This window comes from Phyllostomus discolor, chromosome 4 (assembly GCF_004126475.2).
Source record: "Phyllostomus discolor isolate MPI-MPIP mPhyDis1 chromosome 4, mPhyDis1.pri.v3, whole genome shotgun sequence".
Classification (NCBI taxonomy): Eukaryota; Metazoa; Chordata; class Mammalia; order Chiroptera; family Phyllostomidae; genus Phyllostomus; species Phyllostomus discolor.
Window position 1 is genome coordinate 71,326,225 of NC_040906.2, and position 144,179 is coordinate 71,470,403.

At 37.4% G+C, this 144,179-nt stretch overlaps 1 protein-coding gene across 1 annotated transcript; it reads right to left on the reverse strand.

The window, feature by feature from the left end:
- Positions 1-9,536: 9,536 nt before the first annotated feature.
- Positions 9,537-89,698, reverse strand: MBD5 (methyl-CpG binding domain protein 5). The gene is given in 13 exon segments (XM_036025018.1): positions 9,537-11,753; positions 14,675-14,750; positions 22,809-22,882; positions 33,811-35,019; positions 38,340-38,545; positions 40,152-41,177; positions 53,430-55,562; positions 59,840-60,020; positions 61,035-61,099; positions 61,102-61,136; positions 64,569-65,238; positions 84,408-84,552; positions 89,687-89,698. Coding segments are annotated over 11 exon segments (5,190 nt in total). The 5' UTR covers positions 64,682-65,238; positions 84,408-84,552; positions 89,687-89,698; the 3' UTR covers positions 9,537-11,681.
- Between the last annotated feature and the right edge of the window lie 54,481 nt (positions 89,699-144,179).

Genomic DNA, 144,179 nt, shown 5'->3' on the forward strand with positions numbered 1-144,179 from the left:
GGTGCTGCCTCCACACAGAAAACAAACAGCCGTCAGAACGTGCAGGGGGTAGAGACAGGAGCTACAAGCCCCACAATCCAGGGCCAGATTTTTCAGAGCTTGATGGAGGAAATCGAAGTATTTTGTAGGAAACAATGGACACTTAGTGTTTAATGGTTAGGTTTTATGCAAGAGCAAGCGCAAAGGCTGAGGCATCACCAAGAGCCTGAGGCTAGAGGCAGCAGATGACACTGGGCAAGAACAACATGGAAACCCGAAGTCGACCTGGATTCGACTGCAGCAATGCCTTCAGTTAGACGGGTGGAGTCATTGCCCCTTCCCTGGTGGAAGAGGACCAGAGACAACCCTTGAGGTCCTTTGTTGTTAAGCACGAAGAATAAAATGTATCTGGTTCTTACCGCAGAGTGTTGGGTTAGTTTCAATGAGTATTTGGAGCTGGTTTCATAGACATCTTGAGGAATCATTATCTGGACTGAGTGGGACCTACCTGCCTAGCACAGTGCTGGTATCCAGAATGGGTGAAACCGGGTGAACAGCCCTTCAATCCAGAATTCAGTGTTACTGAGGTTTGTATCCAGGCATGATAAGCATTCTCAATGCAGGAGATCCATTCTTCCTGGACCTCAGATGGAGCCAGGTTCCTGGGAAGGAGGAGGAGGAGGCCCCTGGTGGGGCTGAACCTAGTTAATGGATGCAATTGCTCTGTCAGGGACATGGACTAATTGTTAGAGGGCATGATTTGAGAACCCAGAGGTGAGTGTTTCTTTTTAGCAGCTTTGGCTGATTCTGAGCCACCCTTGATATGAAACTCAGACTCTGAGCTAGCTCTAACTAGGAATCCAATTGCACCAAACTGTCACGACAGCTTCCAATCTCACTGGAGAATGTTCAGAGGCGCAGGAGCAGTTCACATTGCACGGCACATAGTGTCTTTCTCGCAAACCTCTTTATAAGACAGAAATCTTTGGGGGGCAAGTCTCTTCGTCTAAATCTCCTCCTGCTCCCCCTACAGGAAATGGGGTGGGTTGAGAGTGGGGGACTGCTTCTTTCTTCATCTTTCCCCCACAACAGTTCCTCCTTCTCCAAGGAAGCCCCCTCCTGCCCTGCAGTGTGGCTGGGGTGGCTCCCTTTACCCCACAAAGGGGCGATCACAGCATCTTTCCCTCAAAGATAGCTTCTTCCCTCCAGAAACCTTCATGTAACAGCTACCAAGAAGAAATTTTCTCTGTATCATTACGAAATGTACAGATATGTTTTTGTGTGTGTGATTGTATACAGTTATATAGCCACTTACTAACTTTGAGAAACTTATTTCATGTACCCAAACCTCATCTCACATACATGAATGAGAACCAGAGGAGAGGGGACAGTTTGGCTTAGTGGATGAGTGCTCGGACCCTCGGCCTGCCTGGGCTGCCACTCCTGCCTGGGTAACAAGGACAAATTACCTCAAGTCTTTAAGTTTTGGGTTCCAGATCTATAAAGTGGGGAACTACTAGTGTCTGTCTCATGGAATGGGGAGTGGTATACCATTTAACTCTCACACCACATACAGTGCTGAGCATTGTTCCTGGCATGTGATAAGTGCTCCAGAAATATTAGTAATTACTTTTATCTTAGCAATACTTCTACCAGCAAAGAGAATATGTTCCAATCACAAATTTTGTTAAAGACTTGTGTAGTTGTCATAAATGTGTCTGCACGTTTCTGTCACTTCATCAAGAGAGGGAGTTGAGTTCCCCTTATGCGCTGGCTTTAGGGCTGTGCTCCTGACCAGGTGAATGGGGCAAGGCAACGAGGTGCGTCTTCAGAGGCCAGGCTGGAGAAGGCAGTACAGCTCTCACCTGGCTCTTCCCCTTGTCTTGGGACGCCTGCCTTTAGAACCCATATGCACTGTGGTGAGGAGGTCCAGAGCACACGAGAAGACATGTGTGAGGGCACCTGTCCACTGTGCCCACTGAAGTATGTCAGACACAAGTCTGAATACCTTGACTTCATTCGTATGATGGTCCGCATGATTTTTTTTTGCAAAATACTTTTATTTGTACATTCATGAAAACTTCATAATAACTCTGTGGGGCAGGTAGGGTAATATTAGTGCCCCTAGAGATATATGAGAAAAGTCAAGGTTCAGAAAAGCCCAAGGTCACACAGCAACAGCAGAGCTAAGACTAGAACCCAGGTCTGCTCTTTTCCCACAGTACCATGACTTTATGAATGAGCTGCTTAGAACCACATTTCCTGGGTTCTAGTTCAGAAAGTCCCAGAATTCTTCTGAGGCTGGAAGTGCATGGAGTGACATGTGTGTGCACAATTAGGATGCCTGGCCCAGGTCTGTGAGCTGGCAGGACCACCATGCCATCGGTGAACCCGCTTACTCCTAAAAGTGCTGTGTGGGCATTGCTGGGCCTGTGGTCAGCCCCTTGCACAGTGGGTTGGTGCCTGTCCAGAACAGATGGCAGAACCTGGTAGTGACCCTGTCTCATGTTTAAAGACGTGTATTTGGTAGCCAGTTTGAACTTATTGAAAAATCAAGGTTTTTCACATAACCTAATATAAAACATACACTCCATAGTAGTTATCAGATTTTCAAGAATGCTTTCCTTCCTTTCTTGTCTCCTTTACAATTTAATTAGAATTGAGCATAGAAAGTTGATTAAGAAAAACCAGGTCTCTCCTTTGGTGGTCTGGTTGCATCACTGGCTCTGCCCATGGGAGAAAGGTACTATGGCCTCCCAGCATCTCATCACTCAGAGTGACTTCTAGAGCTGAAGGCACACACATAACAGGCGAGACTCGAGGTAACCTCTGGGGTGTGAGAGAGAAACATCAAAACTTTTATTTCTGTTCCATTCAACTCAGTCTTTCCTAATTTCTGTTTTGTATACACGCATACACATGCTTACATCTGTATGTGGTATGTCCTCAATTTTATTATTTTACAGATAGGAATTTCTGTAAAATTTGGAAAGCATTGCTTGAGAACAAAGCTACTCTTTGAGGCAGGAACTACACCTTTTCTTTGTTTTGTTTTCTGCACAGAAAGCTATGGGCTCCCCGTGGGGCAGTTGCTATGGCCTGAAGTCTTTGGGCTGACCCAGTTGCCTTATGGAGGCACAAGACATGCACTTTCCCCTCCTCTTAAGATTCCTCACCTGCTCTACGATCGTCCTGGATGCATGGGAAGAGTTGGGCAGCCAGCAGAGAGGGGAGGAAAGAGTTGCTCTTTGCCTTTGCTGACTCTGGCTCGGACAGATTGCTTGTCCAGAGAGAGCCTGTGCATTTCTCCGACCAATTCTTACATGCTTTCTTTTCCAGCTCTGCAAATTTTGGCTTCCCACTCTTCCCCAAATAAATCAGAACAGTTAGAGTCAGCCTAAAATCACAGGCTCCTGACCCTCCATGCTTGTTTTGAAATTTGAAAGAACTAGCAATTCCAAATAATCCCTATTTGATTGGAAAAGGGGGACAGAGCTTGTAAAAGGTCACAGAAGATTTCCTAAGGAGATCATCCCTGACCATGAAAGCTTTGAAAGATTAACTTAGCAAAGAAAGCTATGTTCTGGGGGATGCAGCCACAGTCCAAGGACCAAAGCCTCAGCGACCAGTCCTCCTAGCCCCACACATGGTGTGCAGCAGTGGCCCAGGTTGCTGAGCATGCAGGAAACCTTGGAGGCCCTGATGCTGGGAAGCTATGTGTTGAGTTAAATCATCTTCCTCCATCAGTGCTTGACAGATTCTGACCCCTCTTTTAGCAAGAGGTATCTAAGTTTACACAGCCTGAAGACTCTAAGGAAGTATTTAAAGCTTCTAACAAAAAAATAAATAATAATCTACCCTGCCTGGCGTGGCTCTGTGGATTGAAAGCCAGCCTGAGAAACGTAAGGTTGCTGGTTTGATTCCTGGTCAGGTCACATGCCTGGGTTGCGGGCCAGGTCCCCAGTAGGGGGTGCTTGAGAGGCAACCACACATTGATGTTTCTCTCCTTTTCCTTCTTCCCTTCTCCTCTCTAAAAATAAATAAATAAAATCTTTTAAAAAATTATATGCAAGGGCTATACCATTCCCATCTATGGATGAAGGAACCAAGTGTGGCTCAGCCTCTATTATTAATAGTAATAATAACAATACTAGCTAGACTTGCATAGCTCTTAATTCTATGTCCATCACTCAAAAAATTTAATCCTTAAGCAATTTATGAGGTAGGTTCTTTTATCCCCATTTTTCAGAGGATGAAACAAAGGCTTGGAGGTTGTCATTTGCCTGGGGTCACACAGCTACTGAATGGCTGGATTCACACCCCTGGAGGCGGGGCCCAGGATCTTTTTAGTGCTCACGTCCATCCACATGAAGAACTAGTCAAATTTTAGTCTCTTAAGTCAAATACACATTTCCCTGTTCTAAATTCTTCATACTCTGATTTGAGTGATTTTAGTTTGCTTAAAATTTTCACATCTAGAGCTACTTATTTGAAGAGCCCTTTCCAATCTCACTCTGAGGCTGAAGGTTAGAAGTTCTGCTTCTCTTCTGGTTATTACATCCATGCCCTTAGCTTCCTGGAGAAATTATTTTGCAGGCTAATTTATTGGGAAATCATTTTGCTGGTTTCTGCATGTGCCATTATGGACAGTAGAGTTCATCTAAGAAACACCCTTGGAGGTTGATCCAGAAACTGTGGGCTGGGCTCGGAGAACCAGAAAAGGTTTCCATGGGGCAGTCTGCTTTGTCAGAACTGCCCTGGACAAGCAAACCATCCACCTGCCTTTAAAGACTTCCTTGGGAGACATGGCAACTCTAGACACAGCTCCTCCTTATGGCTGACACTGGTCACTGGCAGGAAGTTCCCTTTTCTAATCTAAAACATTTTCTCCTTTAGGTTAATGGTAAACATCCAGATGCCTACTTTACTTGCATTACCTCCTTCAACTTTAATCAGCCCCACAAAGAAAGTGCTATTATTATCCCCTTTTGTAGGTGAAGCTAAACATAGATAGGTTAAATAACTTGCCCCAAGTCAACTAGATAGTGGCACAGCCTGGATTTGAATGTGGACAGTCCCTCTCCAGGGTCCAATTTGTAATGCCGTGATGGGTGGTCTCCCTTCCAGGGCCCATGTCCTGTATACAGGACCCTGTGCTGGAGGGAAGACCCATTTGTGGCCTCTGCCTCACAGAAATGAATGCCTGTTATTGCATTGCCTCGGCCTTAAAAAAAACCCACCAAAACAAAACAATAATTAGCTTTAAAACCCCTCAAGTTCAATGTTCATTGAATGTAGGAGGTGACTAATTGTGGTGGGGGATACTTTGAAGGGCATGAACATAATCATGGGCTGGAGTGGAAGATGAAAGGCCACTGTGGTCTCCCCAGCTTCGGGGCAGAGGTCCATGCAGCCAGATGGCCTCATTCTGGGCTTGGACTCCCTGCGGTCCCGCTTTCCTGTGCTTTCATCACCTTGGTGCTCACCTGGCACCTCCGGCACCTTGGGCCCTCCTCTCCAGCTTCCTGTTTCCCCGTGGCTGTGTGCAGGGTGCACTGATCATGCCAAAGTTCTACACCTGACCCACACTTACCTGTGTACTCTGGTTGGTGGGACTTGCTTTCTAACAGTTTAACCAGAGGTTTTGAGAGGTTAAACTTTCCCAGCCTCTGATCATCAAAGTAGGAACACTATTGCTCTGCCAACAGCATACTCATTTGTGTGAAAGAAATAGGGAATAAATATTGCTAGCAAAAATCATAAGTGAAGCATTTCTTCATGACCACTGAAGTGAACTTAAACATGTATATTTACACACATCTGTCAAGACTGGGCTGGAACTTGCTTAACAAATGCAATAAGAAGAATTAGAGTGGCCCCATATGTTATTTTAGTTTCTGAGGAAGTACATGCATTTTAAAAATGCTGCACCTGACATGATGGATATGTTCTTCAGTGCTGTCCCTGTTCGAATGCTTCCTCTTCACACTGCAGTCAGAATAATATTTTTAAAACACAAGCCTGACCATATCACCCCCTCCTGAAAACCCTACAAGAGCCCCCCATTACGGTGATGCTCAAGTGCAAAGTTGTGACAAGACTTGCCCAGACCCCCACTTTGCCCTTCACTCCCTTTCTCTTCATAACTTCTTGCTTTCTATTCTTCACTCGTACTTCCGCCACTTCCCAGCCTTACACATTTGTCCTCTCTGCCCCCGACTCACTCTCTCTTACCCCCCTCTAGGCCACACATTTCTCCTTTGCCTGACTAATCCTATTCATCTTCCTGGATCCTCACGGAAGCCCATCCCCATTAAATTAGGCCAGGGGCTATCGATGGGCTCCCCATCCTGGCCCTATCACCTTTTATTGCACTTACACGTGTCATCAGCCATCTCCTTGGGCAGCTTCATGAGGGTAGAGAATGGGGTCTGTCTTATTCACTGTTGTATCCCCATTGCTACACACAGGATGTGACATAGAGTAGAAGTCCATCAATATTTATTGAATGAATAAATTTACCTATGGTATCTATAAGATCTATTGAACTGCTTCTATAAAAACTTACAAATAAGAGGATCACAAAATAACTACCCATTACTGAACGAGACTGCTGTAGAGAGCCGTTAAAATATGTATATAACATAGTCCCCTAATTTAGTTCCTCATCTTGACCAAGGGAGGCAGCTACCCTGTCATTAGCTCCTCCTTTCATTACCCAAAGTGGGCTATCAGTCTTCCCGAAAACTCAGAACCATGGTATTTAGGTTACTCTCCTAAGCCTTACCTGGGAGTTCTCAAAACATGGTTGTCCAGGGTCTTATGATCAAAGTGTCAAATGTGTTCAAAATGAAACCAAAGCTAATGCATTCACTTCCTTAACCATGGACAGACAAGCACTCACTTGGCATGGATTTTGTTTTGGATTGTGGTCTAGGAATCAGTTTCCTGTTGATTACAGGACGCAAAACATGCCTGTATTTTACACAGACATATGCTCCCTAACTGATTCCGTTCAGGCAGTGGCTTTCAAAGTTCACTTTGTCTCCCACGCCCAGCCCCGACTCCCACTCCAGGAGACATCTGGCAACGTGTAGACTCATTTTTGATTGTCACTATTTGGAAGGGATGCTACTAGCATCTGGAAGTCCAGGGAAGCTGCCAAACATCCTACAATGCACAGGACGGCCCCCACAACATGGAGTGATCTCACCCAGAGCGTTTGCAGAGCCAAGGCCAATGGGCCCTGAGAGGAGAAGACAATCTCAGGACATAAGAACTAGGCCCTGTTTGTCTGTGTGGTGCTTTCCCAGATGCAGAAAAGAATAAAGCAGAAAAGAATAAGTTAAAAGCAATAAGGTGGCTGTGGTTATCTCCCTGCCTATGGTTTAGAAATTAAGATGCACAGCCTGTGTTTAACACAGAATAATTTGGTGTGGAGAGGTTTCCTAGGTAGAGCCCAGACGCGGATTCATGAATTTCCTATGGAAATCTCACAATAAGGCATTTAGCATGGAATTGAAAAGACTCTTGAGTATAAAAGGAATTTTGGTGAATTCAAAATCATATTTGTTTTCCACATTGAAAATGTTCACATCATTTTCTTTTTCTAAGATTATAACCATTTGGACGAAGATATTCACTTGAAATGCAGGTGAAATGTAAACTGCTACTCTTCTACACAGACAGTCCAGTGTATTTATACTTAATCCATAAAGGCATGATGTTACAAAACACATTTGTATATTGTGAAGCCATCTGGCATCAAATTTTCCAATTTATAGACAACTTTGTATTTACATAGCAAATTAGTAAATCAACCATTTTCTCCGGTTTATAAAAGGTCACTGAGGCACACACACAGTGTGTATAAAAGCAGATAAGGCTGATAATACACATTTACAGTAGATACAAATTAATCTTTTATATTTAAGAAAATCCTTTTTTGTATATTTTTTTCTGTATCAGACTCCCCACTGTTAGCAGGCTATCCCATGCTTGTTTATTGCTTTTTGGCTCACTGATTTAATAATCACTTCGGGTTTTTTTACACATATGAATTACTAATGTTCTTATCTCTTTGGCTAATGCAAATGTGATAGAGTGGATGAAAGAAAAAGATAAACTAATTCAGTATTACAGTTCTCTATTACAGTTCTGACTGGTTGATATTAGTTGTTCGTAGCCCCCAGTGGATTAAGTAACACATAACTCACTTTATACACTACAGTGATCAGTCCTGAGTCTTGCATTACTCCATTTGGGCATGAATGGGCAAAGTAAACAAGATATCACATTTTCGGTGAGGTCTAGAATCCTTGGCTTTCCTTTTAGAAAGAATGATGTCACCAGCATCTTAAGCGTCTTAGATTTTAAAATCTCAACTTGAAACTGCGTGTAACTTCCAAGGGAGCATTGCAGACAGAGTGGCAGATCACCAGAGCTAACCACCGTGCGTTATCCTGGTGTGGAATGAGGAATGAATCTCAGCAGACAAGCATTGGAGAATCTTCGTAAAACTTACAGAAAGCAAAAGAACTGCCCTCCACTCCTCCCACAATTCTACTGTGTTATGTTCAAAAAAAGAAGGTTAGGTTTAATTAAAAAAAAAACAGACATAGCAAATAACTCAGGGTCTAAATAAAAGACTAAAAGTGGCTATCACAAGGGATGGTTATTCTTACAGCATTTATATTCACAGTAGAACTGAAAAGTACACACTAAAAATGTTCCTTCACATAAATAAAAACCCTGATTGCTTTAATGCCACAAATAAGACAAATCAAATGAGAGGTGCTCTGTTAATATTCACTCATTTGAAATAATCTTTGAAAACGACTTAAAGGTATAGGCTATCCTCCTTGTGCTTCCTAAGATTGTTAAAGGAACAGAAGAAAACTGGATTTCCTTTTCCAAGGGAAACTATTCTGCTCTTTAAAGGAACAAAAATTCTTCATTCTGTTGCCATTCTCAGATATTTTGGGGGGGAAAAGTTTATTTTAGGGAATAAAAAAACGTATTAATGTAGAAGGGCTAGCCTTCGTTTAAAAAAATTAATTGGCTTCAGTACAAAGAGAAAGAAATGGCTCTAAGGGCAAAATTCAAGTATGGTGACCAATTTTTTAATTGTAAAGTAGGTGCAACATTTAAAAAAAATGTTACAGCACTGCATGACCTGTAATGCTAACAATATTTACAATGACTGCTTACACGAAACCATAGAACTGTAAAAGAGTAGGGGGGAAAACCGTGTAGACTGAAACAACACCTAGTACCCACATAGAAGCCATGAGCAGCCAGTGAAATCATGGGTGCAGACATACTTTACATGGTCTGCTGATGTAAAGTACACACGGGGGGGGGGGGGTGGGCACCGACCTAGTTAGTTTAGAATATCAAAAAAAGAAGGCTTGGTCGACACAAACTTAGTCTGAAGACAAAAAAGCAAAGGCTATGAAAACCTCTGCATATCAACACCCCCACCCCCAATGCACAGACACGGGCACCTCTCTGAATAAAAACAACCGTGTAAACGAAACAGTAGAAAAGCAGATTGGTGCAGAAAAATGGACAACATTAATGGTTTTAACATACCAAACACATTGACTTATAACAAAAATATGCCAACTAAACCACACACAAGATTACTGGAGGTACCTACATGAAGGACTGGGCAGGCCATCCCACCACTGTATGAAGGACAAAACCAACCTACCCCCCGAAGGAAGGGTGCCTGCCTGAGGGCCACTAGGCCATGGTGGCCTGCTGCATGCCAGCAGGCTTTGGGGTAGGGCCGAGGGTGGGAGTGGGAAGGGCACAGAGACACAGGAGACCTGGGGGAAGAATTAAGAACTGTTGACATTAACAGTGAGCTCAGGTGCAGTACTCTGTGTTGCGGCCCCAAGAAACTAATCGGAGGAATGACTTCGGTCTCCTTTTTCCTGAGTTACTAGAACTCTTCCACATCACAGGACTGAGGAGTTTGGGGTGGGATGAGAGGAGGAGTGCGGGAGGTGGTGGGCATTTGGGGGCCAGGGTCAGCTAGGCGGGGCCTCCCGGCAGCTGGATCTTTTAGGCTGTTGAGTGAGCCCCAGGCTAGGGGGACAAGGCAGTGCTCCCTAGGAGTATAAGGATTTGGGGGTGGAGGCTGGTAGTAATAAGAATAAAGGAATAATGGACTTCTTTTGACAACTCATCAACAGAAGTCAGGCTGGAGGCCTGAAAATTTGCTCAACTGCCTGGGAGATAAGGTTATATCACCACTACAAAAATTGTGAAAAAAAGAAAGACGGAAAATTATGTTGTGCTACATTTCTTATTAATAACCTTGTACTTTACAATGGCTCACAGTTTTAGGTTTGTATACTTGTAATGTAGTATTTTCTTTCTACATTTGTTTCAATTTTTTTCTTACTTAATATAATATAAATAATTTGGTTAATAGATTTAACCTGCACATTTAGCCACATTAATATATATATATAAGAATCTGTTAATGGTATAAATAATTCTTTAAATAAAATAAATCTGATATGTTACATAATACTGATAAAAAATTACCATTGCTAATAATTTTGTAAGCCACCTTAACTTCTGGTTTAAGTAATATTGATGAATGGATATATGAAATTTGCTTTGATGATTCATATTTCTTTTCGCTATTAAAGAAAAACTGAATTATAATCAACCTTGCTTCTGATAGTGATTTCAAAGTGGGGCTTTAGCCTCCGTGTCTTGGAACAGAAAGTTTCACCTTGCCAGGCACTGTCTGCAAAAAAACTGAACTCGGAGCCTCGGTGGCGGTGCAGCATCAACTATGTAGTTCCACAGGTGGCTACTGAATGTTGCCTACAGAAATGACTGAGTAAAATAGTCCTCCTAAGATTTCTTTATAAAACCTATTCTACTTTAAAACTTAGGTAAAAAAAATATGCAACAAATGGTTGCAGTTTCTGAATTCTTAATTTAGACCTGTGAGCCCTCATCCCTTTAGAAATCTGCAAGGTTTCAATCTCCTGGACACCCAAAGTCCAGTCCAGAGCTTCCAGGCCAGGTTCATTGCAAACAGACAATAGAAGTGGACACTCGGTGGTGTGCAGTGCATGTCATAATTCAGGGAATACAGCATCATGCCTCTTCTCTGCTGTTAAATACAAAAACAGCATCTTTTACATTATCATAGAAAAGCATTTAGGTTGTATTTTTATTTATCACTTTACACTGGTAGTCTCTGGTAGGTGTACTCCATAGAAACCAAAGAATTTTGTACACTATTTCTTTGTACAATAAAAGATAAAGTGTGCATTAAGTACGCTTGTACATGACAATATTGTACAATATTTACATTTCTGATATCGCCATGAAATTCTGTATTTTCTATATACAACATTGAAAATTCTTCAGAAACATTTGGACTATTTCTTATAATCACAATTTCCGTATTATAGAAAAAAGAGTTTCTTAGTAATCTCTTGACCACTTATCACTCTCATTATTCAGGGATTTTGATTGTTTTTTCCGGCATTCATTACCTTTCCTGACCAAAAAAATACTGTATCATGTTTCCTTTAGCACCCTGTGGCGGCGGTAGCTCTCTGCCAGAGTATAAACATCAACACAACAGTGGCTGGATCAATACCTATCTATAGATATGTCTGTGCACATCCCTCGAATAAACACTGTGCGTGGCGGAGCAGTCCCTGTTATCTGGAGATCTTCCTCCTCTTGGGTTTGGGGGGTCTCATTTGTCTGTCTCCCTGGGGGATTTGGTGAACCTGGAAATACAGAGGCGGGACAAAACAACAACAGAGGTTGAAAATGGAAAGATCGTAGGATTTCTGATAAAGAAACAGAGTAGAGAAATAAACTCAGGCTTTCATTTTCCAATCACTGCTATCGTGGGGCATTCAAAATGTTGACCAAGACCCTAGATCTCCGCGTGCCCACAGTCACTACAGAACAGAAGGGTCCTGGAAACTTCTAAGCAGAGCACATTCTGTGGGCCCCCCAAACAATGGAATGTACAGGAGGAATTGGAAAAATTCATGTGTGGAAAATGTGATGGGTAGTTGCTCCTGCCACTGTCCATTAAAGATGAAAACGAGACCTTTCCTGTCAGAGAGCTCCCGATCATCGAGTTCACTAGAATCTGGAAAGTGGGTAAACACACACCAATAATGTTTTTTCTTCACTCGATCATACTACTTATTTTACAGCTACTAAGAAGGGTCAATGATAGTAAGAACCTTGGCCCAAGGCAGTTTATGTGTGAGAAGAGTCAGGATGGAAAGTAGAACACCACCACCATCTGTTGGCAAATGGAAGCCTGTGTAGTCTGGGAAGAGCAATTAATACAACTCATCTTTATCAACTAACACAGAAACTAGCAGGATTCAGGGCTGTATATCAGACTGAGCAGAGGGGAAGCATTCACAGAAAATGTATGAGACAGCAGGTATGGTGCTGAGGGACAGAGGGCAGGTGCTAGAAGAGTGATTGGGTGCCCTGTGTGGTATGGTAACTACTAATAAGAGAGGGCAAAGTCAAGACCCACGAAAGGCAGGATGGACCCAAGGCAGCAGCATAGCAAATGCTTAATGACCAGCTCCCTGTGGAGGGACAAAAGTTCATTGTAGCATGAGCCAGTTTCCAGGGTGTAAATACTCCTACCGTGGTGAATTTCAAGCTACCAATGTGATGCCACAGAATTTAGAGTTAGGAAGAGATATGAACAATCAGCTCTTGAGATCCACTACAAGCTGGCTCTATTGTATGTTTTAAAAACAGTATCTATATAACAGCAAAGGCCAATGCTCTTCAGGGTCAAATGCAGAAAACTTTTTCAAAAATAATATTTAAATTTTTAAAATAACATTTATGAGTTTTTCAAACTGACTCATTTTCCTATCCCCTTCATACACATTTTAAAAATCATTAGTTTCTGATAAGGAGCTATAACTGAAACTGTTTTATAACCCAGGAAAAAAGCCTTTACTTAAGAATGTAAATTAGTAACCCCTGGGCCAAATGTGGCCTGAAAAAGTATTTTGTTTAGCAGCCACATGATGTTTTAATATTTTAAAAACAGTTGTCAACACTTAAAAAAAGAGAGAGGGAGGGAGGGAAATTTTATTTCTAGATTTCTGGCATCTCACAAAAAATAGGAAAATCTTGCAACACTGGTGCAATTTCCCATATGGTGCAGATCTGCCAGAGCTTGGAAAAGGCTCTCCTCTGGACACAGCACACCCCCAGGGTTGCCGCAGTCCCTATCGCTCCAACCGCCTGCTGGCCATGAAGGCCCAATGCCGTGAGCAGACACTAGTGAGATGCTCGTCAAACCCATTTTCTCTTCTTCCTGAGCAGGCATATGATATAATGTTAAGAGGGCCACGTGCTTCAGTCAGGCTAGGAAAGTCAGCAGAAGTCATGGGCATCCAGGCCTCACCCATAAAACCTATCCTGGTGACTACCTCTGTGTACACTCTTCTCTCAGCGGCTGGGCTGGATGCAAAGCACATAATGGGGCACTCTGAGGCTCTAAGGAATGGTGGACACTAGATACAGAACGAACTTGAGCTGCTGAGTAACTGTGTGGAGCAAGACCTTCACCAGCTAGAATCAGACCTGCATGAACTTTTACTGTGTTGAGTCTCTGAGACTGAGACTGATGGGTGGTAGGCAGCCTGCTCTGACCAGTGCATCTGGTGGGCATTTCTCAGTCCACTCACATTGCTGTTTTTCTCATACCTAACACACCTGACCTATTGACATTGTTTGGTCCTAGAAGGTTGAATGTATAATCCCTGTTCTAGACTTTCCCTGTAATTCTATCAGGAAATTTAACATCTCAGGGCCTCACTTGACCCATCTGTGAAAGGATGGGTTGGATTACAGAGTCTTTAAAGCCCATAAAAATCCAGACACTCTGTGAATCTATACTGTGTATCTGTCATGCAACAGCCACTGGATGGGTTTCAGATAACCTTGTTAACACAAAGCGTCAAGTAAAAGTAAAAGAAATGACCTTTCATAGCTGAGTAGCTTTAGATAATTCACATTTTTAGAGAGATTCCCCAAATTATATTTTAAGGGTTTACATTAGGGGATTGGAGGATAATGATCACATTGCTCACATTCAACACTAGTACATGTACTGTTTAATAAAGAAAAAGTAGACACTACTTCTTTAAAGCAAGAGGTTATAGTGTTAGTTAATTTAGTAACAGAATTTCATGCTGAATATTTTTTTTTAGGTAACAGCAGAAGGGAAATGAGAGGTCTACATACTCTTGATCTTGGCCCTGTTGTTCAATTTCACTTTTCATTCTAGGGACAGAGTGAAATTTGCGCTACTGAACATTTAGCCAACACTGATGAGTGGTCACTGCTACTCAGAATCCAATGCTGAAAGCTGCGGTTTGAACTTCAATACTTTCCTGCTCACATTTTAAAAGAATGCTATGTAGGAACCCCCCCCCCAAAAGTTACTTATATCAGAAAAACACACAGTTAATAGTGCTAGGTTATTTTTTTTTAATTACTTTGAATGTTTTCAATATCAGTTTTTTTTTGAGCCTAGTAATTTAGCATTGCTACGTGAGTTGCTTGACAAAACTTAGAGGCTTCAGCAAAAAAGTGTAATACAATTTATTTTCAAAGAAACACAATATAATGGAAAAATAAATTAACTTACAGTCCCAGACATTTTGTCCAGTTCACTCATGGCCTCATGAATAGCAGCTTCTAAATGGTTATTTAGCTTTCCACTTCTAGAATTAATGAAAATAACACATCAGATTAATAGATTAAAGAAACAAAAGTGCAATTTAATTTCCTAATCAGAAAACAGAAGTACCAATTTCACCAGAGAAAATCAACTTATATTTGCATTTGGAAAATTCAGATGACAAAGCACTCTGGAATTCTCACCACTGAATACTGATGATAAAGTAGCAGAATTATGGGGCAAAAATGGATGCATGACTGGGGAAATGGATTCTTCCCCCTTCCACATGCTTCCTCCTGATAATTTTGCAAGAAATTTGGGCCACGGGTCTCCTTTCCCATAGATGCAGCTTGTCTTCCCAGATTCCAGCCTGCCCTGCATTGCTTCTTGTCCTGGCCTGTTTCTTTGCAGGCAGCCAGGCGATGTGGCCAAGAGGAAGGGCGGAGGGGCTGAATTGCAGGCTCTGGCCACTAGGGTGCTCCCTCTGCCCTCTCTGGAGCTCCTGGCTTCTGGAGTCGAGCTAACGAAGGCTGATATCCAGATGGGAAACGGTTAACTTACCACACCCGAGGCTCCTTCCATGCCTGGGCCCCCCACATTTTCCCCAAAACCAAAATAGCCTAACCATTTGAACAGATAAAGAATGAAGGTCTCAGAGCGTCTGCCACTTGTACGACCATTTCTCCCCACTCGGCTTCTGTTATGCATGTTTGTATTAACACACGCAGTACATCTGCCTGTATTGAAACACATCTAGAAAGCTGTTGAACTAAAATCAGGCAAACCCATACTATCCAGTTCTGTAGGTATGTGCCCTTTGTCCATTCTGTTAACCTATTTCCCCTTCTTTACACATATAAATAATCACCCAATTATTCTGAATAAGGTCATTCATTTCATTTACCTTGTCCTGACAATGACTAGAAAAGCTGCAAAGGTAAAACTTTTTGTAATTGTACTTCAGCATCTATGTGGAGATTGGATTTAAAATTGTGGGAGAATCTGTCTCACAGTCCCATGTAATTTGGTCAAAACGTGTTTAAATACGCATGTGAACTTTAGAGAAATGCCTTTAGATGAGGCCATCTGGTTTACCATAGTCCTCACCAGGTTTTACCCTCATATACCAGTGCTGGGCAAGTCACACATTCAGTTTCTGTGTACACCTTGGGAACTTGGAGTCTTCCATCCCTGGGTAGTATATGGCTAGGCACATCATGGATGCCTATATTTACTAAATAAAAATATGTGTCCGAAGGTAGCACAACAGCTCTATATTTTGGAAAACATATAATATACACTTGTCAGTTTAACTGAAAGGAAAGATTAATGTCTCAGTTTTAACTATATTTTAAAGGTAATATAGCACCCAAACCTTCCCACTTGCCTTTTGCTGACCTGTAAGCCTCTAGCTTTCATATTCTCCCCATTTATTTTTAGAAATGTAAACAATGCAGAAAGGTGCATAAAATAAATTACTCCTAACAAACCCATTTCCAAGAACAAACCTGTTAATAAATTACATATTTTAAGTCTTTTTTAAAATTATTTTATTGTTGTTCAATTAAGTTGTCTGCATTTTCTCCCTCTTTAAGTCTTTTTTATTTGAAAAATTAAAGCTAAAGTTCCCATTTGTCATCAATTTCTGGTCCCATTCTCTCCCACCCTCCTCCCCAAAGGCAACTGTGTTGTATATCCTTCCAGAATGTTTTCACATTTTATATAATGTATCCCATGAACAATACCTAGTATTATTGTGTTGGTTTTTGGAATCTAATGAACAAAATAAACTAGAAAACAAAATAGAAACAGACTTATTAATACAGAGAACTGACAGACAGCTGTCAGAGGGGAGGGGTTGCAGGACTGGGTGAAAAAGGTGAAGGGATTACCACCACCCCCCCAAGAAAAACCCACTGCAAACTCATGGATATAGACAACAGCATGGTGATTACTAGAAGGAAAGAGGGGGTGGGAGGAGGCAGGAGAGGGTATTGGGGGCGGATAAATGGCGATGGAAGGAGGCTTGACTTGGGATGGTGAATATACAATATAATATACAGACGATATATTATAGAATTGTACACCTGAAACCTATGTACTTTTATTAGTCAATGTCACCCCAATAAATTCAATAAATATATATATATATACACACATACAGAAAAGTTGTCCTGATATACACACTATTCTGCAACTTATCTTCCCCTGCCCTTATCACTGTTTTTGAGCACTGTCCAAGTTGATACAACCTATTTATACACTGTCTTTTATTACCTACCCATTCTGGGTTTTAAGAGGCCTTGGTTATTTTGGGGAGTCAGTCTACCTTGTTTTCCCAATGAGGAGTTTGCTAAGCACGATGCTGGGTGGCTGGGCAGGAACCTGGCCCCAGGGCCAGGCCAGGCGGGGGCAAGTTGGCCGAGGTTTCTGTGGGCTGTTGGAGGCAGACTTGAGAGTGTCATGCATGCCTAGTTGTTCAATGGTATTACTCCTTGTGTGATGTGTTGAGTAGATTTATCCTACTCTTTTCTTTTGTATTGAAAAATATGAACAGAAGTTTTAAAATATTTATTTGTTATGCATTTGATTATAAGATCTTATGGGTTTAAAATTGACTACATAAAACCCCGAATGTCTAAACAGAAGGTAAAATGTTTCCATAAAAAAACATCAGAAAATCTTGTTTCTCTCACCTTTACCTTAAAAAAATAGCTATTTATTGAAAATATTCTAAATGCCAAGAATTGTGTTAAACCTTTATGTACATTATCTTATTAAACCCATATAACAATCCTAAAAATTATTGTGACAACTGTTTGTATTCAATACTTCATGACTTTTGAAGGAGAATTGGTTCTAGTTTTGTAATGAGGAAGATGGATATTTAATACCATTTAGTTTTCAAAAGTAGTAAACAAGGAGTCATAAAAAAATTTAACTATTAAACATTACAATAACATTACCATTAAATTACATAATAATTCAACATTACTTGTCAAATGAAAAGATAGAGTTTTAGGAGTTTGTGATCTCATTCTTCAACAAGATATTTAAAATGTTTGTAAATATCTTTGATTAATTTAAACTAAATTAGTACAATATTATTTTTCTTTGACAAACTTAAGTAGTTAATAGAGGAATAAAAGACTACTTTGCAAAAGAGAATAGACACAGAGGTGTGGGATTTGAAATTACTTGAATGTCAAATTTGCAGACCAATTTTTATACTCACTTGTCAGGTCAGGGAAACATGAACTTAAGAAAAAGGGAGAAAAAACTCCGTGAGTGCCAGAAATGAACTATTGGTCAAAATTCGGTCCTCCTGCCAGAGGGCTTCCCTGTGGTGTCTCTTCTACTGTTTCCTATACCCTGCTGACATTTAATAAACATTTTTACTAACGGACATTCTAAAGCCTATTTAACTAAGCAATAGATGTTCATATAATCACATTTCTAGTTATTAATGGAAATAATTGTCACATTTCATCTTCATTACATATATTGTTACATATTATCCTTGACTTCACACACACAAAAAAAGCCAAGTACATGTCTGTGAACAGTAGAAGAAGTAAGAGGGAAGTGAGAAATGGCACATTGCTCTACGCTGTCAGTTTAAAATTTAGGCAACTTTATGTAGAACAGAATGAATTCAGGTAAGACAAGTGTGAAGAACCTCAGACTCCAAAACTCAACTCATAGAGAAAGTATGCAAATATAAGGCAACTTTACACACTAAGTTTCATTTCTTGGTTTTAAAGTAAAAGTGTGGTTTATTTTATTACTTATCCTTTTTCAGCTTCATAAAAATCAGGTTACCAAATAATTTATATGTACAAATAAGACAGAAGATTTGATCCTCACTTAAATGAAACCATAACATGTCTAAAAGCTATGGAATTTTTTCTTAAAGCAATTGCTTCTTTTAAGTACAAGATGACCCTTGAGTAGTGTCTTCAATAAATATGTTAATATTTCTTTTGTGATTCGGCTATAATAAGCACATAAACTTAAAGATATTTTTATCGTACAATTTGTAGGATACTGAGTATTAAAATGAGTACATAAAGCTTTAAACATTTAACATGGTGGTAGAATGTTTCAACTGGCAAAAAGATCAGATAATTTTGTTTTACCTGTATCTTTATAACAAAAATAACTGTTTAGTAAATATTTGTAATGTTCCAAGTATGGTGCTAAGGCTCTAATTACGTTATCTATGTTACAAAAATCCTAAGAGGTAGATAAAAATACATCTCTTTTAGAGATGAATAATTTAGGCTCAGAGAGGTTAAGCAACATACCCGGGGGGAACAGAAAAATGAAGTGAAAGCAACAGGATTTCATCTCAGGTCAAAAACCAACCTCTTCGCAATCTTGTTCCAAATGCCATCTTCCCCTTTCAGACTCTTCCTCTCTTCTTTCCCCCTTACTCTACAAAAACAGTCAAATCTTTGTAATCTGAAAAACTCTTCCACTGTTATTTTTCAGGAACCTCTCACATTAATGGTAGAGACCAAGGGCTACTTTGCTTTTCTACCGACCAGTCCAATGGGAACTGCGTTCACCGAGGTTACCGCTGGCCTCCAGATTGCCTGGTTCAGTGGAGATTGTTCAGTTCTCGCTGTACTGGGCCTCTGTGGAGCATTTTGTCATCCTGAAATGTTTAGTCTTTGGCTTCTAACACTCTACTCTCCTACCCCTGATTCTCCCCCTCCTTGCTGATCATTCTTCTCATCTTCTTCAATATCTCTAGTTAATGTTCAAATGCCCCACTGTTCAGTTCTTAGTCTACCATTCAAATTGATCGAAGTATGTCTGTGTGATTGCAGCCATTTTTACACTGTCAAATACAAATTCTTCCCAGTTTCAGACCTGTGTGTCCAACCCATCCCCAGGGACCCCACACCGCACTCAGCAGTTCTCCCTGTGCTCTCCCGCTCAGTGGGGGGTTCCACCACCCACCGAGTCACCCAGCTGAAACCCCGATTGCTTCCTCTCCTTCACATACCAGTCAGTCACCAAGACGGTCTGTCAGCTCTACCTCCCAAATATTTCTATACCACACTCCTCCTCCATCCTCATTGTTCTCTTCCTGGCTTGAGTCCTCATCCTCCCTCATCTTCTCCTGCAGCCTCCCAAACAATCCCCCACCTTCAAAATTGTTCCCCTAAAATGTATCCTCCACACAGCCATATCTAAAGTGAAAATCCAACCTCCTTCTCTTTCAGGCACTTCCAATAAGATAAAGCATTCTATGGGCCCTCACTAGGCCCTTACACTGTGGCTCCTGCTTACACCTGTAGTTGGATCTCTTACAGTTTCCTGTTCGACACGTTACAGTCCCCAATTCCAGCTGCTGATCCCATCTAAACACCATCTCATGCCACCCCATCTTGGTCCTTGTTTCTTTTGTCTGGCTAGTACCTAGGTAGTGTGTAAGGCTTGGCTCAGGCATCATCTTCCCTAGTAAGTCTTTCTTTACCTGAATTTAATGCCACTTCTCTATTATGCCAAAATGGACTATACATATCACTGTCATTGCAATTTCAGCATTTTACTTATTTGTTTCTGGATCTGTCTTCTTCACCAGTGAGCTCCAGGTCCTGTAGCACTGGTTTTTTGTTAGTCTCCTTAAATTGGGGAATAAATAAATGACTGGGTTCCTCACATCATTTATCATCACTTATGTCCCCTTCTACTAATTGTTTAAGCAATTTGGGTCTGAGTGTCCCCATCTATAAATCGACTCAGTAATTCTGGCCCATCCTGTGATTGCATAAACCACATGTGCACAATATAATCTATCCTTCTGGGCATTTGAAAGGCAAGTCAGTCTATTTAGACCAGAGCATTGTATAAATAAAGCTGTTTTTACTAATGTGTGCTTCATCATTTCTTCCTTACCTCTTCATTCTGTACTCTGAGTTTATAATTTCATCAGAGTTCCTTTAGGTAATGCCACTTAGGACCCATAAAAATCCATTACAGATAGTAAACTGGTTTTGAAGAAAAATTTTAAAAAATCACTGTTTGTTACTCAATACCTTTCAGAAATTGCTGAATAGAAAATTTAGGGGGAAAATACAGCTTTTTCAAGGCACTATGCCTAAGTATTTGCTGGAGTTATTTCATTTCTATGTTATCAACTCTGTTTTGGGTATTTTGCACATAAGCCAGCTAACATGCATGCTTCACTGGAGAAAAAATTTTGGGGATTTTTAAAAAACCAATTAAACAAGTACTGTTGAATATTCTATAGTAAACAATCCATTGCAAACTTGTGATATAAGTAATTTTCAATTTCCCTCTTTTCATCCAGATCTCATATTAATTTTATAGGCCTATCCTAATACTAAGCTCTCTACAGGAAGTGTCACTCAGTCAGAGCAGAGGGCACCTGCCTCACTGTGTCCTCATCAGATTTACAGTGAGTCTGGCCATTCACTCAGCCCTCGTCACAGCCAGTGCCAACTTGCCACCTTCCAAAAGAGTCCAGCGTAGGATTTGGCTCCTTGCAGTTAACATCCTTTAATGAGACATTCCAGTGAGATAACTAGAGTCTCCCCAAGATTTGTTGAGTCCTAAAATTTTACCTCTAGCAAGAATTACTGAAGACCTCACTAAAAGAAAGAGAGTGCCCTTTAACAGATATTGCTATCATTATGTAAACCTTTAATACACACTATGATGAAGTCTGTCCAGAAATAGCCCAGCCATTGTTAATATAATGAGAATGGTTTACAGCAACACTGATATAAACTGTCAGCCAAGGAGACAGGACTGCATTGTGCATGTGCAAACAATGACTTCACTGTACTAGTCAGTGGGGACAGTAGATATCATTGAGCATGTGTACTGTGTGGCCTTCACATTCAAAATGACTGAGTGAGTACAGCAACAAATCTGCACCAAATTTTGTGTAAAGTTTGAACATTCCTCCTTGGAAACTATTGGGATGATTCAGAAGGCCGCAGCTAAGGGCAACTGGTGATTGGCAGCTTCATCACGACAATGCATCTGCTCGTGTATCACATCTTGTGAGATATTTTTGGTGAAACATCAAATCACCCAGGTGATTTAGCCCCCCTACAGCCCTGATTTGGTGGCCTGTGACTTCTGGCTTTTCCCCAAACTAAAATCACCTTTGAAAGGGAAGCGATTTCAGACCATCGATGAGATTCAGGAAAATAAAATGCAGTAGCTAATGGTGACTGGTAGAACTGTGTGAGGTCCAAAGGTGCCTACTTTGAAGGGGACTGAGACATCATTGTCCTATGTACAATGTTTCTTGTATTGTGTGTCTTCTTTAGTAAAGTCTCCATTTTTCATATTACATGGCTGGATATCTTCTGGACAGACCTTGTACACTCCTAATCAGTCCAATTTCATAATTTTTGGATGTTTGATAATATGAAAATTATAGTAACTGAACAGCTCTGTCAATTACACATATTTTAAAATAATTTCCCATATTCATATAGAAAAGCAACTTTTGAAGTTCTTTACCTCAAAATGAAATAATAGTTATGATACATAAAACTACATTGTATTACAGTGAAAACTGTGCTTCAAACATTATTTAACTGTCCACTCTACAGTTACTCAGAATGTATAGATCTGGAAAAACTGGAATAATAACGTCCCAAAGTTCAACTTCTTGTTATAATTCCTAAGAGAACTTATTGCAACTGATCCAAGGAAAAAAATTATTTACCTTCACTTAGATTAATAAGTCAATTTGCCAAACTGGAAATTGTAGACAATTGCTATACTTTCAGATAATTTAATTGCTATATGTTGAGAATATTAATCATATTTTCTTGCTCACTAAATCAGAGGGGTGGAGACGCAGGGAGTTAGAAAAGAGCTAAAGAAGAGGGAAACCCCTCACACAGTATAAGTTGTTGAGAAAATATTTTCTGTAATAGCTGATTTGGCTTGTCTACAATGGTTCTCTTTGGTTATCACTATTAAACTGTTTGTAGGCAGGCTATGAGATGGACAAAATCAGTGAGATGTCATTGGCCTTTCAAAGGAAAACCAATCAATTATATTCCTGAAAAACAAGATGGGAAGGAAAAAAAATAGCGCTTACTTTCTGTTTCTTTTCCGGGCTCGGCTGTAGGCTTCAAAACCTTCTGTTAGTGTCCTCAACTTCTCGGGCTCCACCTGAGTGAAGGCATGAGACCACAGCACATTACCCAGACCTGCCATTGTTAACACTGCTTTTCTTTCCTGCTGTGCACGCAGGCTCTGGCTGGGGGAGGGAGGCTAACACTGGCGCAGCCCTGTCAAAAGTCACAGGTCAGTTCTGGGGGTCCAGGCTGCTGACATCAAGGGAAAGGAAAGACTTTGGCTTTTTAATTGTCAACATTTCAAAAATAGTGTTTTAAGAACAAAACTTGGAATTTAAGTAACTTCCGATTTGAAAACTCGTATAAATCAGAGATCCTGGTTTGCTTTCTTCACTACCTGCTGTTCAGAAACTGCAAATCTGTATTTTATCAGGGAGGACAAGAGCAGCCGTTAGTGAGGGGGGTGGGCTTTGGAGTCAAGAGTAAAGTTTCAATCTGATCTCCAGGCATGAGTAAAGCACTTAAATTTTCTGAGCCTCTGTTTCCTCCTTTAAAATGAGGACGATGGTACCTTGTTGATAGAATGGCTGTGGGTTTAAAATGTGACAAGTCACACTGAACATTTAACCAAGCATAGAGAAGTTAGCTAGCATTACCTGGTGTGTGTTAGGGAGGCCACCCACAGTCCCTACTGGTGTGGGAAGAAGGTGTTGCTACCCCTTATGGGCAGGCCCTCTCCCCTGTCCTGCTTTATCATGACCAGCCTGTGTGAAGCCTGCTGCCTCATCACTATCACTGAGCTGCCAAAGGGTGTCTGGGGGATCGATCGGTGGGGATGGGGGGTGCAGCCTTTGCCACTCACCCACAATGATCTCTTGCTTGGTTCTTGAAGCTACCCATCCCCCCAGGAAAAACAATTAATAAATGGGAACACTTGTATGTAACTTGTGAATAAAAACATCTTTAGAAAAACACTGCTATTTTTATTGATCTTTAGAAAAAAGACAAACTGAGTAAAGACAGTGTTACATGTATAAACACAACTTCACAGCAAATCCCCTGGCCATCCCTTAACACAGCTTTTTCCCAACCCTCCACTACTTTTATGTAAAAACTATAAAAATTCAGAGGCTGACAGAAATGCCTCATGGGTAAGAAGTAAACACTAATAAGTGAGGATATTATCATCACCTTTTGTGTTTAAATTTTCCTGACTCATGAATATTATTTATAAATGATTTTTTTCTTTTACCCCTTTCAAATTTAGTACACAGTAATGATTAATGAAGTGTTTAAGTCACCAAGTCTGAAAACAAGCATTTCTAATCATTCAATGGGAAAAGCAGTCAAATATTGAAAATATTTTCCTTGTAGTAATTTTCTGTATTTCGTCTTAAAGGATCCAAATATCTCACATACACAAGTTCATTGGGGATAGCCAATCTGTAGCATGCCAGAACAGGAGACAACTCTGTTCCAATCACACTTCGTAACATAAGAGCCATGATGGAAATGTCTTATCGGGATGACTGGAAAAGCTTAAGTACAATGAATACAACCATGTGCGGATCTGAAAAAGAAGAAGGTGCCTGGGATACGTTTTCCCCTTTCCTGTGAGACATGAGACTCCATCTTGTATTTACTCCCACAAAGAGAATGTGAAAGCTATTCCACACACTACATTTGTGTAACTTATAGCTAATTCCACTTGTATTTAAATGGATTTCTTGACAGCAGGAAGAAAGTTTTCCTGTAACAGAAGCTTCTATTAGATACAAACTGGCGTGGTGAGAGGTCTCAGAAGGAAGGGATGGATGCAGGCGACAGAAGGCGGATTCACAGTGAGACAAGGTAGGGTACCACAGTGGAAACTTTCCCTGTTGAACTCAACTGAAAAAACAGAACATTAAGTTAGCTTAAACTCTTTTTTTAAATCTTCAACTTTTAATTTTAATTAAATAAGGAATATGGGGCAGTAAAAACATTTCTTGTGCACTTTTATGTAAAAGGCACTGTTTTGTTATTTAATATGGTAATACTGAAAACTAGTATCATTTTTGTTATTTCACAGGTGGGCCTCAGTCTTTGAGTAACATGGCCAGCACTGAAACTCACGTCTGACTCCAAAGCACTCAATCTCTGTCTGCCACCCGACTCTAATACACATTGAAACACTCATTTTATAGGTATACTATACACAGACATGTATGTATGTATACACACAGACATACTCAAAAAAGTAAGTCAAATTATTTGAAATCAAATTGCATTTTTACAGAAATTTAAATTAACACCTGCCCAAATGTTTTCAAAATTTTCCTATGCTTAATTTTCTGGTCATTTTTCTAAACTAAATCTTTACAATGATTTCTTCATTTAATTTTGCCTGTACTGATCAAAGTTACTCTCACAACAAACTACATTGTTTTTAAAGGACTCAGTGAACTGAAAGAGAAAGCAATGATGGTGCTTTCCAAAACTAACTAAATGAGATACTATGTGAAAATTCCCTGTAGGCTTTAATCCTGATAACAGGATTAAATCTCTGGGTGATACCTTCTTAGCTACTTAGTGCTAAGGCGAAGCTGCCACACAAAGGTCAAAGAACAGAGCACAAGCCACATCACAGATTTCATAACGGAGGGAAGACAGCTGACCTCAAGTTCCCCCTTTCGTTCTTTACTGTGCGCCCCATTTCTGCAGCGCCAGCGGCCCTGTGGCCCTGTGGGCTCGCAGCAGCAGGCCCAGCACTAAACTCAGAGTCAGGGGAGGAGGACCTCCCTGCCTGCGCTTTGTGTCCTTGGGAATCCCTCTCTCTGGGCTTCCGTTCTCTCAGCTGTACAGCAGAGATAATTGTGCAGATTTTTATGGGTCACTGAGCGACTCTAAAGAGACAATGAACATGAAGGTGTTTACAAACACCAAAGCAGTGAAAGTATTTTAGGTGCCACATGAACAGGCCTTTAAACATTTTTAATAGTTAGGTACTCATACAAACTTATATTAGAAAAACACAAGAACTACTTTACCTATGATTTCCACATATCATAACTTAGAAGACTGAAGAAGCTATTTAAACATGGCTTGATTAGTGCCTAGTACATAATATGTGTTCAAAAAATATTTGTTGAATGAATAAATGAGTAAATGGGTTTAAAGAAAAATTTTAACTAAGTAATAGTACAGGTAACATACTACTTCAGCTGAAGTCTGGGAAATAGCAAATTAAGCAAATATGAGGCATTTCTTAGGTTCACTATTGTCAAATACTTATTAGTCAATTTTTTAAATCTTAAAAGAATGGGAATTAATGATAAATAATTTGGGGTAAAATGTTAACTCACTTGTGACAGAAAGGATGAACCAAATTTTCCAACAATAGAACTCATGGAAATAGCACTAAATCAACTCCTAATTTTTTCCAATGAACTAACCAGGTCCACATTGTTACTATTTTTGTCAGTGACACTACCTGAGGGTATTGTGTCTATGTGTGCTTCCTCTCCTCTTCACTTTGAATAGCAGCATCTCTGAGTTTTAGAGAACTGCACTATAAGACTAGAGTACATCTATTCTAAATGTCAGAATAAATTTCATCTTGGCCAACAACACATAAAGAGATGAAATGTTTTGGATAAACTCATATATCTCAAGAAACACTGAGTAAAAGCTCATGTAATGAAAGTGTGTATATGTCTCTGACCTGAGATTGCATTTGCTACTTTGAATATCTACATGCAAACTGTATCGACAAGCTCACAAACTCAGTGTATTGAGTTACAGTGAATGGAGAGAGGCCTCCTTTCCCTCTGGCTCAGGAAAAAAAAGTTCACAATACTGTATTCCATAGTTCACTGGAGTAAAGCTTACAGTCTTACCTAATCTTTTGACTCACTCAGTTTAGTCTTCTTCCTAATATTCACATGTCTGGTCTTATCTAGTTCTTCATTTTTATGATCTCTCAAATTTTGATCAGGTACTGACCTTCTTAGCCTGGATCTCATCTTGCTTATCACTTTTCAAAAAGCTATTTTGCTTCCTTTTAAAGAAGATTCCGTTGCTACAGAGCATTGATTGTCCCTGCCATCCCACCATTTGGGCCAAAATGTAGTCCAAATGCTACAAAGGATTCATTTCCAACTGAGGTCAGGAAAATATATAAGGTAAAGGGAATACACACAGGACAATTTCAACAGAGAATTACAGCACCAAACAATGCAAACAGCTCACACTAATAATCAAGCACAGAAAGAATGTTTTTGAAAATAAAATTTTAGACTTCTGGTAAGATGGAGGCATAGGTGGATGCGCTGCATCTCCACGCACAACCAAGATTAGAACAACAACAATTTAGAGGTAGAATAACACCCAGAACTGATAGAGAATTTATCTGAATGGAAGTCGGACAGCCAAGAAGTTGAAGAAGACCTGTTCATCCAGACCGGTAGGAGGGGCTGAGAGGAGGAGCCAGTGCGGGTCGTGGCACGCGGAGATTGGGGAGAACTGGGCACGTAAGCCACCGGGAGCGCAGAAGCCTTCCAGGACATGCAAGATTGCAGCGGTGGACCCTGAGTGTGCAAGCAGTGGCTGGCGGACCCAGTGAGGCGGTGATTGTGGACCAGGGCAGAGCGCGCAACCCAGGATCCCAGGGCGGGTAAGGAGGCCCCAGGAGAGTGGGGCTACTGCCATTGTTCGCCCCGCCCCGGCCCCTGGCCCCGCCCCCACATACGTCACAATCTAATGACTGGGGTGCCCAGCCCTAGTGAACACCTAAGGCTCCGCCCCTCACCGTAACAAGAGCAACCAGACCAAAAAAAAAAAAAAAAAAAAGGAGAGAGAGAGAGAGAGACAAGTCTCAAACAGAAGAACAGATCAATCCCCCAGGACTCATCCTTTTGAGCGACTAACAGATGGCCAATCTATCAGATGCACAGTTCAAAACACTGGTGATCAGGAAGCTCACAGAATTGATTGATTTTGGGCGCAAATTAGATGAACAAATGCAGGTTACCATAAAAGAGATGAAGGAAGATGCACGCAGAACCAATAGTGAAGGGAAGGAAACTGGGACTCAAAACAATAGACTGGATCAGAAGGAAGAAAAAAACAACCAAGCAGGAAAGAATGAAGAAATAAGAATTCAAAAAAACGAGGAGAAGCTTAGGAACCTCCAGGACATCTTTAAACGTTCCAACATCAGAATTATAGGGGTACCAGAAAGTGAAGAGGAAAAGCAACAGATTGAGTATGTATTTGAACAAATAATAAAGGAGAACTTCCCCATTCTGGCAAAGGAAATAGACTTCCAGGAAATCCAGGAAGCTCAGAGAGCCCCAAAGAAGTTGGGCCCAAGAAGAAACACACCAAGGCACATCATAATTACATTAGCCAAGGTAAAAATGAAGGAGAGAATCCTAGAAGCAGCAAGAGATAAGGGGACAGTCACCTACAAAGGAGTTCCCATCAGACTGTCAGCTGATTTCTCAAAAGAGACCTCACAGGCACGAAGGGGCTGGAAAGAAGTATTCCAAGTCATGAAAGACAAGGACCTACATCCCAGATTACTCTATCCAGCAAAGCTCTCATTTAGAATGGAAGGGCAGATAAAGTGCTTCTCAGATAAGGTCAAGTTAAAGGAGTTCATCATCACCAAGCCCTTATTTTATGAAATGTTAAAGGGACTTATCTAAGAAAAGAAGATAAAGAAAAAACATGTATAGTAAAAGGACAGCAAACTCACAATTATTAACAACCCCACCTAAAGCAAAACCAAAAGAAACTAAGCAAACAACTAGAACAGGAACAGAACCACAGAAATGGAGATCACATGGAGGGTTAGCAATAGGGGAGTGGGAGGAGGAGAGAGGGGGAAAAGGTACAGAGAATAAGTAGCATAGAATGTAGGTTGAAAATAGATAGGGGGAGGGTAAGAATAGTATGGGAAATCTAGAAGCTAAAGAACTTATAAGTATGACATATGGACATGACTAATGGGGGGGATATGGGTGGCAGAGGGTGTACAGGGTGGAGGGGAGTGAAGGGGGAAAATGGGACAACTGTAATAGCATAATCAATAAAATATAATAAAAAAAGAAAATAAAATTTTAAACATCACAGGAAGGTAACCTCCCAAAGTCAATCCCTAGGCTCAGTTTCTTCAGTTACCTCCATCCCCCGAGTATGATGGGAGCCTGTCTCTGGTTTGGGCCCACACCGCCAAAACGTGTGAGCATGGGATGCGGAGCTGACATACAGGAAGTGAGTGGTCCTCAAGTTGATTTTCTTATGAGTTCTGTCTGCTTTGAACGACTATCGAGAGAACTGTTTTCATCTCTACCTGCCGAACACGACGGTGCAGGAAAAGCCAACGGTGAGTCTAGGGAAGGAGCACCCGGCCCCCTGCCTTGCAGAGCCTGTCGTTATCAAACCAGGTGCTGTCGCACCAACACGAACAACTTTTCTGCGCAATCAGAAGATGTCTCCATTTGTCAAACAACAAACGTCCCATTGAAAAGAGACATTCTGGTGCCAATCTAGAAATACATCCCTTCCTAAGTTAAGCTTGAGTCAGAACAAGTATCAAATGTTAGAGCAATAACATGTGAAGTCCAATGGGGCAACAACATTCAGAAAGAGTAAAAATTATCTACTCAGAAGAAAATAAGAACTTAATTTTTTGTTATTAAAAAAGAAAAAAGAATCATCCCTTTCAGGCTAGTTAATGTAAAATCAAAGATGAGAATTACAACATTTGTTTTAGACAACAAGAGCATTTTTCCTATGCTTAAATAATTAGTGAAATAGATACATAAAGATAACTGTCTCCCCCACAGTTGCATAGCCTTAAAGTGTTTGCACAGTGCAGCATATAGGTGTAGTGCCAGTGGAAGCCGTTTGCTTTGCAAGAATTCTCTAATCCGGCACCAGGATCTGGCAGTGAGTCTCTCTGGCCATGAATGGGCATGTACATACCCTTGGTCCCTGAACCTCAAACTATAAAGGGTTCAGGGATTAGAGAGAAACTTGCATTTATTTAGAAAAAGTATAAATATTTTCCAGAAGAAGATACTTCCTTACAAACTGATAACCAAGGGAAAAAAATTATTAGTAGGCAATACCACTTCCCGAATGGTATAAGACATCACACAATATCCTCAGCACAGCCACACAGCTTCAGTGCCGGTCCAGGTCCAGGATTATACAGGGGTGAGCAGTCCAACTTGTCACAGATGGTTAGAAATCTCTACTAATTAATGTTGTTGGTAGGGGGAAAGGGTGTGAAGGGAGATAGAAGAAGGGTGTGAAGGAAGGTAGAGGAAGAAAGTGTGAGTTTACATTTTTTAGAAACTCTGAGGAGAAGAGGACGTTCAAGCTCACTTAATAACTTAGAGCTCTGAAATGCTTCCAAGTTGAGCTCCTGCATGAAATGAATAGGTAATATTAATTTATAATCAGATATGCCAACTTGTATGATATGCTAAGGTTTATAAAAAGTTATAAATTATTTCATTCACTGGATATCTTCCTTATAACCCTTTTATACTCAGTCTGGTTAGTAAACCCTGTACTCATGGACAATGCACAGATAAGCAGTAACTAAGGTCAAATGGCCACAATTCCATAGCACTGGAAGCCAAATTAACCAGGTTGTCTTACACAGAGAGCTGGGGTGAGGAGGCTCATTTTTACTGAGCCTTTTTGTGTGCTGGATAATCTGTTTATGGTATCTTGTTTACCATTTTTAATTCTTAAAAATGTCATTCTGAGTAGGAATTAATATTCCCACTGGAGAGGTGCGAAGATTGCAGCTCTGGAAGACGAATCTGCCTACCCAGGACCGTTTTGGTAACTGGCAGAGCTGGGATGAAGCTCGAGTCAGAATGCCCAAAGCCCATGCCTCTTCCTGGTCACACCTTGCTCTCTCTCTAGTTTTCTGTAGACTGTGTTCAGGAAGTATTTGATGTTTAGACATCACACATTTTAGGAAGTAATCTCAGAAACTACAGAATATTTCTCATGGCTTATTCATAATTCTGCTACATGTCATACCCCCACCAAAGATTGAAAGTGCCTTTCTAAAATCACAAAATGAACCATTTACTATCATGACAAGAAGTTGGCTAAAGCATCGGCTCATGGACAACCTGAAGATGGAGATCTCAGCCCCCAGCAGGTATCACTGCTCCACCACAGCACTGGCCTCTCAGTCTAGAGGCCCCTCACAGAGTCAGAAATACGGCAGGTGCCTGGTCTGCTCTGACTCAGTAACCTGCAGTCCTGTCAATTAATTATTTATTTCCCCCTGCTTGGCCTGCTTCCAAAAAGAATTTGGAGGGCTTGCTGAGAACAAAGACTGACACAGAAAATAAATGATAGGTTTGTGGGATGTGGGGTGGTAGGGAGATAAGATAATACATCTACTCTAAAACTGGAGTTAACAAAGATTTTATCTTGTGGGATCTGACAGGATCTTTGATTAATTTGCTTTCATAGACAGAGAAATGGTATGAAAAACTGAGAGGTGAAGAAGTTTTAAAAGGATAATGTGTAAGAAAATTGTCTAGCAAACCATTTCCTCTGAGATGTTACAAAGATAAACACTAGGGAAAACAGTCCCTTCCGCATTGGTAAAGTGGAATTAATAAGATCTTACTATAATAAACAAATTGTTTACAGAGTCAGCCTCTATTTTTCTCTTTTGACTTCATTAAAATGTCAGGCATTGCCACAGTGTATAGAAGAAACCCTAATGTCTTGCTTACCTTTTTAAAAGCAGAAATCTGGTTATTAATGTGGTAGACTTGATCCAACATTGTTGAGAACTAAAGGGTGCTACGTAAATTAAATTCACATCACACTTTGTTCACTTAAGTAAGAGTACAATTTTTAAAAAAGTGTTTTACTGGAAATCTTTTCAAATAAATCCTGCTTTGTCTTACACAGAAATTAGACATAGTGTAACTTTCTCTGGGTGAACCAGGATCACCAAGTCGCCTGGCAAAGGCCAGCTGGCTTGAAGTCAGGACTGTGTGTGACGTTTTGCCTTTTCTGGTGTTATACACTGGGAACACTGTTTGGCTAGCTGGGCATCTTTAAATAAGGTATGAGGAAGCCCTTCCTTTGTTTTGTGACCTACAGGAGAAAAAAAGATTCTTTGTGAAGCAGCACTTTGTTTCTCCTGTGAAAAAGTGAGGTAGGCCCTGGAAAGACCTGAAGTTTTCAAAAACGTGAAGTGCCCTAGAGCATTTAAGGTTATTATACCTTGCTTTTTAAGGATAGATAAATATTTCATGTGTTATTAATATTTCATTACATATATGTTTTCAGTTTTTCACCTCTAAACATGTGCTCTGAATTATCTTTTCTGAATTACTAAAAATACTTGTAGTGTATCTTCATAGCAATGTTTTGAGAATGCAAAACTACAGTGTCAGCCAGTGGGAGGGATATTTTAATTTATAGATACAAATTTATGCTTCCTATTAAGAATTCGTGCATTGCTTACAATAAGGAAGAAGAATCTAGATTTTTGGAAATCTAAACCAGTTGCCTGCTTAAATGAAGAAAAATAAATGTTTCTTGGACTCTTAGATAATGGTGGTTTTTAAAAACTACATCTCCCTAAATATCAGTAAAGAACTCAATTTTAGGAGTTTTCCAACATAGACTAATCAGAAGATTAGGACCATTGTTTAATGTGAAATGTGTTAAAGGTACATGCCGCTCTTCTCCTGGGGACATAAAAAGATGTTTAGACAAGGCATTTAGGTCAGGAAGAAGGTTTCCAGGAAACAGAGAGAGGCCATAATGTTTTCTTCAGTTAAGCTTTTGAAAATGGCGCATAAAAAAAGACGTGGTTTCATTTGCACAGACATTGTAAAACAGTTCAATGTCTACATCTTATGTTTGCAGCAGTTCCATTTATATCATAAAAGCCCAATTTTGCTGTTTCTAATTATTTTTGAATAAACTGTCAAACACATTTAGGTTTATCAACCTAAAGAATGTTTGTCTGGTCTCAGAGAGATTAAAGCATAAAACGTTTTGTGAATAGGAGTATGGAGTTCATTTTCTTATCAAACGTAGAAACATTATGCCCAGAATGTATCCCGACAAGTATATATTAGGCATTATAAGCAATGGGTTGAAGGACCTCCCGGTCATTTGGAGAAAGACAATCCTTTTATTGTGCTGGCAAAAATGCTTTTGGTTTCCTGCCATTAAACCAAAATGCCAGTGGAAGTTTGAGCAGAGTTGAAATAGCTTTGCACAATATACTCTTTAAAAGAATAATACTATATACCTGGAAGAGTAATTTTTATTTCCTAAGGAGATGAAAAATTATGTTTCTTCACTATATGTGGGGAATAGGCATTATTATTTCCTCCTGGTCAGATGTCAGTTTTTATACTTTAAACATTCTGCATATTTCTGGCCTAGTGAATCACTTCTACCAACTCTGGGGTGGGGGGAGAAAGACCAGAAGACCCCTACTAATTTCTCCTAAATTGAATGGTAGTTTCATGGAGTTTTCATTTAATTTATATGATCAGATTCTGTTAAGTAGAACCAGACTATGGGGTTAAACATTTCCATGTGTTATAAAGACCCAGAACTTTTCCTGAAAGGAGATATCATTCTGATTCCAGACATTACCTGCTGCTTCCAGAAATGGCTGCAGCTCCTCCACCCAACTTTACCCTCTCCCCAGTGCTAAGGGTCACATGGAAGCACAGGAGGGAAAGCTGTCCCCTGGCACTTCCTGTTGCCTCTGGTTCCTAGGTTAGAACCACTCTGAGCCTTAGTGGAATCTACAGATGTTTCACAACTCACCCCTTGATGATATGACATTTGGTGACTATAAACTTCCCCTCTTCACTTTATGCTCCAGAAGTTTATGAGACCTGAATGAGTCATGGAGAATCCTAATTTCAAATCCAAAGAATCCAAAGTGATGATAACAAAAAATAATTGATATCGGAATAAAGGTTAGTATTTGACAATGGATAAAGATTTGTATACCTTCCCTTCCTCGGGGCTTTGTTGACATAAATTGTGAACGTCGTCTTCTCTTACTAATTTTCCAGGCCAGGAAGTCAGTCCTTTGATTTGGCCCCAGACCAAGTCGCCAACGTTGAACGTCCTTGGCCTATAATGTATCAACTCATTTGAAGAGGGGGAGTCTGGATTCCGTAGGTCATCTTCACTACTAATGCTTTTAGCGTCTGAAGGGCTAGGCACACACCCATTAATGCTTTTGGCATTAAAGTCTCCATTGTAATGGATGTAGTCTTTGACCAGAGAACTTTCCAAACTGTTTGAGGAGCTCGGAGACTGCTCCTCTAGGACCAGGTCTTGCTTGGTGGTGCTCAGCAACTCTCCAAAACCACGACTCTGTCGTGGTCTGTTCCCATTAATGTGTGCACATCTCTCCACGGTGTTCTCTAGCCTCTCCTTAAAACTCATCATAGTTCTTTTGTAGCTATTATACCTGAAATTCTCCTCCAGAATTTTATCCCCTTGACAGTTTCTTGGTGGTAACAGTATTGGGTGCTGTTCCCCAGGCAGAAATGGCAGTGTAGAGACATTGTTGGACCTCTCGTGACAAGGACTACTGTGAACATGGCCTGCATGATCTAAAAAGTCCTCACACTTCCACCTGTTCCTTTCCCCACCAGGGCTTTGCTCCCCATCCCACTGTTTTTTAGATGCGTGGCAACTTGCTGACTTGAAATATTCAAACCCATCTCCTTCATTTGAGTTTTTCCCCTGGTCCAGGTTCCTGGGCAGCCGAGCCCCTCTGGCACTCCTCAGCCTCCCGTCATGATCGACAGTGCCCACGTTCCGTCCATGGATGACTGCACTGACAGCACTGGGGAGACTTAATGGGTCACCAATCGAAGCAGTGAAGGCACTCATGGCACTCAGAGCTGGAATGGGGCTGATCTGGGTCGTGTTGTTGACTGCAGTGGTGATGACAACCTGCATTCCTTTGCTGGCTGCATCAACAACTGCCTTGTAAATGGCATCTACGGAGGCATCACCTTGGCCACCCACAACAAGGCCGTCCTTCACCTGCTGACCAAGAGGCGGGTCCATCCTCGGCTGCAGATCACAAGATGTATCTTGGAAGGGTGGGAGTGCAGTGTTTGGATTCTCAGGAAGTGCTGTGAGCCCTGGCTGAGTGCTTATTCTTTTGTTGAGGAGAGCTGCATCTTCCTGCATTCTCACCTTAAAGAAATAGACAGGAAGCAGTGAAGGAGAGAGAGAGAAAAAAATTAAAGACCTCAGAGAGAAAGACATAATTTTAAGATCTACCAAAAGACAAACAGGTATAACAAGGAAGGAAATGTAAAGAAAAAACAAGATTCAAAAACGAAATAAAAAGCCACTCTGTATAGAAGAGCTTATGCCTCCATTATATTTAGGTACTGTTGCTTTGGTTAAAATCATTCAGATTAAAAAAAAATCATTACTAAACATTCTCTAGAAAAATTAAAGTTGAGGCTGTTGGATCTAGTGTGTTTTACGGTGATGATTCCAAGTATTTAGTATCATTACAGATTTTGCAACTTGGGATTCAGTCACCAACACCGCTCAAATTACAAAGGGAATCCAATTTTGAAAATGATTTCTACTGAATTAAGTGAAATATATACAACATAAAACAAAACAAACATATACACCTTTCCTTACAATAATATATTTCTTATATAACACCAAATTTTGAAAGTCTTCAGGTAGGGTCATAACACCTACTTTTCACCCTTGTCCAGCTGTCAGCTGAGGGTCACCCCCATGCTGTCGGCAGTGACAACGGTTCCCTATGGAAGTGATTCTCAGTGGAGAAGAGGCAGAGGGAGGGAATGCCCCCCGGGGAAATGATCAGATCTCAGGATGGGAAGAATGCGTGCAATTTGAACACATCCCCAAGGTTATTCTAATTTCACCAACCCCATCTAAGAATTGCTGCTCCAGACCTTTGATACTTGGTGTTTTCCCTTCAGTGGTGACTCCTTTCCTGTTTTCCCATCCTTCTCCACCAAACCAAGACCTGGGACCCATCAGCACATCAACTACTCTCTTGCCATTCTCCCCTTGTCTACACCTACCAGAGAGAATCCCAGTCCTGAATCAATTCAACAGCCTGCTTCATCTACATCTACATTGAGGATGCTGAGCATCTGGCTTCCAATCCAGCTGGGAGCTTACTGTTTTCACCAATGCTGTGATCCTCCACTTAGGCAGCACTCTTCTTCACCACTGTTCAAATCTTTACCCACTTCCATAAGCCAGCTGCTATCCCATCTCCTGCACTTAGTAGATGGCCTTACTTAACACAGAGGATGGAGTTCATAGGTTAAGAATTCTTTTAAGTCTTACACTCTGCTCCTCTCTGCCTTCTGGCTGCACATCCTTCTCTGCAACCATGTGTGTCCTAAACCCTGTCCAGTTTCCCAGTGTAAGAGGGGTCCCTTCTGCTCTTTGAGAGAAAGTTCTCTGTTTCTCCTTTGGATCCCAAGCCCCTGCTCAGGGATCTTGCCTTATCTATTATTCCTTCCCTTCTTTATGTTCTCTTCCACTTTTTAAAAATTGAATGTATTGCAATGACACTAGTTAATAAAATTATATAGGGTTTCACATGTACAATTCTGTAATATATCACTTGTATTGTATTGTGTTACCACCTGAAGACATTTATTTTCTCTTTATCCTCTTCCACCAACCCCCACTGTCTTCCCCTCTGGTAATCACCATCTCTTCAACTTTTTTGCCTCTTTCCTTTAGCACACAACTATGTGCATGGTGTTCCTATTTTAAAAATTGGCATTCAACCTACATCTGCCTTGGGGCACTACCCTGTTTTTCTTATGTTCTTCAGAGTTATATTTTTGAAATTTTTTATTTCACTCTTTAATTCCTAATCTTTTCAATCCTTTCATCCATTGCACTCTGGCTCTTGCTCCCATACTCCATCAGAATTGCATTCCACCAAGTCACTGGTCATATTCTCACTGCTGAATCAAATAGTATCTCTTCAGGCTTTATCCCCTTGTTTTCTCAGTGACATGGTTAAGCACTTCCTCTTTCCTTCTAAATTATATCTCTACAAGTATTTTCTCATTGTCAAAAACAAAAGTTTTCTTCATCATTACAGGCCACCTAAACCTGTACTTTCCCATCCCACTCCAATCCCATTTCCTTGCAGACACTTATTTTTAATACATTAAAATGTGTAGGTGAATATCTAGTTTTCCCTTCCCTTCCCTTCCCTTCCTCCCTCCTTCCTTTTCTTCTTTATATCTTTCCCATAAATGACATTGTATTTCAGTTTTCTTCTGTAATACTATAGTACTGGAGTCTTGCAATCTTGTGGATCTTTTCATATCAGATTATATAAATCTAGCTAATTTTTCAAATCACTAGGTAGATGAATCTACCATAGCATATTTGACTATGCCCCTACTGATGGACACTCAAGTAATTGTAATGAACATTCTGAATTGCGCCCTTTTGTTCACATATGAAGATTTCTTTAGAATAGATACACAGAAGTTACATTTCTGGGTCAAAGACATGTATATTTAACAACTTGATAAACTATCAAAAGGACTGAATCAGCATATAATTAGACCAAGAATAAATCTCAAAGAATCCATTATCCCACACCACTGTCAACAAGGTATCATCAATCCAATGACACATTACTGTTGTAATTTATATAATGCTGATTATTCTTTTCATGTTTATTAGTAGTTTATCTTTAAAGATAAAGATTTTAAAGGTGTATGTATTCAATTACATAACTTTTTAAAAAACTACTTGGTTTTGTGTCTTGATGAAAGAGCCCTCTCTATTCCAAGATTATTATTTTTTTAATTTTTAAGATTTTATTTATTTATTTTTAGAGAAAGGGGATGGGAGGGAGAAAGAGAGGAAGAAGAACATCAATGTGTGGTTGCCTCTTGCACACTCCCAATTGGGGACCTGGCCTGCAACCCAGGCATGTGCCCTGACTGGGAGTCTAACTGTGACCTTTCAGTTTATGGGACATGCCCACTGAGCTACACCAGCCAGGGCCCAAGACTATTTTTAAAAATTCTGTATTTTCTTCTTATATTTATTTAGTGTTACTTTTTGCATCTAGCTCTTAAATTTATCAGGGATTTATTCAGTTTGTCTAACTAAAAGAAGACCATGTGGCTGAAGCCAAGGAGACAGTAGTAAGAGCTGGGGCTGGAGAGTGAGGTAGGCATGTTAAGGCTGTGGCTTTTAATCATGAGAGCAATTGGAATAAACCCTCAAAAGGGTTTGAGAGGGTGCCAAGATCAGTTTTTACTAACTGCCCCAAAAGGACCACTGACATGCTTCAGACAAAATAAAATAAGCTTCACACAAAAGACTAGAATGTGTTACAATCATTACTGAGAAAAGACAGTGAGTAGAGGTAGAAGGGCATGTAACTTCCTTCTTTGTCTCTTCCCCCAAAGTGAGTGTTTAAAAAGTTTAGACATTGTTCTCTACTAAAGTGACCCAGGGAAGGAGAGTACCTGAAAGTTCTGAAACAGGCAAGCCATGGGGTTACTGTTAGCTGGGCAAGGGATTGCGGGCTGTCCTTGAAATGCTTGGAGGTTCTGGTAGCCCTGGAGAAGCTGCTGCTGCTGATTTGGAGGAAACATCTGATTGTTGTTTAACAGCGACTGTAGATGAGTCAGTTGATGGTTATTCAAAGTATTGTTTATTGAGGACATGTCACCTATAGTTTGAAAAACATAAAATGTAAGTCAATGTGATTCTTTGGCAATCTCATGCCTACCTTTGTGCCTGACAATTCCTAAAACAAAAACTAAAAATGAGACTTACATGATAATTTTCACTTTTTCTCCTCAAAGTCTTACTAGGTGGTAAGGAAAGAGTATTTTACTATTTAATTTTATCTTTCATAATTAGTTTTTTTTTTAAATTTTGTATCATGGAGAAACTAGTCTTTGCTTTATCCACTAACCTGGCCTTATATTCAGCTTCAGTGTTAAAAAATTCTTTGAATCTACTTTTATTAAATCACCTATAATTAAAGGTAGAAATTAGTCCTACACTGTTTTAGCAATCACAAGGATTTGACCAGATGATTAAAATGAGTGGCTCTGATTAGGCCTTATTTACAAAATTTAGATCTCAAATCACAATCATCTGTAATTACCACCAAATAAAATTGGATTTGGTCTGGAAATATGTATTTTATTTTTAAGTAAAAGGTTGGTTGTCTAAAAATTAAAGTTGTAAACAAAGCTAGCAATACAAAAGACATCATTGTCACAATCATTAAAAATAATGATTAGATATTAGGTAGGATTAGTTAATAACTAAATTTATATTCAAAATTGAATAGACTTGTTTTGAAATTATGCTGAAGTTATTTTGAGGATGATGTCACAGAAATTGTCCTGTAGTTTGAAATATATAAATCTATTATGCTTTTTAGATTATTTACCTCCATTGATTTCAATGCCAAATAGAACTAATGAAACTATGTTATAAAGGTATCCATAAATCTGGAAATATATGTATTTATGCATATATAAATATGAATGTATAAAAAATGTATGTTTACATACACCAAATGTGAGTATCGAGTACATCTGCCGATGCTTCCAGACTTATGGGAACCATCTCTGTTTATTCCAGTTACCTGCATCAAGCAGTGGAATATACCTGGCATTATTTTCTAACAGTTTTGTGATAATATAATCTACAGGAAGGATTCTGTTTGTAAGTCACAAAATTTTAACTACTACTGTCTGAGGAAATCTAGCAGTAACTATCGGGGCTGTTTCCTTGAACCTGGGCAAACTTTAATTTTGAATGTTTGTATGCCTTGTTTCTTATTTTGCTGGATAAGTATTTAGTTCTGTTTATTTAGAGATCACCTGGAAAAAACACTTCCTCAGACTGTTTCCATCCACAGTGCAGCTGCTCATACTAACCCTGTGATGCCACACCAACTAAAATTCAAATAAAAGTTATTTTTAAGATGTACCTGTGCTTTATTATTTGAAAAATAAGACTCTACTTGGCTTAAAAGAATGATGAATAGGTTAGGTTTAGGTGGCATCAGAATTAGAAGATGAGAAAGCAAATTAAAATATTTAGCATTGCTAGAATAGGGGAAAAGAAAAAAGTCATTTTCATGTTTGTATAACTATGGTTGTGTGCGGGTGTTATTATATTTAGTTCCTTAAGCAAGCTGTGACATAACAAAAACATTTTTAAAAATAGTGTGACAAAATGGAGTTTTTAAAAAGGAGAAAATAGAATTAGAAAAACGTTTCTTTTGTAAAAATTTGTGAAAAAATTTAACTTACCAAGCAAACCTGTCCCCAGTAGAGGGTTAAGTAGCTGTGGCACCACAGAGTTACTGTTGAGTTTAGCTGGACCAGGTGTGTTCCCAGCATTATTAGATATATTCAGCAATGTTTCTGCCATTGACACCACTGCTGTCCCACCAAGTGTTGAGACAGTCAGTGCTGCCACTGCTGATGATGTAGTGGTTGTGGTAGTGGTTGCCTGGGAAGAAGTTGCTATGGAAACCTCTGGATGATTAGCGGTGTTGGCCGATGCCGAGTTCAGGACACCTCCCAACAGCTGGGGATTCAAGGCCATTAATCCTGAGGCCCCAGTGACAGCTGGGAGGAACAGGGGGTTAAAAGCAGTGTCACTGCCTGCAAAGCTTGGTAAAGGGTTCCCCAGGGGGCTGGTTAAAAGGGTCTCAGCTTGGCTGTTCTCTGACTGATTGCTTGGCAAATGGTCTGGTGGGGCTGTCATCTGTGTTAATGAGGGAAAGGGGGTATTTTGCTGTTGAAAAAGATCTGAGATGGTCAGATTGAAAGATGGCAGGGGAAGCATGGCAGCTGCGTGGGCTTGGTTCTGAAGCAGGGCTGCTAAGAGCTGAAAGTGAACAGGCTGCAATACCTGCCCATCCACATCACCGGAGAGAAAAGCTAAAGCAGCGTTTACATTCGGGTTGAGAAAACCTAAGGGGTGGAGGTTGATCTCAGACTTGCCTTCTCCTGCTGAAGGCTGGAGGATATTTAATAGATTCTGGTTTAGGAGATGCTGTTGATTCACTGGCAAAGAGATAGGTAGAGAACTGAGGAGGCTGGGGTTCAAGGGGTGTGGAAGATGGTTGTTTGAAGTGCTGTTGGATGGAAAATGAAGTGCGTGCTCCTGGCCAACAAAAGGAAAATCGCTCCCGATGGGCAGCTGGCTCTGCAGTGGGTTTCCAGCTGCAGTGGTGACTATGACGCCATCTTGAAGAACAGATGTTGTCTTTGTGATGGCAGGGTGGCTGGTGCCGGCTATGGCAATGGAGGATGACGGTCCTGACCTGCCTGCAATGGGGAAACAGTAAAACAAGAACAGCACTTGTTAATGATGGACGTCAAGGAAGACAACCCCATAACAACACACTGAGAAACTTTTCAATCAATTCATTACATGTCACCTTTACTGGTTTTAATCAGATTAATTGTGATCAAAGATGATATGCCCTCTGTTAGTGACACAAGTTTAACTTTATACTTCCTAATCCACTTTGAAAATAGATGTATTGGAGAAGTTTAGCATATTGAGAAATAGCTGTTTCTATCAAATAGCTCATTTTTCACAGTTGGGCAAAGTGAAGATGGAAGAAGTTCTGTAGTAGTTCATTTGTTTGGGTTAGACAAAAGCAGAAGTCTTCATTTTTCAAGATATATATTTTTCATTTTTATGAAGCTTTTGATCTTTATGTGTAATACTAGTACTTCTAGTGAAAAAAGTAGGTAGAATATACATAAGTATAGAACAAAAAATAAATTACCTTATTTTAATATTTTAATGTATAGTTATCCCACCTCTCTATACACACATATATGCGCATATATATACATATATACATACCTATGTATACACACATGTAGATATGTTATATATTTTAACAAAAAGGGAATCATGCTGTTTTATAACTTTTTTCATTTATCAATATACTGTATCTTTCCACATTAACTCATTTAACTACAGAATTACTTTACTAGTATCATGTATGAATACACCATAATTTAATCAATTCACAGATGTGATATTTTGATTGTTTACAATCTTTCACATCATAAGCAACACTTTGGAAACATTAACTCATCTTTGTCAATACGCTCAATTCCTTATCAAGGGTCAACTCTTCAAAGTGGAATTCCAAGGACAAAAGCATTTACATACACATAACGCTTTGAATACATACTGTCAAACTGCCCTACAGAGAACTTGATCAATATACATTTAATTTACATTTCTATAAATAGTGTATGGCATTGGTCATTCTCACCAACACTGTATTTTACTATTTTTAAATCTTTGCTACTCTGACAGCATAAAAGTACTTTCTTTGTATTCGTGATTCCTTAAATCAGACCAGTCTTCACCCAAAAGGCATTTTTAGTCTTGAAAGTCTTATCTATGCGAGATGAAAATTCTGGGAATTTAATATTTAAAAGTTTAAGACTTTGTATATTATAATTGTTTTAATTGCTCTCAATCCAAGCTGCACACTAGGATTACCTGGATAACTTGAAAAGAAAAGAAAAAAGCAATGCTGGGGGCCTATCCAGACCAGGCAGAAACTCATCTTGGGCGCAGTGCCCTGAGCAGCAGAGTTCTTTGAAATCACCCTGGTGACTCAGGTGCACAAGGGGTGGGGTGAGGAGGGTGAGAATCACATTCTGTTGAAAAGCAACCTATAATCATTTTCTCATAAAAGCTTTCCCCCTAGAGAGATGCATTGTTTCAACATAATACATGCATTTGGCAAATATTTATTGTTACAAGCTTATGCATCTAATTTTATATTAAAATATAAACATGTATATGTTATAATGAACAACAGCAGTGTTACTGAAAATCTAAAATAACTCAAACATTTTAGTGCTCTTCTATGCCTAAAGAAGTTTTACATTTGACCAAGTTACCATTGAGGCATTGTCCAAATACACAGAAATGTTTCCACAGTGATAATCGTAGTACAGATATAATTTTATATTCTTCTTGTTCTCTTATAACAGAATAATACAAGAATTTCTCCTTTTTGATATATAGACTTTATATTAATATATTTAACCATGTAGCATATGGATTAACCATATTAGAAAACATTCTGACACAGTCTGGCATTTATATTTTGATTTTTTCATTATTGTATTTAACACAGGGATGAACATCTTATTGCATATGATACTTTCCTATCTTTAAATTTTTCCTAAGGAAAAGTTATTATGAGAATCAAAAATAGGTAAGTGAAGGCCTTGTAAAAGTCCATACAAATAAAAGGAGTTATCATCATCATTACTGACGACACTGGAAGACGTTGTAGTGGTTAGTACAGACCAGCACACCTTACAGACTATGGCGGTAGCACAACTTTGTAACTTTTCCCAGCTGTCATTCCTGCTTTTAAAAAAGTTCTCAGTGTTTCATTTAAAAAATGAAATTTAAAAACACCCTCTGTTTGAAAATATATAAATATTTATAGAATATTATCATGAAATAATAACTATGTTCACAAAGAGTCAGGTAATAACATATCAAATGCTGAAGCAGGCATATGGTATATAATTCTTTAAATATTAATTCTGACATAATAAAACAATCAACATCTTCAACATTTCATTGCCTTTTAAATCTCGCTGCTATTTCTGCAAATAGGTATTGTGCTTTATTTGCATTTGGAAACCATATTTTAAACAAGTGAATAAAAATTCTTATTTACTGGTAATCACTATCTGAGGCCTTTCCTCTATCTGCCAAATAATAATGACATATTTAAATGCACAGATCACCACCCCTCTGCTCGAAGAGCACGTTTTCAAAGTACTCCAGCGTGCATGTGGCAAGGCTTTGCAGAAGGAGCATTTCTGTAGAGGTTATTATTTTTTTAATCTTTGTAAGAGAAGCACCCATATTTAAGATTCAAGAAAGTAGCCATTTGGGGACATTATTCTAAAAGTGCTCTATCTAAACATTCTTGAGGAATGACAATAACGAGAATCTAGTTACTCTGGGTGTATTTTTGCATTATAAACAAGAAGGTGGTGAATAGCACAGACTTCTTAAGAGTAATATGTAGAACAAGTTCTATTTTTATTTTCTCTAATTTTCAACAAACCAGTTGGACAAACAGGTATACTCTGCTGAATAAAAGGATAGAAATGATTATACAAAAACAAAAACCAAACAAAACTACCACACAACACCCTGCTCTTTCCTACAGGAACTCAGTTTAGACCAAGTCTGGAACACACAAACCTCCATCTTTTTCTTCTCTCAAATATACATTTATTGAGAGCTTAGTATGAATGAGAATATAATGCTCTTTTCACAGAACTAGTGCAATTGTAATAGCTAAGAGTTGTAATAGGTGTATAACAGGAAGGCAATTGTAAAACTGAAGGTGTCAGGGAAAACTAAGCAAGTGGTAAAATTTGATCTGGGATTTGAGAGTGGAAAAGGAGAAAGAAATGGCCTCAAAGTAAAAGTGAAGTATTAAAAAAAAAAAAAAGACAAGGAGGTAATAAAATGTATGAAGGATAATAGATTCTTACATATGCTCGAAACAAATAAATATGCCTGAAAATATCGTACGCTGCTTTCCCAGACACCCTGGCCCTCCCACTCACGGTTAAACGTGCTGCCTTAGACAAAGAGGTGATGAAATTTGAAAACATCTTTCTAACCCACTAAAGGCAAGGACCACTTATTTCCTTCTGTATTCCCAAGACCTAACACAGTTTCTCACACATGGTTGGCATTCTTGGTTGAATTAATTTACGAAGGAGTTCATAAAACTTGAACATGTTTTCTGGAAATCAGATCATCTGCATTTGATGCTGTGTGTGTGGCATATGTATATGTGGAGAGAGGGAGGGAATACCACCCACTGGTGGAGAAAGTAGTAACTGCCTCTCCAGTATTTTGATCCAAGGCCAGGAGATGAAGACTGGGAAGATGGCTGGAAGATGCCGAGTTACTTTAGAAGGCTTCCAGGAGCTCCTGGGAGTTAAAATCACGTTACAGGGGAAGAGGTCCACCACAAAGCCCTCAGTTCTTAAGGTCACTCATTAATGCTTTGGTCATTCGGAGGACCCTGAATTTTTACAGTGGGAAAGCAATTGAAAGTTGCTTATTTCTGAATCATTTAATCTTGAATAAGCACTCCTTGGTGAACCTACTTCATAGTTCTACATAAAAGCCTCGTGGTCTGTTGAAACATTTAGGGGAAAATGCTTTTCTTCTTTCCTTTTTTCTTTTCTCTTCTCTTTTCCCTTCCTGTCTTCTCTCCATCCTGCCTACCCCCTGCCTTGACTTTGTTTGGCAGCCAAGATGTTTCATGCTTAATGTAATGAAAGGAACACTTAGAGTTTTTGAAAAGGCAAACTATTCATTAACCATTTAGCAGAAAGAATCAAAAGGCAGTTGGGAGCCTGGAAAAAGTAAGTTGGACAAGTCCTTTAATAGGAAAAAGTGATTATTTCATACCACCACAAACTGATACAATTTCTTTTTCTCATCATCTCTGTTACTTTTAAAGATGTAGAAAGCTCGAAAACCACCCAAAGAAACTATCCCTGTGCGAGACCATGTGCCTAGACCCCCAGCCGGAGACCGGGTTTAGTACAGTGGGGAGAAGACCTGCCCACTGGGGGACATTTCCAGATACAAATGGTACTCTCCATGTACACATATAATTTATAATGCATAATTGTCTGTGTATAAAGCATAGCATCAGTAAAATTTTTTGAAGAATTTTTATGGTATCTATTTTTCCTGCTACTACTAATTTGCATTCTTGTGAAGTTTATTTTCCTCATTCCTTTTTAGATTTATGCATCTTTGTTGTCACTGACATTCTTGGAGGAAAGTCATTGTTCACATTATGCTAAACTCCCTTAAAGCCGCATCTGAAGTGTCAATGACATTGTTGTACATGTCTTTGTGTATGTGCAAAAGAGGACATGAAGCTCACACCAAACAGACCAGTAAGTTGTTTTTGAACTGTCACTATACTATTTTAATCTGTATCTCTAATTTTGAATAAATAGTACTTTATGTTAGAAAACGTCTTTCTAAACTGGTATGTGCAAATACTGATTTTTGTCCATACAATTAAAGAAATGAATCATACAGAAGGAACTCCTTTACCATCTGACTTTTATCATTAGTTTTGGAAAGTGTACTTGAACTGCAAATAGTTAACAGCGACCTCTAACCAAAATGAATGCTTCAAGATACAAGAGAAAATATCATCCTTAATGAGTCCAATAAATACAATGCACTTTTCAATCCAATGGAAACAGTCAAGTTTTCTCCTCTATATTTAAAGGATTGATTTAAAAATTGAAAAAGAACTTTAATGAGAAGTCTTTATCTTCCAACAAGACATTATGTTCCTGAGCTTTAGGAATGACATGGTAATATGTATTTATAAAAATATATCAATCTCTATCCTTGTGGTTTGGATTGTGATGTAAATTCCTAGCATCCCTTTAGCAGAAATAGGCAAGAAGCCCTAGGAACTACAGATGTTCCTTAACTTCCAATCGGGTTATATCCAATAAATTAATTTTAAGTTGAAAATACCGTAAATCAAAAATGCATTTAATACAACCTACTAAAACATCACAGCTTAGCTTAGCCTACTTACACATGTTCAGAACACTTACAGTAGCCCACAGTTGGTCAGAATCATCTCATATGAAGCCTATTTTACAATACAGCATTGAATATCTCATGTAATTTATTGAATACAGTATCCAAAAAATGCTGGCAACGCAGCACACAGGGGAGTATTGGTTGTTTGCCCCATGCTCACGTGGGTGACTGGGGGCGTGGCTCCCAGCCGCTGGCTGCCCAGCATCTGGAGAGAGCACCATGCTGCATATTGCTAGTTGAAAACAAGATCAAAATTCAAAATCCAAAGTACAGTTTCTACTGAATGCATACCGCGTTTGCACTGGAATGAAAAAATCGTTAAGTTGAATCATCATAAGTTAGGACTGTTGAATTCTCCACCAAGAACAGAGAGATGGAATCAAAACCAAAGCACTTAGGAGAAGAGGGAGAAGGAATTGATGAGTCTCTTGCATTCTATTGTATGACTGTGCTGGAGTAACAGTTAAAATGCTTTGTCAGTATTCCAATTGGAAGTCTTATCTCCTTATTTTCCTGAGCTGAGTTTCTAGATTATTAATATGGTTAACTTTGCATCCTCCCCTTGTATACTATTTTATCTGCAGTGCTAAAATAGTGTTTAGCACACAGAGGTGCTCAATAAATATTTACTTTATTACCAGACTTAGAATAGTCTAAGACAGTGTTTAAACCAATTTGGGGCTGCAAATTCAATTTGGTATGCCCCAACCAGTATATTTTGATGAATAAAATAGACAAAAGTGCATTGTACAGCTAGGGTATTATTTTGTGGAAACTGCTTCGTTAACATGTTTGAGTGCTGGGTTATGTTCTGTTAGTGGGTGATAAAAGAATTTCAGTGAGTCATGACTGTTTATAAAAGAAGTACAATAGAACATGATAAGATAGAATGGGATGGAAAATATCAGACTGCATCCCATGTCATAAGTGTTTTTCCAAGAAACTTTTATGTGTTATACATTGAAAATATACCTCCAGTGGATTGTAGGGCAAATCCATTTTTTACTGTGGGAAGAAAGGAAATCTTTGAGAAACACTTCTTTGGGATCGGGCCTTGGAGTTGCTCCACTCTGTGGGGGATGGTCTATGGAGCTGGGTTCCAGGAAGCCTACTTATCAGACGCCAGTGCGAGGGGAGTCCCGGTGGAGCTGAAGAGCTGTGCGGCATGCAGCCTGCTGCAGGGCATCTGCGATAAGCACTCTCTTAGACGTGTACCTGTGGGTGGGCCTTGGATAGATGTTCCAAACTTCCCTGGACTAACACTATCCCAGGGAGTACCTCAGCAACTCCTTCAGAATTCTGTCATCTAATTCCATTTTTAATCTGTAAAAAGTTGAGTTATTTGAATTTGCAAGAGGTTTAATTCTTGGAAAATAATTTTTACTCCTTGCTTCATTGGCATTAATGTTGTCTGCTATAAGTTCCTAGAACTTTATGATTTGATGCATTTACTACCACATGCACATGGAAATGAAATCTGTTCTGATGACATCATAGAAGTATTTTTAATGATTATCTTTAGTGAACTGGTTTTTGTAGAGTTAACATTACTGCCTATAATTTGGGTACTTTTAGAAGCTGCTTCACTGTTTTCAGACCACTTGATTTTAGTAAATAATAGCTTAGGCATCTCCTGGTGAAGTGAAGGATTTCTAGTGGCTTTATAAGTGAGTTTAGTGTATGGCAATGGAATACAATTCTCCCAATTTGCACACTGGCACAATTTATTTCTTAAAAGGTACAAAAGAGATCACTGAATTAGCAAACATAGCACCCCAGTCTGAGTTCTGTTCTCAACTTTGATTACACAGACTCGGTGTCTACAGTCAACCATATTTTAGCTTCTTTTTTTGAACACAAGGAAACATTAAACCTGGAATATGTAAACAAAACAAGAGGCGTAACCCTGATATATATATATATATATATATATATATATATATATATATATATATATATATGGAAACCTTCTTAAACAGCAAGACATAGCCTGTTGTGAAAATATCTTATGATAAGAATGGCTCATTTTGCAAAAATTAAACCAAAAGACTACATAGGTTATTATCACACTGTTGATAATTTAATAAAGTTTTGGTATTTGGTTAAAAAACAAGAGCAGAGGGCAACTTTTAACTTACAAGCCTTGTGCATGAGGATAAAATGTAGTCAGCATTTAAAAATTTGGGTGGAAATGCTTTCAATAGAAATCACTACATATTCAGTCACAACCTCAAAAATGTCTCTGGCTTTCTTCACTCTATGTTAGTCTATATGAGACTAGATTATTTCCACAGCAACTTCCCATATTTTGAGAGGTCTAACTTACACAGTACGATCCACCCTTGAGCATTTTTATCCCATAAATCTGTTTGTACCTATAACATGTAGGGAATGATAATTTTCCTTTATTTGCTTTCTGGCATGTTCTAATAATAAATAAGTACATAGAACAAAACAACAACAAAAACAATCTCCTTACTTTGCAGTCTTTTACCCAAAGTGTTCTTTTGTGGTCTCTATTTTGTTTTCTTATACCTACCATATCAACAGTTGTACAGAGTTTCAATCAAACTTATTTTGTACTGAAATAAAACACTTTCTTTTCCAGAGTTTTAAAAAATATATATATATATATATATACCCACAAATATACACTTGTAGGTTTATTTATATTCTTCTCAGTCAATATATACCTTTAAGAGTTAAGGCAAATAAATGTTTGAATTATTTTCTCTTCTAGTACAAACTCATACTCTGCCCCCTCAGAGGATTTATTCTCATATGTTTAGAAGAGTTGATTAAATGATTTTATTAGGAAAAAATAAGAGAATATAAAAAGCATTTTAAAGCGTAAAAGCTGATATATTTAATGACTTTATCATATTGGAGGAAGGTAAAGCTCAGTTAAGTTGGTTAGCAGAGTAGTCTAAATCATTTTCTTTGAAAAAAAACAAAAGAAATTGGAAAAAAACCAGAGGGCCATGGAAAGGAGAGGCTGTGATGTGGACAATGACAGTGTGAGGTCGTCTGCAGAGGCCCAGGGTGCTGATAGAGCTGGGGCCCCCTCAGAAGCCTGGGCTCTTGGCACGCAGGTTTCTGCTGTAGGGCCAGCAGGAGCAGCAGTAAGAGGCCTGAGGAGGCACAGCCTGATGAAATTTGCCAGTCAAGGGCACCTGATTTTGGATTCCTCTCTAAATCAAAACACCACAGAACATGCTGACACTTGTCTTTCTTCATAAACTAGAAGTTGCTTTCAAAGTACACTAGTGATGGCTCTCAAGAACACACCTGCACTCAGCAGTCTGAGCATCTGCAGTGAGAGCAGGAACTTGGGGGTGAGGCTGCAGATCCACCAGAGCTTTGCTTTACAATGTGAAGAATGCTCCCGAGTATCCTACTGGTCAGTTTCTAGATATGTCACGTGGAAATATTAAACTTTACTTACAATTTGATATCCACAAAGCTAATAGAAACCTGTGAACTTTACAACGCAAGTTTTAGAAAGCTTTAATGGAAAGGCCATTTCAAAACTCTACATAGAACTATTAAAACCTTGGTGGTCTTAAGTTTTACAAATGTTTTCTAAGCATTCATATTTTATCTGATTCTTTTTATGATCTTTGCCTTCCATTGTCATACTTGAGTGTGTCTCATAGAATTCACTGGTAGGTCCCCAAAGTCTATATTTGGGTGTTTAAGATAGAAAAACTCTTTTAAAAGAAGTTTTAAAAAATAAATTACCAGTAGAATGAGGCATTTTCAGAGCAAGTGATTTGATGTCTTAATGGAACATTTTTGGGCTGTTGCTTTGGAAAGTGGAAAAGGCACTGCACCAACCAGGAGGCGACCCAAGTTCTGCTCCGGCTCTTTTAGAGCAGAGTGGGCCCGCAGCCTGTGAGCCTCTTTTACTCTCCCCTGAGCTGTCCTGCTTGGGAAGGCGAGACCGACATGTGCACCACTGCCTCCTGCAAAAGTCTGATGACACATGATCCACAAGGAAACATGTTCTCATCTGAGTGAGTGAGATGATACCAATTCATTAAAATAAAGGTCACCAAACTCGATTCACAAAGGCAAGGCAGTTCCCTTGATATTTTGGACATTTCATCTGCACTGACACATTCTAATCATTGTACACTATGATGTCAGAATCCAAAGAGAGAAGGCAAAAGTAACTGAGTTTTGTCTAACAGCCCATCAAAAGTTTAAAAACATGGTTTCTAACGTGTCAGTGTGCTTCAATTCATTATCTGTTGGATAGTTTTTAAGATGTCGAAAGGGAAGAGTATTTTTGACCACTAAATGTTTTAGTTGAAGAACTTCGGCAGTTGAGAAGAAAATGGATTTTAGAGTTAGATGAACCTGAGTTCAAATCCTAATTCAGTTATGTATGATTTTGGGCAGTTACATTCTCTGATGCTCAGTTTACTCATCTGAAAAATGGGACATAATACCTTATACTTTGGAAAACTGCATAAATTAGAAATAATATAGGTAAATCACCTGGCACATAATATGTACTCAATAAAAGCTATAAGCAACATTTTAAGAATAAAAGTGTTTTTCTTCTTGTTTCTACCTGGTATGCTAGGAATACCTAGCAAAGCTTACAGAGATACTGGTGACCATCATCTGCTGTCTGACTCAACACCAGCCTGGGTGCTTATTTGATGGATGGATAAATGTCAGTGTAAATAAATATTTAGTCTAAGCAGTGACAATGACAGAACATTCCATGATACAATTCACTACTTATCAAAAAGAAAAATGGCATTAGAGACCTCTTCAATATTCAGCTCAACAAAAGAATTACATTAATTTGTAAAGCTACTCATTTTCATAACTAGCTGCATATCAGATCTCAATGAGTATTTAATTTTATTGAGTTTAATATCTTAAAAATTCTTGCTGACCTAGGTATCCATCAAGCATATGCTTTCTATTAGCTTACATATGATCATTCATATCCATATCATTTACTAGACATTTATTCTTGTCCCTTTTAGCTATTTATAAACCAATACTTTTCTTAGACTAATAAATTTTCAACCTGTGTGTTTTGACACTCCCAGCACTGGGAATCCAGATCCAATGTTTTACAGAGATGCGTGGAACAAGAAAATACATGTTTCGGACTATATAAAATAAGTCTAAACTTGACAATCAGAACAAGAATATAAATGTTGGTCTTTCCCATTATAAATTTAAATACATCATTAATAAAATGCATACACTTTTCAATATGAATGGAGACCTGAAACGAAGTAAGTTGAGGTAAGGGGTATGAAAATTTAAAAATATGATAAGAGACTAGCAATGCCTCATCTAAGTGACTGAAGGTATGCTTAATAAATATTGCGCATTTTTAAACAGTTGCTTATTTCATATAAATTTAATCTGTTAAATACATAAGATTAAATTTTCATTTGTGTGGTATTATCTAAAAAGGAATATGAATCATTGAAAAAGTGGAAGCACGTTTGGCGAAAGTATCCTCTTAAACACAAAAAATATTTTCATGAGATTCCTTAGATTACAAATATCAAGAAGGCACTGATGATTTCAATTATCTTCCCTACCTTACATTCTTTTTAACACAAAGCGTCAATGAATGGGTTTTCATTAAACCCTGACAACAGGACATAACACACAGCACAAGTTGTGGAGGATGGCAAGTGGAGTTGTTACACAGGGGAAAGAACACTTGATTTCACCCTCAGCAACAAACAGAAGAAAGAAGGTTGTAGCGCTTGCCCGGCAGGGTGGTACAATACAGTCTGTACAGACCTACACAGTAGCTTATTATTAACAGCCTCAGCAGTTTCCTCGTGTTCAATAGCATTCTGGTTTTTAAAGCCCACTGTTTTCATATTTGAACAATATTGTCTGTACAACTACCTTTTATTTCCTCCTTGTCCTTTCCCACAAACCTCCCAAATTGTTAGTGCTGTGTTTTGGATATTCTACTGTTTTCATGGTAAAATTTTCAGATGTCTCAATGAGTTTCCCTCTTTAGTGGCTCTTTACAGTTTTTAATAACAATTTCTGATGATTCTATTGCACAAAATACAGTTCCTTCTAATGTGTCTGCTTTTAAATAAATGTTCTACATTAGTAGTGGATGAAGAAACACAAATAAATAAACACAAATAAATGTGGGTTCAAAAACCTTACTGTCAATGCTAAAAATAATGGTTTAGTTCTACAAGGAAACTGTAAAAAACAATTTCAAGATCAAAAATTCTGGAAATCAGGTTTTCAAGCCTTTTTTTATTAGAAAACTTAAATTATTACCCTTTTTAAAAAGAGAGTTGTCAATGTCCATTTTTTAATTTTCTTGAACAAATAATAATAAAGGATAGCAAACTAGGATAAGAAAACACATTAGAAGACAGCTTTCTACTTCATACAACTTCTAGTTACCTTTTCCTATCCATTCACCTATTTCTGGCCAGCAGCAAGAATAGAAAATCCATTTATTTTTGCCTTTTTGGGTCTTCCAAGAGGAGCTTCATTTACCTGAATACAAACAAAAGCTAGGGGAAACAGCTTTCATGTTGGCACCAACCGAGTACACGGCTCGTGAACCAGCACTCCCTGCCTTCTATGGCTTCTTCTGCAGCTTATAGTCCAATGCCTACGTGACCGGCTGAACAGCGACTGATACTTGAAATGACACAGATGGACAACAAATAACGGAAACACAGGGAATCCCCTTGGCTGTTATTTTTTTTCTAATAGGCAAATCCCTAGCATTCTGTAAATAAAATTATAAATACTAAAGAAGTGATGAGAATTTCACAATGGGGAAAGGATCATTTCTTATAATAAATATTTCGGTACAAATTTTAAAAAACGTAGAAAAGTTTAGTACCTCTGGGTACTTTTTTCTAATAAAACCATACCTGCTTCAGAACTTGTTTGATTATAGCTGCTAACAATGCTGTTTGGTATCACTGGAGTAGAGGACGTTGAAATTCTTGACTGAGGTGGATTGGGATGTAATGAATTTCCTAAAGCCATGCCCGACTGACTGAGCATCCCACAGTTCCCGCTAGCCTGAATTTGATTTATTAAACCTGCAAGATGGTGGTTTGGGACTGAACTGTTACTGTGAACAAAGTTAGTGTTTGCATTGTGGCAGTGCACGGCTTCCCCTCTTAAAGGTATGTTCTGTGTCAATGAATTCTGAAGAACACTGGAGTTCATATTGGGATCTGTAAAATGCAGCTGGTTAGCAGAGCAAGGCAAAGCAGTATTTGAGGCCCCGCAACCCGGGGTACTATTGCTACTCAAGTGAGAGCTTTGACAACTCATAGACTGTAGTAACTGAGACATTGAACTGATGGGAAAAGAACCCTGACTTTGCTTCCTTAGCAAGTCGGGCCCAGGTTTAGGAACTGAAGAACTATCCATTTGAGACTGTCTGAGCAAACTCAAAACCGTGGTAGGTGGCTGTTTTCTTTTCCGCAATGAGTCTTTTTGCTGAGACATCAGCTTATCTCTTAGTGCTGCTCGACCACTTTGCCCTTCACCTGTTGGGAGAAGCATGTTGGCAGTAGGAGGGAACATGGTGTTTAAAGTGCTATGTCCTTCAGTGTTGCCACTGCCAGCAACAGCTCCAGAACTGCTACTGCTGCTACTGTTGTTACTAGCAAGTTTGTTTTGATTTGCTAGCTGTGCTTTGGCTGCTGCTGAGAGTAAACTACTTGCTGGAAAGGAGGCAGCATTGTGCTGGTTCAAGATCTGATTTAAAGGCATTCCCAGCAAACCAGGCTGACTCTTTACAGAACCACTTCCGGCAGATGCAGTAGGAAAAGCTGCACTGCTTGGGGTATTTAGTACATTACTCATTCCAGCAATTAATGGGTTAGGGATATCCTTGTACTGATGATGTCCATCGGACTTGGTAGAAGGGCTTGATGGCATTGAAGGTCTTGGGGACCCTATTGTTGACCTTGGTGACCTGGGTGGAACCTTGATACCACTGCAAGTGACCTGGGGTCCTAGAGGTGGCATCATGAAATTTCCGTGATCTGATGATGTGGAAGAGGAGCGTGATCTTTGGGGCGATGCCTCAATCCTTCCAATTCCAGCCCCCATCATGTGCACTGGGGATGTCACTGGAGAAGGGGACAGGGAGGTTGAAGCTGAATGCTGAACTCTTTGTACATGACTCCCATGATTCATGTGACCAGGTTTTACAGTTGGCAAAGGGAGATTACTTGGCAAAGGAACAACAGCAGGAGGCATGCTTACATTCATCACAGGTACCTGAGAGTGGACATTTGAATGGAAACTAGTTGGATTAATGATAACAGGGTTCTGATTCACTGGTTTACTAGGAATAGGGTCAAGAATGCCAAGTGGATCTTTCTCAGATGTTAATGGCTTTTTCTGAAGAGCACAAGAAGGTGGAGGGGGAGGTGGGCCTTGGGGTGGTTTGTGGTGGAACATTGCTCGTGGTATTTCCATATTAGTTGAAAAATTACACATTGGTTTTTTCATTACTGGACTCTTTGTAGTCAAGGTTGGGGAAAGAGGTATATTAGTCCTTCCAGCCATTGCACAGGATGACTGTACAGGAGAACCATGTAGCATTACTGAAGGTGGAGAAAGAGGAGTCCTATTCAGGTGAATAGGACTAGAATTGGGAGCTCCATGAAAACCAGGATTATTTCTTGTGAAAACATCGGGGCTTCCAAGTGGGTCAGTCCTTGGAGAGATTGAGCCATCTCCATAAATCTGGGATCCTGACGATGCTGGGCTGGGCAGGCCTCCGTGGCTGCCACGGAATGGAGATTTCTGTCCATGTTCACTGCTGCCCAATCTTTGCCGGGGGTAGACAGGGTGGAGTTCTTGTTGCTGGCTTCCAGGCAGTTCTTGTACATACAGCCTTCCCATGGCATTTGACGATCCAATCATTAACTTGAAAGGATTCTTACATTCAGGCATTACAGAATTTGTAATTCCTTCATGAGGCTTACTTCTTATAGATCTTGGAGTTGCTGCCCGTGAAGGTACTACTGGAGTTGCATCTGATGTGTGAGAGAGAGAAAAAAGTCTGTTAAGGAGTGTAAATTCTTTTGTATTGGGGGGAGGTATTGTGGGGAGGGAAGGAAAGGAGGAAATGAGGAAGGGAGGGCACCTGGAAATAGAAATCTGCAAACAGAAGCTGTGCCTCTATGCAACTAGAAATTCTGCACTCTACATTAAATTTTGATTTAAAAAATGCACATTATTCTCCCTCAGTTGGCCAAAAGTTCTCAATTAACTGCTCATTATGCTTGTTTGCCTCCTATCTGTGGAGAAAGGATGGAAATCTGAATCAGTTCACAATGACATTAGCCATTCCAATAATATTTAGAATATGCAAAATCAAGACTGACAGCCCAGATGGAAATGATGGTGTTACTATCTTATTGGATTTGAATTTTTTAGGGACACAGTTACAATAGATAATTGTTATCTGTGTGGCATATTTACTTGGGTGATTTAAATGAATTGCCATTTTCACCAAAAAATCTGTTACCCTATTCATGTTTCTCTTACTGAAACCTCCTCAGGATGGCTAAAAGAAACGCTTCCTTATCCCACCATTTTCACTGTGAGAGTAAGAGTCTTAATTTTTGTGAATTAAGTGAATGGGATTCAGAATCTTTTATAATGGGAGCAAGAACAAGAGTAAATGCAGTGATACTGCAATCATGTCTAGCTGCCCATTGAGTCTTATGTAACAGTGCAGTTTCTTTGCCATTAATCAGTTGTTACTGCACAAACGGCTTTAGTTGATCAACTCAGGTAAAAGACTGCAATTCTTCTGTTAGGGAGAATCCCCATGCAAAATTTAGTCAGAGTGCTAAATCTTCAGTACTGAGTTCTAATTGAGAATTCTCTTTTTACAGAGTGCACTGCTCCCTCACTGGCTTTCTGGAATCCCTTCAGTTCCTTTGGAGATCAGACAGAATACAGGCAACAAAGGCATCTGGCACATTGGACTGAACTTTCACTTTATCTTGTCAGAATTCAAGGTTTAAGCTTTTTAGCTCCTAAGGATATTTAACTATTTTACAAAGTTGTACCTTCTAAAGCAGGGATAGCAAAGACAACTGATTTCATAGGACAAGTCCCATCAACTGGTGGTGGCTGCTCAGAGGGCTGTGATGAAAAGGATGCTAAGCTTTGCTGGGTTCTGTGCGAGCCCACTGAGTCTACCACAGGCACGGGGGATGTGAGTGGTACCACTCACACCACACTGGCCATTTCTCCTCTGAGACTTACAACATATAGGCAGGTATATTTGAATTCATCTGCAATCAGAAGTATATTTACTCAAGTGAATACTTGCAAATTTAGGATGCCTGTACTTCTACATTCTAGGTAACACACAGATCAAATCATGTAATAATTTCTAAGACACTGGTTCTCAACTTGGGGTACACAGAGGTCTAGGTAGGGTGCATTCAAGAAGTAAGAGAATGCAGTGTGGAAATGTGGGCTTTCTGTCTGCAGCATGGTGAAGATGTCTGATAGAGTGATTTCTGGACATAATAAATGAAAAGTTGAGAACCAATGATATAAGAGAATTGTACTAGATAAACTCCCCTGAACTTACTTTCTTGTTAAAAAGAGATTTTTAAAGGTTGCAATAAAAATAATACATATATGAAAAATACATATATGAGGCACCGTATGTGGCATATGGGGAGAACTCAGGTATCAGCCCTGTTACAGGGCTTCTGTGTCCTCTTCAGTAACTATACTACAGACTTGTGCCTTTTCTTGGGTATTTATATAATTATTTATAGTTAAATGATTAAAAATGTAGGCATTGGCTTTTTTTAATATTCAACAGAATTTAGAAAATAACTGTGGTTTTAAAAGGATTTCTTCCATACCTGCGGAAAAACAGTTACCATCTTTAAAATAACAGGAATACTAAATACACAACAGAAGTCTTGCTGTGATTATGTTCAGGTTAGGAACACAAGTGTTACAAGGGCTGATAAATATGAATGTTAGGTATCCATCAAGGGCTTTCATGGAGACCTTTCAAAAGAATAAGCAAGAACTAAATATATGTTTATGTATGTTAGAGGTGAAAACTTCTATACGAGCCTTCTTAACATTTAATTATTTAAAGTTCAACCTTATGATAACAGTTTAAAATAAGAAAAGTGAAATAAATGTTATGTCTAAAGCTAGTAGAACAGTAGCAATTAATCCAAAAGTACACCATTTTAAAAGGGGATAGACATATACATCTTATACCTGTACCAGTTAAATATTTACCTTTATTTTCAATAATGAAACTTGTATGTATAGGGTATGACAAAGGACCAAATGGTGACTCTGTTAAGTTCATTAAAAAGACAACAAGGTAGACTCTGTAGAAAGATGTAGAACTGTTTGATATGATATGAGAAAAGCAGCAGATATGAGTATATGCAAAAATGAAAACATAGTTATATCAAGGTGGCAAGATATTTGTATTAAATACTTCATTACTATTAAATGTCTTTATTGCAATATCTTTTAATTAAAAAAATGTAGCTCATTAAAAAAAAAGAAAAATCCCTTACAAGATTTTGTTTTCTTACATACCTTAGCAGAGCAATTTTTTTTCTGATCTTTCCTGTTAAGGTTTAAAGGTCAGAGGGTTATTGGAAAGGAGCTCTCTAACAGCTGCTCAGTTCGCCTCTCCCTGCCCTGTGCCCTGAGTTCTGAGTGTAAACCTGCACCTGTATGATGGCACAGCTGCTCCTCTTTGTATGAAAGTCCGTATTGGGCCCCAATTTACCTACACAGGCTTAACTCCCCTCCAGTCAGATTAGTTTCCCCATCATCACTTCTACATAGGACAGGAATTTTCTTATCTCTCATATGTCTAAATCCTACCATTTCCCAGGTTGGTTCAAATCTGCTTTCGCTGATCACTACAGGCTATACTCATCATCTCTATTTTTCTCAGAGCTTTGCAGAACAACATCACTTTTCTTTCATAAACAAATATTTTGGCACTTGGCCATATTTTATTCTGAATTATTATTATTCAAGTGTTACGCAGACTGTAATATTTTAGAGAGAGTTAATACTCTAGCCCTTACAAAAAGAAGTTCCTCAGTCTCAAAGTATGATTCCACAGATTACATATTAATTGTGAAGGGAAAGGGTACCTTAACAATGGAGTAATCAGATGGATATACCTATAACCAAGCAATCAAACTTAATGTCATCAATTTGGGGTAAACTGACACTATGTGCCTCCTGGGGAGGGCATAACATCACCTATGCACTATTACTAGCAAAAAGTGTTTAACCCGAATATACATATGAGGACACAATCAGGCAAATCCAAACTGAGGAACATCCGACAACCCTTCACAGACGTCAGTGCCAGGAAAGAATGAAAGAGACTGGGGAATTGCTGTAGGTTAGAGAAACATCACAACTAACTGTAGTGCACAATCTCTGACTGCAACCTGAACTGAAAAAAAACTGGATTAAAAATAACTATAAGAAGAAACTATTAGGACAATTGGAGAAATTTTAATATAGACTACATATTAGATAATATTATATCATTCTTAAATTTCCTGAAAACCATCATTAGATTTTGGTTTATGAGGAAAATGTCTTTGTGTGTTGAACTATTTAGGGGTCGATTTTCATAGCATCTGCAATTTCTGCAACAAAATTATTAATTAGTGAATCTGGATAAAGGGTATGTGGTATTCAATGAACTGTTCATGCGAGTTTTCTGCATCTTTGAATTTTTTTAGAAAGTGAAAGCATGCATGCATACATACGAGCATGTTGGGGAAGATACAAAAAGTTGCCAACAAGGTAAGATCTGTTAGTAGGTGCTCAGTAAATAGCTGTTAAATGACAGAAAAAATAATACTGCTAGTTCTTGAAAATATTGCTAGTTGCATTTGAGCATTTGATACCACACACTCCAATAAAGGCTACATTAGTTTCCTAAAAATCTGTGGCACTTTCTTTTTGTTAGCTGAGTTCTATACCTGCATAACATTGATATGTGCTAATCAATGTTTAGTCTAATTTTTTAACTAGATGATTTATTTGGACAGGAAATTTTGGGAAACAAATTCCTAAGAATTTTCCAGAAATTCTTGCAACTTTTCAGAATGAATTTGCTATTTGTAATAAAATGATAAAACATTCATAACTTTAACAGCCATGTGCATGTTTGAAAAGTGGACTTGGAAAACGCTTGGCAAAGTGGTTTCTCATGACTCCTCCAGGAGAGTGGTGGGGAAGCAAATCCTAAACCCTCCCCAGTGTTACATACTTGTTCCTCCTCCGGGACTGGTAAGCACCAGAGAAGGATGTGGGGCTTCCATGCTTTTATGAAGTGTGGCCACTGCGATGATTTTTCTTTTGTGTATGCATAGCTTTGTGACATCTTCATCTGCTTTAACGTCTTCTGCAGTTCTTTGTTTCACAGCAGCTCCGGGATCAAAATTAAACACCTGGAAAAGGACAGCCTTTGTTTAGAGTATGTTGTAAAAGCATTAAATAAAAAGATCCTTTGTTTAAAGAATTTCTTTACGTAGATTAAGCCACAAATCTGAATAAAATTTTCTCCAGTTTTTAAATTTAAGAAAAGCAACTTTATATAACTTGGTAAATACTTTTGCTGAACTCATGGTTTTTAGCGGCATAGTAAGTAATGAAAATTATCCTAATTCTAAGATAGCCAAGATAAATACATGCAAAGATATACTGATAATGTTGCCAATATAGATATTTCCTGATGCTATAACAGTGTAAAAATAGGTGAAGTTTAATTTAAAATCCACAAGGTGACATTTCTACATGCTAATTTTTGCTTTGGCTTAATTTTATTACTATATTAACATTACCGTTCACCTATTAAAAATTTATTTCTCTGTTTTAAAAGAATATTATTTATTGAGTACATATGAGATGTTTCAAATTAACTTTTTGTAATGATGTGACACACAAATAAGAAGAAAGAAGGTATCTGTTAACCCCAGTTCTAAAACTGGCACCCTAATAGGTACTCAGAGAACAATGGTCTATTTCTATGGTAGTAATATTTTATCATTTATCACAATTTTTACTTTCTACCTTGCAAAGAAGTAAAACAGTTTCACATGTTAGCTTTGTGATTTTTAGAAACATTGGTGGCAGATTTATCATTGCAGACTGAACAGTTACAGTTGGGAAAGAAAATACTGCACTATTAAATGGTGAACATAGGTATGGCTCTAATAAAATGGGCAAAAGAAGTTTTAACAAAATATTTAATATAAAATATTTAAAAATGACTCCAGGATTTGAACCATTTTCCACAATCACTAAGTATTCCAAAATGCATGCAAAAGATATCTAGTTAGACTTTAAAAGGCATATGTGATTGGAGAAGTAATGTAAAAATGAAATGTCAAATGAGAAATGCAAATACACAAAACACCTAAAAAATAAAAAAATTGCTGAGAGATCTGTTGTGAAATGGTTACCTTGGGAAGAATAAGAGGACATTCCAAGCCACACTTGCATGTTCCGTCAGTAAGCAGGTATGTTTAACCTGCTCCAAGCAAGATAACAAAGACCCACTGGGACTGTAAAAATAATTTTACAAAACATCAGGAAATAATTCTGACTGCACATATTATGTGAAAAAAGGCATAATTTATAGTCTTACTTTCTTCATGGGATTATATTTTCCTACTAAGGAAAAGCATTTTCTTTGTCAATATTATGTTAGCTACTAAATTATAGCCTTTCAGCACTATCACTCTTTCTTTTGAACCAAAATGTTTCTCAGAAAAACACAGATCTTCATAGAAAATTAAACAGAAGTATTCTGAAATCCAAAAATGGACTAGATTGGGGAAAATGCTATTCTTAAGAAAAGACGATAGAAGCAAGCAAGAAAGAAACAAGAAAACTACATGAAAGTAATCATTATCATTTTAAACCAGAAGATGTACATTTAGAGCTGTTGGAGAAAAAACGGAAATTTAGGAACACACTGGAGGTCAAACCAGAAAGTCACTAAGTGTACAAAAGTTGGAGCTAGCAAGTTCTCTCCTTTAATCTTGGAGACTAGGTCCAAGTTGCCCCTATGTAAAAATAGGTTTCTTTTTTCTTTTCCCTCATCCATGTGTTTCTTTGAAGATAGATTTGTGCGGCTCAACTCCAATTACAGTGAAGAGCCGAACCATTCAGACAAGGAGAGAGAAGCCAGGCAGATCTGACAAAGGCTGAGGGGACTCTTGAGGAAACAGGGTTTCAGTGGCAGGAAGGTGCCTGCCAGGTCTTCTGGCTGGTAAATGGGTTGTGTTCTCAGATTATTACTCCTTGCTTTTATTCCATTTTTAGCCACAATGGGGGTTAGTTTAAAATAGATCGTTTGCATTTTAAGATGTTTGCTATTAAAATATTGATTTTACAGCCTTAAAAATTATTATATAGTTTTCATTCAAGAATACCCTTTATTTCTGACTACTTACCAAAACCTTCACTTAAGCCTTCTGATCAAATTTGGACTTGACCAGAAATAATACAAAGTATTACACTACCAGGGGTAGACTATTCTACTACAGGTAGTTTGTATCTATAAATGAACCAGCTTTAAAATATAATTAATATTTTATTTATGGACAATCATGTAAGTGACTTACGCATGTAGAACACTTCAACTAAAATCCTCAACTTTGTCAATTCACTCATTCATTTACTTAGGCTAACAATTTTTTTTCAAATAGTCTGTAAAAAGTAATGATTCCCATATTATAGACTTGAGTTCCACTCCAGTGGTAAGGATGAGATGTTTTGGAGTCCTGCTAATTTAAATAAAATAAGATCACCAAAGACTTGAAAATTTCATGAGTTTTGTGACATGAAATTGCCTAACATTTTACAGTTAAAGAAAATGTACTGACTGAATCCTAGAGGAATTTAACTGGAAAATTAAAACGGAAGACAAAAGCTCCTAAATTCTACCAGAGCACTCTAGACACTTTAAAAACAATTCCTCTCAATCAGTCAGTTCAGTTCTTTTCTTTAGTTGTATCTCTTTAATTAACTTTTGGGAGTAATAATTAACATAAAAATAGTTGTAAGTCTTAAGGCATAGATAAAGCTTATGAGGTTGGAAGCAGATGGGAAATCTACTGTGCAGCCTCAATGCCTCCCTGAGGCACAGCAGCTGAAGACAAACCTAAAAATTACCAGCAAACTGCACACTGAGAAGGGGGCTACCGAAGGGGGCCAGCCTCCTATGTGTTCAGGTAGTAATGTCACCAGTTGCATACAAACAGATTGAACCATACTGGCTTAATTTATTTGAAAGTGTTTTACCTTATCTGGCAGAGTTAGTTGTGAAAAGAGTTCTTAGTGTAGACTTGGATTTGGAGAACTTAAGCTACCTCACACTAATATACAGCAAAGTCTACTTATGCATGGAAAATCACGAAAAAGATAACTGACAGATTCCTAGACTTATTGTGGTTTAACTTAGTTTTTTTTTTAAGTAAATTTTGTTTTATTTTTTTAAAATTATTTTATTGTTGTTCAAGTATAGTTGTCTGCATTTACCTCTACCAACCCCGCCCCTCCCCTAACCCCTCCCCTAACCCCTCCAGGGTTTAACTTAGTTTCCAGCAATCCAGAAAGCTGATCTGTCTTTCACTGGAATGAAGATGAAGTAAAAAAAATAGATTATCAAGATCTGAGTCATTTGCTCTAAGATGAACACATACTTGCTCCTTATAGACTAGAACAATCATAAATATAAGCAATAACACTCATATCTAGCTACATTATATTAATAACCAAGTGTTTCTGACAGTGTGGTAACAGCATGGGCAATATGAACACTTTTAGAAAGTCACCCCATGTGTCCACCTTACCCACCCTGGGACACGCTCTGCATCCCCTGCGTCCTTATTCCTTCACTCTAATTAACATAGAGCACATCTTTAACATTCCCAGAAGCAAACAAACAAAACTAATGTGTAAAAGAATTTCAATTGTTAAGAAACACCTAACACAAACCAACCCAAGACAGAATCTAAATTGGATTTTGAGTTATGACATGAAATCATTTATATAGGGGCAAATACCTCTTTCATATAAATATATCTGCACAATGGAGAATTCCATTGAAGCGAAGATACACATAACTGCATTAAAAGTAACAGCATTAACATAATGATGCAGTGTGGTATCTTAAAAAAAAGTTCTAAGTCTATTTCTAATAATTTGTATTATATCACAAAGAAAGATTTATGGTATTGTAACGTTTCATATACTATTGATAAACTACTATGTAAGGAACTTGGATATCAGTTATTTGATAATAAGAATGAAACTTCTTGCCAACAGTTTAGTTATTCCATTCAACTTGTTCTATCAGCGATACCTGCCTTCAAAATTTAAAAGACCTGGCATTTGCATTTTATTTGTATGATTTTTGTATGAGAGATGAAGAGCCATCTACATCATGATTTTTTTTTTTACTATAAAATTGAAAGGTATAGCTCAAAAACTGTGCAGAAAAAACTGGGAAATTTTTATATAATATTAGGCATTAAGGAGTGTAATAATTAAAACTGCCTATAGATAAAAACATTAACCTTACATCCGAAAATCCAGCTGAAGTACCGTGAAGGACAAAATCACACTGTCAAGAGACATCAGAGTTCTGTTTCCAGTATTTACATTCTCCTGTGGACGTGGTAATGACACCTATGTTTCTTTTAGAAATCTTTATATTTTTCTTTATCCTTGTTACAGTGATAAGCAGAGTGACACATTATATAAACACAAGTAACACATAAAAATTCTCTCTAGTAACCTAGGGCAATTTACATTGCAAAATAGTACAGATTAAATCACCTGAATATTTTTAGCACAAAGTTCATTTATTCAAATTTATTTGAGGTGCTGTCAGTCACAATATTTTGCTCCCTCAAAGGAACAGACTCTACCTCCTTAATTTTGGGACTGCAAAGTTGGAGGTAACACAGGTAATAATAAGGGCTCACCTGACATAAAGAACTCCGTTTTGATCCACACGGCGCTGCCAACCCACAGGAACTTGTATAGCTGGAAGACCTCCATCCTTGTCCCCTCCATCACACTCCTTGCCTCCATTCATTTTCTGTATCTGCTTGGGACTCTCCAAAGATATCAGCAATAAGATGATATCCTTATATTACAGGGCATGATGGCCTTCAAAAATGGCCAATGCAGCATAGTTGTTCCCAGACTACAAAATGCACTGGGACGCTTCGGCTCAGTTTGGAACCAAGTCCTTGAAATCTGCCATTGTGGAAAAAATCAGTTTCCCATTATAATCTACATTAAATAACCAATATTTAATTCCTAAGAATGATCTACATGGGTAAAAAGGAGTGCTTCTGACTAAGGAAAATCATATTTACCAATGCTGGTACCTGTCTGAAGTGGGGGAGGGGAGGAGTGTAGTTTTTAGTTCAACATGTTGTCTTGAACCTTGATGTTGGACTAAAATAATCTCTACTGTTTAGAAATCGGTCTCATTTTTACAATGTGAGTCGGTTAATATTTCCAGGTACTACCCGCCTTTAGAGGCCACATTCTTTAAACTTTTTCTTCATCTTCCAATCTGAATCCAAGATGTTGCAGGTTGGTTCATCTGATGTTTTCATGTCTTCAAAATCCCAATGATGTAACCTGAAACATATATAAATATATAAAATGTATATTTAATGTTGAAAAATTGAGAACCTGCACACCTTGATACAACACACAGTTATTACAGTATTATTGACTATATTCCCTATGCTGTACTTTACTACCTGTGACTATTCTGTAACTGTCCTTTTGTACTTCTTAATCCCCTCACTGTTTTCACCCATTTCCTCAACCCGCACTCCCATCTGGCAACCATCCGAGTGTTTTTTGTATCTATGTCTGTTTCTGTTCTGCTTGTTTATTTTGATTTTTAGATTTAATTATTGATAGATATGTATTTATTGTCATTTTATTACCCATATTTTAAAATTGTTTTTCAAGTACAGTTTTCTACCTTTCCCCCTCAGCCCTCCCTCCCACCCAGCCCTCCCTGACTCCCTCTCCTATTTCCACGCCCCCCCTTGTTATTGTCCACATGTCCTTTATAATTGTTCCTGTAAATCCTTCACCCTTTTTCCCCGTTGTCCCCTCCCCTCTCCCTTCTGATCATTGTCAGCCTGTTCTCAATTTCAATGTCTTTGGCTATACTTTGCTTGCTTGTTCATTTTGTTGATTAGGTTCCTATTAATGGTGAGATCAAATGGTATTTGTCTTTCATTGCCTGGCTTATTTCACTTAGCATAATGCTCTCCAGCTCCATCCATGCTGTTGCAAAGGGTAGGAGCTCTTTCTTTTTTTCTGCTGTGTAGAATTCCATTGTGTAGATGTACCATAGTTTTTTGATCTGTTCATTTACTGATGGGCACCTAGGATGCTTCCAGCACTTGGCTATTGTAAATTGTGCTGCTATGAACATTGGGGTACATAAGTTCTTTTGGATTGGCATTTCAGGGTTCTTAGGACATAATCCTAGCAGTGGAATTGCTGGGTCAAAAGGCATTTACATTTTTAGTTTTCTGAGTAAATTCCATACTGTTTTCCACAGTGGTTGTACAAGTGGTTGTGCAATACCACCAACAGTGCACTGGGGTTCCCTTTTCTCCTCATTGTACATATTTTTTATCTTTTCCCCCCTTCTTCTTAAAGAAGACCTTGTAACATTTCATGTAATACTGGTTTGGTGGTGATGAACTCTTTTAGCCTTTCCTTGTCTGGAAAGCTCTTTATCTGTCCTTTGATTTTAAATGACGGTTTTGCTAGGTAGAGTAAACCCTGGTTGTAAGTCCTTGCTTCTCATCACTTTGAATATTTTTTCCTTTTTATTGAACATATTGGGTAACATGGGTTAATAAAATTATATAGGTTTCAGTTGTACAGTTCTACAATACATAATTTATATACTGCATTTGAATATTTCTTGCCACTCTCTTCTGGCTGGCAAAGTTTCTGTTGAGAAATCAGCTGGCAGTCTTAAGGGAATTCCCTTGCAAGTAACTAACTGCTTTTCTCTTGCTGCTTTTAAGATTCTGTCCTTGTCTTTAAATGTTTGCATTTTAATTGTTATGTGTCTTGGTGTGGGCCTGTTGGGGTTCACCTTGTCTGGAATTCTCTGCACTTTGTAGACTCATGTGTCTCTTTTCTTCATTAAGTTAGGAACGTTTTCTGTTATTACTTTTTCAAATAGGCTTTCAATTTCTTTCTCCTTGCAACACCTATGTGACGTTAATGTTGGAACACTTGACATTGTCCCAGAGGCTCCTTCCTTCAGCCTTATTATTTTTTTTTTTGGTATACTGACTGAGTGTTTTTAGCTCCCTCAAATTCTAAATTGTTGATTTGATTCTTGGCTTCATCTACTTTGTTGTTGATTCCTTATAAATTATTCTTCATTTCAGTTAGTGTATCCTTCATTTCTGACTAGATTTTTTTTTAGAGTTTCTATGTCCTTTTTCATGCTGTTGAAGTTCTCACAAAGTTCCTTGAGAATCCTTATAATCATTGTTTCAAACTCTGTATCTGGTGATTTGCTTACCTCCATTTAATTTAGTTCTTTTTCTGCAGATTTCTCTTGTCCTTTCATTTGGGATGTGTATTTTTGTCTCTGATTTTTGCCTGCTTTCTTATGTTTGTTTCTATGTATTAGATAGAGCTGCTACATCTCTCAGACTGGTCAAGTGGCCTTGTATAGTAGGTGTCCTGTAGGGCCCAATGATAGAGCCCCCTCTTGCCCCCCAGTTACCCAGGCTCAGTGCTTCAGGTGTGCCCCTGTGTGGGTTGTGTGAACTGTCTGTTACAGTTCACCCTTGATTGCTGTTGGTTATCACTGGGAGGGACTGATCCCCTAGGCCTCGAGGACCAGCTGTGACTACAGTGGAAGAGCTGCTATGCAGGAACCAACCCTATGGAGCAAGACTTGCTCTAGTGGGGTTTTGCCGCTTACCCAGTCCGCCCCTTGAGTGTGTCGCTTGTGGAGGTGGCAAGGTTGTAATCTAGTATGATCTGAAGCTGTCCACTGGGCACAATGGCTCTGGGGCCTCCTACAGGTGTAAGGTCAGCCACCACCTGTACCCTGCCTGGAGCCACCTGGAACGGGCTATAGAATTATTTGCAGATAGCTGCTACTTGAGTGGAGGTACCCTGGAGAGGTCAAGTTGAGAACTAAGGCCAGCTCCTGCTAGTGCTGGGCCTGGGGCCACTGAGCCAGAGGTGCAGGGTACACAGAGACCAGGTGCTGCTTGTCTGAGAAATTTCAGGAAAGTCTGAAGCATGCGGCAAGAGAGGTCATTTGTATGGAAAAACCACTGGGAATGGCATGGGTGGGCTTATAAATTGGGTGGGGTATGGTCTCAGAGAATCTAATTACTAGGATTGGGGGAACAGTGATAGCCAGGTTGGTGGAGACTTAGATATGGCACCTGCCTGCTGGCTTGGTGGGTGGAAGGGCTCACCAAAAAATAATGGCCTATGCCAGCACTTCTGTTCGGAGAAAGCTGCCCCCTAGCTTTTGCTCTGATGCCAGACAATTCAGTTCCTTCCCATATATCCCTGATGCCTTTTGAGCAGCTGTCATAGTGCTGAAGCTCAGAGGTAGTACATCCAAGTATTTCCTTATGTAGACCCTTTAAGAGGACTGTCTGGGATTCTTGAAGCCCTTCATCTCCCTCAGCCTCAGTTCCCACTGGGTTTTACAGCCAGAAGCTGTGGGGACTTCTCATCCTGTCACTGGAACCCTGAGCTTTGGGGCCTGGTATGGGGCTGGGACCCCTCAATCCTCAGGGGGCACCTTCACAGTCAAGATATCCTTCCTGTTTTTATCTGCCACATGTGTGTGTCGAACCAGCCTGTTCTGCATCTCCACCCCAACTACCAGTCTTGATGTGGCTTCTTTAAATCCCTGGTTGTAGGACTTCCATCAGCTAGTTTCAGGAGGTCCTGAATGATGGTTGTTTTGTAGTTTAGTTGTAATTTTGATGGAGTTGTGGGAGTATTTGAATACTGCATTTACCTGTGCTGTCATCTTGACTGGAATTCCCCCCTTGCTACTTTCTAATTACTAGAGACCGACCCATAATTATGGCATTACACACACTCACACAATCCTCCTTCTGACTCACAATAAAAACATATCTTTCAAAACTTCTTATGACCTGACAGCTGGAAAGTTAGATGTTAATCCAATCACATTTGGTCCCTTCTTGATTCCACATACCTCTATGATTTACTTTTCTTTTCTAATCATCATATTGGCCTAAAGAAAAAAAGGCACTGTTATTTTAAAGCAAAAAATTAAAAGGAAATAAACTTATAGATTTCCAAATATAAAAGGTTTTTCTCCACTATTCTTGAGTACTAGAGTGGAAGTTGCTTTATAGTTAAGATTCACAAGCTCCTTTCCACTACGGTATACCCTTTCATTTCCTTTCCTAAATCATAAGGTATTGTCCTGGGGGGGACACACTGGCTTGAACCAGCAGGAATTGCTACTAGTGTAGAATGCTTGTAAGAGGTCATCTTAAAGGATCTTTTAAATAAAAAAGATGGGAAATATATTTTTAAAAAGGTTTAGTATATAATCCTTGCAGAGAATGTTATGTCACAATTACTAGCATTATCTGTTATGGTAAATAAGACTTGTTTTCTTCATTTTTAAAAAAAAATTTTCAGGGAGAGGAGAAGGGAGGAAAACATTGATGTTGAGAGAGACACCGATTGGCTGCCTTCTGTATGTGCCCTGACTGGGGACCGAACCTGCAACCCAGGCATATGCCCTGACCAGGAATCGAACTGCTGACATTTTGGTTTGTGGGACGATGCCCAACCAACAAGTCACACTGACTAGATTGTAAACATGACTTTTTATAATTAGTTTAATATATAGTATATGATTACATTGTGGGACTCATGAAACTACACTAAAAAAATGAAAAAAATGTTCTAGTGTTATATGAGAGGAACTTGTGGTTTGTGATAAAAATTTCCAGTGATAGCATCATCCCCAGATTCAAAAAGGTGTTATATCTCAAATAACTTAATGGAAGCAAGGTGTGTTAAAAGATTTAAGATTCATATGGAAGTACTAAAATTGTTTCAAAAAATTTAAATAAAAGTTAATATTTTAGATGATATGTTTAAAAATGCATGCATAACAGTCAACAAATTAAACAGTGTAAACAGACACATAACTGCTTAATCTATGTGCCTAAAACTCTACATATTTAAGGTAAAGCCAGACCATTTTGGAGCTCTGCATTGGGAAAGCAGGAGAATGCCTTATAGTAAATGGCATCACATATTTAGGCATATGCCTTATATGCAATTTCAGGTCTGAGACAGATTTAAAGATGTCATAAGGAAACATGTACTCATTTAGCTGAAATTGAGGAACCATGCGTATTAGTGTAGAAAACACTGGCAAGGCAATGGCAAAAGTAGCAAAAATTTACTGGGAAATTGTAGCATATAAAGAAAAGTGCCAAGTAGTAACACTCCCAAATAGTGTCTCAAGCCAGCAATTTGTATTGTTGGGCTGACTCCACTGTGTCTGTGCTTCTCATTTGCAGGTGTAGCATCCTATTTCTGTCTTCCATTCACTGCACCTTTAACCATGCCCTCTTCTGATCACATATGTGTTTATTCATATTTTATTCAACAGTTAGTGAGCAGCTACTGTGTACTTGATACTACGCCATGTGCAGTAGTACGAAGATGGTAAGACACCACCTCACCCAAAGCCCAGGGTAGTGCTTGTCACTAAAGGTTGCTTAGTGTGGAAGAATAGAAAGGGAAGTGGGGTGAGGGAGGATGAGAAAGGGGGAGAGCAAGGAAGCGTCATCCTGGGCTCCCAGTTTTGTCAAATAGCAACAGACCCTGATGACTGAACCTGTTTGTATTTTTTAACAGTGCCTTTTAACGTGCATTTTATTACCTGCCTTTTCCTAAAGAAATCTCTTCAATGGTTTTTGATCATTACATTGGACCTGCTCTCTCCTTTGCTCCACTTTTGAATTTTCTGACCATTTGATGACTCCTTTTTTTTTTTTTGTCTGTCTGCTCTCTAGCATGTGACTCCAGCTTCCCCGAGACTAGCTGGCTGGCTCCATTAAGTAATTTGTGGATCTGCCAGATAATAACATCCGAGTGATTACTGCCAAATGTCTCCCTCATGTTTCAGCAATCAAAAATACAAATACCTGATGGCTGGGTTTTGAGTATACCAGAAGTTCTCAAAGCATGGTCCTGAGACAAGCATCATTATTGTCAATAACAGCCAGAAACTTGTCAGAAATGCAAAATTCAGAGGCCTGACCGCAGTTACTGAATCAGAAACTCTGGCGTGGGGGGGTAGGCGGGGGGGGGGGGCCGGAATGGAGGGGGAGCAATCTGTTTTTCAACAAGCCCTCTAAGTGATTTTGATGCATGCTGAAAAGTTTGAGATGCATGGCTTAAAATAATGCCCATCCTCCCTTCCCAAGACAGGGCCAGTTTTACATCTCCACACTTTGCAGCCAGCCAGCCCTCTACTTCCTTTTGTCTGTGGGAGGATCACCCTTTTTTGCTGACTCTTCAGCCTTCTAGAGGCAGCTCCATTGTAAGGGCCTTATAAACCCAGTATGGGGCACAGGTCCTGTAACTATATAGCTATTGTTTATTTATCTACGTGGCACTAATTTTCTCAACATTTATTTTGTGAATCTGGAAAATGCAGAGTTGTTTAAAAATGAAAATAAAAACTGAACTGTAATATTACTTCTGAATAATAACCACTGCAAACACACATGTACCTTTTTCTAGCCACTGTCTTTAGAAAAACTTCGAAGCACACTTCCCACATTAGTCTCACCCTCCCCTCTCCCACCCTGAGGGCGGCCACCATCCGGATTCCGGTCTGCATGCTTCCATGCTCTGCTTTCGTAAGTTTGTTCCACATTGTACATGTAAGCAATATGTGGTATTGTTATGTGTGTTTTAAATTTTTACATAAATGTTACTATACATATATAGTATTCTGCAACTTGCTTTATAAAATTCAACATTATTTTGAGAGCTGTGTTGAGATATATCGATCTATCTCTGTTGCAGATATATTGATCCAATTCATTAATATTTAACATATGAATAGCATTTTATCATGTGAGTATATAACTATCTATTGGTATATCAATCATATTAATTTTTGGTTAGGGTCTGCACATTTTCAACTTTACAATGCCAAGCGGCTCTCCAAAGTAGTTATATTGATTCTATTTTTTTCTAAGTATAAATGTGTCTTTTTCCTTGAAACACTGAGTCATTAGCACTTTGTACTTTATTTTTGTCCTGAGCATTTTATTATGGCATTAAATATTTTCCCAAAATACAGGTTTTAATTGCTAGACAGAAATTTTTTGGATAATTGTATATATTTTAATTACATAGATTTTTCACCTAAATTCTGACAATTATAAATAAATCTGAGATAAATATTCATGTATACAAATCTATGGCCAGTTTAACAATATTTGTTAAAATAGAATTAACTGGATAATTTTAGGGCCCTTCATATATTTCTTAAAAGTGCGAAGAGGGTAGGTTTAAGAAAGCACTTCAGGCCACATTTCTCAAACTTCTGACACCTATACATGCCCTCTTCTGTTAAATAGTAACATATTCTTTGTGACTCCAATATTCTGGTAGCTTTTCTTCTATATAAACCCATCATTCAAGATTTAGTCAAGCTCCATTTTTATCGTTCATATTATAAAACACAATTTTTCCTCTTTTCATAAATTTAACATAAAAAACTACCTATCTACAACATTTTCCCTCCACTTCTCCTGAAGATTCCGTTATGGCTTACCTTGTTTATAAGGCTTGGGCTAAGCCCAATAGACAATAGCCCAATATTCTGGATGAAGGATAGATCTTATACTTAGGACATAATTTACATTTATTTAACAAACCATTTTAGTAGTATTCATAATTTAACTCAAAAAAATGGTGTGTGTGTGTGTGTGTTCTAAGGAGAATATATGTCACAATTCTACCAATATTTTATTTTCGTGCTTCTTTTCAATATGCATATTAGTCTATGAGAATTAGCTTGTGGTCAACTGAATTTTAGTGACTTGATTTCTTTACACTGGCTTTTTCTGACCAAGACGAATTCTAATGAGATGTCACCATGTTACAGAGACTATTCTGTGAACCCTCAGTGCTTGCTCACACTTTGTTAATTCACTGACTCCTCTTAGTATCTGATTTTTTAAAACATTTGTTTGTTTATTGACTATCTCTACCCACAGGAATGTAAAACTCCCTCAGGGTAGGAGTCTTGTCTCTCTTGGACCATTTTATATTCCCAGTTTCAGACTATGCATATTCTAATTAGTTAACATAATTTTATACTCTGATTTTTATGATGTAGGCATATAAAGTTAAAACAACATGTCTAAAATGAAAGAAACATTTTTAAAATAAGCCAATAGAAGCTGATGCGTATGTATTTAGACAAAATATACAAAGGATTTTTTGCTTTAGATTGTCCCTAATGATCTCATAATCTCTGAGTGTAGGTAGAAAAAGTATGAGAGAATTTCTAAGAAAATTAATATGCTTACCTAATGCATCAGAGTTTTATTTATTAAGTGGTTTATACACACACATATATTTTAATTGAATTACTAAAGGAAGCACTAAAATAAATAAATGCAACAATACAAAAACTAAACATGGTGTTAATGCAATAAACCTTTTTCTCAATCTGCCTTACCAACATTCTTGTCAGCCTAAGAATAAACTCGTTATGCAGTGTTGATGTAAATTTTTAATGTTACACCCAAAACATCATGGAGATAACTTAAAAAATTTCATGAATATGACATCATGTAAATAATTAAGCAGTTATCCTTCACAAGTCTTTCTGAATAACATTAAACATAACAAATATTCTGAATAATGTCATACAAAATCAACGATAAAAATAATGAATTTTTGAATCACACGATATGAGTATATTCTAATAAATGTTTATGATGACATCACACATTGATCTTGTGCTCAGTAAACTTACTTGGATACCTAGCAGGAGATAATGAATACCCAATGAACTATTGATTTATCATGGTGAGACTATGTAATTGGGTAATACACCAGTATTTAATATGTTATATAAATCTAAATCATCATTATACTTTTTAATACTGTGTTTCACTAGCTCATGAAACATTTCCAGATAAATACGAAGTCCATTTCATTCCTACATTTGCAAGAGTGAACACCTCATCTTCTCCAATGGAGAACAAGGAGCACATAAAATCTACCTATATTTAAATTCCAAAACAGTATGTGCTCACAATGATGGATATGATTGGATTAAAGCAATTAACATTAGCATTAGCATTTTGGAGAGTAATGTTTGAGTGGCTACAAAATAATTATCATTTGATTTGGTAAAAAATGGACATATTCACAATCTTTCCATCATTATTAGTTAAATGATGTTTGTTACAGTAACCCTAAATGTTATTTCCCCCTTTTTTTTTTAAGATTTTATTTATTTATTTTTAGAGAGGGGGAGGGAGAGAGAGAAATATCAATGTGTGGTTGCTTCTCACATGGCCCCCACTGGGGACCTGGTCCACAACCCAGGAATGTGCCCTGACTGGGAATCAAACCAGCGACCCTTTGGTTTGCAGTCTGTGCTCAATCCACTGAGCTACCCCAGCCAGACTCCCCTTTTCAACTATCTTTCATCTGTGAATATCAGTGATTCAAACAGCTCCTTCATAGCACTGGGTCAGCCCCATCCAGCCTTCCCATCTGTTTCACCCTTCACCTATTTATTCAAGCTATGCATTTTTACTTATGAACACACTTATCTTGCAGTTAGATCTTTTATTGAAAAAAAAAAACCTTCCAATGGTTAAGTCCCATTTTCACTCTAGTTATTATTTCTACTTGGTTCTTATCTTCATTGTGCAGTTACCTCTTCTAAAACACAGCTCTCAGATAGATCCTTTGTAAGAGACCTAATCTCTGCCAGGGTTTCCTTACTCTTTCCAAACTCCCCCCAGCACATTTATGTTTTATGTTTTATACGGTTGTATCAGGAACCCAAGCGTATCTTTCCTGCTCTGATTACTGAAGCTCTCTAGGTCTTGATGTCCTTGTCCTTTCAGTGCAGAAGAGTGTAAATGTAAAAGGACACTACATAATGATAAAGGGAACAATCCAACAAGAGGATATAACCCTAGGAAACATGTATGCACCCAACACAAGAATGCCTAAATGTGTAAAGCAAATATTGATGGACATAAAGGAAGAGACTGACAGTAATAGAGTCATACTATGGGATTTTAACAATCCACTGACATCAATGGGTAGGTCTTCCAGACAGAAAGTCAACAAAGAAATGGTGGCTATAAATGACACACTAGATCACATGGATTTATTTAATTGATACCTTTGGAGCATTTTATTTTAAAGCAGCAGAACATACATACTTTTCAAGTACACATGGAACACTTTCTAGGATAGACTACCTATCATGGCCACAAAACAAGTCTCAATACATTTAAGAAGACTGAAATCATATCAAGCATATTCTCTGACTACAATACTATAAAACTAGAAATCAATCATAAGAAGAAAACTAAAAAACACACAAAGATATGGAGGTTAAAAAACATGTTACTAAACCATGAATGGGTTAACAATAAAATCAAGGTAGAAATCAAAAGATACTTTGAAACAAATGAAAATGAGGACACCACAACCCAAAATCGAACACAAGGCAAGCAGTCCTAAGATGGAAATTCATAGCATTACAGACTTATCTCAAAAAACAAGAAAAATCACAAATAAACAGTCTATCTTTACACTTGCAGATACTCGAAAAAGAACAACAAACAAAGCCCAAAGTGAGTAGAAGGACAGAGATGATAAAAATCAGAGCAGAAATAAACAAAATACAGTCTTAAAAAACCCATACGAAAGATTAAAAAACAAACAAACAAGAGTAGGTTCTTTGAAAAGATAAACAAGATTGACAGACCTTTAACAGGACTCATCAAGAAAAAAAGAGAGAGGACCCAAATAAATAAAAGCAGAAATGAAAGAGAAGTGACAACCGACACCAGAGAAATACAATGGAATGTAAGAAAGTATTACAAACAACTATATGCCAACAAATTGGACAATCTGGATGAAATGAATAAATCCCTAGAAACATGTAGTATTCCAAGATTAAGTCAGGAAGAATCAGAGTATCTGGACAGATTACAATTAGTGAAATTGAAGCAGTAATAAAAATTAAGACCCAACAAATGAAAGTCCTGGACCAGATGGCTTCACAGGTGAATTTTACCAAATGTTCAAAGAAGAACTAATTCACCCTTCTCAAACGATTCCAAAAAGCTTAAGAGAAGACTCACAAGCTCATTTAAAAAATTTTTTATCGAAGGGCATTTTTTCATTTTAGAGAGAAAGTGAGAGAGAGAAACATCAATATGAGAGAGAAACATCAGTTGGTGACCTTCTTGTATGCACTGTGACTGGGGATCAAACCCGCAATCATAGTGTGTGCCCTGACCTGGAATCGAACCCAGGACCTCTATGGGAAATGCTCCAACCAACTAAACCACATTGGCCAGAACCAGTTGCATTTTTATACATCAATAATGAACCTTCAGAAAGGAAAAAATCCCGTTCATAACTGCTTCAAAGGCAATAAAATATCGGGGAATAAATTTAACCAAGGATGTAAAGGGCCTGTACTCAGAAGATTCTAAGACATGGAAGAAAGAAACTGAAAAACCTGCAAATAACTTGAAGCACATACTGAGTTCATGGATAGGAAGAATTAACATCATTAAAATGTCCATGCTACCCAAATCAGTCTAAAGATTCAATGAAATTCCTATCAAGACACCAATGGAATATTTCATAGAAGTAGAACAAACATTCCAAAAGTTTATATGGAACTACAAAAGATCCTGAATAGCAACAGCAATCTTGAAAAAGAAGAACAAAGTTGGAGGAATCACGCTACATGATATCAAAGTATATTACAAGGCCATAGGAATCAAAACAGCATGGTATTACATAAAAAGAGACATACAGATTAGTGGAACATAATAGAAAACTCAGAAATGAATCCATGCCTAATTAATATTTGACAGGGAAGGCATACAAAGGATAAAGACAGTCTATCCAATAAATGGTTTTGGGAAAATTGGAAAGATAGTGTGCAAAAGATGAAACTAGACCACCTTTTTATACCATAGACAAGAATAAACTAAAAATGGATTAAAGAGTTAAATATTAGACTGAAAACCATAAAACTCCTGGAAGAAAAGGTAGGCAGTAAAATCTTGGACATTTCTCCTAGCAGTATTTTTCTGGTATCTCTCCTTGGGCAGGAGAAACAAAAGAAAATATAAACAAATGGGACTATATCAAACTAAAAAGGTTTTGCATAGCAAAAGAAACCATCAACAAAATGAAGACAACCCACTGAGTGGGAGAACATATTTGTCAATGGTACATCTCATAAGGGGTTCATATCCAAAATTTATAAGAAACTTATAAAACTCAACACCAAAAAACAGACAATTCAATTAAGAGATAGGCAAAGGGCCTGAACAGAGATTTCTCCAAAGACATACAGATGGCCAATAGACATGAAAGGATGCTCATCATCACTAATTATCAGTGAAATGCAAATTAAAACCACAATGAGATACCACCTTAAATCTGAAGGAATGTCTACCATCAATAAATCAACAAACAACATGTCTTGGTGAGGATGTGGAGAAAGAGGAACCCCTGTGTACTGTTGGTAGGAATGCACGCTGTTGCAGTCTCTGTGGAAAGCAGTATGGAGTTTCCTTAAATAATTAAAAAATGGAACTGCCTTGTGACCCAGTGATTCCACTTCTGGGAATTTACCTGAAGAAACCTGAAACACCAATTCAAAAGAATATATGTACCCCTATGTTCACTGCAGCATTATTTACAATAACAAAGATTTGGAAGCAGCTCAAGTGTCCATCAGTAGATGGGTGGCTAAAACAACTATGGTACACTTACACAATGGAATACTACTTGGCTATAAAAAAGAAAAAAGTTTATCCTTTCTGACAGCATGGATGAATCTGGAGAGCCTTATGATAAATAAGATAAGCCAGTCAGCGAAAGCCAAATACCATATGATTTCACTCATAATCTAATGAGTAAAATGAACTAACAAGCAAAATATGGACAGACTCACAGATAGAGAGAGGAGGCTGACAGCTGTATGGGGCAGGGGCCTGGGTGCAGGGGTGGAGGGATTGAGTACAAAAGAAAAAGAAAATGAAGGAAGTTGTGGGCAGGGACAAGAGCATCATGATTTCTGGAGGTAGGGGGCTAGTGGGAGGTGGAGGATGGAATAGGTGGGATAAATGGTTTTGGACAGAGACTGACTTGGGGTGGTAAACATACGATACAGTGTATAGATGATGTGTTGCAGAATTGTGCACTTGACAGCTATAAAATTTTGTTAACCAGCGTTACCCCAATATATTCAATAAAAAAATTAATTTGCAGCCTCCATTGCAGTTAAGTATGGTCATATGATGAGATTTTGACCAAAGAGATGTGAGCAGAAGTGACACACTGAACTTCCTGGTCACATTCTTCAAAGGAAGTTGCTTGTCTCCTACTTCTCTCTTGTCCTTTCTGTGAGCTGAAAGCAATAGTGTGAACAACTTTGACATCATGGGCAGGAACACATCCCAGGAAGTAACAAAATAAAAGAAACCTGTGACCTTGGACAGAGCTACCAACTTATCCTGGACTGCCCACATACCTCTGCACTATTAGATGACAGAGAAAGAAACTCTTTTTGAGCCACTGTATTTTTTTTAATGACTTGATTATAGTAGCTCATCCTCTTACTATCTATGGACTAGTTTGGTATTAATAACAAAATGCTATATTTGGGTTACTTACTTATAAAAAAGGAGTAGAAAACAGTATCATTTCACTCATACATGGAATGTGATGAACAAACTGAAATAACAAGTGAAATAGAGACAGACTGGTAGAGATAAGCATGACAGCTCTGTGGGGGGTGGTCAGGAGGTAGAGGGGTTGAACAAAAAGGAAATAGGACTCATGGGCATAGACAACAGTGTGGTGACTGCAGTGGGGATGGGTGGAGGTGGAAAAGGGTGTAAGCGGGATAATGGTAAAGGAAAAGAATACAGTAAAAAATAAATAAATAAATAAATAACACAAGTACATTGCAAAGAAAGTATTGGCTCTTTAATTGGAAAATATATTATTTCTAAAAATTTAAATGTGATATCTATAGAATAGCTAATTAATATTTTCCAGATCCTTAACATCATTATGGAAGTTTTTTTTATTAGAAGCAGTTACAAGTTTTGTGCCTAGTATTGTGCTATTGCTGTTTCTGTTTTAGCCAAGCAGAGGAAAAAGATATGGAGAGCCACAAAGAATACCCAGTAACCTGAATGATCTAAATACTAGAGAGAAAATTAGGCTAGCCTTTTGATTAGTTCTAAAATTCTTCAGGGTGTCACCCTTAACTTTTCTGCTTAGACTACCTACCACCTCCACTTTGACCTTCTTGTTCTTCACTAAACCAATATCTATTTTTCTCAGTTTAAATGTCTATTCTTCAGAGAGGCCTTCCAGGTTTCTCTAATCATTATTCACTTCCCAAATGTAAACTGGATCCCCCATATAATATCTAGTAATTCACATACATTTCTACACATAACTGAACTTTCTCTTTGCTCTTGCCATTTTACATGACTGCAAAGAAAAAATATGACTGAGACATTTAACTTCAAGTTTAAGTTTTTGCACCTTTAAAAATACTTAAGGAAGTGCTGCTCTTTAACAGCAGAGCCTCCTCTACCTATCCAAGCTCCAGCCCAAGGAGGAGGGGGTTAAGCAGAGGTCTCTATATCACAGCTCTTTTTTTTTTTAATTCACCAATTTTTTAAAAAAGGTTTTATTTATTTATTTTCAGAGAGGGAAGGGAGGGAGAAAGAGAGAGAGAAACATCAATGTGTGGTTGCTGGGGGCCATGGCCTGCAACCCAGGCATGTACCCTGACTGGGAATCGAACCTGCGACACTTTGGTTCACAGCCCGCACTGAATCCACTGAGCTACACCAGCCAGGGACTATATCATGGCTCTTACAAAGCAGCAAATCTGCTGGTGGTGAAGCACCTAAGAAGCAACTGGCTACCAAAGCCACTCGCAAGAATGTGCCCTCTACTGGAGGGGTGCAGTAATCTCATTACAGACCAGGTACTGTGGCACTTTGTGAAATTAGATGTTATCACAATTCCACTAAACTTAGGATTTGCAAACTTCCCTTCCAGTGACTGGTTCGACAAATTGCTCAGGACTTCAAAACAGATCTGCACTTCCAAAGTGCAGCTGTTGGTGCTATGCAGGAGGTAAGTGAGGCCTGTCTGACTGGCCTTTTTGAAGACACCAACCTGTATGCTATCCATGCCAAATGTGTAACAATTATGCCAAAAGACATCCAGCTAGCATGCTGTATACATGGGGAACGTGCTTAAGAATCCACTATAATGGAAAGCATTTCATTCTTAAACAAACAAAAATCTCTTCTTCCTTTTATAGGTAGTTCTGAGCATTAGGTATTTTTTTCTGATGGTGTCAAAAGGTAACTAAGTATATAATTGCAAGTGGAAAATAGGGGACAAAAATCAGGTATTGGCAGTTTTTCCATTTTCATTTGTGTATGAAAATTTTAAAGATAAATGCAGAGAATATAAAGTGTTAACACAAGTCAAAATGTTTCAGTGAAGAAGTTTCAGTAATTCAACTTTATAATAATATAAATAAACCTGTTAAATTTTTCTGGACAATGCCAGTATTTGGATTTTTTAAAGAACAATTTCTTTTTTTAAGTATATTTTATTAATCATGCTATTACAGTTGTCCCAATTTTTCCCCCTTTGCCTCTCTCCTGCCCAGCACCCACCCTCCCTTCCAGTAATCCACCCCCTTAATTCATGTCCACGGGTCATGCATGTAAATTCTTTGGCTTCTCTATTTCCTATACTTTTCTTAAAATCTCCCTGTCTATTTTGTACCCACCATTTATGCTTCTAATCCCTGTACCTTTTCCTCCATTCTTTCCTTTCCCTTTCTCCACTGGTAGTCCACTAAATGATCTCTCTAGTTATGATTCTGTTCCTGTTCTAGTTGTTTGCTTCATTTGTTTTTGTTTTTTAGATTCAGTTGTTGATAGTTGTGAGTTTGTTGTTATTCTAATGTTGATAGTTTTGATCTTTTTTTGAGTAAGTCCCTTTAACATTCAGTAGAATAAGGGCTTGGTGCTGATGGACCCCTTTAGCTTTGCCTTATCCTGGAAGCACTTTATCTGCCCTTCAATATTAAATGATAGCTTTGCTGGATAGAGTAGTTTTGGTTGTAGGTCCTGGCTTTTCATCACTTTGAATACTTCTTGCCACTCCTTTTTTGTCTGCAAAATTTCTTCTGAGAAATCAGCTGATAGTCTTATGGAAACTCCGCTGTAGGTAACTCCCAGCTTTTCTCTTGTTGCTTTTGAGATTCCCTCTTTATCTTTAACCTTTGGCATTTTAATTATAATGTGTTTTGGTGTGGTTCTCTTTGGGTCCAACTTGTTTGGGACTCTCTGTGCTTCCTGGACTTGTATATCTATTTCCCTTACCAAGTTAGGGAGTTTTCTTTCAATATTTTTTCAAGTAAGTTTTCAACTTCTTGCTCTTCCTCTTCTTCTGGCATCCCTATGATTCAGATATTGGGACTTTTGGAGATGTTCCAGAGTCTTCTTATTTTTGCCTCACTTTTTTGAATTGTTTCTTCATTGTGTTCTGGTTGACTGTCTCTTATGTTCCAAATTATTGATTTGAACCTTTTCCCTTCACTGTTAGTTCCCTGTGGATTTTTAAAAAATTTTACTTAGTGTAACCTTCATTTATTCTCTTATGTTTTTGTCTTAGTTCAGTGAGTTCTCTGAGCATCCTTATCACCAGTGTTTTGAACTCTGCATTTGACAGGTTGGCTATCTCTGTTTCACTTAGTTCTTTTTTGGGGGTTTTGTTCTATTTTTTTCATTTGGGCCATATTTCTTTGTCTCAATTTGGCAGCCTCCCTGTATTTGTTTCTGCGTATTAGGTGGGACTGCTTTGACTCCCTGTCTTAGCACCCTGTTAGGTTGTATGGGGTGCAGCCATAGGTATTCATGGGGGTGGGGCAACTAGCTTCACTGTTTTGTAGCTCTGTATTGTGGGGGTGGAGCCAGAATGAGGACGATGATGCTGAGGCTTACTCATTACTTACCCCATTTCCAGTTACTTCATCCCCTTCCAGTAAGCAACTGGCACCCCACTAGCTGCTGCCCTGGAGGCGGTTCCTAGAACAGGTGGGTTTGTGTTCATTCTAGGAACATTCCCAGAGCAGGTGGGTTTGTGTCTGGGCTCTATAAATGGCTTTTCCCAAAAGACTGGCAGTTTATGCCATTGTCCCAACCTCCACTGGTTTTTATAGGCAGAAATTGTGAGGTTTTATTTTCCCGGTGCAGAAACCCTGGTCTGTGTGGTCTGGCCTTGGACTTCAATCACTTATTCCCAAGGTATCCCTCCTGATTTTATCCACCACATGTGGTGGGACCACCTGGTTTGCCAGCTGCCTCTCTGCTGCTGCCTTGCCACCAACACACAGTGTCCTCTCTGCCTCGGCTCCCGGTCTCTACCCCTTCTATTCATCTGGATGAGTACAGCTTCTGTAAATCCTTGGTTGTTGGACTTCCATACAGTTTGATTTTTTGGCAGTTCTGGGTGTTTTTGTTTTGAGGTTAGTTGTGATCCTTCTTACAGTTGTGCAAGGAGGTAAAGCGTGTCTACCTATGCCTCTATCTTGACCAGATGTCCAAGTAAATTTCTTTTCTTTTTAAAATTATTTTTTGTAGTTGTTCAATTACAGTTGGACCCATTTTTCTCCCATTACTCTCCCTTGCTGTACCTACCTCCCCCTCCCACATTCAATTCTTCCTCCATGGTCTTTGTCCATGGGTCTTTTATACTGTTCCTTGACTTGACCCTTCCCCTTCTTTCTCTACTTATCCCCCTCCTCCCTCCCCTCTGGTCACTGTCAGTTTGTACTGAGTAAATTTCTTATGGATGGCAATTAAATGGTGTTTGTAGCACTTTAACCATACAGTAGATTCCATCCATTCACTATTCTTTTCTGAGTTGTCGTTCTACATGCAAGCACATGTTTTTAATATTGTCTCTCTTCTGTGCCATTCTTGTAAGTTTGCTATTAAAATACATTAAAATATTAAAAAATAAGGAAGTGAAAAGTGAGGGTCTGTATGCATATGTAGAAAATGCTTACTATTCATTTTACCTCCTTAAAAGTTAAAAAGTGAACAATCACCAGCTCCTACATACATATCTTTAAAAAAACAGAGAACTATTTTAAAATAAAGTAGTAATACAGAATAGCTATATATTAATTGATAAACTCAGTGTAATTCTGAGGGAAAATAGTTTATAATGTATTTCTGTATTTTAGTCATCAGCAGTTTGTTACTTTTGCTTTTCTATGGTATAACAAAATTTCTCGTAGGGAATATTTAGAAGAAATACTTGCCTGCATTTACATAATCTATTTAAGAGTACACTAAGCAAGTTTAAGTGTGTAATTTTTACATCTTATTCATGCACTACTGGTTTTTTGGTTACTCAAGGTACACCTCAATATATAGGTTAAATCATTGTTGAAAAAAAGATGTACATCAATATTGCTTTTTCCCAAAACTATACTAAGAACGAAACAATTATGAATTATGCCCATTTGGGGTTGTGCCATATTATAAAGCAATTAATATTTATACACTCTTACTATAAAATATTTAGCATTTTTAATTCACCTGACAGTGGATGTCAAGTTCCTTCTTGGCATAATCACTTCTGTATAGAGGTAACAATTTCAACCTTGAGTCATAACCTTGAAACTCAGGCTACTCCTGGAGTGGAAACAGGAAGACTCCTTAACCACTTAAGAAACCCACCCAAAGACACTGTCTCTAAATGTGTATAACTACCTAGGAACTTGTAGGTCCAATCAAGGTCTCTAGCAAACATAATTAAATGTAAAACATAACTGAAGTCTAATAAATTGTCTGATATGGTCTCTCAAGAAACAAGAGGAGGAAATCATTTCTGTGTGGATTCTAGAAAGGGGGGCACAAAGCATACAATCTCTAAGCCCCGTGAAATAAATGATCTTTTGCTGTGTTAATGTAGCTTCCCCATTAGTAACTAAGTGAGTAAGTAGTATACCTGTAGGTGTTTAGTGGTGTCATATCAAAAGTGTCTCAGGGATACTCCATTTAGTATTAACTGCTCACTGGAATGAGAGTGGCAGAGAAAATGTAGCAGCCAAAGAAAACTTATGTGCAAAATACTCAGGTTGGAGAGGAAAGGAGTTTCAATATCACAAAACCAGGCATAGTGTATTATAGAGCACATACTGAAGAGAAGCCAAACCTGTAGAAAATGAAGTCTTCAATTTAACAAAAAAGGAAGCCAAATATAGGACTAAGTTATAAAAGGAAGAAATCTAAGCCAAATCCATCTGTAAAAGTGTTTGGCTTGTATACAGCTTGAGAATAATAATAATAGCAAATTAGTTGACAACATTTAAATTAAAAATTTCACAAGAAAATTTGCATTTCCTGCTTTACCTGATAAACTGGACAATGTGGTATCACTAGGTCAACATGCCTGCCTTGTGACAATTATCTGGAACTTGGTTCTCCAGTTCACTGCAGCGGCTTCCTGCTTCATTCCCACCAGACTGGCCTCTGTAGGCACTTGGGTTTCCAATCTCTGGAATAGAAAGGACCGTGAGATAAGGCTTGAGAGACTCACTTCAGCCCTTGAGAAGAAGTACGATTGACTTATTTTTTCAGTGTCCACTTAACCTGCACTTCATAGTTTCTTTACAAGGGTAGAGGATGACTAGTGGACCATAATGCATTGTTGGTATATATAGGAGCACTAGTAAGCCAGCTAAAACCACAAGCACAGAGTGAACTTTAATAAAATTGAGTTGACCCTGAGACTGTGATGATTCTTGAATTAGAGGAGGTAGAAGTCTAACTTCAATCCTTTATCTTTCCTTCTTTCTTAGCGCCATCATTGGCAATACCACATTATCATTAACTTATGAACTCATGTTGGGATCAAAGAATTACAGAACCAAATTGTATATTACCATTATTAAGAGTATTGATCAATCATAATTATTAGAAAATGCCATTGTTTATTTTATGACTTTTAAAATAATTATCTTTTGACAAATAAGAAAAATTTTTTTATAATGGCTTTCAAAAGTGTTCTTGATACCTTATTACCCACAACTCTATTTTCTTCTAGCCACCAAGGGGACGCTGACAAGGCTCTGCCTTGTCCTGGGTGAAATAATCCTGTGACAGTCCAACTCATTCTGCTCTGTTTCCAAGGTCTGGTGGATTTCCTTTTTTTTTCTAAATGTAGTTGGATAAGCTTAGGCTTTTATTTTTTTCACATTTTTTAAATTGTTGTTCAAGTACAGTTGTCTCCATTTCACCCCTCCACCACCCATCCCATGATTATTTGGTGGATTTCACAGGTGCTTTGATATCATTAAGTTAGTGACTTGAATACCAGATGTATGTATTTCACTCAAAGAAAACAATTAAACAAACAAATAGGTCACCTGGCTTACAAATTAATTTCTTGTAAAAATAGATTGTGTAGATGGTTTGTATTAGACCCTAGAGGCCATCACCTTTGAGAGCAATGGTAAAGTCAATTTTTAAATGGAAGAATAAGGACCACATCCTGGACCACAGTTACTCCATGGGGTGCTCCTCCACCTTTGAGGTCTTTCCTCATAGCCAGCCTACTTTTTATTTCTCTTTTTGATTTTAGGCCAAAGGACGACAGGGAAAAGTGTAGTATGTGGCATAGTAGCATGCTTGAGCATTGCTATTCTTCAGAGAGCAGTCAGCAGGGACAAAGGAGCAATGAAAGATGTGGGATCAGGTTAAGTAACTATGTTTCTATAATCCTGAAATACTATAGGTACTGCAGGCATTATAGTTAATGTTTTAAGTATTTATTAGGAAACTGCATTTGAGACACTGAATGGATGGTAGGAACCCAAACATAAAGAGAACACTGTCCCATCTCAAGGAACTTACTGCCTGGGAGGTGAAGGGTGGGACGTTGGGCAGTCAGGCAAACAGGTAATTACAACATTAAATGATACTGGCTTTGATGAGGACTAAGTATGGAGTGCTAAATGAGCACAAAGAAAGAGCCAGTCTAGACTTCAGAGATCAGAGGTAGGGGTCAGTTTAGGGGTCAGGATACATTTAAAGATGCACACAGTTTAGAAAGGCAAAGAAAGAAAGGTAAGGGACTTGAAAGTTCACCTAATCCATGTATATACTCTTAATTCCAAAAGATTAATATTGCAGATACTATATTTTTGTCTGGTAATAACAATTTCAATATTATACTCTTTTTTAGATGGTCAGCAAGCATAAAGGTCTCATTTTGTCAGAACTTTTAACCTTGAGATGTGATAAGTCATGAAGCATTAATGAATATTTTCCACAGAAAATTCTGGATGTCTGCCTAATGCCTGAAGTAAAAAGATGACCTGACATTTAGATAAACAAATATTGTTTTCTAGAAGAAATATTATCAAAAAACAATAATTTACTTGAATAAGTAATATTATCAGTGAGTACATTGAAAGCAGAGGCTAAAAGGAGCAAGATACCGATGAGGGAGTCTTAGCCTATAGAGCAGTTCCAAACTTTAAGTATATTCTTTGTTACAGAATAGCCATGGTGGTTTGAAGTACAGGATAGGAAATGGAGAAGCCAAAGAACTTATATGCATGACCCATGGACATGAACAATGGTGGGGGGATTGTCTGAGGGAGTGAGGGGTGCTGGGTGGAGAGGGAAAAAGGGGCGAAAACTGGGACAACTAATAGCATAATCAATAAAATATAATTTAAAAAAACCCATAAGTGATGAAAATAAGATGGCTATTGTGCTAACGTTATTTTAGCCAAATACATAGGAATACTAGCTGCCATTTCTCTTACCATCTTCTGGAAACTGGGTTGAGCACTTTAAACATGTGTTAACTCATTTAATTCTTGTCACAACTGTATAAGAACTAGTATTTTTTTCTTTTCTAGAATTGAGGAAATGGAGGCAAAGGAAATTAAGTAGCTTTACCTCCTCTTTTCCTCTGATAATTTATATCCCCCTTTTCTACTTTATTTTTTTCTTCTTAGTATTTATCACTAACATATCACATATTTTCCTGTTTGTCTTATTATTGTCCCCTCTAACAAAAATGTAAACTCTGTGAGTACATAGATTTATTCATTATCAAAAAAAACAAAAACCTACTATTTTTTGCTTTGGGTTCAACAGCTCCTTGAAGACTGGCTTTGTATTTCAAGTTTTTAATTTTTAACAGCACAAAGTACAGAACCTTACACATGCTGCAGCCAAAAATATCTGCTGAGTGAATGATGGACACAATTAATAAGGAGACATATGCTGAGCCCTTGCCATGCTCAGTGCTGCACATGGCACCATCAGACTGGGCAGTGCAAAACACCACCAGGGTTCTCAAAGAACTTAACATTTAGGAATAAAAATAGATAGATTCACGAGGGATACCCACGGTACAAAATAAGAAGTTCACACATTTCATTACTTCCATTCTCCAGTCATCTAATGATAGGTAAAAATGTTTATTCACTGCTCCTCCTAAGATACCCTAGGATCTTGCTGCATTAAACTTTTGAAAATGTCAGAATCTCTCACAACTCTGTGCCTATGCATGTTGTTCCCTGGGCTTAGAAAGAACTCCTCCTGTTTGCTTAAGGCAGCCTTCCTTCCTTTAATTAAACTCCAGGGTCAGCTCTTTTTTTAAAAAAAGATTTTGTTTATTTTATTTTTAGACAGAGGGGAAGGGAGGGAGAAAGAGATAGAGAGGAACATCGATGTGTGGTTACCTCTCATGTGCCCCCCACTGGGGACCTGGCCTGCAACCCAGGCATGTGTCCCGGTTGGGAATTGAACCAGTAACCCTGTGGTTTGCAGGGAGGTGCTCAATCCATTGAGCCACACCAGCCAGAGCCGGGGTCAGCTCTTCCATGAAGCTCCCTCCAGCCTCCTGTTTAGAGTTACTTTTTCATTTCTCTCTCATTCTACAGTGCTGTTTACATAAAGGTAATAGCACCTACCACACATATTCCTGTTTCATACATCTTGGAGCTTATGGCTGCCAAACACATTACCAGGTTCATGGGATGCAGACAGACAGCTTTGAGTCAAATTATTCATTTTTCTTACCTTTCAAAAATACTAAAGAACTTTTTCCACTCCTCTAAAATATAACCATAAATACAAAAATTCTTGTTATTAATACAGTAAGTTCACCCAGTGATATATAGGCTAATTGCAGGAGGCTGAACAGAATCACTTTTCTTATTTTATTTTCAGCACAATTTCTAGATTCAGGGAATGTATCCAGTGCCTAAAAGAGTGCTTGGTATACAGATAATTACTTGTTGAATAAATAAATGATAAATACAAACCGTGTCATTAATGCTAAGTGGCATGGCATAAATGAAATGCACTATAACAAATAATACAGAGAACAGTGAACTAAGGATCTGGAAGTTTGCAACTGCAGTGTTCTAGCTGTGTAACTTTCAGCAACACACATAAACTCAGCTTTAATTTTTCAATTTATAAAATTAATTGATTTGGCCAGATCAGTGGTTTTCAAATTATTTTAGCTGTAGTCTTCTTCTATCTAATAAATTCTAAATGAATCCTCCATTATATAAAACAGAACAAGAGATTTGCTAGTAGTAATTCATTTTATAAGCCCAAAGTATGATACCACTTATCAAAATCCATCAATGACAATAATAAACTATTGACTAATAATAAGTATTAAATCAAGGGACATGGGTGACAGCTGCAATTTTAATCATCATTAACAAATTTATTTCTGTACTTTGTTTTGGCATTATAATATTGAAACAATTCTTAACATTAGAAGAGCTATTACAAATGGCAAACTTTAAAAAAAATAGCTAATTTGGTTTTGGCAATGTTAAGATCTTTGCAATTAAAATAGTGCAGATGCCTGAAGAACAAATAAAGAAAATCTTGTTTCCAAATTGAATGATTATGTCTAATTATTACTCATGTTTCTGGTCATGAACACAAAATATTCAAGGGCAACAACTAACCAAAACATAAATTATGCAATTAAACTTTCTTTAAAATATATGAGGTCTGTGCAGAAAAAGTCCAGCCATTGCTAATATAACAAGAATAGTTTGTATGACATTGATGTAACCTGACAGCCAGAGAAAGTGGACTGGGATGCACATGTGTGAACAATGACGCCTTCACTGTACTAGTCAGTGGGAGCAGATGTCTTTGAGTGAGCATGTGTATTGCGTGGTCATCACATTCAAAATGACTGAGTAAGTAGAGCAATGGATTTGCATCAAATTTTACATTAAGCTTGAACATTCCTCCATGGAATGTATTCAGAAGGCTGAAGATATGGGCAACTGGTGATTGGCAGCTTCATCATGACAATGTACCCACTCATGTATCACATCTTGTGCAGAGTTTTTTTGTGATCACCCAGGTGACTCAGCCCCTCTGTAGCCCAGATTTGGTGGCTTGTGGCTTCTGGCTTTTCCCAAAATTAAAATTGCGTTTGAAAGGGAAGAGACTTCAGGCTGTCAAAGTGATTCGGGAAAATATGATGGGGCAGCTGATGGTGACTGGGAGAACTGTGTGAGGTCCCAAGTTGCCTACTTTGAAGGGCACTGAGGTGTCATAGTCCTATGTATACTATTTCTTGTATCTTCTTCAATAAATGTCTCTATTTTTCATATTATATGGCCGGATACCTTCTGGACAGACCTCAGTATATATACGAATAAATCCTTAGCTGCAGAATGCTTATTGATTTTAGATAAAGAAGAAGGGAGAGGGAGAGGTAGAGAGAAAGAGATAGACATCGATGTGAGAAACATTGATTGGTTGCCTTCTGTATATGCCTCAACCAGATTTTATCCTTGAACCCAGGTATATGCCCTGACCAGGGATCAAATCCAGAACCTTTTGGTGTATGAGACAATGCTCCAAACAACTGAACCACCTGCTCAGGGCTCTTCAATATCACATTAATTTACCATTGCAAACTGTTAAGGAGTGATAAGGATATATGGCAGGCAGATGCTTCAATATCTTGTTTGTATTTATTCAACGGAGCACACAGATGCTGCAGCAGTGTTCTGGCTCACATAATTTGATTTGGATGTATAATAATGAACTCAAGTTTTATATAAAACCAAGCTAAAATACAAATATAAAAATATATATTCATAAGTTAAAATACCTATATAAAAATTGGTAGCAAAACTTTAGTCATAGTCTGTAAAAATATAAACTAACAGAGAAGCTTATTTTTTGTTTCAAGGTATGTTCATATGTTACAAATTGGTATAAAACATTTGAGTGTGCATTTCATTTTCATTACAGTGTTAAAATACTTAATATATTTTTAAATTTAAATTTATGTCTAACATTTAGAAAACTCTGAAGAATCTCCTCTGAGATGGATGTTCTTCTAATCCTTTTGATTCTATAATTTCTACATAAGCTAGAAAAGCAAGAAAGATTTTATTAAGGACTGCTGGTCAATATGGAGGTGTCTATAAACATGCTTTGCCTTCTCATGCAACCACAGGAAGAAATACAATTAGACCTCAAAAGCAAATAACACCCAGAACTGCCAGAAAATCAAGCTCAATGGAAGACCAACAACCAAGGACTTAAAGAAGCCACATTCATCCTGATGGGTAGGAAGGGTGGAGTTGTGGGGAGGAATGGAACTGTGGTGTGACACAGAGAGGCCGTGTGGCCATGGTGGAACAGGGTCCCACATTCATGTGTGGTGGATAAAAATTGGGAAGAATACCTTGGGAGCGAGTTATCACAGTCCAAGTGCCAGTTCCAGTGCCAGGAAGGTAAATCCCTCTAACTTCTGGCTGTAAAAACCAGTGGGGGTTGGGGTGGCAGAAGAAACTGCTGGATTTCCATGAAAACGTACACCCCCACACTGGGATTCAGCATCAGGGTAACAACTGGAATGGCCCCAGTCACATGGGGCAAGTGCTGGGCAAACCTCCAGAAGCCAGGCAGCAAAACCATCCCCACTCTGAGGCCTCCCACCACACAGAACCACAAAGCAGTGAAGCAGGTTGACTGCCCTGTTGATTATCTAAGGTTCTGACCCAACAATTTACAGGTGCCTTTTCTACAACAGGCCATACTAAGATAGGAAGTCAAAGCAGCTCTACTCAATAAACAGAAACAAAAACAAGGAGGCTGCCAAATTGAGGAGACACAGAAATATGGCCCATATGAAAGAACAGAACCAAACCCCAGAAAAACAACTAAGTGAAATGGAGATAACAACCTATCAGATGCAGAGATCAAAACACTGGTGATCATGATGCTCAAAGAACTCAATGAGTACAGCAACAAAATAAAAAAGACCCAGGAAGAAATAAAGGTTACACTAAGTGAAAAAAAGAAAAATCTACAGAGACCCAACAATGGAGGAAGTGAAGCCAGAATTCAAATACATGATTTGGAACATAAGGAAGAAATAAGCATTTAACCAGAACAACAAAAAGAAAAAAGAATTAAAAGAACAAACAAACAAACCAAGGTTGGTATAAGTTGCCTTTGGGACATCTTAAAAAATATCAGCATCCGAATCATATGGATGCCAGAAGGAGAAGAGAAGAGCAAGAAATTGAAAACTAAGCCCTGGCTGGCGTAGCTCAGTGGATTGAGCATGTGCTCTGAACCAAAGTGTCGCAGGTTCAACTCCCAGACAGGGCACATGCCTGGGTTGCAGGCCACGGCCCCCAGCAGCCACACATTGATGTTTCTCTCTCTCTTCCTCCCTTCCCTCTTGAAAAATAAATGAATAAATAATCTTAAAAAAAGAAAATATTGATTAAAAATAGGAGAAAAGCAGAATTAAAAAAAAAGAAATTGAAAATTTATTTGAAAAAATAATGAAAGAAAACTTCCTAATTTGGTGAAGGTAATAGATATAGAATTCCAGGGAGCACAGAAAATTCCAAACAAGTTGGAACCAAAGAGACACATCATAATTAAAATGCCAAAGATTAAAGACAAAGAGAGAATCTTAAAAGCAGAGAGTTATTTACAAAGGAATTTCCGTAAGACTCTTAGCTGATTTCTCAAAAGAAACTTTGCAGGCAAGAAGGGGCTGGAAAGAAGTATTCAAAGTAACCAAAAGCAAGGACCTGTAGGACCAAGATTACTCTGTCCAGCAAAGCTATCACTTAAAATTGAAAGGCAGATAAGTGCTTCCCAGATAAGGCAAAGCTAAAAGAGTTCATTATCATCAAGCCCTTATTATATGAAATGTTAAAGGGACTTACCTAAAAAAAGAAGATCAAAACTATGAACAGCAAAAGGACAACAAACTCTCCACTATGCATAACTGAACCTTAAAAACAAAAACAAAAACAAAAGCACAAACAAACTAAGCAAACAACCAGAACAGAACAGAATCACAGAAATGGAAATCACATGGAGGGTTATCATGGGGAGAGGAGACAATGGGGGGAAAGGTGCAGGGAATAAGAAGTGTAATTGGTAGGTACAAAATAGAAAGGAGGAAGTTAAGAACGGTATAGGAAATGAAGAAGCCAAAGAACTTATATGTACAACTCATGGACATAAACTAAGGAGGAGGGGAGTGTCAGAAGGTGGGGGGTACAGGGCGGTGAGGAATAGAAGAGAGAAAAAAATGGGACAACTGTAATAGCATAATCAATGAAATATACTTAAAAATTGTATCTGCAAACAGCCTGTATTTGCAAATTTAAAGTAGTCACTCATATATAGGCTGTGTTGAAAGGCAATTTGAAGTCAGTGATTATGAATTTATGGCATAATCTAAAATGTAACTTTATTCTCTATGACATGACTTATCAGACAAGAAAGTAGCATGGATAGAGCTGAACCTCTGGCTTACTGAGTAGAAGGATGGAAAAATTAAAAACAAAACAGATCACATGATATTTACAATTTACTATAAAATTTCTAAAAGATACACATAAATATACACACTGAGGGGCCAGAGAGAGAATGATAAAGCAATTATGGCAAAATGTTAATGATTGCTGAATGTATGTAAAGATAACTCATTGTATTATTGTAATTTTTTTGTAAATTGAATTAATTTCAAACTAAAAAGCTTTCAAAATGTAAGAAAAACACAAAAAATAAAACAGAATCAGGGTTTTGCTGATGGGTGGGCAAAATACAGATGGGCAATAAAGTTTGAGATATGGCAACTTTGTTATTGAAGATACAGAAATGTAGGCTAGAATAACGGTCTATACAAAGTTCAAAAACATGCAGCACAGGTATAAGGGGAGAAGGATAGGAACTGTGGGTATATAAGAGGCAGGAGAAATAGTCTGACCTGAAGGAGTTAAAATACTGGGGAAACAAAACATGGAACCATGAACATTGTAAGGCAAAAGTGATTAAATATTCACATAAACAAAGGAGAAAGAAACATTCTATATCAGGTCAGAAAAAGTTAATAAAATGGGCTATTCTATGTTTGAGTCTCTTTCCTATTTTGCCTAACTCTCCCAGCCTCATACGTGGTTTGAATAACTCAAGCTTAATGTAAATAATTTTTTAAAGGTGGGGTAATAGAAATTGAGAAAAATAACTTAAATCCATCTTGCATAAATGGAGGGCTGAATTTGGGAGGAAGATGGGTAGAGAAAGATAAAACCTTCTGCAGAAGCTGATAAAAATGAGCTCCTTCACAGGTGTTTATTTGGAAATGGAATTGCCTTGAATATTTATCAAGGTAAATAACTATTATATAAGGTATAAGAAAGAGTAATAAAGAGATAAAGCTGTCAGTACTTGAAGTCAATATGATCTTTTACCTCAAAAAACCAAACTGAAAAATTAGAACCAATAACAAAAGTAGTTAGAAGGTACCTGGGTATAATACCAACATCCACAATAAGAGAAAATTGTCCCATCCAATAGTAAACTATGTTAAAAAATTGTATTATTGGTGCAAGAATAGGCAAGTAGTATATGTAAAAGAAGACAGTGGCCACAAATAAACTCTAAGACATGCAAATTTAATTAATTACAAAGTGGCATTTTAAAATGGGTAGGAAAAGGAAGGTCAATTCAATAAATGGTGTTTGGAAAAGTGGATATCCTTTTAGAAAAAAAAAGAGTTACTTCCATAACTCATGCAATTCACAAAAATGCATTCCAGATGATTCAAGACTTAAATCAAAAGGAAAAATTAAACCAATGCAATTAAGAAAAATACATTGAGAAAATGTAAATGAATGTTTATTTGTGCTGTATTTATGAAGGCCTGCTAAACAGGACACAAAAAGGAAATGCCGTAATGAAAAAAACCCAGTAAATTTTACTGTAATAAAATTTAAAATTTCTATTCAGGAAAAGAGCCACCAAAAAGTGTAACACCATTGGTAGCCTGGGGAAAATATTTGCAACAGATAACAAAGTATTAATATCTAGAATGTATAAAGAACTAAAAATCAATAAAAAAGATAGAGCCCAAAAGAAAAATGGACTGTAAAATATGGCTAAGCTGTGAAGACAAAATGCAGGAGAGTAAGTGTAAAATGTTCAATATTAGCAGTAATCAGAAAGTGCAAAATAAAACAATAAAGAAGCATTGCTTTTTACTCGTAAGTATATAAACATTCTTAAAAGACTGCTAATATCAAGTTTTGTCAAAAGTATGGGAAAATACCTAGTGTCATACTGCTGGCAGAAGCGTGAACTGTTTGTCACCTCCTTTTAGGAGGGTACTATATCACTGTCTGTATGAATTTAAGGTATGCATATTCTTTGAAACAGAAATTCTTCTTCATCATGCCTGGAAAAATAATCAGATATGTGCACAAAGAATTATGTAAAATGATGTTCACAATGACACTGGTCATTAGAACGACAACCGCAAAATGACATGAATGCCCAATATTTAGGGAGTGGGTAGTTTGTAAAACCTTCAGAGTATGGAAGATAGTGCACCACTGAAAAGAGGTAGTTCAATGGTTCTATGAAAAGATTTCTAATATGTACTGTCAAGTGCAGAAAAGTATGCTGAAGATCGATCATGTTCTAAGTGTAAAAACATTTAAGTGACAGTTAAATATCATTCATATGGTTGTTGTACTTAATCTACAGATGGTGAAACTGGGTTCCCTTTTACATAACATGCCGTGAATTTCCAACCTTTCCTTCCTGAAGTGGCCTTAGTAAGAGTAATCTTTGTATCTTAATCTTCAAAGACTAAAATTACATGTTGGTTTAAACAAACATTTACTGAGCACCTGCTATATTCAACTCATATTTAGATGTTCAAAAAATAATATATGAAACATTCCCTCAAAATCCATGCAATAACTTCTGGAAACCTCTTGGGAATTTCACTTATGTGGCATAAAGCAATCAGGTTATTAGAAAGAAAAGTGTATTTATTTTTGGCAATCTACACAAGCTGAATATTTACCTTAAAGCCCTAACTTAGGTATGACTTTTAACACATAACACAGAGGTGTCCAATTACTGCAATTTAATACTGTTTTTCTATGCTTATTAACATAGGCTTTAATATTTTATAACAAAAAAGCTTAGAATACTAAATATAAACCCTTATATAAGTATTTGAATTTGTGACCTTTTTTTATTATGCAAGTGTCCTTGGAATTCTTTAGCTTCTAGTTCCTTTTTCCTTAATACTTAAATTGCTTAACATTTTTTTTTGGTCAAGAATGAAAATATGATGGTGAGCTCAATAGTAACATTGATTGCAACAATGGGTTATGTCTGAGTTTCCAGAAAACTCAGAATGGCAGGATCTCTGGGGAATCCAGAACAACTGGGAGGTTAAAACCTAAAGCTGGCTTAGGAGGCTTTAGCAACATTAGGAATTGAGATGATGCAAACCATTTTATATCTGGGCAAATCAATCTAATATTAATGAAAAATTGCCATGGCAACCTTTATACAGAAGCAAAGGTGCTGAATGAAAAGATAAAACTTTTTTTGTTCTAATTATAGGTGACATTTGAAGACTTTTTATTGCAGTTTTTTTGTTTCTAAATATCAACTGAGATATGCTTTAATATTTTTATTTTTATAGTTTTCAAGATGAATACCAGTGATTCAGGTCAATCAGCTAATAAGCTGGTTTCCACTGACCTACAGAGTCAAAGTCTCTGAAACAGGTTACATAACTTTTACGAGTATACATTAATTCTAGCTCATGGCTATGCAGTATTACCAGCTATCAATTTATCACTGTTGTCAGAAAAATATCCAAATTAGGATCAGAAAACAGATGTTGACATAAAAATCATGTATTAAACACAGCAGGCAACTATAAAACATAACCATGAATTTTTACATTAAAAACTGAGAAACAAATAATAGAAACTTACTAAGTTTAAAAGAAAATAATCCTGAAGCCCTCAAATACATTTCAAATTTAGACTATGAGGTCATTTCTTGTTAGTAATAAACAATAAATCCAAACATATGACTGTAATGATAATCCTAATGTTTCAGCATGAACACTTCACTAGACAACTGCAGTGATAATTTTATATTTTCAGTATGAACACTTCAACTAACAATATCATTTCTGGAAAAAAAAAAGCCAGGATATTACAATACAGGTGCTGCAATTTAACAGTATCATGTGATTCATGCAGAACGATAAATGCTGAAAGATAAAATTGCATACTGTTTCATATTTTCAATCCCTGTTTTGTATCAGGCATTATCAAATAGCTCACTACTATATACATTCTATTTTACTAAAAAATTCCCTGGTAGCCTCAATCTACTTCATATATATACCTATGAATATAAATACATAAAAATGTATAAATATTTATATTCATATAAATATATTTACATATATAAAATATCAGAGAGACAGTGGGAAATTTCATATTATCTTACAAAATACAAAAAGATGTCATAAACAATTAAAATTAGAAAATAATATTATATTTAGAAAAATGTATGTTGTGAGATACTCTTAATGTTAATCTTTTTCATTTGTTCAGCAAAGCACACACAAGAGTAACTGGGTCATTCTGAGTCATTATTTCAGGTAATGAGGATTTTAAAATAACTATTCATCCTTTTTCCCTTACTAAATATCTCACACTTCAGTATTAAACAAAATCTTTCTTGAAAAGTTGTATTTACTCTAAATTTTATAACTTACTTTCTAATACAATACCTTGTTTTATTGTGCTTCAATTTATTACACTTCGCAGACACTGCATTTTTTTAACAATTGAAGATTTGTGATGACCCTGTGCTGAGCAAGTATCTAAATGCTATTTCTCCAACAGCATTTGCTCCGTGTCTCTGTGTCACATTTTAGTAAATCTTGTAATATTTCAAATTTTTCATGAGTATTATATATATTTTTAAATATTTTATTTATTTATTTTTAGAGAGAGAGGAAGGGAGGGAGAAAGAGAAGGAAACATCAATGTGTGGTTGGCTCTCACGTGGCCCCCACTGGGGACCTAGCCCGCAACCCAGGCATGTGCCCCGACGGGGAATCGAACCTGTGATGCTTTGGTTCACAGCCTGCACTCAGTCCACTGAGCTACGCCAGCCAGGGGTATTCATGAGTATTATATTTGTTATGGTGATCTGTGACCAGTGAACTTTGATGTTATTGTTTTGTTTTTGGGCTCCATGACCCATAACTGTATAAGTCACCAAACCTAATAAATGTTAGATATATTCTGGCTGCACTACTGACCAGCAGTTGCCCCATCTCTCTCCCTTTCCTCAGGCCTCCCTATTCTTGGAGACACAACTATATTGAAATTGGCCATATATTGTAGGGTTATTAACCCTACAATAGACTTTCAGTGTTCTCGTGAAAGGAAGAGTCAACTGATATGGCAAACTTCATTATTGTCTTATTTAAATAAAAGTCCCAGAGCCCACAACCGTGAACCCTGGGGAAGCATGCGCCTCTCAGGAGCCCCAGAGCCCACGCCTGTGAACCTGGAAGTGCGTACCCCTCAGGGCCCCTGAGCCCACACCTGTGAGCCCAGGGGAAGCCTGTTTAGGAGGGCCTGGGTCCCACACCCAGGACCCTGCAGAGAGGTATCAGACTGGCTCTGGTGAGAGTGCACGACTGAGTACTGTACAGGGAGGGAGAAAAGTGAAACCAACACCTCTCAGCCTGCTGCAGCCAGCAAGACCAGAAAAACCGGTTTGGCCAGTTTGAAACCAACAAGAGGTGTTTTTTTTGTTGTTGTTTGTTTGATTTTTTAAAAATATATTTTATTGATTATGCTATTACAGTTGTCCCATTTCCCCCTTCACTCTCCTCCACCCTGTACACCCTCTGCCACCCACTTCCCCCCGCTTTAGTTCATGTCCATGTGTCATACTTATAAGTTCTTTAGCTTCTACATTTCCCATGCTATTCTTGCCCTCCCCCTGTCTATTTTCTATCTACAATCTATGCTACTTATTCTCTGTACCTTTTCCCCCTCTCTCCTCCTCCCACTCCCCTGTTGCTAACCCTCCATGTGATCTCCATTTCTGTGGTTCTGTTCCTGTTCTAGTTGTTTGCTTAGTTTCTTTAGGTTTTGCTTTAGGTGTGGTTGTTAATAATTGTGAGTTTGCTGTCCTTTTACTATACATGTTTTTTTTTTTTTAATCTTCTTTTCTTAGATAAGTCCCTTTAACATTTCATAAAATAAGGGCTTGGTGATGATGAACTCCTTTAACTTGACCTTATCTGAGAAGCATTTTATCTGCCTTTCCATTCTAAATGAGAGCTTTGCTGGATAGAGCAATCTTGGATGTAGGTCCTTGCCTTTCATGACTTAGAATACTTCTTTCCAGCCCTTCTTGCCTGTAAGGTCTCTTTTGAGAAATCAGCTGACAGTCTGATGGGAACTCCTTTGTAGGTTACTGTCCCCTTATCTCTTGCTGCTTCTAGGATTCTCTCCTTCATTTTTACCTTGGCTAATGTAATTATGATGTGCCTTGGTGTGTTCCTTCCTGGGTCCAACTTCTTTGGGACTCTCTGAGCTTCCTGGACTTCCTGGAAGTCTATTTCCTTTGCCAAATTAGGGAAGTTCTCCTTTATTATTTGTTCAAATAAGTTTTCAATTTCCGACTCTTCCTCTTCTCCTTCTGGTACCCCTATAATTTGGATGTTGGAATGTTTAAAGATGTCCTGGAGGTTCCTAAGCTTCTCCTCATTTTTTTGAATTCTTACTTCTCCATTCTTTCCTGTTTGGTTGTTTCTTTCTTTCTTCTGGTCCACTCTATTGTTTTGAGTCCCAGTTTCCTTCCCATCACTATTGGTTCCTTGTGCATTTTCCTTCATTTCTCTTATCGTAGCCTGCATTTGTTCATCTAACTTGCGACCAAATTCAACCAATTCTGTGAGCATCCTGATCACCAGTGTTTTGAACTGTGCATCTGATAGGTTGGCTATCTCTTGGTCGCTCAAAAGGATGAGTTCTGGGGCTTTGATTTGTTCTTCTGTTTGAACCATCTCTCTCTCTCTCTTTTTTTTTTTTGGTCTGGTCATACCTGTTACAGTAAGGGGCGGAGCCCTTAGGTGTTTTCCAGGGCTGGGCACCCCACTCGCTAGATTGTGATGTTGTATATGAGGTTGGGGTTGAGAGGGAACAATGGCGGTAGCTCTGTTCTCCATGGGACCTCAGTCCCTTCCCTGGGATCCTGGGTTGCAAGCTCTGCCCTGCTCCACTATCGCCATCTCACTGGGTCTGCCAGCTGCCGCCTGCATACTCGGGGTCCACCCGCTGCGATCTTGCGTGCCCCAGATGCCTTATGCACTCCTGGTTGCCTTAGAACCCAAATTCTCCCTGTTATCCGCACCTCGATCTGTGCCTGTATGCTCGTCTCCGCCCCTCCTACCAGTCTGGATGAACAGGTCTATTGCAACTTCTTGGCTGTCCGACTTCCATTCAGATAAAATTTCTGTCAGTTCTGGGTGTTATTCTGCCTCTAAATTGTTGTTGTTCTAATCTTGGTTGTGCGTGGAGGTATGGTGTGTCCACCTATGCCTCCACCTTGGCTGGAAGTACTGATTTTTTTTAAGTAATTTATTTTTTAATTTTTATTATTTTTATATCTCTCTATAACTTTTGCTTGTCTTTCCTTATTTCTAGTTTTATTCCTTCTTCCTTTCCAATTTTCTTTTCTTCCTTCCTTCTTCTGCTTTTTTATTTTTCTTTTTAAATACCCACAAGTGAGACAAAAAAAACCAAAAACGAAAACAGAAACTGTGAAAAGACCAGAGTTGGACCGAAAGAGGGGACATCCCAAACGCTGAGACAACAAGACATATTTCACTTTGCCATTACAGACAACCTGCAAGTTATTGCATATTTGTATTATTATTTTTCATTACTCTTACATATTTTATTTTAATAGTACTTTTGTATTTCTCTTCTTTCTGTATAGTCTTCTTTCCTTGGCTGGTTGTATTGTATTGTTTGACAGGTTTCCACTGTTATCTCATTCATAGTGTATTGCTAATTTATTGTCCTTCACTTCATTTGTGTTCCATTAGTACACTAGTCAAGGTTCTATACTCCCTATTCTTGTTATCTAGATCTCATAGATTCTGTCATATGATTGTTGCTCTAATATCACTGTAAATAATAGCTATTCCATACAATTGTAAATACTACACAAGGCCCCCCCCCCCCCCCCCCCCCCCAGATCTCAGCCCACTTCACGGTTTACTGAAATCTACTACTGTAGTGGTTAATTCTATTCTCTCACACACTACACCTATTTACTATCCTTTACTCTCACCTTACCCTAGAATCTGACTTCCCACAACCTCACTGCTTTCTAGATCCAACTCACAATCCTTCCCTCCCCAACAAGAGTCTTATCTTCTTTCCATCCTTTCTAAAAAGTGGCTAGTTGGATGGAGTATCACAGTTGATACTATACATAGCCAAAGGATCTCCTATTTCTTCTCTACTGGCTGCTGCTGTAAATATCATAGAATACTGTTTTGCTGTTTTAAACCATTTTGCCTTACCCCTCCAACTGATGACAAAAAAGAGTAGGTGGAAGCTGTGAACACCAGGATACCTGAAAGAGACTGCACCACTGAATCTCACAGGTATTCTACCACAGAAATTCATACCATAAATCCAGGGAGCCAGAACAGATCCATTTAAGAAGCAAAGCCTAACAAGAAGAGTCTCACAGACAATGGGAAGACAAAGAAACAATCTCCAAATGAAGGGAATGGAGGAATCCTCAGAAAGAATGCTAAATGAAATAGAGGCAACTCAACTGTCAGATATTGAGTTCAAAGCAATGATTATCAGGAAGCTCAATGAGCTCACAATGAGCTACCAGAAACTACAGGGAAACCACAATGAACTCACTGCAAACTATATCAACATGAAAAAGGAAATAGAAACTATCAACAAGGACCAAGAGGAAATGAAGAATACAATTTCTGAACTGAAGAACACAGTAGAAGGAATCAAAAGCAAGATTGATGAAGCACATAGGCTCAGCAGGCTGGAGGACAAAGTAGAAAAAAATACCCAGACAGAGCAAGAAAAGGAAAAGAGGCTCAGAAAGAATGAAGAGGGATTAAGAGAAATGCAAAATAAAATGAAACATAATAATATTCATATAATAGGGATACCAGAAGGAGAAGAGGAAGAGCAAGGGATAGAAAACCTGTCTGAAAGAGTAGTGATGAAAAACTTCCCTAATTTGATGGGAGAAAAAGTCACACAAATCCAGGAAACACAGTCCCAATCAAGAGGAACCCAAAGAGGCCCACCTCAAGACACATCATAATTAAAATGGCAAAATTTCAAGACAAAGAGAGAATCTTAAAGGCAGCAAGAGAGAAACAGAAAGTAACATACTAGGGAGCCCCAATAAGGCTAGCAGCTGACTTTTCAATGGTAATGCTCCAAGCCAGAAGAGCATGGCAAGAAATATTCCAATGGCATCTGAATTAAATCCAGATGCAGAGGTCTGCAACCAAGGCTACGTTATCCAGCAAGGCTCTCGATCAAGATAGAAGGCCAAATAAGGAGCTTCCCAGACAAAAGAAGTCTAAAACAATACACCTCCGCCAAACCAGCTCTGCAAGAGATGCTAAAGGGCCTGCTTTAAAGAAAAGAAGGAAAAGAGACAGGAACACAGGTATGAAAATGGCAATGAATAAGTATCTATCAATAATAACCTTAAACATAACTGGATTAAATGCTCCAATCAAAAGACACAGAATAGCTGAATGGATAAGAAAGCATGACCCACACATATGCTGCCTTAAGAGACTGACGTCAGGACAAAAGATCTACACAGACTGAAAGTGAAGGGCTGGAAACAAATTATCCAAGTAATGGACAGGAAAAAAAAGCAGGGTTAGCAATATTCATATCAGACAAAATAGACTTTCAAAAAAGGCCATAAAGAGAGATCCAGAAGGTCACTTCATAATACTCAAGGGAAGAATCCACCCAGAAGACATAAATATTGTAAATATATATGCACCCAACATAGGAGAACCCAAATACATAAAGAAAATCTTAGAGGACTTCAAGAAAGATATGGACAGCAACACAATTATAGTGGGGGATTTTAATACCCCACTGTCAAAAATGGACAGATCTTCCAAACAAAGTGTCAACAAAGATATTGTGGCATTGAACAATGTCCTACATGAAATGGACTGAACTGATATATACAGAGCCCTCCATACCAAAGAAGCTAAATACACATTCTTTTCAAATGCACATGGAATATTTTCAAAGATAGACCACATGATAGGACACAAAACAAGCCTCAACAAACTCAAGAAAATTGAAATCATACCAAGCATCTTCTTGGATCACAAGGGACGGAAACTACAAAGCAACTCCAAGGGAAAAAGCTCCAAACACTCAAAATCATGGAGATTAAACAGCATGCTATTAAACAATGAATGGGTCAAGAATGATATTAGGGAAGAAATCAAAAAGTTTCTGGAAACTAACAAAAATGAACTCACAACAACCCAAAACTTATGGGACACAGCGAAGGCAGTCCTGAGAGGAAAGTTCATAGCAATACAGGCCTACCTAAAAAAGATAGAAACATTTCAAACAAACAACCTAACCCTACATCTACAAGTACACAAGGAACAACAACAAAGACAGCCCAGAGCAAGCAGAAGGAAGGAAATAACCAAGATCAGAGCAGAATTAAATGACATAGAGACTAAGAGCACAATTCTAAGGATCAATGAATCCAGGAGCTGGTTCTCTGAAAAGATAAAATCAACAAGCCTTTAAGCAGACTCATGAAGAAAAAAAGAGAGAAGAAGCAAATAAACACAATAAGAAATGAAAGAGGAGAGATTACAACTGATACCACAGAAATACAAAGGATGGTAAGAAATTACTATGAAGAACTTTATGCTAAGAAATTTGAAAACCTAGGTGAAATGGACAAATTTCTAGGAAAGTATAATCTTCCAAAACTCAATGAAGAAGAAGCAGAAAGCCTGAACAGACCGATAACAGCAGATGAAACTGAAGCAGTAATTTAAAAACTCCCGACACACAAAAGCCCTGGACAGATGGTTTTACAGGAGAATTCTATAAAGCATTTAAGGAAGAGTTAACCTCTATCCTTCACAGACTATTCCAAAAAATCCAAAATGATGGAAGACTCCAAACTTTTCTGGGGAGACCCCAAAACCAGATAAAGACACAACAAAGAAAGAAAGCTTCAGGCCAATAACGCTGATGCACGTAGACACTAAAATCCTCAACAAAATATTGGCAAACCGCATCCAACAGTACATTAAAAAGATCAGACACCATGACCAAGTGGGATTTATCCCAGGGATGCAAGGATGGTACAATATTCACAAATCAGTAAATGTAATACATCACATAAACAAAAGCAAAGACAAAAATCACATGATCATATCAATAGATGCAGAAAAAGCATTTGATAAGGTACGGCACCCATTTATGATGAAAACACTCAGGAAACCGGGAATAGAGGGAGTATTCCTCAACATAATAAAGGCCATATATGAGAGACCTACAGCCAACAGCATACTCAATGGACATAAACTAAAATCTTTTCCACTAAGATCAGGAACAAGACAAGGTTGCCCACTCTCACCACTTCTGTTCAATATAGTATTGGAAGTTTTAGCCACAGTGATCAGACAAGGAAAGGAAATAAAAGGCATTCAAATCAGAAAGGAGGAAACAAAACTGTCAATGTTTGCAGATGACATGATAGTGTACACAGAAAATCCTAGACTTGGCCAAAAAACTGCTTGACCTAATAAATGAATTTGGCAAAATAGCAGGGTACAAAGTCAATATCCAGAAATCAAAGGCATTTTTGTACACCAACAATGAAACAGCAGAAGCAGAAATCAAGAAAAAAAATCCCATTTGATATAGCAAAAAGAAAAAATAAAATACCTAGAAATAAACCTAACCAAAGAGGTAAAAGACCTATATTCAGAAAACTACACAACACTGAAGAAAGAAATCAAGGAAGACACAAACAAATTGAAACATGTACTGTGTTCATGGATTGGAAGAATTAACACCATCAAAATGTCCATACTACCCAAAGCGATTTACACATTCAGTGCAACACCTATCAAAGTACCAATGGCATATTTCACAGACATACAACAAACAGTTCAAGAATTTATATGGAACCATAAACCACCCGAAATAGCTGCTGCAATTTTGAGAAAGAAGAGTAAAGTAGGAGGGATCACAATACCTGATACTAAACTGTATTACAAGGCCACTGTAATCAAAACACCTTGGTACTGGCATAAAAACAGGCACATGGACCAATGGAACAGAACAGAGAGCCCAGAAATAAACCCAAGAGTCTATGGTCAATTAGTATTTGACAAAGGAGGAAGCAACATAAAATGGAGTAAAAATAGCCTCTTCAACAAATGGTGTTGGGACAACTGGACAGCTACGTACAAAAAAATGAAATTGAGCACCAGCTTACACCATACAGAAAAATAAATTCAAGGTAGATAAAAGACTTAAATATAAGTCATGACACCATAAAAGTCCTAGAGAACATAGGCAGGAAAATCTCAGATATTTTACGCAGCAACATTTTTACTGATATGTCCTCTAGAGCAAGGAACATAAAGGAAAGAATAAACAAATGGGATCTCATCAAAATAAAAAGCTTCTGCATGGCTAAAGAAAACCATATTAAAATAAAAAGAGAACCAAGTGTATGGGAAAACATATTTGCCAATGATACCTCAGACAAGGGTTTAATCTCCAAAATATATAAAGAACTTACATGACTCCACTCTAAGAAGACAAGCAACCCAATTAAAAAATGGGCAAGGGATTTGAACAGACACTTCTCCAAGGAGGACACACAGAGGATCCAGAGACACATGAAAAGATGCTCAATATCGCTAGCTATCAGAGAGATGGAAATTAAAACCACAATGAGATACCACTTCACACTAGTCAGAATGGCCATCATAAACAAAGCAACAAACAACAAGTGTTGGAGAGGTTGTGGAGAAAAGGGAACCCTCATGCACTGTAGGTGGGATTGCAGACTGCACAACCACTATGGAAAACAGTGTGGAATTTTCTCGGAAAACTAAAAATGAATCTGCCTTTTGACCCAGCAATTCCACTGCTAGGATTATATCCTGAGAACCCTGAAACACCAAACCAAAAGAACCTATGCACCCCAATGTTCATAGCAGCACAATTTACAATGGCCAAGTGCTGGAAGCATCCTAGGTGCCCATCAGTAAATGAATGGATCAAAAAACTACGGTACATTTACAGAATGGAATTCTATGCAGAAAGAAGGAGCTCTTACCCTTTGCAACAGCATGGATGGAGCTGGAAAGCATTATGCTAAGTGAAATAAGCCAGGCAGTGAAAGACAAATACCATATGATCTCACCTTTAAGAGGAACCTAAACAACAAAACAAACAAATAAGCAAAATACAACCTAAGACACTGAAATAGAGAACAGGCTGACAGTGACCAGAGGAGGGAGGGGAGGGAATTTCAGGGGAAAAGGGGAAGGGTATACAGGAATAAGTACATAGACACATGGACAAAAACTAGGGGGGGGTGTGTGGAAATGGGAGGGAGGTGGGGAAGGATGGGTGGGTGGGCTGGGACTGGAGTAAAGGACAGAAAACTGTACTTGAACAATGATTAAAATAAAAATTAAAAAAATTGCCAAAGCCACCCCAGTCTTCAATGATCACCACCTTAGTCACTCAGCAGCCATTAAAAAGGCAAGACCCTGTACCCACAAAAAGATTATGACTCCCTGAAGGCTCAGATGATGGTTAGCAGTTTTTAGTAATAAAATACATTTTTTTAAAGATTTTTATATATTTATTTTTTTTTAGGGAGGGAAGGGAGGAAGATAGAGAGAGAGAGAAACATCAATGTGCGGTTGCTGGGGGTTATGACCTGCAACCCAGGAATGTACCCTAGCTGGGAATCGAACCTGGGACACTTTGGTTCCCAGCCCGCGCTCAATCCACTGAGCTACGCCAGCCAGGGGCGTAATAAAATATTTTTAAATTAAAGCAGGTGTGTCCAACCTGTGGTGTATGATGGCTATGAATATGCTCCAACACAAAATCATAATTTATTTAAAACATTCTGAGATTTTTTTGATTACATGTTGCAATATCATGTAAAATAAACATACATACAATGATGTTTTATTACTTAGACATGTGCATTTTCTATATTTGTGATCACAAACTTGGGAGTTGTTTGATGATTTCAAAAGATTATTGAAGGGCTGTTGCATAATTAGGGTTATTATGTGAGGACATTTTGCCTATGTGTGGTAGCAGATAGCACAAAAATTATGCACGGACCTTTTTTTTTTGCTTATTAGTTTTTGTTAGTGTTTGTACATTTAACGTGTGGCCCAAGACAAACTCTTCTTCCAGTGTGGCCCAGAGGTGCCAAAAGGTTGGACACACTTGAATTAAGGGATATACATTGTTTTTTAGACATAATGATATATGCTTAATAAAGTATATTATAGTGTAAACATCACTTTTATATGCACTGGGAAACATAAGACTCACTTTATTGCAATATTTGTTTTATTGCAGTAGTATGGAACCTAAACCAGAGTATCTTCAAGTTATGCCTGTATGTTTATTCATTTATTCATTCAAAAATATATGAACTAGATATAAACTCAAGTGAAATTACTGAAATCCTTCATTTAAAGCCTACTTTATATCAGACAGTTGTGGGAACTGTGGATGCTGCAGTTGGGAGGCTCATATTGTAGTGATGCAGACAGACTAGAAACCAATAAGCAAATACATAAATAAAATAACTTCAGGTCATGTTAACTGCTATAAAAGAAATAAACAAATACTTAAAAGAGAATGAGGAGGAGGGGTAGAAAAGATCTCTTTTACATAGATGGGAGGTCCTCTCTGAGGAGAAAAAATTGAAGTGAGAACTGAAGGATGAGAAAGAAACTATCTGTGAGAAAAGAATCAGGGAAAGAGTATTCCAAGCAAAGGAAGGAGCATGTGTGAAATTCCAGTGCTGGACAGGAGCTGGGTGTGTTCTGGAAACTGAAGGAAGATTGATGATACTGGAGCGTAATGAGGGAAGGGGGAGTGGCATGAGATGAGGTTGTAGAAATAGGCAGGAGGGAATCATGTCAGGATTTATTATTCATAATCATGTTTTGAATTTTATTTTAATTGCCCTGGGGGACCATCAGAAGAGTTTAAGGAGAGGAGTGACAAGACCTTAATTGCACTTGAGGAAGGTATTTCTTTTTTTTGCTGCATTAAGGATGGATTGGGAGAAGCAAGCTGCTAGAAGTCTTTCTGATAAAAGCCAACAGTCTGACAAAAATTTGGATGCCTGTTCACAACTGTCTCCTAAACTACTTTTTGTGTTTACTCTGCCTTAATAATGATAGGCATAATTAGAATAATTGAAGAAGTGGGTCATGTTATTTTGGAGATTGTAATAGCCCAAGAAGTGTATACTGGGAGTGATTACACAGGATAGATTTGAGAAAAGCATATTTTGAAGAATTCAAAGGCCAATAAAAGTGCCTTGTTAGTATTGGTTATAAAGAAGGCAAAAAAAGTTTAAATTATTTTAACAAAACCCCCACTGGATCATGACCATACAACCAACATAAGCCCAAAGAGGGAGAAACCAGAGAGAGACCTGTGGAGGCTCAAGTGGTTGCACAGGGATGTTCCTATGTGGCTCAGATAGAAAAAGCATGTTTGAAAAGTGAAAGGAAAGGCACATAAACTCAGGAGTCATCTTTCAAGGTGGTATGTCAGTGGTCCCCAACCTTTTTGGCACCAGGGACAGGTTTTATGGAAGACAATTTTTTTACTGCGTGTGTGGGGTGGAGGGGGAGTGGCAGTGGGGGGAGACAGGAGGTGGAGCTCAGGCGGTAGCATCAGCGAAGCTTGGCTCTCTCACCTGCAGCTTGTTCCTGCTCTGGGGCCCATTCCTAACAGGCCACGAGGTGGGCCAGGTCAATGGCCCAGGGGTTGAGGACCCTTGCCATATGTGATCTGACACTTGAATACTTCCATGACCATGTTTTGTAGCACTCTCTTCTTGGTAAATGATGTCCAATCTCATCCTTTTTTCTATTCCTTGAACATGTCAAACTTATTCTTGATGTTGGGCTTTTGCAGTTGCTGTTCCCTCTTTTAATATTTAAACCAAAATGTCACATCAAAATGCCACCTTATTTATTTTCTTTATAGCACATATTTCTAACTAAAGTAACATTATTATTGACTTTCTGTCATTGCCAGAATTTTATCAATAGTACAAGGACTTTGTCTATCGTTTTCATGACATCGTCTTCAGTGCTTAGCTTAGCATCTGGCACATTGCAGACCTTCAATAAATATTTATTGAGTAGAAAGTGGAAAAGTTGAAGGAAAAGAAGTGAGGGAAAAATGAAAAGGTATGTGAAAAAAGGTAAAAAAGTTTATCAAGTACAAAATGAATTGGGCTTTAGAAAAATACTAAAGACATAAAAGAAATTTTTAAAATTATGATTGGAGCAAAAAAAGAAGATTAAGGAAGAGACCTTTACTTGGATAAAACTGTAATAATATAATTAAGTTAAATTTTAATTTTGTTTCTATCTTTTTGATCAAAGAGAATAAGCCTTGCCAAAATGAAAACAAATTTGATTAAGAATAAATTAGAGGACTTTGGCTTCAAGTTAAGATGGAATAACAGGGATCAGATTTGCTTTCTTACTTAAAACAACCAAAAACAAACAAACAAACAAATAAAATCCCAAACAGGCAAGATATATGAAACAATAGTTTTGATGATACTAGACACCAGGCATAAAAGGATAGTGATTACTCAGAAACAGGAAATGAAGGAGATGAGCCCTGGAACTGCTCCATCTTATTGCCTTGGGGGAGTTTCCAGTGTGTGTGTAGAGTGGAAGAACTTGGTTGGAGTACAATAGATTCTCTAAATTGAGGAGACACAGATGAAGAGTCAGGGGAGATCAAGGCAGTATGAGTTGCAGGATGAAGGGCTGAAGAAAAGAGAGCTGCAGAGAGAAAAATGCAGGGATCTACAAAGAGTTCATTTGGAGTATTCAGCAGAGTACTGATTAGTGCAAGCATGTGAAGACACTATTAGGAAAGAATACCCTGAAAGGACAGAATTCCCGGAAAGAATTCCTGGCATTTGGTTCTCAGACTGGGCTGGAAGGAACATTTCATAAGAACTCATGAGGTACAGGGTAGAATTCTCAGAAGTGTCTTGCTCAGTATTGGGGAATACATAGATTTAGACTAAACACTATTCTGTTACCACTAAGGAGTTTTAAAAGCAAGAACTGAAAGAATCCAATTGTTATTTCCAAGTCACTTAACTGCATTCCATAGTAAAAGCATACAAGATACCCAGAACCCAACCAGAAAATATTGACAATGTCTAGCATCAAATAAAAATGATCAGACAAGGAAAGAAGCATAAAATTAAATCACATAGTGAGAAAAATCAATCAATCTTGGATGAACCCCAGAGAATTATGCTGAGTGAAAAGATTCAATCCCAAAAGGTTACCTAATATATGATTCCATTTATTTAACATTTTTGAAATCATGAAATTTTAGAAATGGAAAACATATTAATTGTCACAGGCATTAGGGATGGAGTAGGTAGAGGCAATATAGATGTGTGTATGGATGTAAAAGGGCAACATGAGACATTCTTGTGGTGAGAGAATGGTACCTTAACTGTGGTGGTGGATATATAAACTTATACACGGGCACACAGATGAGTACATGTAATAGTGAAGAAATCTGAACAAGAACAGTGCTTTATATCAATATGTTCTGGTTATGATATTTCATGAATTTTATAAGATGTTACCTTTGGGGAAAACTGGCTAAAAGGTACACGAGATTTCTTTGTATTACTTCTTATAATTGCAGGTGAATCTACAATGAACTCAATAAAAATTTCAATAAAATTAATTGAAACTGATCCAGATACAGATTTAGAATTAGCAGGTATGAACATTGACACAGTTATTATAACTGTATTTCATATGTTCAAAAATATAGAGTGATGTGCAAGATAGGAAAAAAAGACCCAACATTGAACTTCCAGAATGAAAGCTAAAATTTATGAGATGAAAAATATTCTAGATGAAAAATAAACAGATTAGACATCTCAGAAGAAAAGGCCAGTGAACTTGAAGACACAGCAATATAAATATCCAAAATGGAACACAGGAAACAAAGATTGTGAAAGGAATCAGTGATCAGTGGGGTAATTCAAGCAGCCTACTACAAGTGCAATTACAATCCTGAAAGAGAGAAGAGAATGAGAGACAAAATTGTTTTTGAAGAAACAATGGCTGAACATTTTCCATATTTGATAAAAACTATACACCTGGAGATTCAAGAGGCTCAAGAACTCTCAAGCACAAAAAGCATTAAGAAAATTTACCCAAAGGCACATAAAAACCAAATTGTTCAAAACCAGAGATTTTTAAAAAAAAAAAAAGGTTTAAAAGCAGCCAGGAAAAAACAGTGTCATATACAGAATAACAAAGCTAAGGATAATTATGAGATTCCTCGATGAAAACAATTCATGTAAGAAGATGGTGGGCTATTATTTTTAAGGTACTAAAAAATCCTCCAAAGCCTGTCAACTTAGAATTCTATATACAACAAAAATATCTTCTAAAAATGAAAATGATATAAAAATGGTATTTTTTATACACAAAAGCTGAATCAGTTTATCACTAGTGGATCTGCAGAACAAATAATGGTAAAGAAGGTCCTCTAGGAAGAAGCAAAACAATTCCAGACTGAAATTTGGACCAAAGAAAGTAATAAAGACCACCATAAACAGTAATTATATGGCTAAATATATAAAATCTTTTTCTTACAGGTATATTTCCTTGAAGATAGTTGACAATTTAAATTTTAAAAATGTAGTGTTGGGTTTATAACACATGAAAAATTAAAATATATGACAGCAATACCACAAAAGGTGAGAAGTGGATGTACATTAACTCTGAGGTTCACATACTATAAGTAAAATGAAATAATATCACTTGAAGGTAAGTGATAAGAAGTTAAAAATGTACACTAACTCCCCCAAACAGCCACTAAAATAACAAAACGAAGAGTTATAGCTAAATAGCCATTAAAGAATATAAAAATAGAGTCACCCAAAAGAAGAGAGGGGAAAAATAACAAAATACAGATGGGTCAAACATAAATGAGAAACATGGTACAAATAGCAAAATGACTTAAACCTAACCACATCAATAACAATATTAAACATAAGTAGTCTAAACACCCTAATTCAAAGGCCGAGGTGTTCACCTTGTATAAAAAAAGCAAAGCTCAACTATAAGTGGCCTACAAAAATTACACTTTAAATATAATGACACAATAGGTAAAAAATATAATTATAGATAAAGATAAATCTTTTTAAATTTAAATTATTTTATTGTTCAATTACAGTTGTGTACATTTAGCTGTAAGGGGCATTTATGATAGTCAAAACTGAACAGATACATTAACTGTGGTAATCCATATAGTGGAATATGATTCAGGAAAAAAAAAGAACTATTGACTTTTGTAGCAGCAAGAATAAATCTCAAAATAATTATCCTGAGTGAAAGAAGCCAAATGAAAAAAGATTCTATACTGTATTATTCCATTTATATAAAATTCTAGAAAATGCAAGCTAATCTACAGTGATAGAAAACAGATCAGTGGTTGCTTGGGGCACATGGGAAGGACATAGGGAGAAAAGAAATTTTTGATGGTTATGGATATGTTCAGTATCTTGATGTGATGATGGTTTCTCATATGCTAACTATATCTCAATAAAACCATTAAAAATAAATAAATTAAAACAGGATAACTCTTCCTCACAGAAGTCCAATCAATAAATGCAAAAGGAATGAAAGAGATAGAAAATCCCTACTAGAACACAAGGGTAATACTTGTGGCAAGCATGACCCATCAATGAATGGTAAAAATAGTATGTGAAGGTTTAAAAAGAAAGAGGATATATGCATAGTATCAAAGTATCTCCTTCCAAATATTAATTACAAAAGGGGAAAGTAACTTTAAGGGGGAAACCTGACAGATATCCCCTAAAACAAGTGATCAAGGTTAACATCCTCAGTAATATGGATGTATCAGCATCATGTGCCACCTGTTCTAATGCAATGGCAGGGTACATCACTTTGAAATATTTGTCTCCCAAATGTATAACCTCAATTTAATCAGGGCTGAATGTCAGATAAACCCACACTGAAAGGCATTCAAAATAACTGACTAGTACTCAAAGTGGCAAGGTCATGAAAGAGAAGAGACTAAGGAACTCAGATTGGTAGAGACTAGGGAAATATGAAAACTAAATGTTATGTGGATCCTGGGTTATGTCTTAAAAAGAAAAGGTTTATTATTGAGTACAACTGTTGAAATCAAGATAAAGTCTACAGTTTAGTTAATAGCATTGTATCAATATTAATTTCTGAGTGTTGATCATTGGTTTATGGCTATGCAGGATGCTAACGTTAGGAAATCATAGGTAGAGGCTGTAAAGAAATGCTCTACTCTTTATAAAACTCTTCTATAAGTCTAAAATTGTTTCAAAATAAAAGTTTTAAAAAGAATAAATCACAAGCTCAGGCAAGTGAAGAAATAGTAACATACCTGCATGTTGACCTGCATGACCGTCTGAAATGAGAGAACTTGGGGAGAAAATGACTGGATGATGATGCTGATCTTGGAAGAACTACAGAGACCAGAAGAGATGTTGGAAGGCTAGCTAATGAAACTGTCTCTAACAATAAAAAAAAGAATGTGGAGGTCTGAAATTATAAATCAGTCTGGATTTAAATCATGCTTTTAAGCCTTCATGATTTCTAGAAGGAATTAATAAACAGCTTTACATTTGTTTAGAAAGAAAGCTAGTGGTCACTGTGAGCTAGTTTGGCTTCACCAAGAACAAGTCATGTCAGATTAGTCTCAATTATTTTCTGAAAGTATTGCTTGCTTGGCAGATCTGAAAAATGCTCCAGACCTAGTAAATTTGATTTCAAGAGGGTATTTGGCAAAGTCATTAGAAATCTTGAGGACCAGATGGTAAAGTAAGAGCTAGATGATATTTCAAAACCTGTATATAGTCATTATTGACTGACTGTTTACAGATTTATGACTTAATGTCCAAGGTCAGTCTACAGAGTACTCTGTTGGCAGATCAAAAGACTTTTTTCTGCAATTCTATCCAAATAAATATTTTCCATTAAACAGGATGAAGAAACAATGAATTAGAAGAATAGTTGATGGTTATAGAACTGAATTAGAATCCAAATGTCTTTAGAAGGAGTTTTAAAAAATCACATTAAAACTAAGATTAAATGAAAAATGGAGGAGATATAATTTATAGTATATGACATAAAAAAGCCATTTTTGGGCTAACTCAAGTTCAGTAAGTTTTGCTGTATAATGTAGAAGGGCTAACAGGATTGGATTTATCAGAGAGTGATATTCAGCCTATTTTAGAATGAGGATTTCTGATGAACTTCATATTTTATTAATTAAATTTCTTTAAGACATAGAAACAATGAGAATAAATAAATCTTCACAATAGATGGAATTTCCAGATGCCTTTCAAACAAACATCTTTCTTGAAAGAAATCATCCCGCACAGAGAGAAGGAGAACCAAGTTCTCATTATAACCAGTTTCTGATTATAGGGGTTAATATGGGTAGAACAAACTCTCAATTAGTAAAATGGAGCAGCGTATTTATTAGTGTATGATAGCTATTAATTAGTATACATGCTATTTTGGCACAGGGTCAGGGTGGCAGTAGAGTTAAAGCTAGAGAAAATAAAGAGAAAAAAGGTGAATATTTATTTAGCACTGGTAATAGATGCTGAATAGTTATTTACCAATTGTGTCTTAGGTGCTAACCTTACTTTAACAAGAACCAGTTCCACTTTTATTTTATATATTAGGATTACATCTGAGATTTACTTAGATGAAAGCTTTCTATATTGTAAATAAAACAAAACCAAAAAGAATCAATGATCTTTTAAAATGTAAGGATTAGAAGACAGAAGTAGAGGGGCCACAGGATACGCTACTGTGAATTAACCAGCGAATTATAAAGCTAAATATAACCAAGTAGGCTATGCAATCAGTTTGTCAGGGATCAGTAACCTTTGCTAAATAGTTTGCCTCAATATCATTCCTTTTCCATTTCACACATTTAAAAAAAAATCCTTGCCTGAGAATATGCTTTTTTAATTTTTAAAAATTTATTTATTTTTAGAGAGAGAGGAGGGGAGGGAGAAAGAGAGGATGAGAAACATTAATGTGAGAATCATTGATTGGTTGTCTCTCCTACATGTCCCAGTGGGGTCCAAACCCACAATCTGGGCATGCTCCCTGACTGGGAATTAAACCTGTGACCTTTTGCTTTGGGGATGATGTCAAAGTAACTGAGCCATATTGGTCAGAACAAGGACATGTTTTTCACTGACTTTAGTGAGAGAGGAAAGAGGAGAGGGAGAGGGAAGAAGGAAGGGGCGGGGGAGAGAGAGAATGAGAATGAGAATGAAGGATACATTGATTGGCTGCCTCTCATATATGCCCTGACTAGGGATTGAACCCACGATCTAGGTATGTGCCCTGAACAGGAACTGAACCCACGAACTTCTGGTGTATGGGACAATGCTCCAACCAACCAAGCACCTGGTCAGGGCTATTTCACACTTTTTTATTTAATAGAGAAATACTAAGGACCTGAACTAGGAGTTTGAGAGTGTAAACAGAGAAAGGATACAATTGTATAATATTTGGCACATGAAATAATCAATTACTTATAATTATATTGTTGTGTAGGACTTGAGGATGATAGAGTTAGAAAAAGATGGCATATAAATTTTAATTCCCATGCTATACCAGTCATGGTCCTGGCAGAAAACAAGACCATATATTCAAATTGGGTAATGTGTGGGCAGGATTTAGGAGAACCAACAAGGGGTAGTATATGACCTCAGGACTGGCAAAACTGGAGATCCATTATCATGCCTAAGTTAGGAAACAGCAGTTTCTGGAATTGAGGAGGGTGTTGACAAGAGTCGTGTCCTTCAGTAAAGGGATGCAGCCAACCTGTGGCAACCCCTGTAATATCCTACTATCACTAGTCTCCTGCTTCCTGATCGTCTGCAAATGCCTCCCAGAAAACCCAAACAGAAGACAGAGGGAAAGGCAAGAAAGGGCTTGATATAATCATATGGGTGACTGCATAAAGAACAGGTTGGGGAACAAGCAGGGTACCAATCCTGACTGAATGGCAGTGGTTGCCTGAGACACCATGTAGAAAAAGATGCTGTGACTTCATTCAGCCTCAGTAGGAGAGAGAACCGTGAGAGGCATATGCCAATTATGGGAACCGGATGAGGCAGTGTCAGCATGCATGGTCAGTGAGGCTTATGTCTGTAAGGAGAGTTGGATGGAGGGACGGTGGCACGTGTGCCATGTATTTTCAAACCTTGGGCTATGCTTGAATGACAAATGGCTACATCAGTACGTGAAACAGAAATACACAAGGAACAAATTTGGAAGCAGGGATGATAAATTCAGCTTGGATATGCTGACTCTGAGATGCCCAAAGAGCATCCATGGATGCATGAATCTGAAATCTGTGGGGAAGTCTAGACTGAAAATGGAGGTTTTGGAATCAACAGTTCATATGTGAGAGTTGAAACCACAAAAGTGAAGAGAATACAGAATAAAAACAGTAGTGGGTAAATATGAAATTGGGGGAATATCAACATTTCAAGTGGAAGCCATAGAAAAAGTCCCAAACAAGAAAAAGAGCAAGAATAGTCAGAACATTGTGTAAGGAGCACCATGGAACTGTGAATTCACAGAACCCAAGGGAGCAGAATGTTTACAGGAGAAAGGCCATGAATGTTGAATGTTGAACAAAGGGCAGTAAAATAAGGACTAAACATCACCCACTGGATATAACAATTAAAAATTCACTAGTGCCCTTGCTCAGAGCAGTTCAGGAATATAAGAAAAGAGTAAGCCAAACTTCAGTGAGATGAGAAGTTAGCGAGAGACAGGATGTGACACAGCAAACATTCTTTTTTCTTTTTATAGAATTGTCCCTTTTCTTAATAATGATGCTTGCTTTAAATTGTTTTTTAAAAAGATATTATTTATTTATTTTTAGAGAGGGAAGGGAGGGAGAAAGAGAGAGAAAGAGAGACAAACATCAATGTGTGGTTGCTGGGGGCCATGGCGTACAACCTAGGCACGTGCCCTGACTGGGAATTGAACCTGCTATGCCTGGTTTGCAGCCCGTTCTCAATCCATTGAGCTATGCCAGCCAGAGCCCTTTTTTGAGTATACTAAATGAGGTGAAAAGGAGAACCGAAAAGATGAAAATAGGACCAGAGAGGATTTTTCTTAAGAGTGACAAAACAAAACTTAAAGTATGAGGAGAAAGAACTAATGAAGTGAAATTGAGTATGTAAGAATGAGGGGATGATTAGAGACAGCTAGAGCCTGTTCTACTAATATATACATCCATAAAAGAAAATGTCTGTCCACAGTGCCTGGCCACCAATGTGTCAGTTGGTGTGGTTCCTCAGCCTTCAATACAGGTGACTGAGTAGTGGTAGCCACAGAGATTGGTTAGTGACTTGTTGCCTATTATGACAAGATGAGTTGAGCCAACTGGGTTCTCTTCCTTAGTATAAACTAAGAAATGGAAATAGTGGGCTCACTAGTCAATGAAAGGGTGGTAATACAAAAGGAAAGACTAGTGCAACAGTAATGAGTCATATTACAGTAGAAGTTAGAGAAAATAAAAACCATGAGTAGCTAAAGAAGCCTCTATAAGGTAGAGCATGAGGAAGCTAGCTTTTAGAGAACTATGCAGAAGAGGACAGAGATGTGTAGAGAGAGGCAGAGACTCCATGAAAGACCATGTCCCTCTAAAGGAGGGTGGGAAGGACAGAAAAGTTGGAGTGCTGCCTGCCTTTGTATCTAACAGTTTTCTAGTCCATGCTATCCTTATACTAATTCCTGTTTTCTCTCAACATGAATGCAGTTCTATTCCTCATACCCCAACTCCAACACTATGAGAAGGATTAAAGGCAGAGCAATGGAGGAGACAGAAGAGGAAAAGTCAAAATGGAAAGAGTCGGCCTTGAACAGGAAAAGAAAATCCAGTCCTTAGTGATCTTAGCAAAGAAGTAAACATGTGTTGCTGCAGGAGCTGGAAGAAGTTCATAGCTCAAAAATATTTATCAAGAAACAAAAAGGTTAAAATTGAGTTAAGGGTCCAACTGAAGTTGGGAAAACAGAGCAAGCCCAAAGAAGTAAGATGAAAGAAAATATTAAGTATCAGGGCGGGTGATATATAGACATGTCAACAACCACCACGATCACAATAACAGAGAAGAAGAGTGAAACTAAAAAAACCCCTGATTATTTGAAATGATTAATAAGTGGACGTCAGGCAAAAGTAAAAAAAGACAAAAGAGCGAATGCTTAGAAGCACTGGCTTATAATGCACAGGAACCAATGACAGTAGCAGTTTACTGTTCTGATTTTGGGGGTGCACAATCTGTTTCTCATATGGCTTCAAGATCTGCTCCCGAACTAATCTGTGAAGATGAGAAAAGGCTAGAGATGTCTTTGGAAAAGGGAGATGTCAATCACAGACCATGTGGCTGTTCTGTTTCGTTTCTTTAACTAGTTAGGGGAAGAGAGAAAAATCTGGGCGATATACTGTTTCCTTTCCTCAATGTCAGACTTTTGACTCTGGAGGTGATTTATTTCTTTATATTAGTATCATAGGGGTTGAAGAGATTCCAAAACCTACAGAAAACAGATTAGGTACACATCAATTTAAAAGATCAGATAGGAATAATTTCCCACAGGACTGCCATGCTTTTTAGTTCTCTAAAATATGTGGGTAGTTTCTTTTTCCTTTATCCAGAAATTCTAACAGGAGTGAGAGCTGGATATTTTGTTAGGTCTGTATCTTCAGCTCCCTTGATCTGTGTATAACCATGTATACAGGCCTGTGGCTTATAATGTTTCTAGAACTAACTAACTCTCAGTATGCAGAGCTAAAAGAAATATACTGTAACTACCAGCAGAGAATTACAGCTTATATTTAAGAGGTTGAAAGGCAGTGAAGTTTTAAAACTTAGTTTTAAACTGTTCAAATTTGTAATTACATTGAATGAAAGAATGAATTTTTCATTGTAACCATTATCCCCTAAGTAAACATTGGGCTGAATATTTCTTTAAATAGAGCAAGAGATAATAATTATTAAACTCAAGTTACAAAGAGGGGGACAGACTTTACAAATGCTATCTATAGTACAAGTCTGACAAGACAAACACAGGGCAGGCACAGGCTGTGAAGGATGAAGAGAAGTTCTTCAAGTGAACTAGTGTAGGTAGGACCATTTAGCACAAAGCTAGAGCTGTGGCTAGCTCTCCTCGGTTTCAAGTTGCTGTTTGATTTAAACTAAGGTATAAAAGAATACTAACACAAGATATAATACTACGAAGCAGTAATTTGGAGGATAAACTACATCTAAAAAGGCAGGGAGAAAGCTTGTTCAGTACTCAGACTATGGTGTACGTCAGGGGTCCTTGACCTGTAGAACGCCTAAGAATCACCAATGTTGCTTGTTGCAACGCAGATGTCCAGTCTGGCCTGGCTTTTCTGACTGAAAAGCCCGAGGGGAGCATTTAGGCACTGGTATTTTTAACATCACCTCCAGGTAGTTTTGATGGAAGTGAATGTCTATCAAAGATAAAACATTGAAAAAACACTGGTCTATAATACGAAGAAATAAGAAATAGAATGATTAGCAGTTCCCCTACTGATTTGGTTTAAAATAAATGTAACCCTCATAGCAAATATTTGGAATTTGGATTCATGCTATATTACCATTCATTGTCTACACTGCTCTTATCACAAAAATAACTATGGCAGTATGAAATGTAATATCACATCTTCTAGAAAATACATTCTAATATGAACTTTGTCTATATTATTAGAAACACAGACATTTGTAACAAGTAGTACCACTCATATTCAGAGAAGGGTAATGAAGTAATTTCTACAATACTTCATTAAAAGTAAAACAGAGAAAAAGTAAAACAGGAATTTACATAATGTAGTATACCAGACTGAGGGAAGCTATAGCAAAGAAATTATTAAATGCTCCATTTGTTTTTCAATAATTCAACACAACTCAGAGAAAACAGAAAAAAGTGGATACATATAAAGGTCAACAGAAATATTACTTTACAGAATATATGTTGTATATCTATATCCCTTGAGGAACAAATGCAAAACCTAAGAACAACGGATATTAACTTATTTGTTTTCAGAAAAATGATTTATAAATACATATTTACTTTTATCTAAAAACTTTATCAATATACCTATTAGCTTTCAGGCTACTAATCTTTGACAAGATGCAGAATAATTGAAGAAATGTGCCTATTGCAAATATACCTGGAAGCTTCCATTAACTCCTACTTATATCCTTTTTAAAATCAGGCAGATGAACATATTGGACGGGAATGCTGTCTGCTGATAAGAAACCCATTCTTTATTTTAGGTGTTCCCCAAAGTATATTACTTGTAAAATATTCAAAGTCAAAAGATAAGCATTCTAGAGTCAAAAATTACTTTCAGGCAGTAAAAAGAGATTTAAATAGTATAAATTACATCAAATCATCTGGGTATTTGCTAGAATCTTTCTCATATTCAATGCAGAGAAATATTAAGTCACTGAGTCACTCAGTCTGAGCAGTGCAAGAATATGTCAAAAATATAGCTGGGCTGCAAATTAAGCTGGTAAATTATTTCTATTTGTATGCAAAAATATAAATGTGCTAAAACTATTTTTAGATATGGATTTTTCCCTATTAAGTACTGTTCTTTAACATTGTTTTCTGAAAAATCTAAAAAATAGTCAACATTTCTCTAAGCTCTTTATGGAAAATAAAAAAAATTTGGAATATATCTTCAGACTATCTGAAATTAAGTAAAATATTCAGAAACCTCAGAACATTTTCTTCTCCAGTCTCTTCTATTATTAGGTTTATTAAAAAGTGCTGGGAGTTCCAATTTACTGGCTTGACATATATTCTTTACAGACTTATGTGGAGTGACCTACGAATATGCCTGTTAAAGCATGTAACCAGTCCTATCCCTTACCTTAAAATTGCTTTTCTAGAGAAATATGAAAAAAATTTCAAAAGAGGTTAATATCAAGAACTTTTGAACATCAAAATGGATAAGTGGGAGGTACATATTTTCTTTAAATTTTTGTAATTAAAAATTGTTGCACTGGGCTAAGTTGAATTTCCCTAAAATTCATATGTTGAAGCCGTAATCCCCCAGTATGACTGCATATAGTGATAGGGCCTTTAAAAAGGTAATTAAGGTTAAGTGAGGACATAAAGGTGGGGTCATAATCCAAGAGACTGGTGGATTTATAAGAAGAGGCAGCAGAGGTGGAAGCTCACAGAAGAGGCCAGGTGAGGACACAGCAAGAAGGCAGCTGTCCGTAAGCCAAGGAGAGAAGCTTCAGGATAAACCAAACCTGTGAATACCCTGATGTTGAATTTTTAACCTCCAGAACTGTGAAAAAAGAAATATCTATTGCTTAAGCCATTCAATCTGTGACAGTTTGTTAAGGCAACCCTAAGAACAGCAAAATAATTTTATTAGCTATACAGTAAGTATATAACCTGTATGTAAGTTATAAAGCATAACAACATAAATCTCACACTACCTCTCTAATCGCAAAGTCCCTGCCCCAGAGGGAATCATTATCCTAAATTTTGTATTCATCATTCTCCTTTGTTTTAGAGAAAAAAAAGGTTTATCACATAATTAGGTAGTATCTCAAAACAACAGAGTTTGTTCAATTGGTCAAATTGTCCATCCCTCTGCCAATACCACACTTTCTTAAATTCTACAGCTTGGCAACAAACCTTATTATCTGACAGATCAAACTCAATTTATCTTATTCTTCTTTAGGAGTGTGTTGGCTATTCTAAGCTTTTCGTTTTTTCCTGTAAAATTTAGACCCAAGTAGGAGTCCTCAAAAACCATATTGGGGTTTTTCACTAGAATCACAGTGCTCTATGAATCAATTTGGAAAAAAATTGACATCTGGACTATACTAAATCTATTATATTAGTGCAACTTTCCAGTTAGATCTCTAATGCTGTTCAGTCAAGTTTACAGTTTTCCCACAGAACCTTGCACACTTTAGTCCTTGTCATTTCTATATACTTTATGTCTTTGTAGCTGTTAAATAATATCTCTTCTAACATTTGTTTACATTAGAAATGCAACTTATTTTTGTATATTGATTTTATAGTTAGTCACCTTGCTAAACTCTCATATTATTTATAATAGTTTACCTGTAAATTATATGGAGTTTTTGGCATCTATAAATGAAGGCCGTTTTATTTCTTCCTTTCAAATGCTTATATAGTTGTCCCCTGGTTTGGGGGCCTGGGTGTAGGAGCACTGGTTCCAGGAATCCAGGATGCTTAAGTCCCTTACATAACATGGTGTAGTATTTGTATACAACCTACATACATCTTCCTGTATACTTTAAATTATTTCTAAATTGCTTATAACACTTAGTGCAATGTAAATGCTATGTAAATAGTTGTCATCCTGTCTTGTTTAGGGAATAATGCCATAAAAAAAAAAGATCATCACAGGCCTCACTACATAATACAGACACACCTCGTTTTACTGTGTTTTGCTTTACTGCGAGTCACTGATGCTGAGTTTTGTATAAATTGAAGGCAAGACCCTATACTAGCAAAAAAGACTATGACTCACTTTATTGAGACACTCAGTTATGGTGGTCTGGAACCAAACCTACAGTATCTCTGAGGTATGCTTGTACACATCCACAAGAAGATAACATTTTTTTCCTAAATATTTTTTAATCTGTGGTTGGTTGGTCTGAAAATATGGAACCTATGGATACAGAGGGTTAATGGTATTTGACATTTCTCCTCTGTTCTTGTTTGGGGACTCTGATCTGCATTACAATATTAAGTGGTCTTGCTCCAGTTTTAAAGATGTGTCTAGTATTTCACTGATAAAAATGATGTTTACTACAGGTTCTTGATAGATGCCCTTTATCAAGTTTGGGAATCATTATTTCTTTTCCAATTTTTTAAGAGCTTCCCCAGCCCCACTAATGAATGACTTAACTAAATTAAAAAAAAACCTGTTAAAATGATCATACCTTTTCTCCTTTCAATCTGTTAATATTAAATGACATGTATAGATTTCACCCTAATGTTAAACTTTACTTATATTCCTTTGATGTCCTTCTTTTCATGATGTATTTTAAAAAAACATTGTTGCATTCAGTTTGCTAATGTTTTGTTTAAGATTTGATGTTAATATTCATGCGTGAAGTGAATTGTACTTTACTTTCTCCCTTGCTGTCTTTGTCTGGCTTGGAGGTTAAGGTTTTAACCTTTGTCTGGTTTGGGTACTAAGGTTCTGATATAGACAAATGCTGCTGAGTTTGGGGATATTTCTTCTTTTTCTGTTCTTTGAAAGAGTGTATAAACTAGAAATAATCTTTATTTAAAAGGCCAGCATGTCACTTTTAGCTATGCAGTATTAGTATTTTGGGGGGAAGGTTTAACTAAATATTTAATTCTTTAATGGTTACAAAATTATCTTGGCTTTCAATTTTTTCTTGAGTCATTTCTGGTAATGTATAATTATTTTTTTAAAATATATTTTATTGATTATGCTATTACAGTTGTCCCATTTCCCCCTTTCACTCCCCTCTACCCTGTACACCCTCTCCCACCCACATTCCCCCCCTTAGTTCATGTCCATGTGTCATAAGTTCTTTAGCTTCTACATTACCCATATTATTCTTGCAGTCCTTCTGTCTATTTTCTACCTCCCATCTATACTACTTTTTCTCTGTATCTTTTCCTATTCTCTCCAACTCCCACTCCCCTGCTGCTAACCCTCCATGTGATCTCCATTTCTGTGGTTCTGTTCCTGTTCTAGTTGTTTGCTTAGTTTCTCTTGGTTTTGTTTTAGGTGTGGTTGTTAATAATTGTGAGTTTGCTGTCCTTTTACTATACATGTTTTTTTAAATTTTCTTTTCTTAGATAAGTCCCTTTAACATTTCATAGAATAAGGGCTTGGTGATGATGAACTCCTTTAACTTGACCTTATCTGAGAAGCACTTTATCTGCCCTTCCATTCTAAATGACAGCTTTGCTGGAGAGAGCAATCTTGGATGTAGGTTCTTGCCTTTCATGACTTGGAATACTTCTTTCCAGCCCCTTCTTGCCTGTAAGGTCTCTTTTGAGAAATCAGCTGACAGTCTGATGGGAACTCCTTTGTAGGTTACTGTCCCCTTATCTCTTGCTGCTTCTAGAATTCTCCCCTTCATTTTTACCTTGGCTAATGTAATTATGATGTGCCTTGGTGTGTTCCTCTTTGGGTCCAACTTCTTTGGGACTCTCTGAGCTTCCTGGACTTCCTGGAAGTCTATTTCCTTTGCCAAATTGGGGAAATTCTCCTTTATTATTTGTTCAAATAAGTCTTCAATTTCCGACTCTTCCTCTTCTCCTTCTGGTACCCTTATAATTTGGATGTTGGAATGTTTAAAAATGCCCTGGAGGTTCCTAAGCTTCTCCTCATTTTTTTTGAATTCTTATTTCTCCATTCTTTCCTGTTTGGTTGTTTCTTTCTTCCTTCTGCTCCACTCTATTGTTTTGAGTCCCAGTTTCCTTCTCATCACTATTGGTTCCCTACACATTTTCCTTCATTTCTCTTATCGTAGCCTGTATTTGTTCATCTAATTTGTGACCAAATTCAACCAATTCTGTGCGCATCCTGATCACCAGTGTTTTGAACTGTGCATCTGATAGGTTGGCTATCTCTTAGTCACTCAAAAGGATGAGTTCTGGGGCTTTGATTTGTTCTTCTGTTTGAGCCATCTCTCTCTCTCTCTCTCTTTTTTTTGGTCTGGTCGTACCTGTTACAGTAAGGGGCGGAGCCTTAGGTGTTCTCCAGGGCAGGGCACCCTAGTTGTTGGGTTGTGACGTTGTATGTGGGGGCAGAGTTGAGAGGGAACAATGGTGCTTGCTCCCACCTCTGTGGGACCTCAGTCCCCTCTGCTGCTTTCCCCAAGCAAACTGGGCCCCTCTGGTGCCAATTCCCGTGTGGGTGGGCTTGTGCATGCTATGGGACCCTCCAAGAACCTCCCCTGTGAGGCTGGGTGTCTCTACGTGAGCCTCAACTCCCACAGGTTTCCTTGATCAGTGTCCCAAGTCTCTATTTCCCAGCACTGTGATCCTTGGTTGTGCGCACTGCCTTGCTTTACAATCGTAGCCTCACTGGGTCTGCTGGTTGCTGGTTGCCACCCCTGGGCCGGGGTCTGCCAGCTGCTGCCTGTGCACTCAGGGTCCACCCGCTGCGGTCTTGCATGCCCCGGATGCCTTATGTGCCCCTGGATGCCTTACATGCCTGGTCCCACTGCTCTCTGCTCTCTGCGCCCACAACCCGAGCCCGGCTACTCATCTCTGCCCCTCCTACCGGTCTGGATGCACAGGTCTAATTCGACTTCTTGGTTGTCAGATTTCCATTCAGATCACTTTTCTGCCGTTTCTGGATGTTATTCTGTTCCTAAGTTGTTGTTGTCCCTATCTTGGTTGTACGTGGAGGTATGGTGCATCTACCTATGCCTCTATTTTGGCCGGAAGTCTCTGGTAAGGTATAATTCTTAAGAGTTTGTACATTTTACTTAAGTTTTCATAATTTATTGGTAGAAAGTTGGCCATAATATCTTCATATCTTTTAAATCTCTACATGATTTGTAGGTATGTATGTACCCTCCCCCTTTTTACTCATAATATCATTTGTCTGACTTTTCTCTTTAATTTTTAACTGATTAAACTTCTAGAGGATTTTCTATTTTATAGGTCTTTAAAAAGAACCAATTTCAGGCTCTGTTGATCCCACCTGCTAAATGTATGATTTTCATTTCATTAATTTCTGCTTCTTGTTACTTCACTCTTACTTTTTCTTTTGTCTTTTTTTAAAGGCTGTTGATTATTTTCTAATTCATTAAATTGGAAGTCTATGTCATTATAATTTTCAGTCTCTCTCCTTTTCTAGTGCAAGCATTTAAGGTTATGTATCTTTTAAGTTTGATATATTTAGTTTTTGTCCAGTAAAAGTGTGGGTATTCCCCACTCTCTGAAGGTTCATGTTATGCCACTTGCTTTTATGAAGGACCTACATTAGTAGAGTTAATGGTTTCTTTTCTCCCCCCACCCCATAAAAGTAAAATTGCTCTTTAGATTTCCTTCAGTTAGCAAATACAGGTAGCAATAGGTCTTTCATAAAAGCAAAGTGGCAAAAATGTGAAGTTTTGGAAAGTGGTATGGATACTCTTTGCTTGACACTATTTCAGCATAGGTAATTTTTCACAGGAATGCTCTACTTTCAGATAGCAGGAGAAATATGTATTTTTTATGCATGATTTAGTCAAAGGTCATTTAACATTTTTTCTAAATGTATAATTATTTAACAATTTATCTTTTTGCAGTTGACTTCAATTTCAAGAAAGGTAAAAATATAATGGAAAAGCAAAAAAAAAAGATTTGTGCAGTGTATGCAGAATGCACTGTGACTAATCAAATGTGTCAGAAGTGGTTTGCAAAGTTTTGTGTTGGAGATTTCTCTCAGGATGATCCTCCATGCTTAGGTAGACCAGTTGCAGTAATAGGGATCAAATGGAGACATTAACTGAGAACAATCAATGTTATACCATGTGGGAGATAGAAGACATGCTCAAAATATCCAAATCAATAAAGTTATTGGTGAAAATGAAAAATGTGTCTTTTATTTTTTAGAAAAATACATATGGCTGTTTTGGCCAACCTGACATATATTTTAATATATTTTGAGGCTATGGGTATAAAGGCTTAATATTGTATCTTTCTAGTGAATTGAATCTTTCATTTTATGTAGTGACTCTTCTTATCTCCAGTCATTCTTATCACATTATCATTGATTACCCAGCTTTTTATTGTTTGGTGTTTGCCAAGCATAACTGTTTACTATCCTTTTATTTTCAACCTTTTCATGTCTTTATGATTTCAGAGTGTCACTGATTGTAATTGCCAATGTATTTAGACTTGTTTCAAATATATGCCTTTTGCTTTCTATTTGTTTCACATTTTCTATGCTTAAAAATTTCTTCTTGCCTTAAAATATTAACAGATATAGTTTTTATTTGTTTGAAACTTATTCCATTTTTTTCTTTCTATTGGATTAGGCATCATACACTCCATGTATACTTTTCTGGTGGGTTACCTTGGAAATTTTAGTATGCATACTAATAATCCTTGCTGTATCATGCTATTGTCTATTATATTCCCATCATTTTTCAAAACCTGAAACTTTAAATAGGATCTATAATTATTAGTAGTAATAGTATTTTATATATATTTTTACTTGGTTTACTTCTGTTTACCAGTTTTTTCAAGATTCTAGCATGCCATATTTGCTTTTGGAATTGTTTTCCTTTTATACTGCCATTTTACTGATGTATTTTTCTTAATTATTTCCTTTTAGAAATTCCTTTAGTTTATATCTCTTGGTGGCAAACTCTCTCTTTCTGGTCATCTATCTTTTTAGATGACCAATATCCTTGGCCATATCCTTGGCTTGGAGGAAAGTGTTGCCAGGCACCCATTTAGGTTGACAAGTATTTTCTCTAACACTTAAAAAAAATACTCCATTGATTTCTAGTTTCTATTGTTGTTATTAAGAAGTCTGTTTTCCATTTCGTTGTTTCTTCTCAGGTGATGTGTCCCCTGCCACCTTTAGTATCTTTCCTTGTTTTTATGACTGTGACGTTTTACCACACAATCTCCAGTCTGATTTCCTTTTATTCTTCCTGCATGTTATTTATTGTACTTCTGTTATCTGTAGAGCCCTGTTTTTCACCATTTGAAAAAAAAATCAGCTATTAATTCTTCAATTATTATCTATCCTTCATTTCTTCTAGTTTCTCTGTGGGAGTCTTTGATTAGTCTCAGAATTTTACATTTAAGCCTAAAAATCTCTACATTTATTTCATGTTTTTCATGTATTTGTTTTTCTCTTCTGTATTCCACTATTAAAAAAAATCTCCTTCAATCCATCTACTTTCTCTTTAGCTGTATCCAAACTGGTTAATACCTCCCCTGCCAACTGCTTGTCTCTTTACTATTAAAGCTTTCATTTCCACTCAGCTATACTCTGCTTCATGTTATCAATATACGAGGTGAGGAGTTTGCAAATCCTGGCTCTCCCAACAAGTTTCCTATTAAATTCTTCCAATAAGAGGCACTGGTGGGAGATTATAAAGAAAGAGCTGCTTTTCAAGCAGTAGGGATAAGGTGATTCTAGAGCTCAGACATCTGGCAAGAGGCAGTCACTTTTTGGTCATCTGGGCTGCGGCTGGGATGCCACTGCTGTAGTGAAGCCAGGAGTGACTACTGCAACAGTATGCAGTGGATTTATGGTTATAGACTCCAACAGAAGAATGTTCACAGCTTCTGAGCTCTGCAAGTTACTCCTCTTCCCTTTTTAGTTTGCTCTGCCAGTTATCATCTCTTTGCTCTTCTGGTGCTCTCTAATAACCTATGTAACCAATTGCTTGTATTAAACTGTTTCTGTTTAAAACAATTAGACTAGTTTCTGTTTTCCTGTCCAAATACTAATACATCTACCCATTAACTATTTTTTTTTCATTTCGACAGTTATATTTTCTATGTTCATAAATTCAATTCTGCCAGGCTATTTTCTGAAATGTTTCAGATTTGCTTTTCTGTATTTTACATCAGCTAATTCAGTATCTGCAGTCCTTGGGGGTTTAAATCTTAATTCGTCATTTCTACTAACTCTCACTCACAGTGGCTTATTCCTTGTTTGTTGGGCTTTGATTACAAAGTTGATGTAATCTGAAAACAAAACAGAAGAAGAACAATACATCTGGGAGCCTAAAGTGAATTATTTCTTCCAGCTTTTCCATCTTGCTGTTGGCCTATAGCTCTCTTTCTAAATTCAGCATTATTATTTTCATTTGTCCTTAAGTCAGCTCCATTTGTCTTGTATGTTTACTGCTCATGCTTCAGTTTCAGTTCAAGATTATTTTTTTCCCCATGTTTGTTGAGATTTCACTCCTACCTGTGGAACCTAGCAATGAAACAACATTAAGTTTTAGGCAGGATTTTTTTTTTTTTGGTCTCAAGACATCCCTTAGGGAGAATAATCTGTTATGCCATGGATGGGTGGCCCATCCAGTTGGCTGGCACATCATCCTGTACACCAAAAGACTGTGGGCTCAGTCCCCAGGCACAAAGCTAGGCTGCAGTTTGATCCCTGGTCGGTATATGAATGGGAGGCAACCAACTGAAGTTTCTCTCTCACATAGATATTTCTCTCTTTCTCTCTCTCTTCCTCTTTCTATAAAATCAGTAAACATATCCTCAGGTGAAAATTAATTTTAAAAGAATAATCTGTTATACTATTGGAAATGGATGTCTTTATACTGGTTTTCTACCTTTTCCAACTCTGTGCTATTTGAATATTATCAAAATAGTATTATTTTCAAAATAAAATCTTAGTATCTAAAAAAATTTAATATAATAATGCAGACTTTAGCAAGATGTATTATATCATTTTTCTTTCCAATTAAGTCTTTCCTTTAATTTTAACACTAAGCAATAAAGTATAAATATAAATTTCTTCTTTAATTTTATTATTTTATATAATGCACCTCAATCTCTTGACATTCTTTTCACTTGGTACAATAATAGGTAAAATTTAAATCTCACTAATATTAAAAATAGAAAGATGGAAGCCATAAAAAATTTGTTACTTTCCAAATAGGTCAAGGGAAAGCCAATAACTATAAGTTTGCAATTACTCAATCATACATTTATAAATAAACAATTTTCTTATGTATATTAATAAACATAAGCTATACCAAATTTAAGTTAATTTTAATTAAAATAATGGACACTATGAGGGTATATTAAACTAAAGCTAGCCAAAATTAATAAATAAAAATGAACTGATTAAAATTAGTGAGTTATTTCAAGACAGAATAAGATAAATATTTTTTTCTTTTTAAAAATAATAGAACATTTAAGTATTTCTGGTAAGGAAAAAGTTATTTCTAACACAGCTGATGAGCTATTTATGACATAGTATAAAAACTGATACTACCTTAATAAAAAGCTGAATTATTTATTCTCCCTAAAAGCCACACAGAAATTTATCATGTCCTCCTATTTGCAAAGCTATAACTCTTTAGGCAGTAAAAAAATACTTAAAATAAGAAAATTAGATGTTACTCTTCGATTTTGGAAAGGGAGGTTTCTAAAGTCTTAAACCAGGTTAGCAATTTTGGAGGTTAATTTTAAAAAGTAGTAATATGATTCAGGTCAAATATGAAATTAATCAGGACACCAAATGTCATTAAACTGATTTTTTTACTATTTTTATCTTTGCTCAGAATAGTTAAGGATTAATACATAAAATCATTTTGCATAAGCTATCATTTTTTAAGGAGTGAATAAATTAATGAATACTGCAGAATGTGTTTTAAAAAAGGCAATTTATATGGCTTATCTATAGTTCCTTGCATATGCTCTGAATTACTAAAAGAAATATAGAAAAGTGTTTAAAGGAGGCTTTCCAGGCTCAATCCCAAATCTTTACTACAACCTAACTAATTTCTGCATTGTGGAAACATCCTTTTAAGTAAATTTAATGTAATGACACAATGATAACCTTAAGAAATATGTGCTCACCCAATCCACCAAATTTTTGAAGCACAAAGTTTAAATTCAGTGTGAACTAACTTTCCTTTTCCTCCCTCCCTTCCTTCCTCCCTTTCTATAGGTACCCACTGTCAAGACTATCCTTGAGGAAGGGAGATAATATAGTAGAATATTTATATCATACAGAAAGAGCAGAAGACAAAACAAAAGAGAAGTGTGGGAGGAAGCAAGTGAATTCCTGAAGGCCTACACAGAAGAGACAATTTTTCAACCTCCTGTTTAGATTTATACAATTTCTTACATTTTGATGAAAAGAATTTAAGTGAAGCAGCAAGAGACATATAATTATAACATCAATGGTCATATTGTAAGAAACACAGAGAAAGTAGTCAAAGGTAGTATATATTTATTTGCATAAGTTGTCCACTAAGCAAAGACATACTTTCACCTTAGTGGCTCCCAAGAGGCAAAGATTTTGGAATCCAGGGGACATTTGTCAATGTCCGAAGACAATTTTGATCATTATTATGGGTGTGTCTGTGTGAGCACTACTAACAACTGGTGGGTAGATGCTACTAAACATCCTACAATGCACAGGACAGCTCCCCCAACAAAGAACTTTCCATTCCCAAATGTCAATAGAGCTGAGGGTAAGAAACACTGCCTTACCAGGACAGATGTGCTCCTCTCTTTCAGTTCAAGCATGAGTAGTGGTTAGAGGAGCTAACAGCTGGTAGAAGTCATTCACAGATAAAATAATTTGGATGCTTATTGAAGGAAAAAATTAGGATAAATTTCTCAGAGGAAGACAATGACCTGTATATGACCTAGAAATATTAAATGATGCAATGAAGATTTAAGATGAAAGTTAATCTAGTTCATTGTTGTCTGTGGACATTAGTCACCTGTGCCCACCACAAAGTTCTGAACACTTACATTTGATAATTTTCTACAATACTATCCCAATTTGTCTAGGGCAGAAATCAGAAAACTAGCATTTTCAGGCTGTCGTACAGCAAGGCAAATATCTTAGGTCCCAGTGATCAAGTTCAGAGTGCGATCTGAAATTGGAAGCGAGCAACCTGAGGATATAACTCTTCTTGGAGAACTTGATTTCTTGGTGGAAAAATCAGCTTCTTTGGGGATGATAAAGGTGCTCAGATTGGTGCAACGTAAGTGCTGCCTGCCAGTGGAAGTAGTGTTTTGCTAGAGAGTCTTCTGGAATATGCTTGCACAATGTTTTTTAAATTTAATCTTTATTGTATTTTTTCCATTACCATTTAGTCCCCTTATACCTTCCCCCACTGCAATGTTGTCCATGTCCATGAGTCCCTTTTCCTTTTTGCCCAATCCCTTCACCCCCTAACCTTCCCCCACCCCTAGCTGTCACCTTGCTCTCCATCTATGAGTCTGTCCCTATTTTCCTTGTTAGTTCAGCTTTTTCATTCGATTCCACATATGAGTGAAATCATGTGGTATTTGTCTTTCCCTGACTGGCTTATTTCACTTAGCATAATGTTCACCAGGTCCACCCATGCTGTTGCAAAGGGTAAAACTTTCTTCTTTTTTAAAGCTGAGTAGTATTCCACTGTGTAAATGTCCCAAAGTTGTTATATCCACTCATCTACTGATGGACACTTGGGCTGCTTCCATATCTTGGAGACTGAATGAACACTGCAATGAACATACTGACAAGGTAACTTCAGGACTCTCTGGTCCTGCAGGAGTCTGTTAGCTACTGAATTAATACCTTTTAACATATCTCTTTTATTGTCAACCTGGCCAAAGAGAATTATGTTATTTATAATAAAGAATTTTGATTGATACAAAAATGTATGATTTAAAAATTTTCTTCCCTAAACTTTTTCATTTGGATCTGGTACTTACAGTATTTTCATTAATAACATATATCATCAATGAAAGGATGCTAAAATAAAGAAAAGTAAGGCTGTGGCATTTACAATCAAAATTTAACAAAACATTTGTACACAGCAGACACTGAATAATGTTAGCTAGGAAGTTAACTTGAATTGAAAATAAAATCACTATATTGGAATAGTGATCAAGTACTTAAAAGAGTATTGTTTCCTAGTGTTAAGTAAAAAAACCACACATGAGTACAAAGGGCTCTAAAATACAAGAATAGTCATATGTATGCACAACAGAAGGGAAGCTGGACATAGCAATTCAAGAGGACAGTATAAATCTATATTATTAGTCATTATTTTGCATCTGCTGTATTAGTTTGCACATCTGCCTGAGCAATCATCTTCCTCAGTATTCCAGAATCCTGAGAGGAAGCACTCTGCTTTTACATTTCAGGCCCAGGGAAGGGAACTGACCAGTCACCTTTAGCCCTCCTACTACCAGCAACACCAATGGAAAGCACTTTAAATTTTAGGTTACACTTAGAAAGTGTGAATACGCACTTAGCTAAACAAAATGTGATTTATGGGGATTAAAAACATTAAGAAAACAGAGCACCTTGTAAGAATTACAAGAAATACAGAACATGGTCTCATAAAGCTTAGTATTGCTCAAAGGTTTTTTACACTGTAAAAAATACAGCTGAGGATTATTAAATAAATACCAAATATGTATTCAGAATAGTTCCACCCTCTATGACTTGGTAATTAAAAAAGTTTGAGCATATGCACTTTCACACAACAGAAAGGCACTTACTTAGTCTGGAACAAGTAAGAGGCCTGTGTGCAATGCATGGATTAAGCTTTGCAACAACTCTGGGGGTGACAAATTGGTATTAGTTACTGTTAAATCTGTAATGTAATCGGGCAGGCCTAGCTGTAGTACATAAAAGGAAAGCACTGAAAAAGAAGAGTGTGGAGGAAAGCCACTAAGTCAATTATTGTGTTATGAATAATTCTCATTAGTAAATATTTCAAAAAGAGAAAGATTTAGTCACTGATGATTATTGAGAATATTTTACTTGGCTTGCATTTTCATTGAGGATTTTCCAATAAATGTAACTGGTTTTAGAGTCTCCAAAAAAGGTAACCAATGTAGAGACAGAAGCTTGTCTATTTTAAAATTTAAGCCATCATCAACATTTAAGTCAAATCAACACCACTGGTTTGTCATTTCCAGTATCTTAAAGTTTCTATTATACCCTAGTCCAGAAAGTCTTATAGTTCATCAGTTATTGGAAAGATAATGAATATATGTATGATAAATAAAAGCAAAGATGGTATTTGTAAAACCTCTCCTTTCAATAATAAGTACAGAAGAACATGTTTGTATTTTTCCCTATGGTAGACAGAAATCAATAGGAATTATCACTGTGTTATCATCTGGTTATTCAGTATGCACTTCTCACTGTAGTAAAATGCTACCACTGAACAAGACTATTTATTATACACTGAATTAACTGAAATCTACCAAAATCATGAGTGGAGATAAATAAGTAAACAAAATCTTATCAAATATGTTCTCTCTCTCTCTGTTCCCTGCAAACTTTGAATAGTTAAGCCGAACAATAAAATTTTTTAAAAAATTAGTGCATGTACAATTAATATACATTGGTAATAATAGATGATTATGTTACTCATTTATGTAATTTACTATATTTTTATTGTTAGTTTATAGTATAGTCTTTGTACTTACTTAAAAAAATCATTTTCTATAAAAAATTAGGGTTGCTTGTTTTCCTATTAGATATTATAACTAATTTTTCAGTTTTCACTAAAGCATTCTAACCAAAGTTAAAACTTAATTTTGTAGTGAGATCAAAACAGAGTTCTTTTAAAAAATTAATTAAGAACTACAATACAGCTAAACTGGGTTCATTCCTGTATGCAACTAAATGGTAAGAGGTGGGCTTCTGGCCAAGATGGAGGCGTAGGTGGACACACTGTGCATCTTCACACAACCAAAATTAAGGACAACAAAAATTTAGAAACAGAAAAACAACCAGAAGAGACAGAAAATGAACTGTATGGAAGTCTGACAACCATTCATCCTGACCGGTAAGAGGGGCAGAGCGATGGCTGGTGGAGAAGGGTCGTGGCAGGTAAAAGCGGTGGCTGGCAGACCTGGGCTCGCAGGTGGTGGCTAGCAGACCCTGGTGGCAGACCCCAGGTGTGTGGAGGCAATGAGCAGACCCAGTAGGTGTGCAAGGCAGCTGGCTATCTGCAGTCACACATTTGTGCACAGATAAACCAGGTAAAAACGGGCAGGGAGATAGATCATGCAACCCAGGGACCAAGCACCGGGAAATAAAGCCTAAAAGCACTCATTGAAAACACTTGTGGGGGTTGAGGTGCCGGGAGAGACTTCCAGCCTCACAGGAAAGTTCACTGGAGAGACCCACAGGGTCCTAGAATGTACACAAGCCCACCTGCTCAGGAACCAGCACCAGAAAGGCCCAATTTGCTTGTGGCGGGCAGAGAGGACTGAAATCCCAGAGAGAAAAGCGCAAGCCCCATTTTTCCCTGTCTGACCCCACCCCCACATACAGCGTCACAACCCAGTAACTGGGTTGCCCCGCCCTGGTGAACACCTAAGGCTCCACCCCTCATACATAACAGGTGCGACCAGACCCCCTCCTCCTCCAAAAAAAAAAAAAAAGACTCAAACAGAAGAACAAATCAAAGCTACAGAGCCAATACTTTTAAGTGACTAAGAGATAGCCAACCTATTAGATGCATAGTTCAAAGCACTGGTGATCAGGATGCTCAGAGAATTGGTTGATTTTGGTCACAAATTAGATGAAAAAATGAAGGCTACACTAAGTGAAATGACGAAAAATACACAGGGAACCAATAGTGATGGGAAGAAAACTAGGACTCAAATCAATGGGGTGAACCAGAAGGAAGAAAGAAACATACAATCAGAAAAGAATGAAGAAACAAGAATTCAAAAAAATGAGGAGAGGCTTAGGAACATCCAGGACATCTTTAAATGTTCCAACATCCAAATTATAGGGGTACCAGAAGAAGAGAAAGAGCAACAAGTGGAAGAGTTATTTGAACAAATAATGAAGGAGAACTTCCCCAATCTGGCAAAGGAAATAGACTTCCAGGAAGTCCAAGAAGCTCAGAGAGTCCCAAAGAAGTTGGACCTAAGGAGGGACACACCAAGGCACATCATAATTACATTACCCAAGGCTAAAATGAAGGAGAGAATCCTAGAAGCAGCAAGAGATAAGGAGATAGTAACCTACAAAGAAGTTCCCATCAAACTGTCAGCTGATTTCTCAAAAGAGACCTTACAGGCAAGAAGGGCTGGAAAGAAGTATTCCAAGTTATGAAAGGCAAGGACCTACATCCAAGATTGCTCTATCCAGCAAAACTTTCATTTAGAATGGAAGGGCAGATAAAGTGCTTCTCAGATAAGGTCAAGTTAAAGGAGTTCATCATCACCAAGCCCTTATTCTATCAAATGTTAAAGGGACTTATCTAAGGAAAAGAAGATAAAAAAATATGAACAGTAAAAAGACATCAAACTCACAGTTATTAACAACCACACCTAAAACAAAAGCAAACTAAGCAAACAACTAGAACAGGAACAGAACCACAGAAATGGAGATCACATGAAGGGTTAGCAACAGGGGAGTGGGAGGAGACGAGGGGGAAAAGGTACAGAGAGTAAGTAGCATAGATGATAGGGAGAAAATAGGTGGAGGGCAAGAATAGTGTGGGAAATGTAGAAGCTAAAGAACTTATGACACATGGACATGAACTAAAGTGGGGGAGTGTGGGTGGGAGGGGGAAGGAGGGGAATGAGGGGGGAAATGGGACAACTGTAATAGCATCATAAATAAAATATATTTCAAAAAGAAAAAAATTGGTAAGAGGTGGGTCTTCAATACACTGTAGAGAGCTAATGAGGACAACTACTGGCAGAACTGTAGAAAATAACAATGGCTGCACAACAACCCAATTTCAAGTACAAGTGATTTTCCATTAAATCTTTGTGTATGATACTTAACTCTGAAACTCCTAAAACTTCTTGAGTCCACTGTACTTTTTCCCACTTATTCCACTTCATTTAAACTCAAGTTTTCTTTGCCAATTTTCCCAACTTTCTTTTTTACTTTTCATTTTAATTTCTGTTTTCTCACTTTCCCCTGTATTTAGAAATCTCCCTCTCAGTTCAAGGCTGTTCCACTAAATTCATTACTGCTACTTTTCAGAAATATTGCTTTATATTGCTTTTTCTAGTGATGAAGGCTCAGAGGATAATCATGATTTGCTGCCTTTCATACACAATGATGAAAGTGATGATCGAACAATTATTAGTAGGCCATGAGTTAGAGCTGAGTTCCTAAGTGGTGAAGGATGGACTTTCAATGATGAACTCATATTGTTTCTCCTGGGTACCTCTGAAAGTCAACGGTATCAGTTGTATGGCTTGAACTGGTGTATATCAGTTAACAACAAAGAGCCAATAATCAGAAGAAATAAGACAAATATTTTCTTAGGAAAAAAGGTCCTCATTATTATTATTATTTTAGATATCTAATAAAGATGAAAAGGCAGTATTTGTTGTAATAGCATATCACAGACATTCAATAAATTGTTAATAAGACATGTTAATAAGCTGAATTGGATCACAAAACTTACCTCCTATTTTTCTAGTCCCATCTTTGCCAATCAAAAATCACTGACTTCTATAACTACCCAGTATAAGTTCCAACTTTGCACCTTGATAGCACATTGTGCTTTGTTATTTTTAAAAATAATTTTATTTATTTATTTTTAGAAAGAAGGAAAGAAAGGGAGAAAGAGAGGGAGAGAAATATTAATGTATGGTTGCCTCTCACATGCCCCCTGTTGGGTACTTGACCTGGTCCACAACCCAGGCATGTGCCCTGACTGGGAATTGAACCAGCAACCCTTTGGTTTGCAGGCCTGCGCTCAATCCACTGAGCCACACCAGCCAGGGCACATTATGGTTATTTTTATAACACTTATTTATTATATTGTATTGTCATGATTCAGTTTTCTTGGGGATTGTATTTTCTCTGTCTGCAACTTTAGTCCAACCATAGTACCTGGCATACATGTATATGATTTAGGCTGAATTAATGAATGAACATAAGCCAAACAGCTTTTCCAACAGGGCTTTCAATCACTAACACTAAGAGTGAATTTAATTTATTGATTTTTTTTAATAGAAAGGTCACTAGATGTATAAGGGAGTCACAATACTTGTATTATGGGAAAAACTACTGGACAAAAGTCACTTTCCTATTCCTGATTTCTCTGAACCCATGAGAGTTAGAGAACCAAAAATGGCTTTCACAGGAAGTATAAGAGGATATAAAACCATTTGAAGTAATACAACCTTGACTTGAGACTCTGTGACTTTCCTTCCCATTTTAAATTATGAATTTTTTACTAAAAGATCAGATAGTTTAAAGAAGCTTTAGCAAAATTTTGAAAATCTTGAAGTTCTGTAATTAACCTAGTATGCATAGCCTAGCCTCCTAGACTAGTTTTTCCTCTGTTGGCTGGGTGCTGATACACTGCAACCTTATCTTATATTCAGATTACAGAAACACAGTAAGAATGAATTTCCTTTTTAAAAATGTTACAATAAAATTCTGGCTCCAAATCATGGTGTGAGACTGTTATTCTCTCACACAAAAATATAAATGAGGAAAAGAGTAGGTCAATATTGGTGTTGAAATCCATTCTTATATAAATAAGAGATTCAAGACTTAATTCTATAGAATAATTTTACATGGTAACACATGGCCATTTTCTCAGAGAAAGTATATGGTCGTTAGAAGGACAAAAATACTGACACATGTTCTTCAATACATTTTGAATGTAGACTATAAAATTCCTGGTGGGATTAAAACTAAAAACTAAGATGAAAAAATTAATTTGCTGAAATTCTTATACATTTCCCTTTCATTTTCCACAAGAAGACAATACTTCATCTCTCTGCTTTTGGTTTAGATGCTGGGATTAAAAAGTTATACCAGGTGATACCTGAATCTATGACAGTTTTTGTCTTCCCGTTGTCTGTTAAACAGTAAATATCTTTAAAATTAAACTATAGTACTATTTAGTTCTCTGGATTTACTTTGACTTATCAATCTTAATGTATAAAAACCAAAAAGTAATATTTGACCTCTGAACAGAAAACAAATATTAATTTGCTAATAAAGATTATATAGCATATGGACACAAAGAAGGCAGAATTTATACTTTGAGAAAGGTAAAGGAAGTAAGAAATAATTTTACCTACTGTATATAAATAGACATAAGTAACATACATAATATAGATATACAGTGCCATATTTAAAAAAATTATGATATATTCAAAATATTTAAAACTTGAGGATACTTTAATAACTATCCCATTTAAAAATAAAACATACTATAGTAATTTATCATATAAAGAAAGTATCAAAAACTAGGCAATTTCTTAGTACAAAGTCTTAAAGTTTTTCAACTTAATACATAATCTATCACCTTCAAAGAGCGGTGGCAATGATTTATTATAAAAAATAGAGGGCAAAAAGGTTCCTGAACAAAGCTTTTGTTATACTTAAACTGGTAAAGTGGAGGATGAAGAGTAAGTGATTTGTGGCAGGCAGGATGAAGGCTGTGAAGAGAAGGAATGTATTGTAGTGGTTTGTGGGGAACTATTGTAAACAAGTAATTTGTGGGGAAATATTTTGAAACTATTTTATATAAAATTTTACACACTAAGTTTAGCATTCATTGGTGATCATTTAATTACTTATCCCTTGATTGGTTGACATTCTAACTGAAAAAAGAGCTTTATATTCTCATTTATTTATTCCTTTATATTAGTATAGATTGATAAATTTTCACTTTAAGTGTATTATAAGTTATTATTATCATTGCATATTTTGATGCTCAAATTGTCCCAGATTTGGCCAGAGTCTCTTCAAGCTGCCTTCTACCCCAAATATGTTTTGCAAGAGAATTTTCCTTAAAAAAAAAACCCAAAACAATAATTGCACATTTCATTCTACTTTGAAAGACATAAAATATTACTCTATTATTTTTGTTTTTCTAGCAGAAAGTTACTATAATGTCAAATTCAAAAGTGTTCTAGCATGTAAATACATGGAGACTGAATAATACATTGTTAAATAATGAATGGGTTAATAATGAGATCAATGAAGTAGTAGAAAAGTACCTGGAAACAAGTGAATATGAATACACAACAACCCATGGGACATAGTGAAGGCAGTCATGAGAGGGAAGTTCATAGCAACAGAGCTCTGCCTAAAGAAGACAGAAAAACCTCAAACAAATGACCTAACTCTACATCTATAAGGACTAGAGGAACAACAACAAACAAAGCCCAGAACAAATAGAAGGAAGGAAATAATCAAGATCAGAGCAGAATTAAATGACATTGAGACTAAAAAAACAATTCAAAGGATCAATAAATCCATGGGTTCATTCTTTGAAAAGATGAACAACTGACAAACCTTTAACCAGATTCATCAAGAAAGAAAGAGTTATAACTGAAAGCACAGAAATAGAAAAGACTGTAAGAAATTACTATGAATAACTATATAGCAAGAAATTGGGCAACCTGGGTGAAGGAGACAAATTTCTAGAAACATACAATCTTCCAAAACTGAATCAAGACGAAGCAGTTAGCTTGAATAGACCAATAATTACCAGTGAAATTGAAGTAGTAATCAAGAACCTCCCAGCACACAAAAGCCCTGGCTTGGATGGCTTCCATAGGTGAATTTTACCAAACCTTTAAAGAATAACTAATTCCTATCCTTCTCAAACTATTCCCAAAAATCCAAAAAGAGGGAAGACTTCCAATTCCTTTTATAAGGCCAGTAGTATTCTAATTCCAAAACCAAGTAAAGACTCAACAAAGAAAGAAAGCTACAGACCAGTATCTCTAACGAACATAGATGCTAAGCAATCTAGATTCAACAATACATTAAAAAAGATCATATACCATAATCAAGTGGGATTCATCCCACGGATGCAAGAATGTTACAATATTCACAAATCAATAAATGTAATATACCACATAAACAAAATGAAGGACAAAAATCACATGATCATATCAATAGATGCTGAACAAGCATCTGATAAAATCCATCACCCATTAATGACAAAAAACACTCAGTAAAGTGGGACTAGAGGGAGCGTACCTCAACATAATAAAGGCCATAAACAAGAAACATACAGGGAATGTTATTTTCATCAGGCAAAAACTACAAGCTTTCCCCTCCAGATCATGAACAAGACAAGGGTATCTGCTCTCACCACTCTTATTCGACATAGTACTGGAAGTTCTAGCCACATTGATCAGACAAGAAAAAGAAATAAAAGGCATTTAAATTGGAAAGGAGGCAGTAAAACTGTCAACACTAGCAGATGACATAATAGTGTACATAGAAAACTCTATAGTCTCTACCAAAAAACTATTCCACCTAATAAATGAATTTGCAAATAAAATAAGTGAATAAGCAAAATAGTGGGATATAAAGTCAATATTCAGAAATCAATGGCATTTTTGCACACCAACAATGAAATATCAGAAAGAGAAACTGGGAAAAAAATCCCATTTACTATAGTGACAAGAAAAATAAAGTACCTGGGAATAAATTTAACCAAGGAGGTAAAAGACCGGTACTTAGAAAACTATAGAACACTGAAAAAGAAATTAAGGAAGATACAAATAAATGGAAGCATATACCATGTTCATGGATTGGAAGAATTAACATCATTAAAACATCTATACTACCAAAAGCAACCTACAGATTTAACAAAATCCCTATTAAAACACCAATGACATATTTCACAGATCTAGAACAAATGCTTCAAAAATTTGTATTGAACCAAAAAAGACCCCAAATATCCTCAGCAATCTTGAGAAGAAGAACAAAGTAGGAGGGGTCACAATTCCTGATATCAAACTATATTACAAGGTCACTGTAATCAAAACAGTCTGGTACTGGCACAAGAACAGACACATAGACCAATAGAACAGAATAGAGAGCCCAGAAATAAATCCATGTCTCTACAGTCAATTAATATTTGACAAAGGTGGCATGAGCATACAATAGAGTAAAAAGTAGTCTCTTCAATAAATGGTGTTGTGAGAACTGGACTGGTACATGCAAAACAAATGAAACTAGACCACTAACTTAGACCATACACTGCAATAAACTCAAAATGGATAAAAGACTTAAATATAAGTCATGACACCATAAAAGTACTAGAGGAAAACATAGGCAGCAAAATTTTAGATATCCTACCCAGCAATATTTTCACATCTCCTACGGCAAGGAATATAAAGGAAGGAATAAACAAATGGGACTACATCAAAATAAAAAGCTTCTGCATGGCTAAAGAAAACATCAACGAAGAGAGAACCAATTGTATGGGAGAACATATTTGACAATGATACCTCAGAGATGGGTTTGATCTACAAAATATATAAAGAACTCACATGACTCCACTCCAGGAAGACAAAAAACCCAATTAAAAAATGGGCACAGAACTTGAACAGACCCTTCTCCACGGAGGGCATACAGACAGCCCATAGACACATGAAAAAATGCTCAGTATCACTAGCCATCAGGGAGATACAAATTAAAATCACAAAGAAATATCACTTTAACCCGGTCAGAATGGCCATCATTAATAAATCAACAAACAATAAGTACTGGTGAGGCTGTGCAGAAAAGGGAACCCTAGTGCACTGTTGGTGGAAATGTAGACTGGTGCAGCCACAGTGGAAAACAGTATGGAATTTCCTCAGAAAACTAAAGATGGAACTGCCTTTTGATCCAGTGATCCCACTGCTGGGACTCTGCCCTAAGAATCCTGAATCACCAATTCAGAACCTATGCACCCCAATGTTCACAGCAGTGTTATTTACAATAGCCAAGTGCTGGAAACAGCCTAAGTGCCCATGAGTAAGTGAGTGGATCAAAAAACTATGGTACATTTACACAATGGAATAGTATGCAGTAGAAAGAAAGAAGGAACTCCTACCCTTTGTGACAGCATGGATGGAATTGGAGAACATTATGCTAAGTGAAATAACCCAGTCGGTGAAAGACAAATACCATATGATCTCACCTATAAGTGGAACCTAATCAACAAAACAAATAAATGAGCAAAACATAACCAGAGACTTGGAAAGGAAGAACAAACTGATAGTGACTAGAGGGAGAAAACAGGGCAAAGAAGGGGAAGGGATGAATTCAAGACATGTATGAATGACCCATGAACATGGACAACAGTGTGGGAATTGACTGTGTGAGTGGAGTGTGGGATGGGTGGAGGATACTAAAGGGGAAATTATGGGACAAATATAATAGAAACAATAAATAAATAATAACCCCCCCCAAAAAAAACCCCCAAAAGTGTTCTAGAGGACCATGCCACGATATATTACACTGATGATTACCAAATTAAATGAAAAGCAGTACTGTTCCTCCTTCAGAAAAACTATTTCTTCTTTAGCTGCTATTTCCTTAGCCTTGTAAGATATGCAGTTTTGGAATTAAAAAATAATATGTGTATGATTTTAGAGAATTTTACCTAAAAACCCTAATGACTAATGCCATATAACACCTTAAAATCTTTAATATTCTACCTTATATACTCTAAAATCATGCATATATTATTTTTAATTGAAAAGATCAAATATATGCTAAGTTGTTATAGTGCTGTGCTGCAACTTAAGACATTTTTTCAGATAACGCTAGTCCTTCACAAAGCACACAGAATTCTTTGCTTGTAAAAATGTCAGTCCTCTTTTTTTCTTTTAAGGAGAAAAATGTAAGTAGATAATTTCAATTTAAATTTACTGAACATAACATTTCAGGATTACAAAGAACTCTGGAATATACTCAATCCTGTATTTCCCAAACTAGTTGTAAGGACCACTTAATATATGTGTGTTAGTTATGGGGTAACAGAAACCTTTAATATTATATTCATCTTCTGGAAATTCACAGCACATATTAATATTGGTTAGAGTATCTTGGTATATAGAACTTTGTTTAATTCAAAATTTTCCAAAGCTGGGCACAGGGCTTAGATTTTTATTTTTTAGAAGTTCACTGTTAATATCTAGCAAAACAGTGGTAATCTCATTTTCAGAAAAGAACTGTCTTCTGTAGTGTCTCATAGATAGCTGATGGCAGATCCATAACAGAAAATGCAAATCTAGCTACTGGCAGCTCTGTGTGTCTTCTTGCAATGCACTGTTTCCTGCATTAACACAAGACCACCTCAGGACATTTTTGGTTGGTGTCCTCTTTACCAAGTATAGTAAGAGTAGAATATAGTTAGAGTAGCACGTATTTTGCTCTAACTGTCTAGTGATTGCTGTCCAAAATACAGGATCAGTGGCTCTGTGTTGTGGAGTTTAGCTTCTATGACTTAACACAGTCATATGATCTTTAAAAATAAGCAACTATAATAATTTCCTATTTGTTTGACTATACAAATTATGAGTCCTTTATTTTTAAAAGACTTTATTTATTTATTAGAGAAGGGAGGGGAGGGAGAAAGAGAGGGAAAAAAGCATCAATGTGTGGTTGCCTATTGCACACCCCTGCTGGGGACCTGGCCAGTAACCTAGGCCTATGCCCTAGACTGGGAATTGAACCAGCGATCCTTTGATTTGCAGGCTGGCACTCAACTGAGTGCCACTGAGCCACACCAGTCAGGACTAACGAGTCCTTCTTATATCAAAGACTGGATCCTGTACAAAGTTGCAAATCTATATTAGTAAATACTAGGAAAACACATTCATTCAGCATA